The sequence below is a fragment of the Varroa jacobsoni genome, unplaced genomic scaffold (assembly GCF_002532875.2).
Source record: "Varroa jacobsoni isolate VJ856 unplaced genomic scaffold, vjacob_1.0 scaffold_560, whole genome shotgun sequence".
NCBI lineage: Eukaryota > Metazoa > Arthropoda > Arachnida > Mesostigmata > Varroidae > Varroa > Varroa jacobsoni.
In genome coordinates this window covers 1-111,776 of record NW_019213462.1, presented here as the reverse complement: position 1 = coordinate 111,776, position 111,776 = coordinate 1, and the positions used below count along the sequence as shown (strand labels likewise).

Sequence of the window (111,776 nt, the reverse complement as noted above, 5' to 3'; positions counted from 1 at the left end):
GTCTCTTTCTTGTAGTCTTTCTATTTCCGATCTCAGCTCATGAAATGATTGCTAAGACAGCGAACCGTTGCTTCGTTGGAACCTTTCTTGCTTATTGTATCACGAATCTTTTACGATTTTCGACGGACAACAACTTAATCGTTCAATGTTAATTATTAGTACTAGACGATATCGCTACCTTGAAATTCAATCCCACCTATATAATTAACCATACACCGAATTTCATCCGCTAGTGATTCGTAATTTAAGGTTCCCGGCCCATTGAATAACCCCGCACAAGCTAATGTGATTGCCTTCATTAAACTGTTAGAAGCAAATCTGGCAGATTTCCGTTGAGTAACTTTCAGCTACAGCCTCCGAAAAACGAAATTTGGTTGATAAGTGTTCCAGTCAGAGTAGAAACTGATTTATTAATCTAACTGATTTACTCGACGGGGAACGAGTTCAGAAGGAAAAACATCTCTCAAAATGTGAAGTCAACGCTTAGTGATCAAATTTTCGTTCCTCGAAGGCGATAGTGGTGCGGAAATTTAACGAATAGGTGGTGCAAGAAATCAAGAATAAAAACTAGTTTTAAAGACTGACAAGGAGGCGACTTTATCTCGGGACATTAAGAACAAGGTGCATTGCTGCAATCGAGAAAAGCTTTTACGAAAGCAAAGATTGGAGTCTTAAAAGCTCTGTGGGCCAAAACTGGCACTTCGAATGTAACGTGTTAGAAAATTATAACCCGAAATAGGGACACTGAGTAAAAAATAAACTCCAGAGCGGTTGAAATTGTATCCGGTCTATTCCATGCACAATTTGTGAAACTTTAATTAAGAAAAAAAACCGTCTAGAGCATACCGCTGCCATAAATTCAATCTCTATCGCCATCCGGAGAGACATTAGGCAAGAAAATGATGTTGCTTTAAAGAGAAATCGAATATGGTGCTAGTGTGGATGATAACATTTGCAATGAACATTACTACTCGCTACTATTCGCCAGTCAGAAATCAAACAATAAGGGTGGCCCGCTGTTGCGAGTTCCTCGGAAGTCTATTGAACCGTTGGTCAAAAGTACGGAGTCTATTTAGGCTACTCGATGACCATTGTACACTTCATCGTTATGTCTCTATTACTTTTTGGATTGAATAAAAGATTCCCCAACGTTTGACTTTAATCTGGTTATTCTCTCGCTCTACCTCCATATCATTATAGAGCTTTCAATGCTCTCGAAGTGGCAACCACTGCGCAAGTCTATTCCACTGTTAATTTATTTTGAGTAGCCATGGGTAAATAAATTATATATAGAAACGCGAATAGTAGGTATATTGCCGTTCAGAAGCTGCCGGAGCGTTGGGACAATTAAAAAGTGTACTTTTAGCTCATACTAAAACATAATCTTTATAACCTAGTTAGTTCAAAAGTTATTCAATTTCAAAGTTTACCGGATTCACTTGTAACAGTTCAATATTTTCCGCATGTAACAACCATATTATACATAACTTGGGGCACGTGGCATAAAGTGAAGTCATGGAACATTGTCAAACCAAATTAAAGGGCAGGCTCTATTGCAAAAACGAATTTGATTCTATGTTTGAAAGTTGTAAAGTTACAAAACATTGTTCCACTATTCTATCTTCTGAAAGTAAACACTCTAAACACTCGCTATGTTTGTATTGATATTTCAGACCAAAGAAGCCCTTTGCATCATCTGAAGGTTATTGTTCCGAAGCAACACTTTCATCGAAAGAGGTATCTTGTCAAGAAGATACACGCTCCGTGCTCGATTTAGGAGTGCTAGAGTTTTCCCAAAAATCTTCGAGACCTCTGCCACCCCCCAGTCAGCTGGGGGGCGGAAATCCATTCATGATGTTCCTGTGTCTCACGCTACTGCTTCAGCAACGTGACACAATCATCAGGAGCGGTATGGACTATAATGAGTTAGCCATGCATTTTGACAAAATGATCCGCAAGCATAACGTGCACAAGGTGCTTCATGAAACGCGCATTCGGTTTGAAGAGTATATCCGAATGAATTGGGATAATTCAATCGAAGAACACGTATAGCGGAACCTTCGAATTTGTTTGATATGGCATGACTCCATCAAACTAAAAGCTGTATGTGCCTACGGCACTTCAAAAAAAGATGCGATTGATAATTTCTTACCCCTTCATAACGTATTACTTAGGGCTGAGAGTTACGGCGTGATATTCCTGTGAGAAAGTTTGTCTGACCAAAAAACTTATAAAATCTAATGTAAAGGAGCCATAATGAACGAACATATCCTGGCTCCACTTGTTTTATTCTGATAGAGGAAACCTCTCTTGTACTCGTGACTTGCCGTGGCGCAACACGTTACATAAGCGTTGACGTTAATACTGTCAACGAGTATTTATGGCTGAAACGTACACCGTTAATTCAGGCCTATTGAAGCCAGTGGGATATACGAATGGGCAGAACAAATCAAGCGGTAAAAAAAAACTGCAATAAAGCTGTTACTCATTATTATCGTTCATACATATTCAGTACTGCGTGCTTTGTGGCAACACAGGTATCAAAACGGATGTAACTAGTGAAATCAGTCCACCTGAACGAAGTATCTCCGGCTGTATGCTTTATTCTATTCCTTGAGAAAAGATTACGGCTGAAGAGAGTGATATTACGGACGAAGTCGTGATTAACTCAATAATGTTGTTGAGTTATCTAACTGTGCTAACTTCGCTAATAAACAGATTCGATGCGATAGAAAAAAATGAAATGCTATTAATAGAAACAATGCAAAAGAGGACAAAACTAACTCTATACGTAAGTGCGCTAATAATAATAAGAATATAATAAATAGGTAACGAACATGCTGAGGAAATCTCTTTACAAATAATGACGTTTTTGTTGTGGAGGAAGGTGTCTATATGATAACTACTACTGCTATGAGCGTACTTACAATTCTGTTAATCGATTTCGATTGCTTAATATACTCGCTGAATCTACAGTAGATAATTATTAAAAGACGCACGGACTTAAGCTAAATAAGGTTTGCTAAGGAGGCATTAGCAACTTCGTTTTCCTAAACTTGTTCATAGGAAATAAAGAAGAAGGTTATCAAAAGCAACACTACTATGAAAAGAACAGTTTGCGGTTAGCAATCCTGCTGTCATAATAGGTGGTTATCAGTAATAATTCTTAATATCATTGATCTTCTCAGAAAATGATCGTGTGATCTACCAATATCCTGCAGTCGATTGGCGAAACACATTCGATTGTATATGGGAGTGTTTGAGTTGATGGGTGTATGCTTGTGTGTGTGTGTATATATAGCTGTTTGTGTACGAGTTTAAAAAAAAACGAATTGAATTTATAAATCGTTATTAATCAACTAATTTAAGTGGCTCTTCTAGTGGACAAAGCAGATGATATAGCAATTAATGAAAAATAAAACATAGGATTTCGCTTAAAGCAATTAGTAATCTTCGAATCTGGCTGGGGTTCTAAAATCTAAAAAAAAATTGTGAAATTAAACATAATCAAGAAACATTGTGTGGGTTTCATCTGTATTAGAGAATGATCCTATAATATGAGAAAGTTTAAGCGAAAGCTCAGTATGGCAAAGCAAAAGTCGTGGAAAATAAACTCGTCTAAAGATCTGTCGTTTACAGATACGTTTTACCAATTAAAAATGACAGAAGTAAAATTTGATTATTTTTAAATTTGAAACTAGAAGCAAGAAGGTTATTCCTTCAGTTGTACATATACAGTACTTGTACATAAAGTAACTAATCATGAGAGAAATAGAAATACATTTCATGCAATTACCTAATAAACTCTTCAAGCACAAAAAAATTAAAATACAAATTGCGTGTTATTATTATTAAACATGCGTAGTTCGTCTTGAACTCATTTAGAGATGACATATAATAAGGCACGGTTTTGTTCACTGCAATGAATTTGGCCACTAAAGCTAAAACAACTAGGCTTTCCCTCCATTGTGTTGCACTCGATGTGACTATCAAGGCGGGCAGGTCTCATGAGAATGTGAACTAAGTTGCGAAAAATAATTAGGATTGAAAATCATTTGAGATAGATTCAAATGATTTTGGCATCTTTTAGAGCTTTCGATCACTTATATAAATGGAAACTCATAATTTTAAAGAAGGTACGCTTTCAATCAATGCCGAAATACGCGGTAAGTAAATTAACAGTTATGATTAACTGTAAAAATATATTTAGATCGCAATTATTTGCATGCGCCTCTATTATCCAATGATGGCGTTACAACACTTGTCATCCATGATTGGATAAACGGGACATTAGTACTGGCCTAATATATAATTCAACCTTGCATACCTTTACTTCGTCTGATACCGCTTGTATTTTAACGGTCACAGTTGCTGTTGAGACTTTAGTAATTTAGTAGTTTTTTGAGTAATTATATCGTGTTTAGCAACATATATAACAATTCAATCCTGAGCACAGGTTCCGCGAATATGAGCGCAACTTGTTACCTATGTAACGCCTACCTACTTAACTCAATCCTCAGTAGCTAAGTAGTTAGATAGCTGTATTGAAAGAATTGCAAGAACTTTACGACACACAAAGTTGTTGGCAATTATTAAATCGGGCCGAACAACGATATGGGCGAAAAAAACTCTATACTTATAAAAGCAAACCGATTCAATCTGATACAACAGGCAGCATGAGAATACCACCGACGCACTTACAGATCTTATGTAGGTTGGCTGTTACATATATTTTATTTCCCATAGTTTGTTCCATGTTGTGATGGTACCCAACATAAAAATATTACTTTGCTCGAGGAACCCGTAGTACACTAAGATAAACCGTGCAAATACATTAACAATAGCAAAGAACCCTGTCCTAGTCACCATCATTTGGGATCATGGCGCAACCTCGAATAATCTGTTCGGTGGCGCCACCATTGTAGAAAAACATAAGTGTTTTCATAAACATGCTATTTGCACATAACGCGGCGCAAAAATACGCCGCGTTTTTTGCCCTACCAGTTCATCTATAGGTATGTAGAATGTGTAATTTTTACGGCTCTCTATACGAGTTCGTAATAGGGTTAGGCTTCGATTCGCAATTAAGGCTTACGACCTTGAGGCTTAGTCGAAGATCTAATCCTTTATCAATTTAATAAGGGGCCTTGAGAAAGAACTGCCTAGAGTTCTGGGCCACTTTGTGATGTTAGCCTCATAATGCATAAGTTGTTGACAGCGATCTTAACCGTGAGCAAAGAGAACCGGCTCGCACTAACCAAACAACACTTGCATGATCGTGGCCGACAATCGTAACCATAACAACAAAAGGCGGTAAATTGCGGCGGTCGTAACTATTGCAAAAAGCAACCCGTCTCGCACATGTTTTCGTCGATAATGAGCATAGGCATCGTGGGTTCATATCTCGTTCATAAATGGATCAGACAACCTGCAGCCGATGAAAAGAAACATGGTATATCGAGGCTGCCACATAACAAAAACATGCTCTCCGCAAATTCTAACGGGACTTAGTTGAGCCCAGTTATTTCTTAGGCTATTTCAGTCATCGTAACATATTTGCGGAGTAAAAACTGAGGCACATCACAGTGCTCGTTATTTCATTTACAACTATTTAGTCATGCTTTATCGATCGTTGATCGACGAATCAACTGCAAGCAGTTCTTGCTCCCCTTAAAGCTTTCCCCATTAACCGTGTTTTATATAAAATAGTACAGCGTCACGACTTATCTCCCAATCAGTTCGGGCAGCAGTTCTCTTCGGCTAAAAAATCCAATACGGAATACAAGGTATTCCACATTAGATCTTCATAAACAATTTACCTACCGTTGGCCCTTGTTAGGCTGTGTACTCAGTTCACCCGTTTTGTTTCCTCGAAATATATGCCCGCTCTAGATAATTCTTATCCTATTACCAGCTGACCATGGATTTCATCAACTGAGAAGTTCGTATTATTATTTTCATATAAATGTTTATAGTGATTGGCTTGATTTTAGCATCGTCAGTAATTTATAAACTTCTAAAGCTATTATACGTAGAATAAAGAGCTGAAATAAAATTGGAACAGCATAACTGTGTTATATAAAGTAGTATCTAAACGAGAGTACTACAAGTCTGTAAAATGTACTTCTCCATAAACTATGTTTTTCTTTACTATTTATTCTTAATCTGATATTTTTTAAGTCTAGTCAATTAGTATTTGGCTTCAAAAGATCAAACGTTTCACTACGGATACAACCACCATTTTGTTTTATGTCAGTCCGCAGTTTTGCATCATATTTTCAGCGTTTACGTCAAATGTTTAAAAACTTGTATCGGACAATAATAATAATTATCTTACATTGACTAATTGGCCTAATAGTCAAATTTTTTGATGTTTCTATGGCCATATAGCGCATCGCGAATATTCGGTTCACACTGGAGAACTTGTTCTTATCGGATCTTCATTAATAAACAGGATTCGTAGCGGCGCAGACGATGCGTGGCTTTAATAATTAGCATTTACCTGAATTAACGTCAGCAAGGCACACAACGTTCATCCTTATAATATCACACTATTCTGTCATCGCTCATTTGATTTATCTTTTTCATTATGCCGCTTGACTTCAGGTCTGTATTAGTGCAACAACTACAATAGCAATAAATAGTAACGTAACAACAACCCAAAGTCCACAAGTGCCGCTCCGCACGTCGAGTTGTTGGGTTCTTTCAGTATTTCGTAGAAGTCGTTCGTTGGCCGTATCCATTTGCTCGGCAACATCGTCAAGAATCTCGTTGCAAAGATTAATTTCAGTTGTAAAATTTTGCGCCATTGTTTTTGTCCGAGACATAATAGATGACAATTGCTCTAGGCCGGCATCTTGAGCTGATTCTAGCAGAAAAAATCAACATAGTCTTTGACGTTATTTAGTAAATTCAACACAGTAGTACAATTATAAACGGAAAAAAAGACAAAAAATAAACTAATGAAAGATGCTTAATGTATATTGAATCTCGACGGATAAAATAGCTTATGGTTTCAAAATGGGTATTTAACATTAGAAGTTCTTGCGTTTTCACTTTATTAGGACACGTATCGAGTTCTTCAGTTTTAGTAAATACGAAACTGATTTCGTTCACGAATATATCAATTAGGAGGATGCAAATGTATATTGTCTTATATCGTATGAGTATTGGAAAACAAAAGTATTTCTATAATATTATGTATCCAGTGGTATGAATTTAAAAACCATATTTGCGAATCGTACTAGATAGCAATGTTTACAAATCACAAAGCTCACCCTGTATATTGTTCTTCTGGGCTTGAAACGATTCCTGAGTGGCAAAATAAACAGCAGAATCGCCGCCCCCAGAACAACGTGCTTCTTTCCACGTTGCCAGTTCGCCATCGAAACCATAACCGCCAAAGAGATCCTTTCTCAGAAAGTGTTCTTGCGTATTTATTTTTGCCTTTTGCTGGAGATCGCCGAAACGAGATTCGAGGCGGTGTAACAAGGCCTGTCGCCGATTGGCTTCACGTTCCGTTCTGTGGAACAGGAGGGTAGAACCATGTGTGAAGGTGGAATTTGCTAAGTTAGAAATTTGGAACCCTGTGATAGTTAACTTGTTTGCTTACTAAACGTAAGGACATAGTGATAATCTAAGTTCACGCCTGGCCGTAAACACATTTCATTTCATAATAGATGTACCTAGCCGTCTGAAGCGATATTTAACGATAATACCATAAATAAAAGTCGAGGAACTTATAGCTCACTAACTTAGAACTCACAGTGGCTCGAGAGTAAGCCCCTAGACGAGTCGCACGAAAAATACATATTTAAATATTTCTATTCCAAACATATAAGTAATATAGTACATATAATGAACCAGTAATATGTAGCATCTCACGTACACTTATCGAAGTATTTCATGGCTATTCTTTAATACTACGTCAACGTCGAGTGGCAAATCAGACCGGTAAGCTTAGCGACAATTCAACTGTGACGCTATGATTTTTCAGTGGTTTGTGTTTTGAATGTTTTGTCTCCGAGCATAAGTGCCGCACAGAGAGAATGCTAGATAGCGCTCATCATAGAAAGGAAGATTAAGGAAAATGAATAACGAATATTCGGATACATACACTAGTTAGTTTCTATTAGATCTGGAAAAAATTACCCCAACAGTTTTCAATAGAAATAGCCCAACGTATACGAAGAATGAATCTAAGTAACTAGTGCTTATCGATTTCAAGGTTCTTATTTTATCTATTTGTATCGCAAGTGTAGTCTTATTATTCAAACTTACTCTTTCTTAGATATTATTATCCCAATTACATACGTGATGATCAGACTAGGGATGTGCTAATAGAAAAGCTCAAACATTCATAATGCCAGTCCAATTATCCTATCGTTGAAAATGCATATTTTATATTGGTATCTTTATTATGAAGTCGTCATGAAAAAGGAGCTAGCTCCCATTAGTTAATGTTATGCTATATTTGAAAAACATATATGGTACTCACATCTTCCCCGTGATAGACTGTTGATTGAGTAGCTCAGTGAGCTCTTGGATAGTATCCGTGATGTGATTAGTACCTCGACTTACATCTTGATTGTTGCGAATGTAAGCTCGACTTCCTTTCTGATGTCCATCACGAGTCCGGAGTCTCTCGGCTATCCACTCACATTCAGCCTCGGCAGAGTTTAACTGACGAACCCTATGCCAATAAATAAATAATTATGCTGCTACCCCAGTTATATGAGTTGATCATAAATAGAACAAGATCGCCTCTGGGATGAAAAAAATAAAAACTCGGCAACAAAGCCTTATTTTTAGAACGGTTTATATATGCTACTATATTGAGTATAATGCGAGCCCCCTTAGAGATAGGAAGTACCATGTTTAGCATCGGAAGTATGTTGCCCTTGTAAGTCTCGTTTTTGATAAGTTCTTCGACGTTAATGAGAAATAAAAACTGTTAAAATGCTTCTAAATCGCTATATATGATATAGCTTTGGAACAATACCTTGCTATATTAATTGATACTAGCCGTGCTTTTCTAGTGAATATACAGGTAACCTAAGCATTAAATAATAAAGGCGTTCTATAGATATTCGTTTTCTAAATTCTAGAACACGAGAGCGGATAAATGGAGCCTACATAATAGTATACCTTATTACAGTTATTATAAGTGTTGTTATCTTCCTGAATTTTTTGTGCACCTTATTCACTTACAGAAAGAGCAACTGTCAACTGGCAATTCGACTCGCTGGATGATAATTTTAGCTGTTTTCATTGTTAAACATTGGCAATAGATATATGAATTATATTTACATGTTTTGGACGTAATATATTTCATTAACAAAACACCAGTGACCCCAGTGTAATGAACTAAAATTAGTATTAGTCAGGGAAAATTAAAATAGTAAGTGATTATAATGAGCCTGAAAGCTTAGTTTTAAATAAACCTTTCAATTGTTCGCTCTATTGCACAACTACTTTGTTGTTACATGCGTTTGCAGTGACAAGCGCTAAACTGGTTTCTCAGAATTGAGTTAAAGTTGTAATTTGTTATTTGTTAAACAAATATTACTTTCGCTAACTTAAGTAAATGCGACTTGAACTCGTGTTGATCAATCAGTGTATGTTCAATATACAAATATAGGATAACACTCAAAATTCACGATAAGCGCTTACCATCCATCCCCTGTGGACATTTTTCGACGGTGATAAGCTACTCCAGATTCCGGCTCTATGTTTACCTTTATACAAATCTATCCTCTAAATGCTGGCTGTTCACACATTTGAAACTTTTCCGACAGGTCTTAAGGGACGAAGGATGGCTATATGCCCAGCTGTTTCATTTTTACACCTTCAAACTAACTCCATTTCAGCACCGTATTGTACAGTATTCATACCTGACGATGAAAGTTGGCCGCTTGTTTTCTAGCTGGCATAACACAAATAATTCGAAATTTTCCGCCGTTTTTACGCTTCTAAATTGGCGGAGTGGAGTCAAAACACCGGTACTGCATCGAACGCCATGCGATAGGTATATATTAGATGCCAAGGGCTCAGAAAGGATTCAAAGTGGTAACTGCGAAGAATCCGTGTTTAGTGTTGGCTATAGTTCACGAAGTGCAATTATCGTAGAGGAAAACATAGAACACTTAAAAAACAAGACAAAAAGTGAGTAAGTGCTGCTGCTATATTCGACGCTTGCTAAAAAATGAACGCTTGTGCTGCGCAGTCCTTAACACAAACATAATAGGTGGCAGCGTTTATGTTGCTGAGGAAATCTCGAACGAAAATGACCAAGCTGCTGTTAACAAATGTCATGCAGTTCAACTGAAGGCCTCTTTGTTTAGCAACACTATGGTGCCAATTCGTTCATAATCAACATCCTGGTTTGCTGTCTGCAAACGTTGTATTTACATATCAGTGTTCGAATACCTGAGTTAGTCATTTGTACCACATGTAGGTGCATATTCTAAAGATCAATGCGCTCCGATTCCAGTAGAAGGCTTCGTCATCGGTTTTTACACGCGTTTCCTTTATGCGTACCTGTTACTTTTGAGTGTTGTAACGGTTTTCCTTAAAGAATCAGTTATGTCCAGCTGTGAAGCTCTGACCATCCTTAAGATCTTCTATACGAAACTGCAATCGGGAACCGTAAATTTCACGGGAGGATATTTGAAGACAGTGTTCATATGCGTACACTTCACTATTTTGCATCGTTATAGTAGACCTTAAAGATGATCCCCCGAATGGCTGCAGTTGTAAAGAGAATATCTGGTTTCTTTGAATGTTTGTGTATAATTTCAGTGGCAATGCAGAAGTCAAAATTAGTTACCACCCTTTATTTTTTAATGTGAGGTTTTTGTAGTCCTTGTGATAACAAATTTGGTCGTTCATGTGATTGAATGATGCAATGCAACTCTTACTTATTGATACTTACTGAAAATATTTTTTTTTGTGGTTAAGACAACTGTCTCGTGTATACCCAAGTGTCTATGCTGCAATTTCTTTATCCCTGAATTACGGAGAAAAAGACGCCATTGTGCAGAGACGATATAACATATTTGCATAGTGCGTTCTTCCTACTAAATCAACTTGGATGATAAGACGTGGAAATAAGTTAGGTTTGTATTCTGAGAGAGTTTATTATTAATGCAGTCAGATTTATAATACATGATAAAAAAACTAGAGTTCAATGTATCGACTTTTTTGTACCATGTGAAAGGTATTTTAAATGAGTGCTAAATCGAAGAGTTCACTACTCGCTTTAAGCAAGTGCTAGTCTGTAGGTATGTAAAGAGCAAATTCATTTTGTAATGTTTGCACCTTAATCTATGTCATCTATAAACGTGTATCCCAATGCACTACGTAAGCAGGAAATTTCCGCTCTGTTAGGGTTATACCTTTATTAGCGCTTCATTTGCAAAGCTTTTTCTTTTAAATTTTCAACGTCACACAATCTTCTGTTGTGCTTTGCGTGTTTGAAAGCTTTAATCAAGGTGCGAAAACTGGTCTATACAAGTGTTTGATTCATTGCTTAGTTTTTCAATTTTGGCATAAAACGAACAAATAGAATTAAATGTATGCTACCTTCAGGTTGACGGCTTCGCAATGTCTGGGGAGTATTCACCCCAGCTAGACTCACCAGGCCACTCGGTCACTCCTACCGACGATAAAAAGAGTCGCAGTAGATCTAGGAGTGAATCTCCAGCCAGTGGATCACACAGCAGGTAAAGAATACACTTCTCTTTAAAACAGTGTCATGTGAAAACACGGTATTAAATGTGATCGGTCTACTTGGAACGAATAATAGATAACAAATGTTAATCAACAAGCACTTTCACGTTTTTACGCCCACGTTCTGCTAAGACCGGAAGACAATACACTCGTTGCTATATTAGCTGTTTGCAATATCGCACAGCGTTACGCTGTGCGTATTTGTCAATCAGTCGGCATCACTGAAGTACATAAAATATGTGACGGTGTACCTTTTGGGTCTCTTCCTAGATTTTAAAGCGGTTTCAACTTTGGTGCCACAAACAATGTTGGGTAAGAAAATAAAAGCGGATCCTTACTTTATTATAGGGCTAACCCCCCAGCCTTCTTTTGGCGTCATGTTTGATTCAATCGCACAAGTCTATAGATACAGAAATTTTTAATATTTAAAATCTATTTTGAACTTCTGTTTCTGGAACGAACTAGCTGCGACCTGTGTGGTAGAATCCTTCGAACGAGGACTAAAGCCGGATATCATCTAAAAGAGATAATGTTGTGAATTTGATAGATTGTAATGCATAGATTGCGGAAGGGTGCTTTTCCATGACTTTCTTGCAAACAACCAGAACTCAGTTGAGTACTGTAAAGTTAAGTCTATCGTTTAAGGCAAAACATCTAAGAAATGCACCGAGTAGGGCAAATAAAAGTCGTGCTTCATGGTAATAAGGCCAGGTCTCGCACATATTTAGTGCCGCCAAAAATTCCCCGCGTTTAAATAAGATACCTTGCCTCATCCACCTTATAGTTTCGATCCTGTTCATTGGGGTTACTATTTCTGTTGTTTACAAAATTCACTTAATTGTGCCAGAAGGTGTAAAAACATATAGAAGGTACCGTATTGATCGGTTCAAAGATACAACCAATAAAGATGTTCAGTTCTAAACGAATTGAATGAGACAGCTAGCTTAAAGATTGACGAGGATCATCGCTAATAACGGTCAATATCTCATTGATAGAAGTCGCTTAAGCAAGAGATGGTTTTTATTCAAAATTAAGTAAAATTCGCGACTTCTCATAAACTCCAAAAAGTGACAACTGTTTTTTTCTTATACCATGATACATTAATTTCATAGACCACAGTATTTTACCATTATAGACTGTATTCATGTGCAGAAATTACGTACAATAATTTGTATAATATAATGTAAGCGCCCTCGTTTAAAAAAAATTATTTCATTGTACACCATCTCACAGCATCATGCAAAGAATAAACATTCTCAATAAGGTGCATGACATAGTTTTTTATTGCCTAGCGTGTAATAATGTGAGCCTCTCGTCAAATTCAAGAAACAAAAATGAGTTTTAATAAAGACGGCATTAGCGGTTTTATTGGAAAGTTACTACTCTATGTTTCAGTCGCTCGAGATCTCCCCACTCAAAATCGCGGAGCAGATCAAGATCCCGTTCCGGTTCGGCCGCGTCTCACGCGTCCGCTAAAAGTGGGTCCCGCAAGTCTAGTCCCCGCTCAGGGTCGGCCGCCTCTCGGAAAAGCGGTTCACGATCCCGTTCGCATTCACGTTCGGTTACATCACGCACATCTCGTAAGAGCGGCTCGCGTTCTGGATCGGCTGCGTCTCGCACGTCGCAAAAAAGCGTTTCCCGAGGAAGATCACTTTCCAGCACTGGATCTCATGGAAGGTCGCGCAGTGGTTCAGCAAAGAGCGGTTCACGATCTCGTTCGCGATCAGGTTCGCGTCGTTCCCGAAGTGGATCAAAAGTGTCAGGATCTTGGAGTCGATCGAGGTCTAGAAATAGATCGGGGTCTCGCAGCAGGTCTAGGAGTGGCTCACGAAGATCACGCAGCGGGTCACGTAGGTCCCGAAGTGGCTCCGGGAGCCGTTCTCATAGTAGGGGGAGACGATCTGGCAGTCGTAGCCGCTCGCGAAGCGGGTTAAGACGTTCTCAAAGTGGAAGCCGTTCGCGTTCAAGAAGTGGATCCCAAAGCAGAAGTGGATCGCGGAGGTCGCGTAGTGGTTCTGGTTCACGTTCCAGAAGCCACAGCGGATCGAGAAGGTCTCGTAGCGGAAGTGGTTCGAGAAGTCGAAGTAGATCTCGTTCTGGAAGTGCAGTCTCCAACAGATCGAGGTCAGGAAGTAGAAGTGACAGTGATGATGAAATGACCATTAAAAAAAAGAAGAAAGGAAAGAAAAAGAAAGCTGGACGTATTTCGGACGCATCAGATAACGAAGGGGAAAACGAACTTGTGGCAGAAATATTCGGAGATAGCGGAGATGAAGGCGAAGGAATAAAACGAAAAGCTGAAAATGACGAGGATGTGGCCCAAGAGGAGCAACCAGCTAAAAAAGCGAAAGGTGATGTCTCTTCTGATGATGAAGGACCGACCTCCGGGGGAACAAGCCACATGTCTGATTTCGACCTCATGTTAGCTCGTAAGAAGGCCGAGCGAACTGGACGTAAGAAACGGAAGGATGTCGATATTATTAATGACACCGACGATATGATCGCCGAGTTTCTAAAGGAAATGAAGCTGAAAGCTGAGGAAGATCGTGAGCTGAACAAGAAAAAACAAGCTGCTACAAAGAAACTTATGTATCTTAGTTTTGTTCTGCCTCATCTCAAAAAGATTGATCTAAAAATGGCTTTCTTAGATCAGGGCGTACTTAATGTCATTTGTGATTGGTTATCACCACTACCAGACAAATCTCTACCACATCTTAGCATCCGAGAAGAAATGCTAAGACTGCTTGAGGAGTTCCCTGGAGAAGCGCTAGATCAAGGAATGCTCAAGTCTTCCGGTATTGGTACGTGTATTTCTAGTCTAATATAACGCAACACCTTTACAGCACCTTAAGTATATACACAAGCGTACTTTCCAATATTAACCTTCCTTACTTCTGTTTGATGTTGCAGGACGTGCTGTCATGTATTTGTATAAACATCCGAAAGAAACAAAAAACAACAAGATCAGAGCAGGAAAGCTTATCGCGAAATGGTCTCGACCCATATTTAATTTGAATACGGACTATACAACGATATCAAAAGAGGAGCGTGAGTCAAAGGATTACGAACGTTTCCAATCTGTACGGCGAGCTGAACAAACCGAAAAAGAGCAGACTGCCAGCTCCAGCAAAAAAGGCAAAAAAAACGCTCGGAACGATGAGGCTAATAGGCAAGTTCTCAGAATTTTAAAATAGACTAGCTAAATAGATAAATCTACTTTCGTACGTAGCGCTACTATAAAGAGGGAAAACTTTGTAGTCTGACAATCGTATATGTACCTGACAGAGGTGCACATCAATGATAATGACCATGGCGATATTTTCAATACAATGTGGTTGTACCCGCATCTATCAATTGTATTGCAATTGTTGTTACCACGCGATAGTTTTTGCTCATTTGTTAACTATTAATAATTACTTAATGACTGGTGACATGCACATTTTAATTGTAGTAGATAATAGATCAAACACATATTATTAAACATAAGACATTTTTTTTCTATCTAAGATAATGTAATCCTGATTGTTTAAATTTTCTTCTTCATTTCAGTGCTAAACCTGGAGAACCCGGTTTTGTAGCTCGAGCTCGTGTACCAATGCCTTCTATTAAGGATTACGTTGTTCGTCCAAAATGGAACGTAGATACAGAGTTCAGCATGAAAAATGCTGAAAAGAAGAAGACGTCTCGACTTGACAAGCATGTCAGAGCGTTCCAGGAGCGGAAAAGGCGGTCGCAGGGTCAAAGATCCGTCACTATATCTATCGAAGGTCGTAAAATGGCAATTTAACCTTCCGCCTAAAAGTGTGATAGTGGGATATACATTGTTTCAAATAATATTTGTTCTTCATCTAAATGGGTCTAGCGAAAAAGCTAAACGAAGATGTCGCCGCTAATTAAGTCAGACAAGTATGTTAGTACTTATGTAATAAAAAGCGCGTGCATTATGCAAATTAGTTGACGAATGGTCATCCCCGATAAGGAGGCAAATGCGTTTATAGAATAAACATGCACTCCGGCATTAACAGCACGCCTGTGTTGAGAGTAGGTCGGATAAATTAGAAAGGATATATAACTCATACTTTAATATGTAGTGTCACTATGTATGTTCATGAAGAGCAATTGTAGGATTTTGTTTTTAAGCTGGAGGGTCATGGCGATTAACATCACAGGACGCACAGAGTCAGAAAGGTTGCATGACATGGCTGTGTGTATAAGCCATGGAAACAGTATGGCAGTTGTGATCTAAAGAGTTTCCTGTAAATAAATCTAGACATTGAAAATATATGTAAAAACCGATATGTATTAATTTTATGATCAGTAGGATTTTCACGCAAAATGCGCGCGAGAAACACAGTACTGTAGAACTTGGGTATTTCCTTCTGACCTCGATAAAAATATTATTCCTTTTAAAATATCTTTATTAATATTTAGAAATAACGAATTTAAGAGAATTAAACCTTAAGTGAGGTGCTCTCGATATCCAGTATTCTTTCCATCAAATTCGGATAAATGCGTATACATTCGTGGAAACCATTTTAAGAACAGTTCGAATATTTCTTTTTGCATGCAGGATTGACTTGAGAAGAAAATACTGTAGTTTGATGGTAGAATGATTTACCTATGAGAATTCCCCATAAACTCTGAGATATACCGAAAGGGAGATTGTATTTTTAAACAGTCATTTCAATTACAAAAATGATGAATGAATTTGTGAAACAATTTCTCTTCTCTAAAGAAGAAAAATGTAAAAGCGGCTTAGCGTTTTTAGCTTGTTGTTTAAAAAACTACTTTTTTTTTTGAGTCAAACGTAATTTCATCTCCAGTAAACAGTTGACTTTTGGAGTCAATCCACGTTTACACATTGCCAAATTGCTTGGTTTTTAAATGGCCTAACATTTGGTTAGATTTTTGAAAGTTAACATCTACAACACTTTGAGATGACCAACTTCCTACAAAGAAAACGAGTCAACGGTAGTTACTGGAAATGCGTGATTATTGACAGTAGGACATAGCATGCTTGCTAAAGAGTAAGAGCATGACTAAAACATGGCAGTGTAATACGCCAATCAGTAATCGAAAAATTGAAACAAATTCACTTATATTTTTCAATTATTCCGATACAGACTATCTTGGCTGAAACACGAGAAAATACCTTAACTGGGAAATCGATCGCTTAGCACGGTAATGGGCTAACATAGAAAATGAAGGAAGCGACTCAAATACTTCTCCGAGATTGATAAAACCAGGTAATGGAAGAACAGCGTAGGGAAAATTGCGCTGTGACAATAAGGAGCACTGCACTGGATAACAAACACAACATTGTTTTTAGAACAAATGTATTATCAGGTTTTCTTTATTACAAATTCTTACAAATGTATTATCAGGTTTCTGCAAGTCTCCTTTTGTATTGCGCTGTCAGTATGAATCATGGCTCACGTATTTAGTGCCAGTTTGTTACTTCCAATTTTGTCTTTGCAATTAAAACTCTTTTTATTAATTAATATATATAATTAATTAATAATAAATAATTAATTAAAATTAATACTTCTTAGTTCTTCAAGTTTTAATGTAACAATTAGCTGTTATCTCTATTCTCACAGTATTAACTAGATCAAACAGTTTTTACTTGCTAACGGTGGTGAAACGGGTTTATTTGTCAATTGCCTCTTAAAGTAATGACAGCGCGCACTTGTGCATACGCGATGCTGTAAATGAAATGACAACACCAAGCGGGTGTAGAATACATATAACCCATATTTCTATAAGAAAACCCGCGTCAGATACATGTTATGTTGTCACACAGCAGACACGTTTCGCAAATGACTTTTTCACCTCAACACCGCAATATTTATATACGACTTTCTTTTGTTTGGTCGCTTCGTATTATGCACAAGATGGAACAAAAATTCGCAGAAGTTGGCTCTAGTTTCCAATAGAAGATATTTTTCTTAGCTTGGTTCCACTTTTACGGTAGGTTAAAATATACGAAGTGTTCCTACAAACTTCTTAAAGGTGAAAAGATGATAGTGTGAGGCATCATTCAAAACAGTAGCAAGAAAGTTAATAATAGATTACTAAGGGACGCTTTCGTCAATGGTTATAAGTCACTAATTAATTTGATGTTTAGTAGTTGCAAACTGAGTTTCAACCTATGATTTAAAGCCAAGAGAATTCAAGATATCAGAGTACTGCCAACCAGATGGTAGAAAAAATGGTATCGCTAAAGGCGCATTATCGTGGGCGCTTAAATATGGTACGTTTTATAACCTATAATTACATATAATAACTAGTAACGTCGAATTTATTGCGTTGGCAAATAGCTATTTTGATACAGGCTTACTCTGCCGTAGGTACTGAAAAAGCGAAATGAAGAACCCATTGCTTTATACAAAAAATTATAGCAAATATTTTCAGACAGTATTAATAAGTTAAATGTGCGCCACTGATCGCCAATATTTTGTCATCTTTCTGTTAACACCCTATTTTGTTTATGTTTTGAGCTTTTTGATTCCTAATCGAACAATTGCGACAAGTAGCTTTTAGGCCCCTTCATCGAAGTTGAATTAACACCATTAAAGAGTTTTAAAGAGACTGAAACAGATGATAAAATGATAATGTAAAATCTGTTCTCCAAATTTTTAGCAGTGTGACTAAAGATGTATCCGATATAGCTCTGTCGTAGTAAAAGATGACACCTTTTCGTTTACTAGTTTCGGTCAATTTTTTTCAGTGGGTTGTTGTAATCCGTAATTAGTTCTCCTCGTAATTAATTGTTGAGGTTCCAATTCATCGTTTTGCAAGGTTGTGGCTGCTCATAATGCACGATTATTTTTACGCATTATTGTTGTGTGTGACCTACTCTTCATCACTCGTGATCAATCGTTTTAGCGATATCACGGCTACTCATGTGTCTTGCTTAACTCGACAAATAAATTCATCGACTTTTTTATTAATTGGCCGGCCATTACGAACAGCATATTACACAACGACATTTCCGCAACAGAATCGACAGAACCATCTTTGGGTTATTTCTCCTGATAGCTCGCTTTGATTACAATCAGCACTACACTATTTCATTAAGCCTAGGCTACATTTGTGTTTTAATCGTTAAAAAAACGCCAAGTGTAGCGACTTTTTGTAGACGTTTTGCTCATCTTTAAGGCGCCCTATTTTAAGCTCCTTTGTATTCCTAATAAAAACATTACAGCAGTTTTAGCACATTTACTATTGTCGAATCTCTGTTTTCAAATTACTTCAACGCGATGTCGGTCCGATGCGATTCAGATGACCTGAGATATACTAGTTATCTGGCCAATGAGACCGTCAATATTTTTTTGACAATTCAATATAGTTACAAAAAAAAAAAACAAGTTCTAGTCAAAGACATAGGAAGACGATTTAGTTTATTAACTTGCAATGTATAATTACAGTGCGGTGCAGGAAGTAAATCAAAACATGTTTTAACCATCCGCTTTCAATAGCGTACGAGTTGTTAAACAGCCTAAAAAACAATTTACATTTAAGCGGTTTCTGTGCTGGAAAGTGCACTTCAGAACCCGCTTCTTGTTTGTTGGGGAGTATCAAAAGAAGTTGAATATTTATCTATATTTTTTGTTTCCCTACCTTCACGAAATCAATCTCGCTACTCTATAAACGAATGTCCATTTGCATTGTATCATGTTGACCATGGTGTTCCATTTAAGCAACGGGTACATTCAGGCCGAGATATATTCGTATGTCTTCATTTTAACTCAACTGATGAAAATCCCAAATCTTCGGTTATGAATCTTTCCCGGTAAACAATTATTTAAATATTTCTTTCATTACTAATCCATGCAGCATATATATAGGCACACAAATATTTCAAGTTCTTTCCTAGTATTATTCGTTTCAATATACACATTTTAAAATTTTGCGCCACAGGGTAACGAAAGCGGAGCAATAAGCATAAGCCGCTACTTAATTTTGGCTCCGCTGCATCCTTGCATATATTGTAATAATAACAATAGTACGTACTACATTTATTCGCTCAAATACAAGCAAGTCGTTTTTGTCCCTACAAAAACAGAAATACCTTCGTAACAATGGCAGATACAACCTGCTCTCTTACCTTTTCAGCATACGTGAACCGACCTCTGTCCTCTTCTTTGACAAACAAATGTTTAATATTTTCATTTATCTCTCAATCTTTCGATCACTATATCTTAATTCTGAACATATGTACTGTGCAGAATCGGGATAAATAACTAATTCTAATTTAAATATCTCCTAATAATACTCGTTTTGTTTAGGCCATTTACTCTGACCAGGTTGTTATTTACGAAAGATGTTGCAATAGATAGAATAACACAGGGACACTTCTTTAGCTAAAATATTTTGTAAACTTTTCCTTTAGGGTTGCTTTCCCTACCTTTACAATTTGTATAGTCTTGTTGTCTCTTCGGACCAACTTTTGCCACAATCTTATATCATTCGTATCAGGCCTCAGACCTTATCATCTTCACCACAAAAAGGCAAGTTTTCAAATTAAGTCTGGCAACTATTTCTACTGTTGCTTTAGCGCATATAATGTTCAAGAGCTCGGCGCGTACGGACATCCAAGAAACTGGTCAGCTACTCGCCCTGCTTCTCTTAGGCCAGACAATAATGCTCCGTGCACCGTAGCCGGGTAATTACGGATTGTGTGTTCGCCGGCGAAAAATAAGCGGGCCGGCGCCTGCGGCTGATTCGGGCTCACCTGCAACGCACACGAAAAATAAATATAATAATTAATGTATACCTACTAATTTATTCAGTTTATCATAATTCGGTATGGCATGTTCTGTGTCGAGTGGAAGATGTGCGTAATAATTTCTCCTTGATGACATGCAATTTCGTTATTGTATATGCTTGTAATGCATGGTAGTGTTTAAAATAAAGCCTTGTTACTACGTTACTAGTTAATCGAATGTTCGAAGTCAATTTCATGCATACCTGAGGTGTTACAGGGGCTGCAAGCAGGTCGTAATCATTTCCGGATGCTCCCGTTGCAACGTACGAATAGGATCCTCTTGAACATGGATCTGCATTCCATCGAGTCACGACGGTTTCTTTGGGTTGCGGAACCAATGAGTTACCGAATATCCCTGTTTTTAAAATAAACGTGATTATCATTACACAAAAGAAACAATACTTGCTCAGTAAAACAAGTCAGCACTCAAGGAGGTATAAAAATAGAAATTCTATTTGTTGGTGAAAGAGAATAGAAGTCGGTAAAGATGGTTGACTGAGCGTCAATTATAATACTCTTGTGCTAATTAAACGAAAATCGTGGGCGCACCATATTCTGTAAACACTACATATATTATAATCGATTCTATAGTTAAATATAAAAAACACTTACGTAACTAATCGTTTCATATAAACATGCACGCGCAACCATTACGTTATTGTTATCGTGTAGGTAATATGTATGTGCGTACTAAGAATACAGACAAAAGTGTCTTACTTTGTCGTTCAGATTTTACAGACGTCTCTCTATCTGAAACTCACCTTTAAGTACAGCAATGCATCGGCCAATGATTACGTCATCGCTAACATTTTCCATAATTGTTGCGGCCTCACCAGCAACCAAAGCTAGAAGCACTGGTGCTTTATAAAGACTCCAAAATAAGAAAAGTTCGCCTCTACTTCCCGTTGTCGAGCCAACGTGACCAAACAAATTCGCTGATGGATCCCAGAAGAAACGATCGAAGCAAAGAACAACCTTGTTCAAATTGCCAAAACCTAGGCGCTGAATTGCAGATACTTTCCACTCAGGCAATGGAGGTACAAAATGTACCGCATTCTGTGAGTTCACCTGGTAATCAGAGAATTAATTTATCTTGTGATTGACCTTATTCTCGGTTGCACAGCATAGATTTATTCACTTGATCGTATGCACTCAAGCGAATAAGTTTTTGAATGTGCCCAGTCTATTTCAAAGAAGCTCTGACAATCTTCTTTTCATTCTGAGTGAGCCCCATTTGACGAGAGAACGCTAGGTTAAATAAGTTGAAAAAAAATAGCTATTATATCCAAATTATAAACAACTTTTCCATACATTCTGATGTATGCTTTTAGCAGAATGACGTTTTTGAGCAGTTATCTTAACAACGGTTAAACATTTGTGAAGCATCTAACTTCAAAAGTTGACTCGTTTTCGAGTTCTACAAAATATATATAAAATAGGTCAATTTTTATAATTTTGCAGAACGAATTACATGCGGGAAAGTGCTGAATATGCGAACAAACGTTTTGATGTTCATAGGTATGTAAATATTGCATTTGCATGTTACTGTATGTTGGCATTCACCTTGAGCGAAAACAGTTACTTGGCTTCGATACTAAATATTTTATATCATTAGTTAATTTTCTTAGTTACAAAAGTGCAACTCACGAAGAGAAGAAGAGAAGGAGAGAGCTAACTATAACTAGAAACAAATGTTTTATTTTGCACTTAACCCTCTTAGGAATTATTTCAGGCGGCTGGTTTCTTCTAACATCATACCAAATATATCAAAGCTCGGATACGAACCTATGCTACCACGAGTCCTCAAATTTAGTAAGCAAATACGTTATCCACTCGGCTATTACGGGGTCAAATTTAACCATAATAATAATCTTAATGTTCGAATTTGGAAAAATATGACTTTTAAAGAATTGTAAGCATGCTGTACCAACCGTTGGTTGAATGCTCTCTTTAAGAACACCAAGGGGCAGGGTGCAAAGGACGGCATCTGCTTTGAACGTTTGCAGATTTGTATTGCCTTTCGGGGTGGCAGTCGTAACGACAACACCAGTTGGAGAGATCTCAATTTGCCTCACCGTATGAGATCGTTTAATATCCAAACCTTCTGCCAAAGCCATTGGTACGCAAGAATACCTGTTAATTAAAAACCACATATGTACACTTGTAATGAGTTTAGAACGTTTCTCAGACTTGCAGGGCATATAAAGTCACTTGAGCTCGGCAAAAAGTTGTGATTTAAAATATTTAGCTGATCAGTAGTTACATTTGCGATTCTAATAGTTTGGTGGAGTGGTATCCAGCCAGCCGTCATTGAGACCAAGTCAAAAGTAGGTCTTTTATTATCGTCTTTCGAAATGAAAATATTACAGTGTACGATTCTCTAGAATCGTGCACTGTAATATTTTCATTTCGAAAATATTACAAATAAAAAAAAAAGTTTAACTTCCACCAACCCATTTCGTACGGTGAGGTGTGATCCGGAGAAGCCAAAATCATCGTCTTGGTCCCAGTGCCTGAGTGAAAGATTGTTCAATGGCGTAGCGTTAGCAAATTCGAGGTTAGCAAAATGCCAATCCAGAACTCGCCGGTCACTGGATGACAGATAGACGTCTGAAGGGGGCGAGCCTTCTAATTCAAGCAGTTTATCTTCAAGCTCTTTTTGCTGCTCTGCTAGCTCATCCCATTCCTAGAAAAAGAAATATGCATTGTTACAATAAGGACTATATAATAACGCTATAAGATGTTATCCACTACCTTTCTAAGAGTAGTTTAAGCGTTGTCATTTTGTTTGGGTATATTGAGTATGAGAATTAACCCAGAACCACATTTTCGAATGTTTCAAGTAACAGCTCAATCTCATGTACGAGCTCACCTGACAATATGTATTAAGGTCATAAGCTTTTGACCGTAATTCAAACTCCTCGAGCTCTTTCGCAGATTCTTTTTCTCTAAGCTGCTTATTGGACTGATCGATTTTTTTGCGTAGTTCAATCATCTCATGCTGATTCTTTTTAAGTTTTTCCTGGAGCGTAATTATTGCCTTATGATGCTCGATCTGCTTGTCCTTAATGTGCTTTTCCTGAAGTTTAATTACCCATTCTAACGTATGTCCTAAGGAAACCGGCTTACCTGCGCAAAAACACAGTATCGATGAAAGACTTAAAGGAAAACTTCTAATTCGACTTGTTTCATTTCATTTACAATACTTTTTCTCCTAACTTAGCAATGAGCCTTTACAAATGTTTATCGTATCAGTAATAATGATATCCGCATGAAAACTTCAAAAAAGAAATAATATTGATAATAATTGATACACATTACTTTCGTAGGTAATGGTGGCGGACCAGAATTGAGCTAAATCTCAACACCTGCATTATCAGTTATCAGATCTGTTACTATAAATTTTTTTCATTTAGTACTTCGAAATAGGGAATTTCGATTTCAGTGGTTTCCCGTATCGACTGGGATAATATAGAGTTTTAAAGTTAAGTCTTAATGTGTTTGTTAAATCTTAATAGTAGTCATAAATTTCCATTATGTGTACGTACCATCTACGTCATTAAAACCGACGTTGTGTGAGAGGTAACTTGTTGCTTCAAGAAGACGATTGAATTCACGCTCGACCATTTCGTCCTTTTCTTTCTCTACGGTTGAGCCTTTACTTTCAAAAAGCGGGCATTTTTGTTTAATCTTGTGCAGTTCCATGTTGATTTGCTTGGAGAGAATGGTGAGGGGATTGCCACCCAGTCCCGTCACTACCATAGCGCCTAAATCAGCAATATAGTTGTTTTTACGGAACGTCGCAATCCGACCGCCGACTCGATCACGCGCCTCTAGTACGAGCACCTGCATATAAAAAGTTATGCTTCATCAAGCTATCTTTAACCAACTAATTAAGTTGTGACTTAACATTGTAGCGAGAATGCGCCGGCGTGGAGCATGACAACATACAAATTAAATAGAAGTCTTTGAAAACAACTTAATGACCCTTTCTTTCTTTAGAGCTGATTAGCACAGCTGTCCTTTTATTAACAGTTCCTTAAACTCGTTAATAAGCACTGCTATTATATCAAAACTTGCTTAGCAAAATGCATATACATTATATATTATCTCGCATGTTACTCACCTCCATACCGAATTGTTGTAGTTGTTGAGCAGCAATAAGGCCAGAAATTCCTGCCCCAATCACAATAACTTTCCCATTTTTCTTATCTGCTAACGGCTTGAGTCTTTCAAAGACACCGAAGTTGATAAGACCCTGTCGCTCTAAGTAAGAATGTATCCGTGCGACCAACGCTTGATCAGAATTGTACGGTGATTCGATCCGGGGCAAAGCGTTTTCGTCTATAAAGAATAACAACATATGATTTGCAAGAACAAGGTAATGGTGTATTTCACAAATACCTGCCTAAGCTGGGATTAATTTCGAGATTCTAAAAATATATGTCATCGTCAGTAGAGTATTCGCCTTTGGCTTTAAATTTTAGATAAAAGGCAACATCAAATAGCTCTATACAGAACTATGTGCCTTATAGTTTATGTAATTAGAACGGTGTCGGCGAAATGATAAAATGTACCACCAGCACCTTGCCTTCAACAATCGATCTACAGACCAAAACTGGTACTATCAGACGTACAATATAGACGAATTCAGTTGATCCTGATGAAAATTATGTTCAAAGATTTCTACAATAGTTTTCACCGATTTACGCTTACAGGTCAGTTCTTGTCTGGGGTTCTCTAGCCAGACCTGTAGAAGTCTGTTGCGAATGTGCAGGAAGATTTTTTGAGTCTCAGGCCCGCTATTAGCAACATCCGTAAACCCAGCCGCTTCTTGTGCTGTCATTTTGTCGTAAGGAAGTCTACTTTGAAAAGCTGCCCCTTCCAGTCCGGTAGGTTCTTCTTGGTCGCTGTCAATTTCTTCCATGTCACCGCCCCCTCCTCCGCCTCCGCCACCTCCTTTGCGTTCATCAGGTGAATCGCCATCTCCCTAATCGGAAAAAAAGGGTCCAAAAGCATTTGTACTTTAGTATGGCGGCAGCGTTTAAACTTAATTTATTATATATGAAGCAGAAAGAAGGAAACCGGCTACGACAAGACTACTCCGTGTTACTCTTTAATGGCGTTAACGTTTCAACAAAAATGACGGTTTTGTGTTGAGAAATATTTATATAAGAGAGATCAATCATGGTGTTTCGATTTAAAAGCTGTATAAAAATTATTTTAAACAATCAATCACATACTAATGTCTCATTATAATATCATACACCCATCGGGGCGTAATTTCAAACAGGATATTTCTATGGAGATCTTTCAGTCGCCCTTTATGATGCTTGAGTAATTACCGCCTCATTAGGCTTTACATACTCTCAATGGTTGACTTTACACAGGGGCACAAATACATGCATCGACAAAGTTTAGAGATTATATATGACAAATGATCACTATGAAAATTGTATATCTTGACTTATTTCTACACATACGCATATATTTTATATTCTGATTCAATTTATTCGAGCGGGATTGCCGTAGGTTTTTGTACCTACTTCAATTTTCTATCTCTAAATAAAAAAAAAATTGTTCGAGTTGAAAGATCGTTCGAACTGGTATATTTACTTTAAATGTATGTGGTGACTAAATAATTGTACCATTTAACACCGCTCTAATAGATGAGTACTCTATAATAGCTATTTCGAATTTTGTAGACAACAAAGCGGACGTTTGGCTCTGTCGTAATAGAATGCCTGCGTACTAATGTCATTATAGATGTATTCTAAATTCTTGATACTATAGGATATGCCGTAATAACATATCGTGTTTTATTATATTTACAGAGTTGTGAGATAAGTTATCAGATAGGCGATAATAGGCAGATAAATTCAACTAATTTATTTATAGGAATAGTTTACCTGCTCTTACACAACGGTCTTTAAGTACAGCGTTTTCTCCATGACTATTCTCTGAAGTATGATTCTATTGAGCGGAATTTTTAAAAACTAGTAACGAAAGTCCAGGCCAATATTAAATATGAAAAGCTGCCAACGGTAATTTCAGAATGTGTTTAAAAAGGACTCATTAACAAAACATTAAAAACAAAATTCAAAACTTCTAAATGACATATATTCGATGAAAACTATCACTTGACGCAAGTCCTGATCGTAACTGAGATTAATCAAACTAATTCAAATGAATAATTATGCACTAGTTCTTGTGTAGCTAGAAACAAAGGCTAATGTTAAAATGTCATTTTTACTTGCAGTGAAACCTGTTGATTATCTTCACCATTTGTTTTCTGTCGGTCAGTCGCTAGTTAGCTCAGCAAGTGGATCCCACGAATGAATACACAAAACCATGTTGTTAAAACCAAAATTACAGGTCATCTTGCAAAACAGGAATGCAATTTTTAAATCAATAGACCTCAGAAATTTCCAACTTTTTCGTCGCGCTCCCTCTTCCCCACAGTGTTAGTCCGCTGGAGGTTGGCCGGCTGAAAACTTAGCGGGGTCCTGTTTTGGATACGATAGACAGGCATTCTGGCGATCAATCTAACGAGCGTTTATTTTCGAGGGCGGCATAATGGTTCTTCTACAGCAACTGTTTTTTCTAAAAAATATACCATAATCATTGGATAAGTATATCAACAAGGTTGGTGCTTAACTTTGTTATATATCTATGTTTGTCGAACAAAATACTCACAAGCCGTCTTTTCTTGTTTGCTGTACGGGTTTTCCTCCGCGACGAGGAATCCTGAGAATCATCTGCGTTCTCCGATAAAACTCCACTGCAAACGTTCAGCGATTCTGACATTTTGCCTCCGTTTCTTCTTTGAACAATGAAAAAATAATCAAAGCACTCTTGTCTAACGAAAAGCGACAGTAACGAAGCAAACCGGTTTCTCTGGTACTCACTCACGACTCAGCACGCCAGCCAAGGCGCTTGTTCCGGCGGACTGTCTGTCCTGTACGCTCGCGTAAGTTAGCGAAGATCGGCAATCAGTAGGCTGGCTATTCGCGGTAGTTCGGTGTGTGAATTAGTCGAACTAAACATAAAATAAACTACCCACCTTACAACTTTCGAAACAATCAACTGTTGAAGCTCTCCGATGCGGCAAGCAGTTGATTTGTGCCGCTTATGAGAAGAGACACTCCGCCAGCCGCCAGCGAACGCATGTGTGCGTTTAAGGATACATAAAGAAGGAAGCGGGCCTGGCTGGGATCAATGATGTTGGTTGTTGGACTGAGGCCATCAAATAAGAGATAGACGCATGCTATTAGCGGCCGAATACACTCGCGCGTTACTACCCGTGCGAACACGGTTGAAAGCAGTCACTGCGGTGCTGCTGCTTGAACAACAGCTGAAAACTGCGTTGTGTGCGTTATCTGTGTTGTGAATTTTTATGCACAAGTCAGTACATGTGAGCTCTATGGTGTGTTAGCTGTCATTGGTATAATGAGGAGTTCGTTAGAAAATGCCCACTGCATTATTAAATGGACAACACCACTCATTTTCAACTAAAGTAGTGGCTCAAAAGTAAAGGTTTATCAATTGTTTTTAAACATTTAGTAGACTTGTCAAGCGTACTTAGGTATGAATATAGGCAAGTATGAATAGTGCACAGCTATAGCTGTTTGATATTAACTCTATAAAATTTAGAAGATTATGACTCCTACATACTATTATATTAGTACAGTTGGACACTCAGGAGCTACTCAGGACAGTAAATAATAATTATAATAACATTATACGTAAACATATGAATACATTTACCCGATTACGATATGAGGCTGTCATACATACGCGTTCTTTGTTTAATTAGTCCAGTTTGTAGGCATGTTCAATTTTAATTTAATCTATTGTGAAACAGAGATCTTATTTTCATCTGAAAATGTGCAGACATAACAGTTCTTGTGTTATGGGCTATAAGTATTTTCTTGCGTAAAAAGTTCTGTTATGTCAAAGAAAGGAGAAGTCGGGCAATCATAAAAATTAAATAGACAGCATTTTTTGGTTCAAATGAGAGATGCGCAAATAATTACAATGACGTTTAAACTCGTGACTATCTGCATTAGTCATTTTTTAACAGCTTATACTCTCATCATAATGTTTAAAGAGCTGCCTATAAAATAATATCTTTTATTTCTATACGTATATTACTTGATTGCAGGTCGTCGGTAAATCCACGCAAAGATGAATCCGCAGGCACTCCTCGAAAATATGGGTTGGAAACAGGGCCAAGGCTTAGGCCGTCGAAACCAAGGCATCCTTACAGTAATTAAGCCGAAGGTTTGGATGTATTTTACGTCTAAGGTTGTTTATGTATTAATTAATGTGCTTATAAGCCTATGATAGGTGCACTAGCGCGAAGCACTTCAAAGTAAGCTTATTTTCATTCATCTCAGTCAATAAGCAAAGTAATCTTGTTTTTTAAGACTGACACACCGAAAAATTTGCATCTTGAATGCTCATTATATTCCTTGAGCTGTTGGAAATGATCGCCAAGTGGGTTTCCTAAAATGCTCACCTCTGTTTCATTTCTGCTTATAAACTCAATTAAATTCGAAACTAATGCGTTTTGGTTTTAATATATATTTGAAGAAGTGTTTGTCTGTTCTACCAGCATTTAAAAGGATCAAATTAATGTACAAATTAAATTTCCTCAAATATACTTTATTTAAAAATTTGTGGTTACACGTATTCGAAACACCAAGTGAGGCCTAAAGGATGACCCCCATCCGATTGGGAAATACTGCAGTGATTGTTGTTTTTTCGAGGAAAAGAACAAGTTTTTGAGGACAATTTTTTGCGTATGAATATTAATCTATATATTGAATTTGTTTATTCAGTCTACAAATGGGGACTGTAAATAGCATTAAAATGTCTGATCGTGAGATAAGCAGCTTCCTCAAAACTTAATTGAATTGCTACAAGATCATGTCATATGATACTTAGCATTTTCCTAAACCTTACATATGGATACACTGATGATTCGACCCCATTTTGCAGGTACAATTCGATCGCAATGGCCTTGGGCTTAATTCAGGAGTTTGCCTCGTGGAGCCCTGGTGGGCCAAAATGTACAACCAAACAGCTCAAAACATTTCCATAACGGAATCTAATGAGAGTTCGGATGGGCAATCTTCGTCAGAGATGCCAGTGAAAGATATTACTGTAAAGAAACAAAAGAAAAGCAAACAACAGAATTTACCTAACCCGAGTACAGAAGTCATCGACACAAGGGAACTCAGTACAAATGTAAAACTCAAAGAGTTAGTAGATGCAAACAATTTGGGGAAACAAAAAACAGTACAGGACAACACACAGCAAAATCCAGTCATTAAGAAAAGTAAAAAACAAAAACATGCTGAACGAAAACGATCTCCAACATGTGAAGCTGTTAAAAATTGTCGACCTTCAAATGGCCCTCAGAGAACTTTAACTTCGAAAAGGCCGGGCGTCAAAAAAAAATCGATAACAAAAAGCTCTGTAGCGCCGGATTTTTTGGGGATCAAATGTAGCATGTATAAACATTTTATAAAAAGCACCACTCTTCGGGCTGATGATTTTATTAAACCTATTCTGAAGGATTCATTAGATTCAACAAGCGATGATCAAAAAGCTCAGGAGTCCTTGAAGTTCTCTAATTGTCAGGAAATAAAGGCAAGAAAAAACGATATGGTTATGGTCAACCCAATAGATAACAGTATGTGGCAAAACTGCGAAGGTCGAACAGCACATGAAGGAGCTAGGTACGGAGTTTTGAAGGGCAAACTGGCTAGACTAATGCGACAAGAAAATCAACATAAGATTTTTACGTCAGCAAAAGTGCCGGATAAGGCTTACATATAAGAGTAAATAAACAATCCACTTTCTGAGACACTGTCTATTATTATGTACACGGTTTGTTTTTCACTACTGTCTGTTTATTTCACTTGCTGCGATACTGTTGGAAGGCAAAGGCGTCTGCTAACTGTTTTTTGCTTGAAGCAAAATTCACGAAAATGAAGACCAATAATTAAATTCATTATATAAAGCGTAGAACATATGCCGTAGAACATAATTGAGCAAAGCAACAACACAAGAGAATTGACTAAAATTGATGAGAGTCACCTACATATGTTTTTTGGCGTTGTACTGTGCTAAAATTAAGTCAAAAAAGAGCTACAGCAACGAAAGTAACGAATTTTTATCATTGTTGCAGTACTTAATCCTTATTATTTTTTTTCGCGGACAAGAGAGGTGCCCATATTTTATTTTAGGTTTTAGTGCAATTCCGTTATTACTGTTATATGGACACAATAAATTAGCATGGGATAATTGCACATAGGCATTTCTCAGGGCTGATTTTTAGTACGAACTAGACATGATAACAGTGACTCGTTGGTAATCCTCCGTCTATAACTATATGCAATTTGAAAGGCATAAAAGGTTTGCAAAATAAAACAATTTTAATGGACACAGTAGGTGGCGCACAATCTGCGTCTATTTTTTGCACAGTTAATGGAGAGAACGGCCTTTCAGCACGTCGTTCGCATCATGATTTAACCATGAATGCCCCATAATCAAGTTGGCGGCTGAATTGCCCGGCACAGACGGCGCGCTGACTTCTAGATTCTCGTAGCCTTTGATACAGAGATATGATATATCTTTCAACAGGTCAAACGGGTTAATTGTTTATTTTACCTGCTTATTAGTTGAATCTTTTTTAGTACTAGAAATGCACTTTCTGAAATCTGGAAGAATTGTGTTACAATAACTCTACTAGGTGAAGCCTGGCTCGACTTCTCTTACAGACAAATCACACTTCGGTTTTATGGGTGATGCTAATAAATTAATCAAATGAAATACTAGGAGCTAGTTTGGCCTTCGGTCATTTAGCAAGTTGTTCTCAAGTCACTGTCGAAAAATGCGCGAAAATATGTTTTCCGTAACGTGAATATTACAGTTTTCCTGCCCGTCACGCGGTTGTATCAGCTTGTAGGAAAATTTATATTTATCAAAATTATCGGTTCGATTTAGGCAATGTCAAGCACAGTCATTATAAGTTTGTTGCTATCCTATAAAGAGGAACTCCTGAGATAAAAGAATATAATTCTTTAAGGCAGAGTCTTGTGATCCAGTAATATTTTACGATTTTACGATTTTAGCATCGTGTCTTCCGTAAAGCTGATAGCGTCCGTTTGTTGAGCTACTTGCTCTGCGCCATAAATATTTCTATTGAATTCGAACAATCGAACTTTTCGCCGGCTTGTTAGCTCTGTAATTGTTATCTATGCAGCATTTTTTTGCTTAGACAAACTATTGTAAAACGAAATCACACTTCGCAATGAGTAGAAATAGTTCACACAAATTAAAGAAATTCATTTTCGGCGTCATACACATTTACTTGGTACTTGTCTGATAACTTAGATGGAGACTACCAAGTGTCTATTTTGTATTGTTGTTTTCAAACTCGCTTTAATTTTAGAGGGATATTGCATGTTACTGCCATTTTACATCTTAACAAATAAGGAACCTTTAATTTTCGTCTATTTGAAAACTCATTTTAAATAAAAAAAATAAATAATATATATATATATATGCCCAAAAAATAGTACCACCGATTTTCGCGCGTCTACTTCAACTGCAAAGTTCGTTTTCCCAACATCAAGTCTACGTACTTAAACTTGCTTTGAAGGTTAGAATTTACCCAGGTTTGTAGTAATTACTTTATAAGTTTTATTCGTTTGGCCATTTCCCTTGTATTAGGCTAACTTTTAGTGCTTGAGACACGTGCCTAAATTGGATTAACGATGTAATGTATGTTTTTGCTTACGTATATTCAACTTCTCAGTTGAAGTGAATTATCCGAGTGCTTACGTCAACTGATGGCACCACCGAAATGGTGCACATAGTAGTGATAAACTTTACGCAGTCCTCGGTAATTTTATTATATATATATATATATAGAGTTAAGCTGAAGATATAGAATACAAAATCAGAATTGGAAGTTTTTATCGGAACAGGCTTAGCTGCCTTTCGCCGTAGATTTCGAATGCTTACAGTTTGCTTTCTCGGACATCTTTCAGCGGGTGATATTACCATAGGCAACATGGTGCCGCAACCCCTACAGTTTGTTACAGAGCAGCTGAACTGACTTTGCCTTTGGTTCGGCCAAACCCGTAGTGTCGGTCAGTTGTACTCTAATCTCCGCTGGAGCCAGCTGGCTGCAATAGCAATTCTATAGAGATTCAACATTCTTTAAATTCGTCACGGCCAATAGGACACCTGTTGGTCCGCATATTGATCGTTGCTATACGTCAAATTCGTTACTACGATGTGCAGACACAACGATTCTTGTTGTTGCCGGGCTCTGGTTTGACTACTCCGTGCACCCCACTACATGACTGTCTGCTGATTGAGGGCGCCTGGTTCTTCCTCGAATACCCCAACCTTCGCCTTCAGTATTCAAGTTAAGACGACGCCAAACTGTTTTGCATTCTTTATGGTTCATCATCTCCGTTTTAGATCTTTAAACAATGTGTTTTTTAGAAAATAATCCATCACGCCACCGTTTCTTTGTCTACAATTCCACTGTTTGCTCGCCTGCTGTCCAAATGCTCCTACACTAGACCCGTTCTTAAAATCTAGCTCTACCTTCGGCAAGAGTACAAGCACTTTGCCTAGTTTGGTTTATTTAGTTTTGGGAAACGCATCGATTAGATAGTCCACTAGAAGGGATGGTCAAAAAACCGAAAATAGCCCGTCGACTTAAACGCAATAAGCTCAACCTTCCGCTTTTTCTATTTTATGTAGAATTAATTTGGATAGAAAAAGCCGATACAGTTTAATAACGGTGGCGACTGGCTAGACATATTCCGTTCTGATTGTTGCAATAAAAACGTCAGACTTCACCCTCTACTTGGCAGTTCAAAGAAATAAAGTAACTAAGTGCTAGATGGGCGCGACGCTCATTTAGACGAACTCTGCCTTCATAGTTTCTTCTGCACGGTGCTTGCCGGAGTAACCCACCGCACAGATCTACCCTTAATTACATTACACTGGTGAGCCTTCACTAAACTTGCCTTAGATCAATTTTACGGCTTGGAAATCTATCCAAAGAAGACCGGTGCAGTTATAAAACCTTAAAAAATGTAGGTTATCTTAGTCGCAGACAGCTCCCCTCTCAACAGAGATTGAAAAATAACATTAGTACGGTTTTTTTTGTCCACAGGTGTGGTTTCTTGTGTTTGCTTTGCCTCTGTCGGCTTTCAAACTATTAGGGAAGATTTCATTCTTTTTCTTCTGAGTTTTGACTTGTAGCATCCTTAGAACTCCTCTGGAGGTACCGATTTTGAATAAAATCATCGTTATGATAACGTCTATTTTTATAAAAGGTACACTGCTTGGGTCACTTAACGCAATTAATGTTTAATCGGCTAGCTTGCGGTTAGTTAGATTGTATTCACAAAAAGTATACTAATACTAGGACCCATAGTAATTAACAACACTACGTATGTACAAGATCTTCTTACATTTACTTATGAACGCCGAGCTTATACATTTATTATTTAATTCTCGCACACTATATACACCACGCATACACACTGGACTTTGTTACTGTACAGCACTCCGTTACCTCTTTGAATCTCATCGAAAGCGCTCTTGACCAGAACGCGACATGTGAACCCGAACCTTTTTTTTATAATTGCTCATCGTTTTGCCGCTCCATTTCCACGTGACACAATTAAAGAGAGCTTCATTCTTCAACAGCGCTGTTTTAATTGGATTTACTTCATAGTCAGCTGGTAGAAACTGCCTGCGTTTCCCAAGCCACTCCGCTATTTTCGAGTATTTATAGCTCGAGCTATTTCATTACCCAGTTTAGCACTTCGATTACATTGCTTCCGCTCAATTTATTACCTGGCTACAATTCTTCAGTTACCTTGATTGAGATATCCCACTACGGTGTCCTACACATCATGTGGTCTATTAACAGGAGTATAGTACCCTATGTTGCATTTTTTAAATAAAGCCATTTTTGCGTGACCATTGACCTGTTGTACCGCTTATTTAGCGCGTGTTTTGCTGTTTCATACTGAAACCGACTTAAACTTTTAGAATTCTATGCGGATATTAGACCGCCCGAAAGATTTGAATATTTTTAACAAATTCTTAACTGCCTTTTGTGAAAAAAAAAAAAAACATTACATTTCGCGTTATAGGGAAAAGTAAGAAGAGATCGTACTTATCACGTAGAACTCTAACGACTAAACAGTTTTTGCTTTTGGATATCTCATACCTCAACCACGGCTAGTAAAACTGACTGCGAAAGTCGCAAAAATATATATCTGTAGAAAAATATTGGGTTAATTCAACAAATTAAAATACTTAAAAAAATACTGACGGTTTTTTTAGCTACATAGCCTTCATTTGTGCCGGGCTGGCGTTGGTGTTACTTGAGAGCTGAGATTTAGTAGTCGTACATATGGTACAAATCGCTGGAAGACTTGAGATTGAACGTCATGAAAATGACCAACTTTTTTGCAAATATTTTCTGTTTTTTTTTGCGATATTTGCGAACACTTGCGATAAAGGTAAAAATGCTGCATAGGACTATGACAGAACGTGCGTTGTTTATAGTCAAAATGAGTTTTTGAAAGAAACCTATGGTTCTGTCTTATTGGTTCAGGAAATTTCGATGTGAAAGATGTTCTCTTAGCGGCCGACAGATTTCCAAAAAAAATTTAATGAAATGATTGGAAAATGAGCGATACGTGAACAGGTACGAAATGGCCGAGGGACTAAACATCTATCACAGCTTCAAGGAAGTTGGCTATAAAAACGAGCTTTATTGTGCATTATACGAATTGGCGCAAAAAATTTCCATCCGCAAAATTCTACTGAGACGCAACGAAGTAGAGCCATTTCTAAAACAATGTATTACAGTTAAAAAAAAAAAGGTAGGATATAAACAATAGTACACAACAGTGCGAAAACAGTGCACTTCACAATTTGAGGCAAAGCCTGGTCTGGCGCCAAGGAGTGTGTTGCTATATGTTTGGTGGCACTTGATAGAAATCGTTCGTTACCAACTGTTGCCGCCTGGCAAAATCATCTATTGGGATCTCTACTGTCAACAACCAACAAGATTACAACAAGCTGTTGAAAAATAGACAGGAATTAGGATGCTCTTATCATTAGCTACCTGGCAAGAATTAATAGCGTTTAGATAAGAAATTTTAATGCATTCGTCGTATTGCCCCGTATCTTGTACCATTCGACTATCATCATCTGTTTGGGTTTCTGCAGAATTCCCATAATGCTGTCAATTGAACTATATACAAAGGTTATTTGTCACGATTTTTCGGCCAAAAACCGCCAAAGTTATGCAAGGAAGATATTAAGCATTACCAGAAAATAGTAATCATCAAAATAGTAATATTGTCGCAAGGTATAAAATACGTTTGTTTTCATTTGGGCTTACAAATCATCAGTACTACTTTTACTACCCAATATGTATATATATATCGATGTAGCTGTCAGAAGTATACGAACTGTCCATGTCGCATGATGTTATCTTGAGCGAAGTTTCGTTGCCAGTGAGCTTATAATATTTAATGGAATGACGTTTCTAATTTAATCGCATCACTTCTTCTCTTAAGATATCTACGAAGAAGCCAATATATAGTGTGAGCGCGCAAGAAAATCTCATTATATCAAATATACTAGCTTGATTAAACTGCTAGATGTGTTCTAGCTATAACGGCCGATGTCTTAACAACAGATAAAACCATTCTCTTCAGTAACTACGATAATTCCGGGACCTTTTTAGTAACCTGAGAGCAAAACTGATAGAAGACGATTTACCCAATAATAAGTCAAACAGGACTGAAAAAAAATACTGTTTTGTAAAATAGGCTGAATTTGACTATATAGTTACCTCTGCATATAGCGGTTTAGTTTGAAGTTCAATAAAATTCATCCACGTACGATGCGATATGGAACTCATTAATTGTTGATTTATATGGTTAGTAGTAAACGACGCGTTATTAAATTACCCACTCAGGGCGTTGCGTAATCGACCGAACTTCAAAGCAAGCTTTTTTGTCAATGATATAATTTTATGGTCGGCACAGTTATCGGGTGTGTAATTACTGTATGACTTCATCAAGCTTATTGCAGGTCGAATCAAAATTTAAAATTTGCCCAGTTAGGTTAGGTGGAGAGAACACTCAAGTTAACTTTGTAATCAAAATGGACTGGCTACAAAGTTTCAAAAGCAATTTCTTTACATCCGATATTTGTCCTATTTTTAATTTAGCTGATAATAATATATAGTTTTATTGTGTTACTATTTCACTTCAGTGCGAGCAAATTGTATATATATACAAGCGTGTGGGTATTAGTACGTTCTTGCCTTTGGCATGTTGTCACTAGTTCACTTGAATAGTTGATCATTTTGAGATCAGAGAACAACGGCGCTAAATATGATTTAGCAATTAGTACAGCTTGTTGTATTTCATGCAGTAGAGACCTCCGCTGGTAAGATGAACTCATCGGGTCCGCAGCAAGTCACAAACATGTACGTAGTTCAATAGCATAGAGTATGTCAGGAATATGTAAATGAAAGCTCGAACTTGAAGACGACATCAACATTCATACCTGCAAACTCATACATTAAGCAGTCAAAGAAAACTGACCTTACTTTTGGCATTTATCTCGACTTGAAAAACCTACATAGGTCTTAATATATTCATCATCTGTAATTTGTCGTAAGTACAGCATACAGGCAACGCAGGTAAATATTAGTATTCATTTTTTGTACGTACCGATTTGTCAAAGTAATGACTTCGACAGGTTGCCCTGTAAAGGCTATCAATCAAACCATTTAAGATTAGCAAAATTGCTTTTGGTCCTTGCTTAATTATCTAGGATTGCAAAGTTTTAAGTCAAGCCCCCTAGTAGCAATTATCGGGCGAGTCGTTCTTCTCTGACACTCGCAGGAAATCTCAAGCCGATTTGTAATCTGCTGCTGCTGCCGCTACTACCCTCTCTCTGCCAGCTTTCGTGGCCGGAGATCGGTACCGTAGCTTGATCCCTTCCTTTAAAAACCCAGCAGCTTTCATCCAGAGCTCAATCTGGAGACAATACCAATTTGAAAATATCACGTCCTCGCTGTCCGAGCTGTACGACCACTTTTGAATTCTGGTTGCGCCAGTTTAAACGCTTATGATTTGTCTGTCGTAAAGCCGGCGCAAAAGTATAGGACTCATCATGAAGTTCCTTACAGCCCTATCCGCTTTTATCATCGTAGTTGATGCGTCGATGATTCCGAAATTAACAGCGCTACCAGCCTTGGCCGGCGTTGCTGTTCCAGCCATTATCGGCGGTAAGTTGCTGACGGTACCCAAAATACTCGCGATCAAGGGTGCAATTGGACTTACGGGTTTGAAGATTGCGGGCGCTCAGTACCTCAAGAGGAAGATTCTCGTCCCAGCTGCGATAGCCGGCGCGCAGGCTGGCTACAAGGCAAGTTCAGCCGTATTAGCTGCTCCACAGCTTGTGGCTGCGGGAAAGGCTGCAGCTATACAGGGGGTACTCACACATTTGCCGCAATTCCCGAACATCGAAGTTCAGCCTGCCCCACCTGTTCAATTACCCGATATCCAGCACACGTTCCAGGTGCCAATTATACCTTCGCCCTCCGTTCAGTGGTATCAAAAGCCAATCACATTACACCTTCCTAAGTTGGTTCTTCAGCAGCCGCAATCAGTTCACAAAACGATTACCATTCAACACCACGTGGTTGATTCACCTGTTGCAGCCGCGCCGAAACCGTCGAGCTACGCCCCGACCGAATCTGAACTATCTCAAGTTGGCTATGGTGTAACGCCACAGCAGCAGCCCATAGTCGAACCGCCTGTCTTGACACCAGAGCAATCTGTAAGCTACGATGCACCAGAGCTTCCAGAACCCAACCTTGGGGAGGCACCTCACTAAAGTCCATATGTAAGTAACCTTGTACCTATGATGAGGATAACTATCTATCAAATTTGTACCTAGGTCTATGGCCGTCCGTGTAGAATCTTCCCCGTTTACATTTATAGTTCAGATAATTACAAATTCGAGTAGCTGCTGTTGTTTTTGATCTACGCATATGGTTCTTTTTTTTAATTTTAATGATAATAAACAGGAAATACCATATCTGGTTTAAATGCCTGTCCTAAAAAGTCCGTGTACGTAAGTGCTTTCTCCTGCATACCTAGTTCGATCATTTCGGCAATAATCATATGTGGATGGGTTGTCATTCACTATATTTGCACATGTCGCAATTGCTTAGGCTATCAACTAGAGAAATTGATGTTAAACGATCTTATCAAATCTGAACTAATTAATTGTCAACTCAGATATGAAGTGCAGCAGAAACTGTCAGTGACATAAAAAGATTAGCTGTTTTAAAATGTTTGATTTAGTTTAATGCATTCTTTTCTCTACGCAGGGTCTCGATATGGAGGAAAAGCCCAAATTAGAGAAGATCAAGAAAGCTTTTACATTTGATACCTGTGCTCTCAATAATTCAGATGATAATAAATCAAATATACACATCAAGATACGGTTTGTTCTATGATTTTATTTAATTTCGGTGCATGCGGTTTGGATATATGTTGTATTCGTATTATGACTTATCCTCGACAAGTTACCCTTGGTTCACTTAAATACTTTATCATTTCGAGGTGACTACAATATCTGACTCAGGGAGTAACGGCGCTAAATTTAGTTTAACGATTTGTAAGGCTTATTCTATACATTGGAGACTTCTGCTGGTAAAATGAGCTCGCCATGTCTGATTCATGTGGTTCAATAGCGTAGGGAAGGTTGAAGAAATTGCAAGTAGACAGCCGATCTTGAACGCAACATTAACACTGACTCTGACAAACTCATTCATCGGTCAGACTGCAATCAGCCGTGGTGAACGTACTTCATATTGTGTAATATGAGTCAAGAAATGAATATCTTTTTTATAGGGAATTTAAAGAAATTATAAAAGAATTTAGGAAATGCAATTACTTAGATGATAAGCAACAGAAGAGCGCTCATGATTTAGTTTGGTGGTCGCACAGGGGAAGAACTCCTTGGTTTTTGCATAGCTCATTTCAGTTACAATCAATGAATGTGGCTTTGCGATAAATTTCGTTACTTGCCAGCTTTGGTAGTTAATGTAGCACTACGTATACGTCCCCGTTCATCAAATAAAGGTTATAGAATGGCCCAAGACGGTATTTTTAACACATCCTATTTGCAAGTTTTTTTAACCAAATAACAAAACAAAAGATTCGGGAAAACTAGCACAAATTGCAAATTTGCGCCATTGTTTGTAGCACTGAAGAAACTTCCTTCTAAGACTGATTTCAGTGTTCTGAAGGTTGCTTAAAAGGTACTGCGTACAATATATAAATCAAGAGCATTTATCAGCAATCCCTGTATCAATACCCGTCAGGAATTGCTCGAAACAGAACCTAGTAATTATTTAGTAGCAGTAGTACACACATCGTAATACATTCGTACATTATAAACACAATTTATAGAAACACATCTACGATGTATAAGCTTTTCGATGAAAATTTCGATCCTTCCACCTCCTGGGTCTCTGGGTGCTGTAATTTCTTAAACTACACTCGGAAGCTCATCGGTGCACTTCGTGGCCGACTTAGACGATGACAACATTTCTATGCCAAAGCGACGAACCTAAGAATTTGGTCGAAAAAACGTCATTCCCAAAGTGGAAGATAATACCATTTCCTGGACTGTATACTTGAATTAGCATAGGCATATCCTTTTACCATCGCTAGTCGCATCTTTCTCATTAAATATGTCTTGCCTAAGTTAAAGATCGCTTAACTGAAGTTTCTTTCAGCAATGGCATTCACACGCCTTATGCAAGCCTTTTAGGCTGAGTGATTTAATCGTTCCTCGATCAGCCGTTCGTGAATAAACTCTACTATCCTATTTATGTTAAGCACTTTAGAAATAGTGGTTGGTATAGAACCGGGAGTTATATAAAATTCGTTATTTAGTGTGTCAAGTAAACAACGAATGGATAGTGGAACATTATGGGACTTTGACGACAGGCGTCACGAATTACCGACCACGATCAGCTACGGGGAAATAGCTTGGTGGAAATTAAGTTGGATTTTTTTGACAAATTCATCTTGAGACTTTTGTCAGGCGTATTAGTTTCTTTTATGCTGATACTTCATAGCACGGTACATGTGGCAGGTTTAATACAAAAAAAGCTGTGTATTATAATTTTTTACATTCAGAGCATAAAGTAGCGCATAGCATTACTACAGCCAGAATGCGCGTCGTGATACTAAGTTAATTTTCTAAATTAAACAATTCGTTCTCAAAGTTTTGTATTTTCAGCGGTACATGGCATGCTTATTAAGCGCCATGCAGCTATGCTCGTTGTATGTATTTCACTATCTTGGTTCATTATTGGTACTATCTCATAATGAAAGCATCGGTGGAATCGATAACATTCGACATGTTATTTATTTAGTAGTATTGAACACTAACGTATTCTATCATATAGGGAGGATATCGATGAGTAATCCTAGCAAGGCGAATACTCCTGCTTACTTTAACAGCTACTTAAAGTTTTTTTGGCTCCCGCTTGCGGTATACAAGGCTCGATCGATACGAGGTCCCCGAACATCGTATGCTGTATCACTGGGAACTTCCCCAGTACTTCTGCTTTATACATACGGATTAATCCTGAAAATCAAAACGTGGATTAAGCCTTGTCTCACGTTTCGCTTATCTCTTACCAATATGAATTAGATTTCTTATCATGTATCTACAATTATGTTGTACATAGAATTCTATATTCGTTGTAGATTTTCTGATTGAAGAGAGAATAATGTGGTTAACATCTATTGCCAGTTGATCAGTTACCAGATGAAACGTGAATACCTTCATTTAGTCGTTGCCAGCTAGGTGTTCCTGAGGCATTATAAAGTTGATTCGAGTGCTCGAAAAATGGTCCTTTCTTTGCGCGGTTAATATATGCGATGCAAGCCATGAAGAGATAATCATTTTCGTATCTGGTAATAACAAATAAGTATAAGGGCAATTCTAGATGGGTACTGTTTGCTCAACTAGATGTCTATCTAGTAAGAAGATACGTATTTAATTATATTTAAATATACCTACAGATTATTCGTGCAGAAATTAAAGACGAAATAAATTAAATACAGATATACAGCGACTCTTAGCGATAATTAGATTACTTAATAGTATATATGAGAGAAAACGTGTAATCGAAAAAGGATGAAGGTTGCCATTCGTTTAACATCGTTGTTTTTTCGGGGCGTATAGACCAAACCAATGTATTACGGCAAACTGATCCTGAACGCAAAGGCACCTTTGTGCGTCTTGTGTCTGTCGTCATGTGACGCAGCGTGTCTAAGTTGTTGGTTTGTTTGAACTGAGTTGACGCATTCAGGAAGAATATATGGATATTTGTAGAATAGTGTATGGCGCTTTGTGAAGTCGTCCGAAGCTGAGTAGGTTGCACCTCGATTTTGTTTCAACAGTATTGTAGAATCAAGCTTTGGCCGAGTTGTTGGAATCAAGTTTCATTGAAATATAGTAGTTGGTAGTTAAACTACACGTTAAGACTCTTAACACTTACTTCTCAGGAATATCTTCATTGAGAAACTGACAAGGAACAGAAATTTCTTCAATGGCTTGTTGTGGAGGCTCAACGATCAGCTGCGCACTTCCCCAAATGAATGGTAGGAACTGGTAATCATCCAGCGACCATACCTGTAAGAGGCCACGCCATAGGACATTTTGAAAAATGAAAATAATACCATTTAGTCTGCAATTCATATATTGTGGTAAAAATAAACTTGTTTATTTACAACGCACTAGTTGCGGAATTTCGCTTATTGTGCTGATCGCATCGATGCGTCTCTATGTGACGGTTCTTTCTCTGTTGTACTGTGGCCAAAGATGTGTAGTCGAGCCTAGATACAGCAGTGGTAGAAGTCTCCTATCGGCCTTGGCTCGTCGTATGGGAAAATAAGAAAACAGAAATGCAAATTTATCTTCATAGAAAATCATAGGCACTCACTCCATGGCTTCCTGCTGGTTCCATTCTGTATTCAGTTTGTAGCCTTCTCATGAGTTTCATATATCTGCAAGTGTGCGAATTGAAAAATGGTATTAAATAAGTGAGCCATCATCTTAATACGTAACGCGTACGGTTCGATCGAAACAATCGGGTCAAAAGCTTTCGTATCTTTTGAAAATAAGGTCAATAAAGTTAAATATTATACTTATATTCCGGATATATATATATGCCGGAAGTTCTTAGCTTATAATATAAGCTAAGAACTTCCGGCACAAATTCATCTCATCTAAGCTAGCATTCTTTCACATTATTCATAATTAAAGCTCCTAATAAGAGCTCACTTTAAGAACCAGTTTCCCTAATACCTGTCAAAGCCTTTGACAACAACGGCTGGTGCATCAGCCTCATTCAGGAACTCCATCTTGAAAAGACACATTAGAAACAGGGCGAAGTTCATCTCATGACCCGTTCCGTAATCGATTCGAGTTTGATTTCCTAAATGCAGCCAGAGTCGAGTTAGGCAAAACAGAATATTTATTAAAACTTACAAAGATGTGATGATCTTACGCAAATATCATAATCACTTCACACATGTTATTCTTACTAATATAACCTAATGTCAACACAAAAAAAGCAAGCATTCTTTGATAATAAACAAAAACGAAACAAATAAAAGCCTCTAGGAAGGCAACCTGTCGACCTACATTGCAGCTTAGGTTATAAGAAATGTCAGCATGTTGCGTTGCGTCTTTTAATAAAGGTCACAAGTTACAAACTGTTCACTGTTATCTGGCAGCCTACCGAAAGCATCAACGAGATATACGGCCAGCTCCTCGATACGATCGTATAGGGATTCGGGTAGAAGCTCTTTGAGCAACGCTTCCTTGCGGTCTTCCATCTTCGAATACCATGTACGATAAGCTGCATTACCGAATCGCGCAGGCTGCTGCACTGGTGGAGTTTCAGTAATTAACTGATCAAGTTTGTCGAGGAGAGCCACTAACTTCCTGCAATTCTCTGAAGTTTTGATAAGTGACCTGTAATATTGGACAGAAGCTCGTTACCGGTGTTCAACGCAATATGGTAATATGTTCAGTGAATTTTGTTAACGCAATATCTTCGGCTTTACTGTAGCATTAAAGAAATGCATTAAGCATTTAAATAAAAGGCAACAACTGGAATGTCTAACCTATAACAGTGAATCAGAAGTTTTGATGCAATGAACTCATGTAAGTGACAATGAATAAGACTAAGAGCAAAAACAAATCACTCTTTCGAGGTGTCACGACAAATATGTTCCGGATTTGTTTCGTAAGGTTTGTCTGATATCCTAACTACACAGAGGAGCATTCTGAATTATTCCAGCAACAATTATTGCAATGTTTCTGAAACTAAACCAAACTTTTTTTCTGTAAAAACGCTTGATTTCTGTAATCTAGATCTTTTCCTGACTATGTAATTTAGAATGTTCTGATTGACGTTTATTTATCGTGAGTATTCTCTCCGCTGCCGGATTGCCGGAATCGCAACAGTTAGTATGCTGAAGCGGATCATTCGACTCCTAAATGTTTATGTAGGGCGTTCCTATGAAATTCATTGAACATTTTTTTTTAATCTTTGCAATATTTTCAATAATCGGACAACATGTTCCGGAAGATTCGCCACGAAAGCACCCCAAAAATTATTTAAAAAATTAAAAAAACATGAGCAAATTTGAGATTTCCCATATAGACATCGCCGAAACTACAAAAGGAATGTTTATCGAACTCGGTCCGAAAGTGCTGTTTGGAGCCACCAGTTGTTCTATTGTGTAGTATATAATATCATGTTTATTTTCGGGTAGTTTACATTTAAACAGCACACACACGTCACCTGCCACGCTTTGCATATATTAAGCTAATTCACGCGAGAAGGGTTAAGTTTACTGATACTACACACAAGACCTTACTTTAAATTTGCAATATGAGGTATGAACCGGTAAATGTGCTAATACATATTTCTGTTTGTAGCTTGATTAGAGTGGTAATGGAGTTGTGAGTTATAAGCCGTTGTCAAGCCAGTGAGTGTAAGCAATGAAAGGAGCGAACGAATAGGTAGGTGCCTTTCTTTCAAAGCTACAATTGAAAAACTGCTTGACAAGGACCGCATAGGATTTTGTAAGACGTTTTTTACACACCTGACACATTCCTGCTCACGTTCATTCCATGTTTCTTTCTATTATAAATGTAGGGGTGACACCAACACTATCAATATGCCAAAATATACGCTTTTTTCTATGATTCTGAGAATACGCTTCATATGATTTAATGTGCGATTTTCGCAAATGAGAAACAAGTACCTTATCAACACTTTTTTTGACGCATTTGTTGCGAAACTAAGCAGCAGATAGACTTCGATGATTTTTGGGCGCAGTCATTTCTTGTGTTCCAGCCACCGGCAAAGATAAAGAAAGGCAGAACGGCTCGAAGCAAATACTTAGTAGGGGATAACATTTTTAAATATTGAGGTCATATTAGATAGTTGCTTTTGGGTTCGCACAAATTAATCTCCAACGACAGACCGCATCTCAAACGGTCTTCTACGTCAGTTACTAAAAATTGGGCGGCCTAGAGCAAATAAAAATCTTGAAATTTAGTCTCACTCACTAAAAAACAGTGCGATTGGAATAGCTATAGCTATTACAACATACGCAGTCAATGCTCGCGAGCTGATAGTACATTAGACTGTTCTTAAATGAAAACTATATTTGTCTCGTAGTACAGCGCAAAGCTGCTGCAAGCCAGAATATTATTAAAAGAGTATGTTTGTTGTACTTTAGAAAAGTCAATCTAAAATGTTTCTGGTTTTAGGTCCGATACGTCGCTGAAGATGACGTCAGGCAGACGAACCGTCAATCTGCACCGATCGTAGGTTCTGTCGGCGATTATGCAGAACACGAAGATTACAGGTCTGACATTACAATGCATTAAATAACAAACTTATATTAATATATCATATATATATATATGATTAAAAATGTCCATTATAAAATACTGAACTTAACTGAAATGCTAACGAATACTATTGAGTTTACCAACTGTATACCTTACAGGATTCTGCTAAGTTTAAATTTCTTTTGCGCTTTTTTCACATGGGTTAAGAGAAGCTCAAATACAGTCGTAGAACACATTTTAACGTGTATTATGTACGTAACCATCTGAAGGAATGCCTAAGGACGGTACCAATCGTAAAACTCAATAATTGAGTTTTGGAAGAACCTATGATGCTCAAACAGCTAGCCATCCAGAGCTCCAGGCAGAATACTATTCAGTTTCAGCTGTTTCAGAGTCCTTTCAATCGGTTGCATATTAGCCCCTTACATAAGTGTTATACTGATATGTAGACACTAACTTCCCGTTAGTTCCCTTGGCGGCGTTGTTCATTGCAACAAGAAACAAAATGTAGTCATCATACGCCTTGCTTTTCGTCCATTTTTGCATATCCATTGGAGATTTAATGTATCGCACCGGAAGAACCATTTTGACAAGAGCGACACGTCTTCGGCACAACCAATGTCAGCGATCATGCACCACACTGAAATGCTACACAGAATGACACGCACTGGAACTTCTATGAATCTCTTTTCAATGAGCCTGTCTACAGACATCTACCGATTGCGCGCATAATTTCAGAATAATTCAACATTTCACACGTCGATCCTTCTATAGTAGTCGCTGCAGCTGTCAATAGCCGCAGTTGTCTCTTCGATTTGTCTATGAGCCCAGTATGATGGATTTATTTTTTTCAGGACACACGATTGTACGTTTAGAGAGACAATTTTCTTAATCTGCGTACGGCTTGTTAGCCGGACATTTGACTTTACAATCGTATAGTTAAGCAATAACGACTCGAGTTGAAATTCGACCAAAACGCCTAATTCTATTATCCTACACATGGCCGCTGTTGCTGATGTGTCCCGTATTGTCGGCAGCGCAGCTCTCCCACTGAAATCGATGGGTCGTCAGAGCCCCAATTAATCAAAGCGACAGCGACTGCCACACGGAGAACGAATCGTGTTGTTGTAAATCTGTGTACTCATTGATTTGTGTTCTTCTCTAGGCGTAGACTAATATCGGTGGGACGGAACAAGGAAGAGATCACTTCATTCGTATAGTGCTTCTAAAACAGCTGCGATGGGTGCCATTATTTCAAAATTTCGGGTGAGTCTATAAATCAGGAGAAATTACTTGAAAACGAACAACAGCTGTTTTGAATTTGTCCTATGAATGCTGTCAGAAGTGCTAGTTGCAGGATTCTGAAAGCTTAAATATAAGAAAGTCCAGCACAAGGATAAGTTAGCAAATTTGTCATACTATATCGATCTCCTATTACGCCTAGTGACAAGTAACCTACTTTCGATACGTACAGTAGAGCTATGCACTCCCTTAAAACCCATGAAGATCGATCACTGTACTTCAAAAACAAAACACGAAACTCAAATATATACATCCCTCTATTTAAAAATTAATTAAAAAAATTCTCTCTAATTAAAAAAAAAAGGCTTTAAGGATATACTTCGTTTGGAGCCGTTTCTTCCGGACACGATCAAACGGGTTGAAAATACTGATTTGAAAAATTGTATAGCGATTTCATCTGATGGATAAATAAACTCTACAGAATCATCTGTGTATAATTAAAGAAATATTTACTGGATATGCAAAAAAAATATAACTCGCTTAATGTTAGTCTGTATACCTTGAATTAAGGAAATTGTGAAATTTGTTTATCCGACTATGCTATTTTTCACAGATTTCACTAACGCCTAGTCGTTGTCATACATTTGATGAATTTGCTCACTAAAAGTTATTGCCTCGATAGAGATAGGTCCTCCGTAGAGATCTTTAGCTCCATCGAGTCATGACTTCAGCATCCATCACAGCAGATGTAGTGAGCACGCTTACTATATTCTGAGGCCTTTATGAACAAATGGACATGCATGACAGGATGTGGGCATTGCAGATCGTAAAGTCTGCAAATTGAATGAAGCTGACGGACCAGTCTGTTGTACAGATGAAGACCAATGGATAAACGAACACCCTCTTCTTTGACATCGCTGACCTCACCTCAGTAACACAATTTTCTTTCACAACATTCCTTCTCTGTGGTTATCTATGACAAGTGTTAACTTGTCATAGATAACCATAGAGAAAGGCTTATCAGATACCAACGCTGTCGTGGGGTTTAGAATAGTACACAGCCGATCTGGATTACGTAAAGACCTTAAATAAATGATCATCCTAAGTGAATTACCCTTGGTGTTCGATGAATTTTCGCCTTGCTTCTTGCTCATTTCAAAATACGAATGGCGCGGTTTATTTCTAAACGTATGCTGTTCCTATAGCGTCAATTACTTGTGCTTTGTATAATCGGCCAAATGTATAAGATAAACATACTTAAGGGTAAATGATTCCTTTATTGTGGTTATTGTTCATAATTACCAGCAGTGGATAAACATCAGTTCTTACATATTAAAAATAAAGAAGCAAACTAATTGAACACTGTTATTTTATAGCCTGTAAAGCCAAATGAGTTTTATTCCTACTATAAAACTGTTGCAAGCGAATTTGGCGAATTTTTAAAACAATCAGGCTGGAGTGACGAATTTTTCAGTGTCTTACGAATGCTCTACCTTCAGCATTCTGGCATATCCTAGACAGTCGTATACCTATTATCCACGTTCCCATATAATTTTTCTGTGGCCTCTCGAAGTAAATGTTTAGAAGCATGTGACTTCTTTAAAGCATGAAAAGCTCTGTAATCATAGGGGTTTATCGCAAAAATAAGCGGATTGAAGTCAACGTTCGAAATGTTTTGCTAGATTTGTCTGCTAGCAGCTCAGCAGAGGTTATTCAATTTCGAAGTCAGCTGAGTTCGACAGGAGCAATTTGATGTTAATCCAGATGATAAGTAGGCAATAGATTTTGTTTTGTAGTATTTGGAAGTAGTCGTATCGTTACTTAATTCTGTGTTCGTTTTAATTGATCATTTTAGGTGAATAGATAGGTAATATAATTCTTATCATCGAGTTTTTCTGAAATCCGTAATGAACTAGCGCTATGAGTCTTTTAATGTGCAGTAAAAATATGTTTTATGAATAGATAGTAACTTATTATCAACATTTTTTTTGTTGGATCAAACAGAAAGACCCACTGACGTTGGAACAGCAGCTCGAGGCGTTGGAGAAGCAAATATTTCAGATTCATGAATTTAATGAAGCAACAGAACATGCTATGAAAAAAATCGTTGGTAAGTAGCTGGCTTGGATAAAGTTCGATTATTTTAGCTTACAATGTAAGAAGAAGGTCAAAATCAATTAATCAATAAAATTTTTATCTAAATTGGCAGTATCTGTGTTCAATGTCTGCGTCTTCTGTGTAAGTGGTAAGAAAAAGATAATCATCAACTGCAAAGTGCAACATTTCAAGTAGATTCATCAAAGAGGATTCATCTTCATTAATTGTATCTTATGTTCTGGGTTTCCTTTTAGGTGCCATGCTATTTTATGGAATAATGTTAATCATCATTGGAGGTGTTGCAGCCTATTTTATATTTGATCATTCGTCGTTCGCATCTAGTCTCATCTGTTTTGCTCCGGTTTTCTTCGCCCCTGTTGTCCTTCTAGGTACTACAACGTCCACACAACTACTCTATGAGAGTGCACAGTTTAGATGTAAAAGTATCCACTAACCTTATTTGATCATTTATTATTGATCATTTATTGTGTTAGGAAGAACATAATGCTTATTGTGTCTAGGATGCTTACAACGGATCTTTGTCGGCCAACTTGAATATCGAGTGAAAGTAAGATTCTAATCGCTTAAAGTCGCTTCCTTTATAAAACCTATATTCGTTACGAAAGCAGCTGTGCTCTTGCCGAATTGACGATTTTATCTAATTATTTCTCAAAATAAAAATACTTTATTCAATTAGAGGTGTCTGGTATTGTTGAGCTGCTGTTGTGTTTGTCATTGATAGGCAGCAAACGACTTCTACAATATCATTATACGTCACGAATTGAGCGGAAAAAAGAGGAACTAAATCGGCTCATCAAATTAAAGAAAGTGTTAATCAACAAAGTCAAGGAGACGGAAACGTATAAGAAGGTACGCGGTAGCACCAGCACCAGCATTATGATATGACAGCATTAGTAATAAAGACAGTTAACTGATTCGTTTTCATAAGTTAACTCCTGTTATCAGTATGTCGATTTGATACTGAAGTGCCGTTTGGTCTACTCCGTGTACTGGGAGCTAAAACAATAACGTCTGTTGTTTCCTAGCTTGCTTTGAAGTTCTTGGACGCTACAAAATACTTGTCGCTATTGTTGTTTTTGTTGTTGCTATTGTCTGCATCGCCTCGATCGATGGTTGGTTTTCTAGGCGCAGGAGATTTTGGAGAAGTACGATCCCGACACTCGAATGCGAAAAGCACAGGCCGAGCAACAAAGAGCGATGGCGGCTGTACTTCAGCAAAGCGGTGAGCTAAACGATCTGAGTGGACCAAATTTGATGACTGGAACTAAGCCACGAACGTCAACGTGCACTCAGGACTATCTGCCTCTTCCTCAAACTAGTGATAATGGTTTGGCGGTTTTTTTTTTGTTTGTTCGACCTCTGTATTTCCGACACGGTAACCGTAGTGCACGTATAGAGCAGTTCGACCTGTTTAGTCTCGTCGAGTTAGCGCCGACGTATGTCTTAAGTGTTACCTCGTTTAAGTAATTCCCAAGAACTACTTCGTATGGATATAATTGGTAAAATGCTGTTAAATATACACTTGCTCGACAACTGGAGAGAATGTCGTCCTATAAGGCGTGCCTTTAGGATCTCTTCCATTAGCGGTGTGACCATCAAATGGGTACTCTGTTGAAGGTCGAACATCCACCAGGCCTTTCCATCTGACAATGACACGTAGGACCTTTCCTACGACATGTCTACGCAACGCAATCACTTTCTTTTACATGCTTTTTTTACACATCTTTTACATCAAACATCATTGTAAAAGAGTTTTTGTACGTCGTTTTAGTAGTTTTAAGCTGGATGAGCTACATCTCCGACATAGAACTCGAGTAAGTATTGAATCTATGACAAGGCGGCATTTTCCGCCGGCTCTTCTCAATAATGCTTTGAATACAACGGCTACCGGATTTTGGAAAGAAAACTTTGAACTAAATCAATATATTGTGAATGGAAGCAAGGGTTCCAATGATATTGTGTCATTCTGTGATCGATCATCCTGTGGCTGGTTCCTCGTACGGATTTCGAGTGAGAAATCTCTTCAGCTAATCGTCGACCATTCTAACGCTGTAGCTTCGTAGAAAAGTGTTATAAATAAATGCCTAGGGAAGTTACAAGTGCATCTTTTCGCTTAGTAAGGGTGGAGTTCATATGATTGAAGGGGTAACGAAGAATAACTGATTGGTGAGTGTACTTATAAGCTTACATCTATTTAAAAATTACTTTTATTGTGTGCGATCACTTTAGTTCATAACGCTGTCGGCTTTTCGAGCTTGTCTTTTACTTAAAACTTTGATCAGACCGTTCGCGGTAGAAACACGCACAAAATTACCTAGTAAAGTGCATCCACGGTACTGGAGCTCGAAACTGATGCGTGTGCTTATCTGATATGGACTGTCTGCGATTTCCATTCGCTGAGTAGGTATGGATATACGGCGACGCATGGTGGGAACCCCGATGAACGCCGTGAATATGCAAAATGTGTCCATGCTTCAGGGACATCCTCAACAGCAACCGCAGCAGCAGCAACAACAGCAGCTACAGCAGCCGTTTACGCCGCTGAAACATGGCCAATTGCGGAAAACGATTCAGCCTATGCCAAGCCAAGGTTAGTCGAAATCGAAATTTACCTGACAGATATTTTCTTCATTTATGAGCGTGTGAGGTGTAGAACTGTAACCGGCTATTTGTTTGAATAGTTAAGTGTGCCAGATCGATTGACCTTACTCCGAATCCTCAGATGATGAAGCCAAATCTCTCGCTGAAAGTAAGAAAATATACATTGAAAAAATTATTCTACTCTCCAGCTGGAATCGTTTTACTGACAATTTCTAATATTTCTAACAGTACTGACAGCGAATCGCAGTCCCTATGCTCCGCGAACCGTGCGGCCTATTCTCCCGCAAGAAAGGGGAGCCGTTGAAAAGGTTATTGATTATATCGTTGGTGAGGGACCCAATAACAGGTAATGGATCGTCCCATAATGCTTAGATCATAATTAATTGCTATTACAAGATTTCAATTATAATCTTCTTATCGTGGTTCATATAGATTCAGGACTGTCCAAGAACTTGGCGGTCTTTCCCTTCACCAAGTGGAATTTGCTATTGATCGATGGTAAACGAATAACACGCCACTCCCAATCATTATGATGTTGCTTATCCTCGCGCAGGTATGCTTTGATTTGCAAGAAGTGCTGCAGCCACAACGGTATGGCGCTTCGGGAAGAGTTCGAGTTTTTGGCGTTCCAGTGTTGTTACTGTTTCCACTTTAACCCTGCGCGTAAACAACGTCCAGGACCTCCTCCCTCGTTGAATCACCTTTCTGCCGCTAACTCGACCACGTCGCTCAACGACATCTCGCGATGTAAGTCCGAAGAAAAGGAATCAACCCCCGAAACTTCTCTTCAGCAACCAAAGCAAAACATTCCGAACTCAGATACCAAAGAAAGTGGTGGTCCGGTCAAGCCAGATAAACAATGATGATGATTGTGATTGTGATGAAGCGTTGTTTCGTTGTTGTCTCCGCCGCTGAATGATCTGTTCTTAGCTTAACAGCATTACGTTTTAACAATAGAGCAAGCTACTCAGCGAGCTGGACGAAACGATAGATTACCTAGGCGTCGGATAGCAGAAACGGAAGGACACTCCTTTCTGAACAGTCGGCACATGCCGCGCTGTTTTTGGGATGCGACGTAAGCTCAAGTACTATATAATGCGCGAAATGCGTAGAAATTGTTCGCAAGTTCATTATGTCCTGCAGGCGGCAATTGTTAGACTTGAGGATACATAAATGGATAAATTGACCATCGAATATAATCAATTAGAAATTTTCAATGGTTACATGAAACTAAAGAGGAAAAATCAAAAACTATTTGTGTATCTGAAAATGTTTGTTCCTTAAACCAGATATTTATTTGAAAAGTATCCTTTTTGTAAATACCAGCCTGTAAATACCTAATTCTGAGCCGTTGAAGTTGCGTAAGAAATTAAGGCACGTCTAAAAATAACAAAATCGCTATCATCGGTACAAGCAATATTTGAATTCTGTATAAAACATCAATTTAGCTTTGAGACGAATGCAGCCATGGCTTCAGCTAGAATAAATATCCCCAAAGGTCGGCTATGGCTTGGTCGAAGTTGGCTCATCTCTCTTAAGTATGCAGACAAACACAGCTGCTGAAAAGATAATCATAGGCCGCTTCACCAAGGCATTCATCGAACTGGTCCTTTCGTATACAAGCTAATGTAGTGAAAGCATGATTCTTCGATATGTTCGGTGTAACGTACCAAACACTGGAAAAGTTGAAACATGTTGATCCCCGGACGTTTAAACTATTTCTGTGATTTTCTTTTTATAAATACTTCTCTGAAAATTTCCCGACATATATCACCAGACAACAATGAATGCTCATCAAATATAACAGATGCATGATAGGTATAACAGGTGCGCATACGAAAATGCTTTTGGAAAATTTTCCATAAGACTTTACGTCGATTAAAATGCTGAGTTTGGGTTCTGTTTTTACCTGATTACGTATATTAATATGCTCGTTTGTATCTTATATATGTGTGCGTAAAGCAGCCTCATGATTAGCCTGTGGTAATGTGTATCATGGAAGGTTTTCCAATTTTTTTTAATTGATTCAAATTATGAACACTATCCAGATATGAATGGCTGAACCTTGTTTTTTGAGAAATCGTTTTGTTAGCACAAAAAATAGCGCTGTTTTTTTACACACAAATCTTTTAATTGTTAATTAATCAAACTATTTACATTAAACTTCCTGGTTCTGTGTAAACAGAGAAATATCACGTTTCGCAAGTTCTGGATTGTCTATACTATCTAATGTTAAATGTTTTATATTGTTATTTAGAACCTAACCATAACATTTTTGGTTTGATCAACATTTTTCTGAATTAACTATGCCAGGACACTATGTTGTAAGCAGTTCTTTGCGGACTCAACTTTTCTACGACGACTCGTATAAAGTTCTTGTTTTAACAAGTATTAACGAAATCTAAACTAATAGAATACATATCAATGTTTCACATGGTGTCGCATTCAACGCTTCAAACCCATTGATGGCCTTCAGGCGAATATATACGCAATAGGGCAAAACGTGCTGCTTCAACCTATTATGATCAGTAACTTGACAAAACGCAAATGGAATGGAATCGAGTGTTGTGTGTAAAATGGGTTGCAATATTATTTTACTTCGTATTTCAGCCGGCTCGCCGGTTCCTTCGGGTCCTTCGACGAAGGACTCTGATCAGGATGGCGAGACCGAAGCCGAAAACGCCGCCAGCTTCACTAGTGCCACGGATGTACCCCAGGTCGGGGCAGAGGGAGATGCGCCCACCGGTGCGCGACCCGCACCTGAAGGAGATGAAAATGAGCCGACAATTACGGATGATTCGCAGCAAGAGCGCATCATACAACAGGTACCACGAACTTGGTCGACGCCACAAGAAATCACTTGAGACAAAGCAGAGGACCTGTACAAGCGAGGAGGCTGCCAGCCTTAACTGCACTCACAGACAAAACCCTCCTAACGGCATGTCATCGTAATCATACTTCGTTATCAGTGCCACTGCCGCACTACCAAAAGCACGTTTTATTTTTTTATTGTTGTTCCTATCAACTTGTCCTGTTATGTTCTTCTCATATTATTTTTACACGAAAAAAGAACAGTAGTGTTATTAAATCGAAATTTTTCACGCTGTCCTGCAGGCAAAAGCTATTCACAGTAGACCAAAATAGGACACGTAGTCAGTGCATTATGAACAAAAACTAAAAAAGTATTCATTAAAAGGAAGCTTTGGAGAACAAGTCGCAAAACTGGGTGTACTCGTTTTGTGACGGCGCGTGGTAAATAGGTCATGCCTTTCTTATAAATGCCATCACCCTCCGTTAAAGCTATGCGGATTGACAGTTAAGTGCGGTGTTAATAGTGCACTTATAGAAAAAAATTAGAAGAATCCTGCATGAGCCGAAACAGCTGCATACACAAGCCTACACAATTAAAACATATGTCTATAATGTGTTGTTAAATTTTAGTTAATATAGTCACTTTAAGCAATTATAATCTGAACGAAATTTGTATAGCCATATGTATTCTCAGTATCTTTTAAAACAACGAGTTGTTGAAATAACAGTTTATTTTAAGTAGAGCTAACACACATTAATGTACTCGATTAAGAAATATCTTGTATCTGTCCCAATAAGTCAGTTGAGGGGATTTAGCTAAATGTGACTACTTCGGACTAGAGGTCTTGCCAGTGATTATAAAATGAATCATAATACAACGGTTTAATGAATATTCTTCATATGTTTATGTTGTTAGGAGCCCCAGCTGGCAACGGATGATCCTCCAGAGTCAACTTAATCCAGACGGGTGATAATTCTACTCTGTAATATAAAGCTTTCAAAAATCGAAATAATGATTAAGTGACCTCAGCAGCGGTTCGAGCACTAACCGCGTTTTTTTAATGTGATGGCTTCTTCAATCATCGATAATTGACAATGACAGAAAAAATATGCTCCAGTTGATTAATACATAGGTATTTTTAGAGTGCGTGCGGCAAAACACGTAAACACCTTCGCATTTATTAATATGTTGCAATATCCTTAATAATATAATAATAGAAATTATTATTACTATATATAGCTAATAAATCATGTTGTGTGTGTCGGACTTTTATACTAGTAGAAATGGGTGCTTTTTAGTTAGTGCAAAGTTAACCTGCCATCTCGTTTCATAACATATCCTTCAGTTACACCGAATTTTTTGAAGGACCGCAGCGCGCCGTCGCTGAAAACTACACTTCACCCCACAGCATCTTTCAAGTGATCTGTTGTGTCATATGCTGCAATGACTTAGGTCATACCCTTTTTGTGATAGTTTTTTGCCCTGCCCTGTACGGCCCGTAACAAGAGTCGTAGCTTCTTCGATTGCTACTGCTTTAGCAGGACGAGTCGTGACCCGAATATTTGTGTTGTCGAGTATTTGTGCCGGTACTAGTAAGTGCGATAGTAAAACGTCGTCATTACTGTTAGTACGGACGCAGAAGTATGAAAGTCCTAGTCGTTAGCCAACGTCTTGGCACTCTACGGCCAATGGCCTAGCCCTAATTCTCTTATTTCAGAAAAGGCGACGATAAGATAAGGCTAATTTAGTAAATGTTGTCATTACTTTATAGAAGTACAATGACCTAAAATATCTAGATAACTAATGAGAAGCAGTTGGACTGTCGTTTTCGCTTCTCTTTGTAATAGCTCAGATTTTCTTTATTTTTCTTTCTCGCTGCAGCCTATTTAGTATCTCTATATCTATAATGTATTTCTCATAGTTCGTTACCTAACAGGAGACCGTTATGTAGTCGAGCTCTAGTAGAAACTTCTAATCTGAATAATAGACAATCAGTTCCACTATTTGTATGATTTTCTTAGGCTAAGCTGTGAATAGAAAATCAGAATCTATTTGTTGGAAGATGTCATTTTCCTTAGTTATTTAAGGACGCTCGGTACACTATATTACTGATGCGTTTCTGATTGTTTGTCCTAAGGCCCAAACTATTATGAGGATATTATAGCTGTGTAATATACCTAAGTCATAGTTATGCAAGAGAACGTTTTTTATACAAGACATAAGTAGTTGGTTTTTTTTTTATTAAACACATTTAGGTGTGCAGCAAGCTTCACCTTTGTAGTTCGTTTGTTTCTATCACTTCCCTTGTCTTTATTCTCCAAGTCTTTTCCCAAAGAATTACCCTACTCATATTACCCACTTGTGACTTTTGTCGCATTTTAAACGACTTTTATGACGGTAGAAAATTCGTTACACCTAACACGACTGTATTTATTTTTACTTAACGTTCTAACTTTTAGATCACGCATACCTGCTCTCAGAAGCAACGCTTCTTGACCACTTCAGTTTCTTCATGTCACTTCGACGACTTCAGTTCCCTTTTGCTAAATCCTTTTTCGATTTAGCATATTCTTTCCCTGGCCTTCGTAACACATTGCTTACTGTCTATTTATTTTTTTATTATTCATTTTATGTTACATAGTACTCGTTACATTCCTACGGCAATGTTTCTGTTAATAATACATACATTACAAACTACTGCAAGCTCCTTGACCCGCTGTTAGCAACGCGATCGAATAGTCTGATTCACAATAGCTTGGATCGAATAACCTGATTCACAATAGTTTGACAGTGAAAGGATCTTTCGTCTTGTAAATATTTACGGAAACGTCTGCTCTTTTACGACGTGTACAAGACGGACACAGCGATATGATGTTTCCCTGTTAACTCTTTTGTGCCTCTTTGTCTTCCAATTATTCGGTTAAATTTGTAAAAGCTTCGTCGTTTAACGACGTATTTAGGACCGTCGTCAGAATATCGACAGAAGCGTCGACGACCAAACATTAGCAACCGTCGAAAAGGAAGTGTCCTATCGACCTCCAAAGCACCACATCAACGAACCGATAGTGACTGATGATGGAAGGTCGTCAGCACCATTTTAACGACGTCTGCAACAACTTGTTAACTCCTCTTTCATTCCATGTCTTCGATCATGAAGACTGTACCGATATAACCAATAAATGAGTCATTAGTGGACAAACGATGTGACAGCCTTCCATTCACACCTCTTTTTCTTCCTTTTTTTTTGCAATAAGACAGCGTCAGCCGACGCCGTCGGTTCCTTTCCTAGCAGTCAGTAGATATTACCAGTCGATCAATCAGTCGGTCTAAAATGATTTTATCGATTATTATGAGTTAACAATACCCAATAATTTTCGCACCGTAATAATCCTCGTTAGCGTCAGCTTTGCCATATTGTGATGGGGCTTCTGTGGTCATCGATGTCGTTGACCTTTTTTTTGATACTCGACTGCATTTCTGTTGCAGCTGCTGTTGCTTTTTGTGCATCATTAGCATTCATATTTGGCTGTTGCCATCAAAGACGCAAAATTAATTGTATAATTTACCTTTTTGTCGCCGTTTGCTTGATTTATCGCACTCGCAATAGTGATATTATTATAATACGTTGTGTGATTCTAACAAATTCGTTTGTTTCGTACATGATCATCATCAATATAGTCGTGATACTGTGTTTTATTTATACTGTCTACTATGTACATCCGATAATTTTCATCGGACGATATCTTACATCGGAATACAGTCAGTATATATATATATATACTAAGTCAGCTTGCGTTTAGATTACCCATATGCCGTTGCTTATGGCCAACAATGAGAGGTCGAGATCGCGCATTGACCACGCGCCGGCTGTACAAGCCCTGTCGGTCTCATTCATCGATCGAATATGGCGAATCTTTCTCTGCGATCGATTGACTGAATCATTATCAAACATATCCTCTGGCACTTACAGAGTACGTTGTTTTGCTTTTTCATATATCTAGACTTAGATTATATTTATATAAATATATACATATGGATGTACACTTGGATCAGACTTGGCCGCTGGGATTTCGCCGTAGGGCGAAGGGTTGTTGCCCATCTACTTAAAGCACTTCTAAATCTAACGCGCTTATAGCCACTTCGACTTTTATATTGGCGTCCCTTTGTAACCAACAACACTTTTGTTGTCCATTACAACAACGGCTTAGCCCTGACCATCACATATGAACACTACCCTATTACTAGTTTTGCCTAATGCCATGCCTTGAACTAGGGACACGCAAATCCATTCTGGCCACTACTGCGAATCTGTCGACGCTGCACAAACCGTGCCTGCCCAATGTTTTCTTTCATATTCTCTAGTTGCTAACGGATCTCCAACAAGGCTCTACAGACAAACATCAACAAGCAGCTGCTGCAATTAACTCTCAGCAGACTTTGCTGGCCAATATCCTGGTTTTGACCTTCGCTGCACCCTACGATGTTGACCTGCAAGCTGTATCAGTGCTGGCCTTGATCAGAAGTCCCAGAAAATCTCACTCTGGGTTTCCTCACCTGGTGGAGGGTTGCCTACATGTACGTGTAGAGGATTCACTCTCTGTACAATGCCAGTACTCGGTGTTTGTGTGGTCACACCGTGCGAATGAGTTGGCTGTTGTGCCGAAGCTGCCTGTAACTGGACTCGTTCTTCATGTGGAGCGTGATTATTGCCCTTGCTATTGCTAATGCCATTAGTGAGCTGTTGATGCTGCTGCTGCTGCTGGTGATGATGATGATCTTTTTTGGAGCCGCGCGCCTGTGTCCAACTCTGTCTGACAGGTTGAGCAACCTTAACCACAGGAATACTTCGTGGTGGTCGCTCCTTGGCGTTTGGCCCACATTGACTGATGGACGGCGGAAGACTTACAACCAGCGGGCCTTGGCATTGCAGACCTTGCAAGCCCTGCTGCATCTGGTGGCCCTCGAATCCCAAGGAACCGTTGGAAAGGCCAGAGGAGAGGTGGCCATTTGCAAGCTGCTGGGGGGCACGGCCTATTGGGCCTTGAGAGCTGTCAGGATGCGATATTCCTGTTAGAAGACGTGGTTTGTGGCTCGTCGCTGTCGCTTCGCAGTGGTGAGCGTCCTGTCATACCTGAAATATACAAATCAACTGTTAGGCCTTTAACATATGCCTAGTTGCCTGTGATCCAGGAAGCTGCGTGGCAGTCTGTAGCAGAAATGGTTTATCTTTTTTCGGAATGTTACAAATACAAGTAAAATAGGGCCAACCAATTTCCGAGATAGAAATTAAAATTACTAACTGAATTCACGCACTTACTGAACGATGGCATGTATATTTAGCTGTTCTCAGAAACTTACCTGTTGAGTTGGTGTTGCGAAATAAACTACGCATGATAGTAATATACTATAGGATGTCACAGTATCAATAAGTAAAATACTGATTGCATCATTTAATAATCGAAATTTTCAGTTTGTCAAGCACGCTAGATAGATCCACAACGGAAGACATTTTCTTTACGAACGCACCCTTTGATTCCTAGTCGCGTTATTGACGTGATGCGACAGCTGTTGTTGTTGCTGTGATTGCATCTCTATGCTGCCTTTGCTATTCTTCTTGCCAGCCTTTCCGCTTTGGGGGCCTCTTTGACCACCCGGGGGGTGACCACCTTGCTGTGAGCGGTTGTAATGGCCCCGTCCCTGGCCGTAGCCGTGCGAAGGTCCGGAGGTAGCAGCTGGCGTTGCTGCCATCGACGGCCCTTGGGACGGCCCTGGCGGCGCGGATGGAGCCACCACCGCTCCCCCAACGCCGGGGTATGGGGGTGGAGGTCCATTCTGTTCAACGGGCGGCACGTAGCGTTTCTGCGACAAGCAAAACCAGAACAAAATACACACATCTGTCAGAATACATACTTCACCTATCCGCGGCGTATTTATGTAGCAGGTTGTTATTTTTGATAACCGGAATATTTATGATATTATGTGTTTCTATACATTTGTTCATATAAGCGTGATTGAAATGAGATAGCTTCATTTAGTATCTGACACGTGGAATGAATTCACTTACCCGCCTCTTAAACGTGTCACCTGGTCTTCGTAACGTATCCGTTATTCGAAGAGCTGGCGGCATACGTGGATTAGAGCTTGGCGTGTGCACAGCACAACAGCGAATAAAGCACGCCATGGTGATGATGAGTGAGACCATCATGAGAAGAACAGCCCACCAGTTGAGAGTAACCCATTGACGAACCGAGTGTAAACTTTGTTTATTGAACAACAGCCGCTTAAGTCGTGCGAGCGGGCCCTCGGCGTCAACGTTACGGCACTTTTGGAATACGTCACAGTAACCATGAAAGTTGTTACATGGAGATCCCGGTCGTCGTTTAATACCACTAATGTGTCGCATCGCCTCGATCTCAAACGTGCTTCGGCAAGTCTCGGGCTTATTCCACTGTTGGCAGGCAACTTCGCACAGTTTGTCAGGATCAGGAGTCTTGTCCTCGGTGAGAAAACATTCTTCCAAACCATACTTGTTGCAAATACTGCCCGAGCACTCTCCGTTCCAGCAGACCTGGGTGCCATTGTTACACTCAGTCTTATTAGGCTTATGTACGGGGGCAGGACAGTGCGGCGCACTACCCCGACAATACGAGACTTCCGTACAATCTGTCTCCAGCCTGCATGGTTTGCCTGACGTCTCAAACTCACACCGAAGGTTACAACACGGTCCTTCACTCGGTGAACAGTGCGCAAACGATCTTCGGGTGCAACCTTTTTGACGTTCACTGTTGTCTCGAGCAAAACAACACGATTCGTCGCATTCACGTTCATCGTAGCCACAATCACACTCCTCGTTTAGTTCGACAATCTTATTGCCGCAGAATGGACCCTGATATTCCTGGAAGCAGTTCTCTTTTTGTTCGCCCTTGAAAATCGCGTGCAGTACGTTTGAAATATTTGCAATTGAACAGTCGGAGAACTTCTGATTGTTTGGTTGATGACCTTGCGTCGCCGACGCGTACATGATATAGTTGCCATTGTTACCACCAGGCACACAGCGTGGCGGGAAATCGTGTGGCGAGCCAAAGTTGTGGCCTATCTCATGAGCAAACGTGATTTCTGATACCTTTAGCGGGATTTTGGCATTGTGATTGAGAAACGTTATTATTCCAGTGTTGAGTGAGCGTCGGACATTCTCGCTACGGCCGTTGTTATTTTCCGAGTAAGTCTTGTATTTTTCACAGATACCACCCGAAGCGCCGTTGACGGACGCCACCCAGGCCAGGCCCAACGTGCCGTGTTGAAAATCCCGAAAGGTCCAAACATAGGCAAGGCAGAAGTCGTCGTGATTAGCAAGTGAGTTGAGATTGAGGAAATTACTCGCGTCGAGGTTAGCCGCGCAAAATGGGTTGGTAAATCGGCTTGGCCCTTGACAGGCTGAGGTGTCATTTATGCGGATACGTTGGACTGCAAATTTAATGTCCTTAATACCGTTGAAATCAGTGTTCTTGTAGATTCGGGACGCCGCCTCGACATGTTGCGCGATCAGGGACGAAATTTCTTCTCGAGCTTTTGCATTATCTTTCCCAGTCGAAATAATATGTTCCCACAAAAAGGTGTCCGTTTGAACAAAGAGGTTACATACCTGTGTGCCAAAACAATTATGGACTTATTATCATTTATGAAGGCTGTAACAACGATGTAATAAGTAACAGACCCCTGAATGGCTTGAGTAGGATAACCAAACGTAATTACGACAATCGTTACAATCAGCATTATTCAATAGTATAAGGAGTAATCTCGGATTTCTGGATCTTTAAAAACGTTTAAGGCGTATAAAGATTCGTAAAGGCCATTATTACCAGGTTTCCTTTTCCTTACACTATGCTCATCTGAAAAAGGGGTAAATGGAAATGTTTGATTTGAGATAATCTGCATAACGAATAAAATTATTCCGAAAATGACTGAAAAATTGCTCCTATTAATTGTTGTGATGTATCTGTACAACAACAATTAACTGAGAGTAATAATTAGAAATGTTTACCCTTCGATTGGCATTGCTGGCAAGTGTTGAATGTGGTGCCCGATTATATTTTAAAGGGTTATCGGAATACAAGTGCGCGTGTTGTGTTAAGCCTCCATGACTCGTACGTGCAGCCGACCGTCGAATTTTCCATTTCTCTTCTTGCCAAATCGTTCGTGAGAAATCTTCATCGTCTTCGATTTTCATCTCCTCAAAGTGCTCTCGACGCTCCAGTTGCGGCTCGTGACGCTTGCGTCGCTGGCTTTTGTCTTGTGCGTGGCCGTATTTTGTGTCCTTTGGCTGTTCCTTTGTAGTTTCTTTCTCGTGCTCGAGTCGAGTGGTGCTCTGCATACTTTCCACGGCTGAATTGGCCACTCGCTCCATCCATTTGCGGGTCGCGTCGTCCGTTGCTCCACAACCTGGAACATCAAAAGCATCAGCGTCGTTTGATGACGCGTTAGCTGCTATAACAAGTAGCGCAACAATCCGATAACTGTGTTGATCTAATTTTTTCATCGCAATAATAAATACAGCAGATTTAGTAGACAAGCTGGATATGTGTTAGATAACGCTACTTGTCGAATCGCACTACTATATGGCACATGTAACTTATATTTAAATTTTAGTTCTCCTCATGCTTTAGCGTACTAATCAATGCGACAATATCTTCCGATACCATCACATAGCTAGTAAAATGTATGTTCTTTATCTCAATATATTGCTATAGATGTGGACAAAGTGTTAAAGAGGCCCATATTAAGTTCGGATAATTATTCATTAAGGCTACTTGTTTAATGATACGCCAGTATCCCCACCAGGGATAATCATGTTATGCTTTTTCTAGTTACCTATGGTATACTCAATTGAGAATTTAATACATTACAAACTACTAATAATTCGTACACACCTCAAACCAAATCTATTCGAGTCCACTCTAAAGAATGATTCCTGAACTATCTTGTAGTGCTTTCCAGCGTATTTTGCATAACCCAGAAAAATCAAGCGGTCTCTCTGGTAAACTACGCAAGGGTCAAACATATTCCGACTGGCACTTTGAATCGTAGTCCCGACCTCAGATTTTGGACCTACCCTCAGCGGAAAGCGAACTGCTCCATCCACCATAAACCACTTACCGGCTCTCGTCTAGTTTCTGCAGCTTCATCCCACCCGATACACAAAGACGGAGGGGGAAAGAGGAAAAGAGGAGGTACCTTTATCTCGTTGCTGTTCATGCGTCCCTGAATGTTCCAATCCTTCGATTACATTCTCCTCTGTCAACTCCCTGATCATCCTAGTGTACCCCCAGCAGAAACAGCAGCATTACCTATAGACATACTAGGTCCCACCGACCCCCTCTAGAACTTTCACACTCCATTCAGTAGCAGCCTTTACTGCACTGCTCATCTGGAGGGACCTTTCGACGACTTGCATTCTGCCTCTGTATTTGCTTTAAGTAGGCCCTGCATTTGGTGCACACATCTGTGTCTCACACTAGTTATGATGACTGTCGCTTCTAAACCGAAACCTACAGCCATCTAAGCGTACCACGAAGGATGAAACTAAGCTAAATGACGCATTGTTATCGAGTAACCCGAATGTCAGAATCATTCTATAATATGTAGAGCAAACCATAATTACGCTCTGAAATTTTGCTTTTGATTGCTCGATATCGACAATTCTTCTCTCAGCTTTGTAAATGACAGTAATACTTTACGTTTTCCTCTTGCATTTGTTATATATGCAGCCTACTTACTGCCTTGTCCTTCCTGGTGGCCAAGGATTTCGACGTTAGAACCTGCATACATGATCGAATGATAGTGGGGGCCCAGCTCGATCTGGTCGCTATTGTCAGCAGTTTCAGAGCCCTCAGTGGCTCGTGTGTGCGCCATTTTCTCGTGACCATTGATACGCCCATCAAGCGCCAAACTTCCTGGTCGCCGATGGTAACTAGCCCGCTCCACATAATAATGCTCTTTGTCCTGTGTAGACTCAATTCGTCCCTGAAACGTTCAGAATAGCAGCTACTTTAAAATGAGACTCATTAATCTACAACTATGGAGCCGTAGATAAAGCTTTGTGGTAAGAAATTTTGTTATTTCGAACGACACATTTTTCCATGCACTGTTCTGTCCTACCTATCGGCCGAGCATGTTCGTAGGACGCCTAAACTACCGCCAAGGATTTCTCCTTAGGTTTATGAGCAAAGTAAGTACGATACGTGTAGTGGAAAGGGATAAGATGCCGATTCGGGCAATTCTTAAGAATCTCTAATAGAGAAACCATTCGATATTCTTTTTTTCTGACCACGAAGTAGTATTTTTTTATCGATTCGCTATTTTGCTATAAACTTTCCGGTTTACCTGAAAGATGCCATCGTGAATGCTTCCAAACACGTGGCTATCCCGTTCTCCTACAATCTCGCCTGAATAGAGGTGATCTGTATCCACCTGCAGCCGGCGGCCCTCGTGATCTTCTACCTGCAGACCGTCTGAGAAGACGCTCGTGTCTCGCTTCAGACGGAGGTGGAATACTCTATAAAAACAAATTAGGACATCGTACGCAAATAAAAACGACACTTTAGTAATTTTTCAGTTGAGTTTTAATTACTATAACATTCAAGCATGTTATTTTCATAGAGTTCTTCAGTTGAAATCTTCATGGAGATGACCCGTTCTGGTTGTTTACCATTGCGTACATTAGTTCGTTTCGTTTAAAAACTTCAATACGAAATAACATCCTATTGCGACATTCAGACCAACATGCTGGTGGCACTAGAAGTCACATTTTTCAATCAAACTTACTTGACAGAAACTACCTATATATATATATATCTATCCATATATATAGATGGTACATGCTTGGTAGCGTACAGTTTACAACGAATGACTTTCAGATCCTACTGAAAAATACTCAGAGGCAAAATGAGCAAACTAATCTAGGACTTAGGTAGATTTAGGCTTGCTTAAAATCTGAATGAAATAAAATCTATCCAAGCGTTAAAAAGCCTTCATGGCGACCAGTGTCTAATAATAGATCGCTGCTACCGTCCTAATTAGCTCAAGGCTTGCCTTTGCGTGATATAGGACATGGTAATTAAAATAGAATCAATTAGCGAATGAGATGTGCACATCCCTATAAGTGTACTGGCTACGAATCTAATTCTTTTAAAGTTTCAGCTTAAGTTTGATAGCACCAAAGAGAGAGAGGCTGGGACATCAGCTGATCTAACAAAATGTTCGTTCATGAATCTTTCGAAGGAAATCTGCTTATAACGGAAACTTATGCAACTTAACCCGGTACGGTCTAGGGAGTGAACCTGATAAGCAGAATTTAAATTCGTAAACTTTTCCAATAATAAACATTTCTCCGAGGAGAAGCCCAACGACAATTGTTACTGATTATGCCTCACGCTTTAATTAGCGCGCAAACCAAAAAACAACCCCCAAGAGAATCTACTGAAATCTGTTAAATGTTCCGCACGGAACTACTATAAGTGAACGAAAATTAAACGAATAACCTTACTTGAAATGTGCGATGCGATGCGACAGTTTTTTTTCCGGGTAGAACCTAATAAAAATCCTACCAAACTCTTAATATAAGCATACATTAAAAGACTATTTGAACAGTTGATCTCAATAAAAAATGGCTATAGCACCACAAATCCTATACTTTTTTTTTTTTCATTCACATAAATACATTTAGAAGAAAAAATTTCTGGCAAATAAAGTTTCATAGGGATTTGAAGTAGAACGGGAAACGAGTTTACAGACTTTACAACTTTCCGACAAGTTGTATGGCACATATACCTATTATGCGATCGAAAGCGTAGATGTAGAACGGATGGCTTATTTGTGTTTGAAGGATCGTCCGCGCTTCTGCGAACTCGTTCATGGCGCGCATGTAGGTCTTTATCATCGTAGACAACGGGTTCGTAGTGACGTACAAAGTGATTTAATCGTCGCTGGTTGTTCCCCGCGGTAGTTCCGCTGTTTTGTAGGGTTTCCACATCTGCAATAGAAGACACGCTGAACTTACTATATCCTGATTTAGTGTACCGTTCTTCTTATATTGACCTTATATGTCTTTATGAAAATATGAAACTCATTACATAACAACTATTATGATGAATATTTAGTCTTGGTCTTGATTGATGAGAATCCGTATATCGAACTTACAACTTCCAAACTACCGAACGTATAACAATACATTGCTGATTAGAATATCTTTTGCCCAACGGGTTATGCATCACAAAAGCTAGACACTTCAAATCGAAAGCCCGTAGCTTAGACGCTGCATGGCAATAGTGCTATTAACAAATAGAATTCATTATTTATCAACATTAGCTACCCCTTAGAATGCCCGCCATTTGGGCATTGCGATGACCAACTGAGTCATAGTCATTGGTGATGAACGTATTTTGCTGAGGCTGTTATCGGATATTTTTTTAGAAAGGTGACCCCGGATGAACAGCATTCGTCACTTCACTCGGCAGACTCGTGCACTTAACGCACTATATCACCTCTGTCCGAATCGTCGGTACGTCTCTATGATGGCCAAGTTATTATCATGCCCTTTCTAGCAATTACGTTTACGTCTACTCGTTCGCATGTACTGAAACCACCTAGCTCGTTTCACGGTACACGTCCATATGCGCCTAATCGGGTGTACGTGCCTACTAATGCTAGTAATGACTATCCCGCACTCCAGCTTCCAAGTGCGCGTTCGGCACTTCCATCCGGAGACTTCTTTCTTCTCCACTTTGCCCCCTAAGCCGCACGATTCCATTCCTGCCCCCTGTTATCTTTTCTTGTCGCTGCAGAGCTTGCCAAACTTTCCTCTTTTCGTAAGTTTTCTCGCCCTGTGTTTCAATGTGATGCACATGTCCACAACCGGCGACGCGCTCCACTTCCACCAGGATCAGCGCTCCGAGCCCTATGAATCACGCAGGCGCCCAGTGAAATAGGCCGCTTGTAACATGTGCATTGTAAAAGGAATTCAGACGGTGATCCCTAGAGAACGCGGGTAGCGGAATCGGCGTCACGTTCAAATTGCATGCTCCGACTAAATTGACGACAGGGAACACCGGCATGAGCGAAGGTGTTAGAACGCCAGGCAGAATTGCTAATCATGATCATAGAACAGTGTTAGTATAGTAATTGTCGCTACCCTTCCTATAGTAAGCCCTACGTGAGCAAAACGGGGTCGGCCAGCCAGCTAAGAACGTCACCCGAGCTTGCCGCTTTTGCCACTACTAATTATGATGATGATGATAATAATAATAATAATAAAGCTAATTTTCGTGGGTAGACAAAATAAAGTATAACAACGCATCTGTAGAAAAGATCGCACAGATAAACATATGCGAACAGTCTTCGTTCAATATTGAATAAACAAGCAAACGTATTTCCCGGTTGTATGACGTCTAGCCATTGCAATTGAGATTAATGGACCAAAAGCGATGACGATGATGAAGTTGTAGAATTTGTGAAGTAAAAAATTAAAGTGAGTTTTGCTAAATCTCGATACCTCGTATAAGATGGTTGCTTAGCTTGACCGTCCATTGACATATGAATCTAAATGTGATAAAGACCCAAACTAACCCTACTTCGTATTATAAAAATACGAAAAACCTAGGGGAGCTGCGGAATCGGGATAGGAAAAAATATAAGTGACGTATATTATAGAATCGTAATAGTTGCTCAGACACTATTGAGCACGTCTCAGACACATTCCACTTGATCAGGCTGAACGATAGAGGATCCTTTAATACAGCCCAAACACTCGGCTGGTTAACAGCGGCCTTTCTCTAACGGGCGTTTCAAGATATACCACACTGCATTACCGGACCCACAAGTGACCGCAGATTTCACGGAAAAACATTTCTCTACTAGTTAATTATTATATCTCAAAAGCGTCAAGGGATAATAAAGCAGCGGAACAAAAAGATTTGAAGAACTTACTTGTTTGACTTATGAGCAATTTCATTAATAAAAATTCATTATTTTATAAGTAATGTAATTCTTAGAAAAGAAAAAAAAAAAAAAAAAAATGGGAACCAGTACGGGCTTGAATACCAGACTATTGTAACAATGCTACATTATCCGTCTGTGAATATCGTTGCTTCTTGTGCAGCTCAGGGTCGTCTAATGATCGATCAACAAAAAGGTCTTGAGAGGTTTGAGTTGACTTCTATTGGGTGAGGAAGGATTATATCGCGTTTACGATCGCGTATATCAGTTCGCATTGACGATTAGAATCTTCCCGCGTGTCAACTGTTATACATTACATGCATTTAAGTATGGCGCTAGTGCAGCATTCCTATCAGTCCGCAGGTACGTAAGGTCGTGATGTTATCGATTATGCTATAATTTTTACAGTACTATAATGGGATGCTGTATTTACTGAGCTCTTCAACAGCAAACCGAGATATTGCTGTTCAGCTTCCCTAAATGTGGTACGGAAAACCATTCGTTTGGTGTTGGTGGTCCAAATTGCAAATTGGCATCGGACGCCGTTGTTAATAATGCTATGATAACTCTAAGGGGTCTAGGCCACTATCATCACGACAACAGCAACAGTCTTTCGAAGGCTGTCATGTCATTGGCATAGCAGTGGCGCGACTCTGTGAGCTGAGTAGGGCAATTGCAACTATAGCAGCGAGCACCGTATCAGCAGTAGCTATGGCCTGCTGCTGGAAAACAAAGAGCATGTTTGCCCTTGTAAGCTTCCTTCGCCCTCTCCTCTAGTTCAGTGATTCTGCGATAGCTTCTCCTAGGCATCAGTCACGGGTTAGTAACGGTTTAGCTGAAACAGAAGAGCAGCCGTCATTGGTTTCAGAGAGGTGGCGTTTTGACGATGGCGAAAAGGTATTGCAATCTCGCACAAGTGTGAAAAAAATATCGTGTAATGTCATATTCAAAGGCGTGTACCAATTGATATACTTAACATTCTTGAAACGCGTTTGAAAAATATTGTTTAATATTTTTTTTTATTATAAATAACAGTTAATAATAAGTGAAAACGGCCTTCTGCTATGCGCGTATCTAAGAAACACAGGTATCCCGGCTAGATCGCATTCATACTCTACGGGCACCGAACATAGACACATGGTTCGTTTGGTGCTGGAAACCAACCGTCGAATGGATGACCTAACGGGGACGCCGGACGTAAAACTCGAAACAAAAAGGGTGCCAAGGCCTATTTTGACTAAACTTATGTGAACCAAGACTCTTCCTTTCTAGCGCTTGAAGATGAGATAAACCAAATAAAGTACAGAGAATCTGTCGTTCAACCTTCCACAGAGTTCATGTACATGTAGATTGTCTAATTACATGCAAAAGCATCTATCTCTAGTCACCTGCAAGAACACGTATCCACTTTAATGCCAAAGCTCTCTCTTCTAACCTGACGGAATATTAAGAAACGATAGTTAAGAAATAGATTACTTGATTATGTCTACGCTTCGATGAATACAACAAAGCCCAGAAAATGGGTTAAACCAATGAAAAAAAGCTCGTATCAAAAGTGTACTAAAGATATAGACTTTTTTTTTGTCGCATTCGTTCACTCGAAAATGTCATGTGGGCTGTGATTAATCATTCAATGTAATAACATCATCTGCTTTTGAGGCTACCACCCACGAACGGCATTTGTTCCATGATGTGTTTCACTCATAGGAAAGTTAGGACTTCGTGATCTGTATTATTCTCGTAGCTCGGGCCGACGCTACACACACAGTTGTACACGCTCAAAATGGTCTTTTCAGTTTCAGCCTTCGTTGTGCAATTACCTTCCATTTTTCATTGCAGGGCATTCAGGTTACAGGAATTTTGCGGGCCATTTGCCGCCCTGCTATCAGATCTTACACCCGTTGCTAACAAGCACCTCTGTATTGTATATGACATGTTATTGTTAATGAATAAATGGTGGGGATAGTGTGACCTATCCGCCAGCCTAGGCCGTTCCCTAACTGCTCACGCTAGGTAAACTTAAGCCTTCTTTTATGCGAGGTCGTTTTTCCTAAATGAAAGATGAATGACCATGTTCAATCATTATGTCGTGCGGCGTAAGTATATCATAACGGGCTTTTGAAGAAATCTAGACATGTGCTTAGTCAAAAAAAAAACCTGTGCTCTAAGTATATACGCGCTTCTACCTCTGCGTAATACTGTAAATTCATTTAGGGTACTAGTAGCTATATAATTATAACTGTGCCTAACCGCTTTACAGACTCTACAGGTTTTTCTGAGCGTTTTCGTATGATAATACTTATGATACCTGTTAGCGATAACAGAATATATCCAATACGAAGAACGCTAGTTCATTATGTTGTTACTGCGCATAGCTTATGCTGGAAGATGGCGTAGCATGGATAAGTTAGTTGATCGATGGCGCCACCATCGCGTTTGTTGTTCATAGTCTTCATTGTTGTCGAGGCGCTCTTTAACGGCGTCCATTCATCGAAACACCTTTCTGTATCCATTGACACGTTACCTGGTCGTTCGGCTTTTATCTTCTTTTGCGAGCATCGTTCAAGTCGTCGAAATGGCAGCATAGTCAATGATAAGATAGAATAGACGGGCCCCTAACAACTGCTTGGTGCACAGCGTAACTATGATAACCTGTGACGATGCGGCTAGATGGGGGTATGATCATGATGAATGAGTACTGCCGTTAGAATGAATGTCATAACGCTGTCCACGCTTATTTCAAGTTTTGAAATGCACTACTAAATACTAAATGATGATGTCATATGTTTTCAGCCGTTTTAATGCGAGATGGAAAAAAAAACTCAATCATATATAAGTGTTTTGTGGAATATTAGATTCACACAACGGGAAATTGTTCGGGTTACAAGGCATATATATTATAAAGCATACAAAACGGTATGTATTTGATACAAAAGGCTTTAAATATATCAAAAATGTCTCTATCGTCTTTCTGTTCCACAGCAAATTTTTCAGAATATCAATAGTTTACCTAAGAGTCATTTCCGAAAGGTCACTGATAAATAGAATTCAACTAATATGCAAAATCTCGATCCTACGCATCCATCTTTTCTTCGAGTCCCTCATCCCGTTGAGCCACCAAATTGACGAAGTTAATGAATAGCTGAATAAGCAGCAGTGGCTTTGTCCTGCCAGCTCTTGTCCATGTAAGAAGGCCGCCATAATTCCGCGTCAGATGTATTTTCATATTATAAAAATGTCAGTTCGGGTCTGTTTTTCATCGGTCGGCTTTCGGTGCAATGATGTCTTATTTAGGTAATATGTCTAATGGAAAGTAATGCGCTCAACATTCAATACTGTTACTATGCAAGACAAATGTGTGATCCTTACTAATGTCTACCGACTCATTACAAAACTGCTGCTTATAAACGGGCCATTGAATCTTTCTTTTTCCCTCTATTTACTATTTCCATCAAAAGCGGAAATGCAGCGTCAACGATAGTGGCGATAGTCTTCTATACGATTGAAGCTCGGTTTCTAGGCGCTCATTTAGCACGCTTAAGTTAGATACATTTAAAAAAATCACGCTAGAAATTGATATACTAAAGGCTAAATTTGCAGAAGTAAAATGGTTTTTTTCCTGAGCTTTGTTTCGAATAGTCACTTTTACAATAGACATCGAGACAATAGAATTTAAGTCCAATGATACGGAACTGCACGATATCATGCCAGTGTGCATGTCGTGACGAATAGCCGTTTCCGAGACGCTAGTGCTGTTGTTACTTCTAATACCGAATGACTGAAGTGGCATGATGGTCACTGAGACGGACGGTCAGGCGCCATAGGCGTCAACGTCCAAAGCCAGAGTCCGCCATTTTCGATGAAAATGGCGGACCCTGCGCACTATTTGTACCTTGATGAATTTTTTTTACAGTGCAATAGGTATTTTGTTGTCTGTTTTGATTTCCGTTCGATATTCGCTGATAGCTCCATGCTGTCGTTCGCCTGATTCCAGCCATTGTTGTTGTGGTTATTATAATTGTTCAGGTTGTCCATATTGTTGCCGTTCCCGTTCAGACGCTGTTCCGCTAAATAGAGCTCGACTCGGGCATGACACCCTATCGTTTGGCTCGGCTGGACCGAAAGAATTACAACGGTAGCGGCAAAGGCAATCGCACCCCGACGACACCCTGAGCGTCTGAATTTGACCGCTAATACCTTACTATCGCAGTAGAATTTGCCCGCATATCCGTCGACGCTATTCATCGTAACAATAGATGCTTCAGTGACTCGGGAATAGTAATTCATACCAACTTCGACGGGTCAAATAAATTTCAGGCAAACGGGAGAAGCTAATAACTGAGATACGTATGGTTGCCGTTGTCTGGGTTATCTTGCGTTACGCATCATATTGTGAGTCGCTGCGGAGAGGCACCGATAGGTCGAGGCATCGCGAATAAAATAAACGCGCGACTTCATTTGCTTGCTACTATGCAATAGTAATGCGTAATATGTTATCATAGTATCAAAAGGCTTGTTGCTTTCCCGCCGACAACAAGCGCTGTAGTTTTCTGTAAATACAGTTTAACTAAAGACGACATATTATTTTGTCACAACTTCTGATACTTCAGACGATTTTCACATGTCGCCACCTTTCGTTGCTAAAATATGAGTACTCCTCCGCTGATCGGAAAGCTTATAGATACGATACCGCTCTTGGAAGACTATATGCTTCTTAAACGTTCAGCGGTGTCAGCGCAAAAACCTCCACGTGCAATGAAAATTCTGAATAGCCAGCTGGACCCGTAAACCAACTAGGACAGATTACAGAAAAATCAACATTGTTCTTGCTCTGTTATATGGTCTAAGAATTTCGTGCAATTTATCTTCACTGATAGCTGCTCTGCAATCATGTGGGCGCACTTGCACACGACCGTACCGAATAAAGCCAGTGATACATGTATTGCAAAGGCATTATTACTCTATGTGGATATGTACTTATTAGATTACTCCGTTTATCTTGAAATGAACAATTTACGACTCTGCAACGTCGAACATATTACGCCCGTCGACGCTATGAAGCCAAGTCTTTTGGGTGCTGAGCATCGCTCTCAATCGGATGTCAAGAAATCACCAACCGAGTATCGATCTAACTGTGACTATGCAACCAGCCTGTGAATGTCAAACGCGACCTGTCGTAATCACAGCAAAAGTGAGTAGGGTAAAATTCACTAGCGTCGCCCCGTGGTCGGTCTCCTAGATGTGTGCGGCCGTTGGCAACGTGAGGCTGGGAGTGGCGGGTCCGGCGGCCCCTTGCGTTGTCTCGTAAGCAGCAATAACAACTGCACAATACAGTAAGGCACCGTTTGCAAAACCGTAGCGGCCAGCTAATAAAGGCTGCCGTTGTTTACGTGGAAACGACCATGTAGAAACTGCCATTCAAGTGAGGCGCACGGCTGTCTCCATCGCCACGATATTATCGGACGGCAGTCGAGAAACAACCGCTTTTGCTGATTTCGCAATACTACATGGCGTGATATTACCAGTTAAAACACGGTTCAGGCCCGTCTAGATTAGTACTGGGCTGTATTTGCGGACTATTGCCTGCCGTAGCGTCATTCGTAGTCGGCGTTAGTCGCCGACTATTTCTATAGCCGCCGTTGCTAGTATAATACTAACGTATCGTGCTAGTGACTTGTTGCTGTTTCCTAATTAGATATGTATTCCACCATGATTCATCATCAAGAGCGCTTCATGCGACTCGCTACTGCCACTTATTGCCCATCGCTTCATTCCGGAGCGTCGGCGGGAAACGGCACTGCACTTTATTGTGGCGCGCGGATAAAAACCTAACGACATAGAGACAGGGGCACCGACCACGCCAATTGCTAGTAGCAGCCACTGGGGAACGTCACTCTATCGTGCGGTTTGTCCGTCAGCGCGCCACCTGTTTGTGTTTGTTCATCCATCCATCCATCCATCCAGCTGTCAAGGTGTCTCCCTTCAGCTCTCGTCACGGTGTAACGCTGGTAAGGATATGGCATGCTGATAGTAATGTAATGAAATCTAATGCGGTGCAATGCGCTATGCTGTACTAGTAGTATTTAGATGTAGATAATGGTATCGCTCAGCTAACTGGGGGACCTGCGCGCTGCAGCGGTAATAGCGATGACAGACCTGTGCTCAGTTTTGTCGCTGCGTCATCGCGGACTTTTCCGTTGCTAGCCGCTATTTGGGACTACCATGCAATAACGCTATGAAGCTACCATCAGTGTAACATCAAACAAGTGTCCAGGCATACTAATACTGACTAAGTACGGCTATGTTATGGATCATTCGATTACCTACATATGCTCAATGCAATCGCTGGGCCTGAAATTCACATGACCGGAAACATGTACCACAAAAAAATATGCTTCTAATTGGACTCGCTAACAGTTCAAACAACGATTATATTAATACAGCGAGCTCTGTAGAATATGACCCAGAAAAATGGGCATTTCTCCTATTATTCGAACACTTTGTCCCTGTTATTCAGCGGCCTCCAGGCATTGCCTCGAACACAGTTTCCAATGCTTTGGGGAACCTTAATTCATTATAATAACCATGATCTATGATAAGAATTAGCCTTTCTTCGTAAAAAAAAATAAATAGTAGAAAAAGTGTAATGGAGTCACGTGATTACTGGAAACGCAGTTCTCTCACGACTTCTACTCCACGCCTGACCGAATAGCATGATCTAGGAAATTGTTATCGATAAGACGCGATAAGAGGAGCTATGGACCAAGTATCATGCGGTGCGCCCACTGCCTATTACTGCTTTTTTTTTTTTAACGAATTAGCACACTTACGATACTTAATGTTTATTGTATGTTAATTCTATTATATCGTGTTATATCTACCCGTCCAAGGCGTTAACAGACTTTAATTGATATATGCAGTTTAAAATAAAAAATCAAATGGTATAAATAAACAATTTACAAGAATAATAATAACAACACTAATAATCGAACGCGATGACACCTGCTGTCTAAAGTAGTCGTACTTTGTTTCCTGCCACTTTAGTTATTACCAGCATTCTCAACGTTCGAGTGAAGAAAATATAACATTAGCGACTCATACGGGTCGTCGTGTCACTAGAGGTCGCCGCGACAGGAGGACCAGCGTCCTCCTCCTTTCGCCTATGGCTTTTTCACGTGTATTCACGAGAAAGGACAGAAGGTCAACGAACAGATATACGACGACATTGCAGCGGAATCCAGCATTCGTCGAAGTAAGGGCCACGGGACGTACGGTGCGTCTTCGAATTCGATCCATCGACCCAGTACGAGTCAGCATGTCAAACCGCAAAAAGTTATTATAACATAGATTACTAGAATAATTTTCCTTTGTTTTGTCCTAGAAAAAAACAAATCTAGAAAGTCATTTTCCACAGAAACACGATGGCCATAATTTGCGTTGTCATGTACTGCCGTTATATGTAAGTGGATGTAGACGCCGCTGATTGCCTGCGTATATGTTCGACTTAGTACTTCGACTACTCGGTAATTTAGATATATCTGAAGATACTATCTTATTGAAGATCATAATTCTTTGTTGTCTCTCTGACTGAGGCGATGATTTAGATAGCCTAAGGGCTAGCTAATTAACTCTCGTTTCAATTCGAGTGACTGAGGAAGGCTCGAATTTTTCGAAGTAATAGTGCCAAATACGAAATTCTACGATCGATGGATAAACGCACTACGCGACTTGCAACTCAACGGGATCAACTTCTATAAAAGGCGCGTCTTCTCAGACGTCGCAGCTAGCAATTTCAGCACTGTAGCAAGAGAAATCCCAATGGAATTAACTTAGGCCGGAGCACGAAAAAGGCACGTGCGTATGTGCGCACATTATTGCCTATAAAATAAAAGCTTCAAGGAACATTTCGGCATAGTATCATACTTTATTGAAGGGATTAACTACACAGTAAAGTCGCAGGCCGTGTCCCTGAAGAGCTACGTATAAAACGATTTTCCACAGAAGAAAAATCGATGCAGAAATTAAGAGATACTATGACATAACTTCTGCTAGGCCTCTGTCGTTTGCAGTCTTATGATTCCAAGCTTACGTGCATCCACCGGGTAACAAATTATTTTGCGAGAGGTATTGTCTGGAACATATTGGAAATCTTCGTGGCACCACAGGGTACACCATGAACTAAGGCAATCAGACTAGTCACTAGCGGACAGTCACGGGATTTGGCAACGAGCACTTCAATATTCGAAGGTCATCAGGCTCATCAGAAGTGTCATCACAGGAAGTGTCAGAAATATAGAATAGAAAAACTATGTGAACCCCCGTGGGCTGAATATCATCGCCTCACTTATAAAACGCGCAAGCATGATATATTCCAGTAAATAGAAAATTTCCTTGGATATTGGTGAACTTCACTATAAAAAAAAGAACCGAAAAGGTTTGGGTACGGGTAAAAGGCCATAGTAGGCTTACAACTGGTCCAACACGAATCCACAATTAGAAAGGATAGGCTTCCAGGTAAAGAAAATAGACAAAACTTTGAAATACGTGTACCTTAAAAGCTGAGTCTATTTTTCTAAGTTTCAGCCCATTTTTACCTAATTTTATATTTATGACTAAGACCTACTGTGAGCCTAAGTTTGTCTCGTCTCTGCATCTCATTAATAAGACAAATTCCCTGAAGCAATGCTTGATGAAAATACCGGGTAATAAACTCAAAAAATGCAAGGTTTAATTTTAATTATGCAACGAAATGACGCCAGATAAACAAACTATAGGATTGCAGAGCATGCCTACGAGCAACCCAGTTGACAATTGTGTATTTATTAACTGTTTGAGCAAACTGGATGTTCATTTGGGTTCGGATGGCGCGTTACTAAGTATGTACAACGGGTAAACCTGAGAAATTTTTCTATTAGCACAAAAAAATTGAAAAAATAGTGATCCGAGAGGCAATAAGACTAGAGCAATGCATCTCCTACAAAGTGAAGGGTGTGAACTTAAGCAGAGCTCGAATTCTATTCGCCAGCCATCCATATCGCCTTTGTAATGTTAGGCTAAAACAGAGAGATAATTTTCGCGATTTGCGTTGCGGAAAGGCCTGCCTTTGTCACTCAATGAGGAAACAATCTATGCGCATGCATTAGAGTATGCTATAGGTATCCTTTTGACGATCAAAGTCTCCTTTAGAACCGTTTAGTTCGTAAAATCTAGCGGTACAGTATGATGAAAGATAGAACAGATACTGTTCGAGTTAGTATTTGTGTCGAGTATATAACCAGCGTTTGCGTGGGTAACCCGCCTCCCTATAATAGGTTCACCTGTACAATTTTTATTTGCTTTATTGATACATATATAAATGCAGGGGACGTTTTTAGCTGGGTGTTACCGCACAGATTGAGGCCTAGTCATCCCTTCTAAAACGTTCGTTTGATTTGCGTTGTGCCAAACATACATTGTGTTTCATATTCTACCTAAATTAATTGACGAAATCTTCCCGTTATCAGTGGCAGTTTGCCTCGTGGACCGTTACTATACGCTTATCATACAGACGTTGCTATTACATATCATCCCAGAAGCGTTGGCGATTCGAGGTAGTTTAACTGAACTAACTGCAGAAATTCTGCGATTTGTATTAAGCAAAAAGCAGCTGCACATTTCCTTTATAGCGTACATGGCTGTGTGTCTGCGATCAGCTTTAACTGAAGAAGCGTCATTTGTCCACAGGCAATGACAGGCTTTGAACGGTAGAGGAAGCGCTTTCCGCCGGCGCAACAGAGGCTGATTTAAACGAATTAGTTGTAACGCGATTGACGGTTCAATGGTGGCGTAAAGCCAGCAAATCCGAGAAGCGTTCCTCCCAATTAAAGGCAAACACGAACAACATTTTTGAATAGCCGAAGGTGAATGTTTATAAAGCGTATTCAATAGAGACTGAATTCTAAACGGACACGTTCGATGTTACAGAGGGAGTAATAGCAGTACGTTGGCTGGCCAACGCACGCACGAGAGGGACTGATTCCAATGACAAAATCAGGACCACCCCCATGAGCTAATTCTGAGCCAGGCACAAACACGCACACATCTTTGCCGCCAAAGACAGCAACAGCAGTCACAGAACAGCAGTGACTGTGCCTGAAGTGCACCAAATAAAACGACTGCTGTACGCAGAATCCCACAAAACGAGCCCCGAGCCCCATTTTGCCACGACATTTGCCGACGTACAGCGTGGCTCACCAGCGATAGCAGTGGCAAAAACGCTGGACGACAAAAGACAGACGCGACTCACACGATGTAAAGGCGCAACGCGTCAAGTCTTCCGATCGACTTTTTCTATTGTGAACTCACAAAAATGACGATATTCCAAGAAGTTACCTGGCATTGCAAACTAGAAGAGAGAAGGCAAAAGAATTTAGCAATTAACGCAGACGAAGCAAATCATAGCTCTGTCACTAGATATATCGTGTTTGCCGCTTCATGTCACTAGCTTGGCGTTAATAACCCATAGAACAATATTTTTCGCTCTCCTGTAACAAGTAACCATAAGGCCCTTTTTGGCCTCTTTACGAAACCTCCCTTTTTCTTTTTAAGAAACTTTGCACTCCTAAAATGGGCCAGGCGGACAAAGATCGATCGAAGACCGTTGAATGGTCAAGCTGTTAGAATATTCAGCATATTTTTATTATTCGAATTTCACCCCACATTATTTTGGTCGGCAACAAAAATCGTATAGATCAAAAAAATAAACGTATTCGTTCGTAACACTCAGCTATGGGGTAAGACTCGGTGCTCAGAAACGCCGAAACATCTCGATTGGATACTACCAAAAATCGACGTTTTATTAGTTGCTGATAACAAGTGTGGCATGTCCGATATCACACGTCCTATTGCTGTTATTCATTCGACAACCACGAAAACAAAATGGCGAAAATACTTATGACAGCCGAACGTGCATTTTCAATACGACACAAACATCAATCAAAATACTGTATTCCTTACCATTTCATGGATCGGGTTAATGTCACGTTCATTACCTTAGCCGATAGAATGGGCTGGCCAGACTCTACATTCAGTCTCTTTTCCTTGTTACGTAATTAACGTACCGACACTTTTGGTAACTCAGTTGTAATAAGCCGAAAGCATATAACATTCAGCCTAAAATAGAAGTGTGTATATATATATATAGAACCCTGGGAATCTTTAAATATCTTTTTAAATAATCTATCTTTTTAAAAATAAAGATCTTTTTGTTAGAATGTTGTATAGAATACTAAAACACGACACGAAGCTTTCGTAGGACTGACTGTATCTTTTAGAGCCTGATTACAGTATCAGGTGGTAGATTTTGCAAACTGTAATCGTCTCCTTCGTCTCCGACGCAGGTGAGCGACACCGCAAAGCAAACAGGTCCTAATCTTTCCTATAAACGTACAGGGCCCGATCAAGGCCGTGGAAAATAGTTCATTCTCGGTTGGTGTTGCAGCGGGCGTAAAAGTAGTTTTTAGCATTGCCGTTTTATATCGATGTTCCTTATCACGTTTTCGAAATTATTTAAAAAAAGTACGCATTTTTGTCGATCCTGCACGGATAGTAACGTCAATCAGGTAACATCGTGCCGTCGAACCAAAAGCGTGATTTGTTTTAATTGAACATTTCGACTACTTAAGAAAACCTTTTGTTGGGCAGGCATAGTGAAGCGGCAAAACACGACTGAAAATACCGTAAATTGCAGTAGTAAAAATGCACCTAATTTCAAATACAAGATATCGCTATCGTATCTATGTGTCTATCTATCTTTAATGCAGGCAGCCTATAAAGTCTACTAATAGTGGCGACGATGTCCCGGAATCTAATCGACATGACGTTGAGTTGATGACATTTACTAACAAATTAATGCCTTTTTATTAAATCTAGTCGTGAATAAATCGAACTTTGGAATTATATGGCCCATTGTATGAAAGGTAATTAACTTCAACAGCGACTGGCGTTTAGGCGGTATCTTTGTTTTCCTTCACTTAGCCAGTTCAAGGCGACCTTAAATTCGCCGAACAGCTATGGCAATAAACCTCTTCCCCTTACACAAGAAGATCTTAAATTAAACGATACCCAGAAGCCTGATGATGCATAGTGTCTATCTACGCAACGTATTTGTTTCCGGTGTTAAAGATAACTAACTATAAAGCTTGAGTGACCTATATAAAGGAACAATAAAGAACTTTGGATTATGGGCCGTTACAGATTACGCAGTGTCGTGATTGATATCCAAGTTCGTTGTGGTTGCATGCAAATGTTAAATATATACGGGTTTTTACTGTAATCATAGCCCTCAAGGCATGCAATTTAAAACAACGTCGAATATGTATCGTCTCCATTCAGCTGTCGCCGCTGGTCACTGATCTCGTAGATTTCCGCTGGACTCTTAAAGCTGAGTCATAGGACAATCACATCTGTCGGTGTTTTAGGATACTGGTTTCCCGCTAACGCCCATTGTTGTGCTTCAAGCAATATAACTATTGGCCTTTAACCACATGACAAATAATACTATGCTACTATCTTGGTTAGTCACAGACTCTTCAAACTAGTAACACATAACAACGGATCCACAAAGAGGATTATCTAAAGCAGATCTTCTGTTTCCAAAGAGAAATTTTCAAGACCATTAGTCCTTATACTTGAAATGACTTTTCGTACTCTCTTCATTCTAATAATTCTAATCTATTAAACAAGCTAATCATGTTTACCTCATTCATGCGATAATGGACGACCCAATCGTCTATAGTACTCGGATATTTGTACTGCTATTGACTACTGCAGAATGTACCGCGGTGGGTGGCTCCCCAAAAAGATTCAACCCATTTGCTTTGTCCACGTGCAGCAATGAATTACAATGCATTGTCGATCAAATGATCTGAAGTAGAGAGAAGATTTTACTAGGAAATATGACTTCCGTTGAGGCGTGCGCAAAAATGAATACAGTTAGTCATATCTAGTTAAACAAACGCTTAAAGGCATCATGCCGTGACCAACTTATACTATAACGTACAATGTGACGTTCTCTAGTAACGTTTTTGCTCGGATTGTTCCCTCTGTGGTACGATTTCGAAAAACGGTTTGGATCGGAATATGGAAGAGAAATAGCATATGTACGGTATTGCCGGTGTTTTTCCTTATAGGTGCCTCATGCGTGGTGCCAGCGGCCGTCCTGTTTATCTCAGCCGCCTGCGACAATATGGGACGACGCCCACACTCCGGTAGCGTTGACGTCGTCGCAGATCCTCTCTATTCAACTGCTTAAGAGATGAAGTTTCGTTACGAGGTCCTCGTAAAACGACACTAAAACTTCGCTGTCCCTTTTTCTATAAGCAATCTGCTTGCATCGTCCGCAACCACGGACGCCACCAGCTCTACACGATACGCCGGATTTACGAAGGCAATAGTCAGCGTAATGTCAACAAAGAATAAAGAGCAAATTTACCCAACACAAGAAGCACGAGGAACCGTGCGTCTTCGCAGTAGCACATGTAACACGGCTACAGGAAAACTAGGACGTTGACAGACGTTCTTTCAACGTAAACGTTGCTTTGCATGTGATTAACCAATTTCAACTCGGATTTACGATGGATTCTCAAAGTCTGTATAGTGCGGTAGCCCTTAAAAGTCTTTGGCTACTGTCGGGAATAATTTCAGTTTGTATCCTTTTCGAATGGTATAAACAAAGTGTTTCAGAAAGCGGTAAAACATACCTCTTAGTGACGAAGTGTACCCGTACGGCGCTGTAATAGTGTATATTAATATAGTATACAATAAGGTAGACTTTGGCTCGGTCTACCAAGATATAAACTCTTTCGCATCAATAGGCAGCAAATTTAAGGCGTATAGTTCTATATAGATTTGTTATTATAAACACCACTACCTGTTAGGTTGATCGCTTCCGGAGCGGAGAATAAACCACCGCCGCGAAGGTAATCGCGAACTAGTTAGACGATTCGCTAATCGGATTAGGTGGCATTAAACTTGGACTTTCTTTTTATAAACTTCTGTGAACAGAAGCGTTCACGGTAAGTGAAATGCGTATTTTATGAAATACGACGATTTCGCTTTTTTCCCGTTAAAGACGAGTTCCTTGAAAATTCCAGATGATCATATGTTATAACATCGTCGACGTACAATTGTGTGCCTTTCACCCTTCGAGATCTACCTCTAGGTAATGTGTATGTAGAAGCGTATAGATTGTTAGGGACCTCTCATTTAGCTGAGCACAGCTGAGAGAAGCCAAAACTTTTATTTTGACCGTTGTAACCAGCTGTAACAAACAACAGAATCATACACAACGTACCGGAAGAAATTACCATTGTTACTAACGGAATTGCCAAATAGGTGAAAAAACTGAGCAGAAAGAAACACGGAACGGCACCAATCAGGAACAGGAAGTAAAAATAACAAGGATTTGTTTAACGATTACATTATGATATCTTTGCTCGACAGTATTTCTGGGCAATATTCCATACATTTTCAAGGACAAACTAAAAGAGGGACCGACTGAAGAGCTGATTGTGACAGCACCTCACATGAAGCTGTTCAAAGCGATCTGTGCTGCTGCTTATTAGGAATTGAGTGGACACTGGTCTCCCATGCTTAACTCCCAAGCACATCCCATGTTTAACGAATCATTGGAAGGCGACGGGCTATGCGGGAAGGCTTTCGGCGGTTCGAGACAGCGAAGCTCGGTTCATTGAAAAAAAATGCCTAAGCGTAAGTATGGATGATAACCAGCTGATTTCGTTGGATACCATGCACGGATTCTATTCGAATTAGTTGATAGACACAATAAAATCTATGGTCCTCTACAGAAGTCTAACCCGATGTGATACCCGACCACATTATGGGTCACTAAAATTAAGTATAACAGACGTTTCTCATGTGACCTGAAAACGATCGCTGTCTTTGTTCTCAAAGCTGTGCACTGGCCTTACATTTGTTTCTGCCCTGCCGTTAGGACCGCCCTATAAGCCGGCTAGTGCCACAGCAGTTAGTTCGCTCGCGAGCTTGCTAGTGATTAGCATTTTGGTTACATTTTGAAGCTCATGGCAAAACGGTCGCATGGCCTGGTTATTCAAGAACGGTGCCACGAGACAAGCATAATACAAGGTTCCCAATCATGCATGTGCTGAATGGGTCTACGTGTTAACCTGAACAGAGACTCGAAGGATGTAGTGCTATTTTTTTTTCATTTACCATTTGTGACCAATAGCTATGTTTCCCAGACTCACGTTAGAACTTTGTAGTACAAAGGCCTACGATACTTACGTGATGTTTCCCGGAGATACATAGGAAAGTAAGCCAGCTATTCAGGTATTTCATACGACTTCCCATTGACATTAATAACATCAGAAACTAGCTTTTCTCCGCATTCACCGCACCCCCCCCCCCCCCCCGCGCCAAGCACGAAGTAGCACAGACAGAAAAACAAATACGCCGATCAGATTACGAAAAAATTATTATTATAAACAGAAGAATATTCTTCACAAGCAAGGGAAGAACCGATTTATTGTTCTCAAATCACCAAATGAGCGTGTTACTTGTTAATGAGTGGTGACCAGTTCCGTATCTCGTTTTATACGACCAGCTAGTGATCATCGGAGAGATGTCCCACATTAGGGCAGTTTGTTCCGTGCAAAAAATTACAGTCGAAACTGTGGAAAGGGATTCTGTGGAGCTTTCTTTTCGCAAAGAAATCGGTCGTCACTGCAGCGTTCTAGTTACAGGTTTCGCAGTTGGCAAATTCGGTTTAAACGATGCGGGCTGGTGGATTTAAATGTGCCGCCTTCACAGGGGGCGCGCAAGACATTTTTAAGCTCACTGAATGTTTTGAACTTGGGGTTTTGCTGTTACCTCTTTCTCGTTCTATTGTCGACACTTTTGTCATTTACTGTCATTATTGTCGCAACTTTAATAGCAGTCGACCAACCATTAAGATGTAGCCAAACGCATTGACACGACCTCAATAGAACAGAGCCGAAAAGGAATTTTGAAAAAAATCGGCAGCGATTGAAATGGCGATGGCAGCTGACGCGGACAGAATGGAAGTAATTATTTAGGGTGGCGGCTCCAACTGAAGCCAGATTTCTATGGCAATAGACAGAGTGGTGTGCAATTAATTAAAGTACCTCGTATTTGTGGCTTTGTACACGGAATACATTGAATACTAAACGTAAATGCCGCAGATCTGATCCAACTTTTATCCCACAATACGGGTGATGACGAAGTTTAAATATAAAAGGGCTACTAACGATAGAAACCCTCAGATCTGGTAGGAGTACCGATAAAAGCCGGAGTCCTTTTAGTCTTCGTGCCTACACGCTACAACTAGAAATAAGTAATTCTGTTGATTGGTACAGAAACGGAGCGCCCATTCAAAATGTCCAATATATGTTTCGAGTACAAGTTCGAGATTACAAGACTAGTTATCAGACATTTTTAAACGAGGAATAGGTCTAGAATAGTGAGCGGAAAAGCAATACGTAATGCAAGGCTTGCACCAGTCAATTTGCTCGCATATGGGGTACGAGCCAGAATAGTCACTGTGAGTGTGGTCCACATATAATTTTACGCTGTCTTAACTGTAAAATCAATTATTCATTACACTAGGGCCAATGAACTAACAGCTACAAAATTACAAGTTACGGTATAGAATACATGTGTTGCGTTCAGCGCACTCTTTAATACGTATAAAAAAAAAAAACTGAAACCAGATCGGCAGACTGATCAGAGATCGATCGCGTGCTGAACGGACCAAACGCCATTACGTCAGTATAACAAACAGCGCTTTATATAGATTGCTTATCAACAAGATTGTGGTGCGGCGAATGCCAGTTTGCCAGTCATGGGCACATCTGTAAGTTCAACTTAGTGCCGCCCACTCAACGGCCGAACTTGTCAGGAACTTAGATATATGTATATGTCCAACGACCTTTGTTGGACACTCGTAGCAATGATTGTCCACTCGACAAAGATTATTATTAATAACGTTTGTTTTAGCCTTAATTACCTTAATTCAAAGGTAGAGATGCTTATTTTTATATACAATGTTATACCAATACGGTGATACTTTCTAGTTGATCTGCTTTCTTAAAACTGACCTAGTAGCAATCTGTACTTTTGTTAATCTTATTTCAAAAGAGGCAAAGATATGAAAATTTTCCTGATGCTACTTTTGAATTGTATTGCTTGCTTTATTTACTCTCTATACAAACTCAAGTTGCAGAATGTATCAATCACTATCTATCCCACTAATAATGACTGTTCAGCTCAAAAGTTGCTTGACGAGCATGGGGCAAAATGCCACCGTTAGGTATATAAGTAATAGATGCTGCTACAGATAAATGGCGGCCTGTAAGAGCGTTTCTCTTAGAACGCTATCCAAATATCTATAGAGCGTGTGAGTGGATTAGTCAAGGAAGCTAGTTAAACGCTCAAAACGTAACGTACGCTTCATTAATCACACTCACCATTTATTTCTCATACAATACGTTTGTACCCGGGTATGCTGACGGATAAACACTCACTATTTATAACTTAAGTGAGGCAGTATTTCAAAAATCGGCCTACGTTGGTTCTGCCACACAAATACTTGCCTATGTGCCTCAGTAGCTGCAACAATGAGCTGCCTTTACCGCCACTACTAAGATCGATACTTGCTCGAAGAAGGATTACTCGGCGGCTCATACTGTCGCCGGCGAAATGCATTGATTTGAGTCGAGGAGACATTTGTAAATGCTTTCAAGCCCTTGAAATCGTTTTGTTACGGAAGGAACGAATAGAGATAACAAGATATCGTCGATGACAGCATCGTCAATTGGATTTCAGTCATCCAGGGCGCCATGTCATGTGTCTATTTTCGAGTCCAGAAGGCCAACAAGCGTTGTCAGCCACTGAAAGTCTATCGAGGTAACAATTTTTTTGCTTCACTCGTCAGGAGCCGTTGTTTTAATATGATTCTAATTTTCAAAAGCTTTCGTTTTATTCTTCGTGATAGGCAAAAGACACTCAAGCACATGATTTCTGATGGCTGACGTCACGCACAACGAACAAAATCGAAGTGAGTAAAGAACACCCACAGTATTCCCGAAGTCTGCCCAGGCCATCACTATCTGGGACGCCCTGCACTAGAAAGACCAATTTCCGTTGTTTTCTTATTTTACGACCCAGTTCGTGCACAGCACAAATGAGGCTGAATCAATGAATCACTGGCAGTCACATTGACTTTCGCTCGGCCTGGCTCTGTCTCAGCAGTAGTTCTGGCTGTCGTAACATGAGTAACAGCGGCCATATTTAGAGAGCCTTTTACCAGAGCAATAATTGAGGTAGAGAGGAAAATAAATTCGCTGGACGCTAAATTGCTATCAATTAACGATTGATTAAGTGTCTATTATAATCGTACCGTGTCTACGTAAATCGTTTGATTGATGCAATCTAATGTGGCCGCAGTTGGTCAAAATGCAGCATTGGAGATGCACAATCCGTTTAGAGATATGCACTCGTCTAGCCATACAAAATATTCCATGCTTGGCACATTTATTTATTATCTTAAACTTTCAAGCTGGAAGCGAGAGAGTAATTATGAAATTATTACAAAAAAAATTACGCTCCCTCTCTCTCTCTCTCTCTCGAGCCGAACTAAGTTCGTCCGCCATAGACACAGAGGCAATTTACGTTAGATCACAGTAAAGCATCCTCCATGGACAGTTAAATATCTCAGCTCCACCCTGCATTCGGCCAGAAATCATGTTCACGGTGTACAACACACAAAAATAATCGTTACATAATATGTGACATTCATAAAACTAGACATTAGTAAGTATGTTTAGCTTTACGAATTTCGTACACCGTGACCGTTTCAACGCTTCCTAGCGTGCTATAAGCAATCGCTGAAGCAGTCGACAATTTAATCAGTATAAACATAGACGAAGTACGTGATGGAATGATTGACTTTCCGCAAAGCTACATGTGAAGCGCCTACAGTTACGCACACGCACTTCTTATCCTGTAATAAACACACGGTGCTCAGAAGAACGCATCACCATGAACAGAAAACACATCAGCAGTGACTTATAGAATAACACGACAATTCAAAAGACCAGCAGTTTCCATAGAAGATTCGCTAATCATATCAATCATTTTACCTGAATCGGATCGAAATTGGGACACATGAGTAAAAGAAGAGTTCTAACAAGCGGAAACACGGTCGCCATGTTTCCGTGGAGGCGCAGTGTTTGCCTGCCGAGCTTAGGGGCATATGGTAGTTTGGATTTGAATTCGCACGGAATTACATTTTGTTTTTGTGCCGAACGCCAGCCGTCTAAAGTAACGCCTAACGATTCAAGCACTACAAGCAAGAAACACTATCAAATCCGCTTGTCGAGCGCTATGTATAGTACTTGGTAAGTAAAGAGCCCAATGTTTTATATAGTGAAGCAAACTCAATTAACACTCCATAAACTGACCGCCGAAGCAATCTCAACTTCTGAACAGGCACTACGATTTAGTGATAGTATTTCTCTGTCTTTCAGCAGCCCTACCCGAGCAGATTACCTTCAAACAGCTTTATAACGAGAATAGCTATGATATCGCGTAAGCCATCTTAGCGTAGCGATCATCTAGTACATCGAAAAAAAACCCGCAAATTCACTAACGATCTGAATAGCTAATGATAATTGCGGTCAACGACCGTCCGTGTGTCTTCCTGACGGCCGGTTGCTCTAACGCCACGCAGCCGCTATCAAAACAGACATTCTCAGCCGCGTCGCATCGTCATTTTATGTATGCGATGATACATAGTACAGGGAAGGGCAGCGCAGAGGTCCGCACATAAACGACATGTGTCCATCGCATAACCGAACGAGATGGACAAAAGTCGAGCCTTATGATGTAAACACGAGATTATGAAGCCTATTAGTCCACATGTGCATGCGTGTAAGTCGACATGAGTGAAGGAAAGGTATTATCTTAGAACAGGTTTACAGGGGCAGAGAAGAGACGATAACAAACGTCAGTAGCACACAATCGTATACACATGTGCTGTGGGAAAACATCAAGTCGTAGTGAATCCAGCTGTCCAGCTTTTGCTCAACACAGTATGAAAGTAAACAGTATCTGGACTTTAACGTACCTGAGTGAGCTAGACACAGCCGCGGTTGTCCAGCAACACCGAGAAACCAAATGAGGCAGAGTACGACCAACTCCCCTCGGAGTCTTTTTCGATGGAGTTTTAACGGGGAGCACATTGCTTTCCTTCTCGGCTTGCTCCTGCTGCTGCTGCTGTCCGCTGGCTCGAAGCCAGGACAGCCGTCCGCCTACGCTGTTTTCACCACCCGTGCAGCAATTGAGCAGGAGGTTCGCGATGCTGCTGTTGCTGTTGTGCTTCTCGTTGTTGTTGTCGTCGTCGTCGTCGTCGTCGTCGTTGTTGCTGCTGCTGCTGCTGCTGCTGCTGCTGCTGCTGCTGCCGCCGCCGCCGCCGCCTTTAGTATTACTCTTACAACTTCTACAGATTCTATAACTTCCACCGGAGATAGTGGTACTTCTAGCTGAGACATCATCACCGTCATCACAACCAGCATCATCTTTTGGTCTCACATTCACAAACAATTAATTACGAGCTGGCAAGAACGAACAGTTTCCACGCAGCAAACAAACGTAGAGCGAAAACACCTCCAGACGAATTGTTGACTCAGAGGAATACACGAAACGTACACACTCTAAAGCACATACAGTTACTGTGGCTCAATCAAAAAAAGAAGAGGTAGCGATAATATAATTCCAGAGTGCACTGTAGTTTGCTTCTTCTTCGGACATATACATATATATATATATATATATATATATATATATATATATATATTTGTAGATGGATACTTCCTGCGATCATACAAATATCACGATTCGCACACTGAAATGGGTAATGACGACAAACGATCTCCAATAGTGGGGTCAGCAGCGTACACTAAGAATCGTGAAACGCCAACGAATGAAAGGCTGATATCGACGATGGAGGCTGACCACTGAGCTAATGACAAAAACGAAGAAGTAACTCACACCCCCGTCCATACGCACAGTTCGTCATACAAGAAAAAGGATCGACCGAGGAGAATAGTACATCCAAATCAACTAGCCAGCCACTGAATAACCACCGTCGCAGCCCCTACTAAGACAAGCACGATTGACGCACGCGGCCCCTTCGTATGCTTTACCTTGTTTTACTCAATTGTACCGAATAAAATCGGATCTGCTCGTTGCTACATCGGTGCTTTTGTTGCGGGGGAATCCCTTGTATTGTAGCTGTTGGAAGTTCTTTGTCGTTTGGATAAACATCTAAACCTGACGGTGATGATGGTAATAGAAATAACGATCTACAGTATAACTACAAAGTACCTATATGTCGATTTTCGGATGCGCTCTGCTGTCGCCGTTACGCCTCGATGATCTCCGAGAAGAGACGGGCCCGACAGCAAAGGCCACAGTTAATTAAAATGCTGGTGCTATTTATGAACTCTGTCTTCCCGATTTTGTGTTGCTATAGGTTCCGTTAGTTGCTGCCGTTGCGACGCTGCTCCTGCTGCTGTTGATTGTTCTAGTGGCACTGTTTGTGGACGAATCAATGAGCGATGGGGACGCAAATAACTTCGGCACTCTCTTTCTCAACGGCTGTGGGAGGCCGAGAGGACGAAGACGACAAAAACAGCTACAAGTTTCTGTTACCACTTCGGCATCGTCGGTCAGAATCGTCACACTAGACTTCAGCTGCTCGACACTCAACTGAACAGACAAAAATGCACTCGAGAACCATCGAGGATAGCTGCTGGTTCGTCTGCACCTCTATCCCTGCTGCTTTCGCACGCGAGCGGCATCCACTACTAGTACTAGAATTATTCCTATTTCGAGCCTTTTGGTTGTTTTTGTCACCAGCGTTTCTTGTATTTAGCACAGATTCACTTTACTCAGAAGTCTAATCAGAGTTCAAACACTAACTATCGGGCGGCCTTTCTCTCACATTGAATATAATTGGCACTGACGATGCTGCTGCTGCTGCTGCTGCTGCTGATGATGTCTGCGGCGATGGTGTCCGTCCGACCAGGACCGAACGGACCTCGTCATCGAAATGGCAGCAGCAAAAGCAGGACGATGACGGACGCAGCTTCTTTTCGGCAACAGCAACTTTGGCTCCGATGGTCGTAGGAGTTACGGTAGCAATAGTTGTTGACGCTGCTGCTGCTGCTATTTTTCTTGTGATAGTAACAACAGCAGCATCAGCATGAGTAGTAGATAGTAGTACGGTGCTGTGTTGGGTCGTAAAGCTTGCTTCTCATACACACAGACGGACGGACGGACGGACGGACGGACGTACGCACGCACACATACATACACTGCCTACCTAGATGCACTACACTGCACTGTTTGCTGCTGCTGCTGCTGTCACCAGCCGCAGGCAGCAAGCAAACCCCCAAGGAGCACAATCAGCTCCCGATTCGACACTCAGTTCTTTGTCGACGATGAAGCCGAACTACTGCAAACACAATCGGCACACGTCAGGTTCCTCGATAGCATCACACCGTTGACGATACTGCTGCTGCTGCCGCCGCTGCCGCTGCCGCTGCCGCCGCCGCCGCCGCAGTCGTCGCCTTCGTTCGGCAACTGCTGCTGCTGTTCTGGCTACAAATCGCCCGACTAGCCCACACCGCCGTCCGTTTGTTCTGTTCTGTGTGTGACTGTGCTGCCTCCTATCTTCCTGTGGGTATCTATCTGAACCTATGCGCATAGGTTCTTCTAATAGTGTGCGTCTCTGGCTGTTTGTGTATATATGTATGTGTGTGTGTGCGCGCGTGCGTGCGTGTGTGTGTGTGTGTGTCCCTGTGGCTGTCTGTCTCGCAGTCTATCTGTGTATGGCCCTCTGTCTATGACCGTCTGTGAAGCGCAAGTGAAAAAGAAGAAGAACTAGCATCGCCAGCCGAAACGCAGGCCGACAGAGGGAAAGCGCATGCGCGAGGGGTAGTGGAGCAAACCAATATGGCTGAAAATGAGGGTAATGGCGCTTAGCCGTTCATAGTCGGTTAAGGCGGCAAAACTATGTCTATGCATGTATCGCAAATTATGAACGTCATTAGGTATTGCAGCTAGTACACACGGTGCCTATTTCGAAAGAGAAAAGGCTGGCAGGCGAACACGTTGACTTCACGTTACTGTCTCCTTGATCAGCGTAAAGCCGAGTGGTAAGGCCGACATACAACGAACGAGCTTGATACAGATCAGTGTGTATCTTTTCGGTAAGGAAATAATTACAAAGTAAGCGTGTGGTATAAATCGATTTCAAACAAGGTCAACTATAAGAGACGTGCTCAGTCAAAGTAGTCGATAAGTTAAAGGTTTAGGGCAGTTGTATGCATTTATCAGTTTTAAGCAGTATTCGTTATCCATGGTATGTTTTGTCCAACAATGTGGTCATAATTCGACCGAACATTTTCGTGCTTTTTTTATTGTCTATCCATCCAATCCACCTAAGGCTTAATTGCCATCAGCCTGATGAAAGGTGGCAAAAAATTGAGCTTGCTAGCGAAGCTTGTGCCTTGAACACGACTACCTGGGGTCTAATCATTTTAGCTTATCGAAGATACGATACGTATTCGACGTATTGGAGAATGCGTGTCTCGCTATCACCCTTGTGTCTAGGCATAGAAACAACGCACACATAGAAGAAACGAAATCGACGAGCTGAATGTATCGACTGTATTTGGCTCACTAATTAGTTGAACATTAACATTTCCTTTTCCCAGTTGCGTTACTGTTTTCTTACTTCCGTATTCGCGCTTCAGTCGGTTAAACGGTCTTAGGGGTATGTCACGCTAAACTGAAAATAGAATCGACCGATTTCAAACGTTCCGTCGCTTTAAGCTAACTTGGAATATTAAACGTACATAATTACTTTTTAATAACAAACTCAGAAATACTACATAGAGGCACTACAGCCTTGATTTGTATGCGCACGCGCGGAGTGAACTAAGACGGTCCCGATTTTTATACTCTGTGGTCACTCATGCGTTGCAGATTTATGCTATGCTTACTTGCAATCAAGTTTTTGCCTATAAATTAGCTGTAACTGATTGCTTCTGCTGTTTCAAGTTTTCGAAATAAATAATTTGCCACACTTAATTCTATTGAGTATTACAGAAGAACGTATGATTTATCAGGTTATTGTTTAGTAAGACAATTTCAGCAAAAGTATTTGAAATAATCTACGCATAAGTTACAAAAGTTGCGTGCTTTTTTACGTACTACTTTGTAGAAAATCAACGCGCATACTCTGGCCGCTTTTTACGGCATATTGATTTGTCATAACCGAATCGAGACCAAGCGTAGATGTCGCGAAAGTGTTCCCGTCATTTGTATTGACCCAAAAACAAATATATCTTACCTGCGTTTAATGATCAAAACACCTTTCTTCTAGACGTTTCATTTACTAAGCTCAAACAAAAAGTATTCATTATTCCGTTGTTTATTATTTCTTATAACTAGGCGAATCGGAGAACTATAACTAGGGCATATGACGCGTTTTTGGGGCATGCTTTGCGCTGTCTACTAGGCAGCGGTCTACCGTCGTTAATTCTCCTGGTGAAAATTTGATATTTATAGGTTTTTACGGTTTGTCAAGAGGCATGCCTTACTACTGAGCGTACGTAACGATGTTTTTAGAAATCATTTAGGCCTAAGATATAGTTACTCTAACTTTACGTTTAAGAAAAGCAATGACAATATCGCATATCTTTAATTGCTCCATGTGGATAGCAACTGTTTCTGGCTAAACCTTTACTAAGGCAACGTCAATATTCCGATGTATAGGGAGAATAACTGGCAAGCCTCTGGGTTAGTTAGTTCAAAATGTATAGAGTTATGGTTCGAACAATAATGAATTCTGAAGTCGAGGAAAGACGCCATTCGATCGTCGTTATCATCTCTCATAGTCGTCTCTGGTATTTGTAGGCTTTCAAAATTAAATGCAGCAAACGTCAGATGCTTGGATCTAGTGCCGTCATCCGTGGCCGACCGTAAACCGCTCACAAACTATTCAGGTTACAGTCCCGAGTTTATGCATCTTCCGTCCTATCTTAAACTATATTGTTGTACAGACAATTTTTATTAACTGATATTCTACCGGGTTTGGACCAGCAACTTCTGGCTCCCTAGAGCAATGAACTAGTCAATGAACGTATCCGCAAAACAGTGATTACAGCGCTTGTCGTCGTAACGAACCCAACAAAAGTTCCGAATTTTTTTTTACATGCCTTAAGATGGGCCGAAGAGTTCGCCAAAAAACCTATAGATGTCGACGGTCAATGTTGATAATTGCACAGATAGTTCGATATAGATCAATGTGTATGAAGCCAGTTGCCACCTGGCTTTCAAAAAATTTATGCATGAAGGAAACTGTAAGATCTTCAATAGGGTTTAAATTTAAAAGCCTTGAAAATTTCTTCTGATATTTTAGGGTTTTTGATAAAAATATTAGCGTTTCAGAAAGGACACCATTTAGCAGACGAGCTTCAACGGTTAGTGTTTTCGAGACTCCTTGTACTTGTTATTATATTTTGGGCACGCGTTTTCGGTAGTGCTGATGTGATGTCAGCCCAGATTCTAGCAGAAATATTTTGAAAATGATTAATAAAGTGGTTCTACCCCAAAAGCTATATATCTGGCCAAGACGAATGCAAATTGTATTAAACAGACATAGATATCACGACTATACATTGAGCAGGCTAGAAAAAAAGTTCGTCGAAATATTGCTTTTTATTTAGATACATTTGTTAGAAACAGCTCGTAGGAAAAAGTCCAGTTTTAAAGCCAGCACTTTATACACAGAATATAGCACCTAAGATATGTATGTTAACAAATTTTTCTATATCCGAGAAAACTGGATAATAGCTCATTTTCATTGAAACTGCGAAGGCGGCGGACCGCTTTTATCACGACGAGTTTTACGTTGAAAAAATAAGAAATTTTCTTCTAGTACTATGAATGCTGGATCAAGACATGCTCGATACGATAAACAACCCGCTGACGTTTGTCCAGATTTGAATGCCGGACCCTGTATATATATAAGGTTTGATTGGGTTGTTCACTATAACAGCCATCCGCTCATCCGCCGTTGCTGGTACCAAAAAAGGCCAAGTATTTCTAGAATGAAACCATAACTAAAGCCATGCCTCGTTTTCGCAAAGTGAGCGATGACCAGCTATAATCCAATCCACCCATGTGAAACGAACCTCAGCGAGATCCTCTCATTTTTAATAATAGCTTTTTAGAATATAGAATAGAATTTTTATAGAAAAAAGTAATAGCTTTTTCATAATAATAATGATGATAGGCTCATTAAGTTGCCTGGCTAAGGTCACACTTTTACATTTCTCAAAAGTGAAATTTCCCAAAACATAAAGTACGAGGCTTTAAAATGGCCAAAAAGGTGATTTTTTTTAGCCATTTTAAAGCTTAATACTTCATAAAGTATTAAGCTTTAAAATGGCTTCTATCAGCCCACAACTCAATTTCGTTGTTTTTTTTTTGTGTAGGGCGTATCTGACCGCTCAATTAACGACTTTACATTTTTCAATATCGCTTGACGCGTGGTTATTATCCGCAGATTAGAGGAGGAATATTTTGGAAATGATTAGTGAGTGATTTTAGCCTCAAACTGATGCTGTAGCCGACTTGAACGGAGTGCTATTAATTAAATATGACTATTAGAAACGGCTTGTTTGAGTTTATAAATAATTCCGTTGAAGTATTTGTTTCGATTTAGATACAGTCCCGGAAACAAAATATGAGAAAAATCCGATCCGCATCGAAAATATATTTGCATAAACTCACGGAAATAGATGGATGTTCCAGTTTTGTACAAATAACTGCATCTGTCATGACGCGCACATAAATCGACAATGACAACAACTACTAGTGCATAGTATTACTCAGCAGTAAGAAATTGCAATTTTTCAATGCAGTGTTTATCAGTTAAATTGAAAATGCAACACATTAGTGTCACCTCGTGGTATTGAAATTAAAAAAAAAATGAACATCGATAGAAAAGTACATCATTCAAGCCCATTTGTTTCCTTCTCTTCAAGTTACGCGCAGTTCAGTAGCAAATACCTGACCATGATCAATTAGCCATTTATTTATATATTCATATATATATTAAGGAACCTTCATGCCGTTACGACCCGTGTAAAGTCAGTAGCCTACAAAAAGTGCCTAACGTTACCTTTTATTCGATGAACGTGAACGAACTCGCTTTATAACGAATACATGTAGCAAACTGCGAGGCTTTTTTATTGAGCCTATATTAACTGAGGACAGCTTCATTGTTATATATAATAATAATAATAATCTTTAGCTAGTTGAGAAAGTGCCGTTGGTATTTTATTTTTGAGTTATATTAGTAATACACCCTCACAAATATTAACTCACCTTCTTGCTTTATTTAGCTTTTCACAAGTCCTTACGCGACGCATCGCAAGCGTAAAAGCTTCTTCCTTAGGTAGCGGATCACTCTATTTCAGGCTTAGTGGTTAAACAGAAAGGTAGGGTTTAACATAGCTGCGATGGTTATGCATCCAAACCTTACCACTGCCCATCATCGTTCTCCAACAGCATCTCTAGTTTCTTATAGTAGTAGCATAATACTCATTCCGTTTGTATCTAATATTTCCCTAGTACTAAAAACGTACGATTCAGTTGTGGTAATCTACAGACAGCATCTGACGGCATCCTGACCATATAAAAATGTCGTTCCCTAAAGAACAGGAAGTAAGATCGCACGCCACCGTTTCCTATTTTAATAAAATCGTATTGACTTGTTTGTACAAAAAAAGAATGGTATAAATTATCCTGTGGATTAAAAAAAAATCGAATATAACCTGTCTACGCTAACCATAAATGCTCAGACAGCTGCGACCTTCAATAGTAGTCAGGCGATTTTTGGTAATTACCGGTAAAAAGTACTTGTCGTGAACGAAGTTATCTGACGATATACATCAAGAAGAGTCGAGTCGCATTCAACTTATTTCATGGGAAAGAATTCCATTGTCGATCTATGAAGGAAGTTATGATGCAAAAAATGCTATGCCCAACATCTGAGAATGAACATTGCTTCCAGAAAAGTTAATTTAGAAGATCTTTAGTTGATCTTGCCTCATAATTTAGTGCTTTCCAAAAAAGGTAACTAAAAGAACAAGCATCCGATGAAGCTCTTCAAGTTTATCGAAATGGAATCACCTGGGGAATGAGCCCGCGGCCACTGGCAGCCTTTTGGAAGAAATCCTAAAAGAACATAAATATGACTGTCTTCTGAAAGAGCTGTAATTCTTAGCTCAGGATGTGATGGTTACGAGAAATTTTCTTCCAGGCTGACAAGGTCTCAGCGTAATTCATCTGACAGGAAAAAGTTGTCATACAAGCATTGTTTTTTAATAGTCTAAATACTGACATATACGAGATTACAACTCGTTTAAGCAGCAAAGAAAAGCCATTCTTGAGACACACCCGAGAATTTCTGTCAGCAACGAAGCTAGATAATAAAACCGAAAACCTTTAGAATCCTAAAAAATAATGCCCTTTTTGCAGTCACTTTGATGAATCCTGGCGCTTATTCCTAAAATCCATGCTAGAAGAAGTATATACTATTATATATATATATATATATATATATATATATATATACTTCTTCTAGCACTTATATATAAGTATATGTATAGGTGCATCTTCCTTTACATCCCAATGCAATGTATATGCATTTAGGTAGGCGGAACGAGCCTTTACTCGTGATCCGATTACCAAATAAGTGAAAAAACTATTTTTCCGTACACCCTATAGTACGCGTAATAATAATCAAACTTTTTATATTAATGGTTTTTTCTGCTATGATCCACTTCATTCTTCGATTTTCCATCAGGTAAAAGTATTGTTATACTATAAGCATTAGCACTATGGTAACATATCATATTCAGGTTTCATCTGCATACAATCCACATACATCTATGGCCGTTGCTAAGGAACGGTTTCCTTCTTTTAACACGGGAATCGTGTTCGACCCGTATACAGTTACGCATACTCAGAGATCACAACATCTTTTAAGAACACCATCGATTCGCTTTGGCGACAATAGCGGTACAGGAGTGCTGCTAAGCTAGGATAAGACAGCTTTATCGGTGATACCGTGGCAGTTTACACTGATTATAGGTTCAAGAAAAGGTTTTTTTCATTTCTAACCAATTCCCAATACACATGAAAACATTATATATATATATATATATATATTAAATGGGTGGGATACAAATTCTGGCATTTCAGCAACCTAGTGGCTCACTGGCAATAATCGTAACTTCACTTAACTACAGTTAATTTCTATTCAGTATCGCGAACTTCATCACCACAGTTGTTCTGGTAGACTCATTAGTTTTAGCGTGCTTGCTTAATGTTTTCAATCTGGTTCAGGGCACGGTGTGATACACATATATTTTAATTGGCTTTTTTTACTATCTTATGAAATGTTGCTACGTTTTCCCAAGCCTGAAGTGGGTCATGGTGATTGACAATATTTACTTGATCGTAATTAACTTGGAGACGATGGCGTCTATCTGATGATCTGCTCCAACGGCTTCGGTAACATTTGTGTAACCATCTTCCTTGAGACACTTCACCATCTCAGCTTTGATCGTCTCGACTACTGGTGGACCCCTGTGATTAAAAGGCATCGAAGCACGGCATATATTTGGGGCTTAGACCTATTAGCAGAAGCCTACCCGCTAAATATTTATTCCTTTTGGCTAGGGGTCATCTTATTGGAATAGGATCAATATCGTCGACACACAATGGATTAAATTGAAAAAAGGATATCACCATCGTGAATTTAACAGGAAATGCCAGTTTTCTTTTCGCTATCAAAAAGAGCTTTTCCAGTTCAACTTAGTACATTTGTCTCCTACACTTGGTACAGACAAAATATTTGAATATTTTTAGTTATTTTAGGTTACTAAAATAACTTGGAACATATCCTTAGCTAAGTCGTTCTTTTAATAGCGTAAGCTCTATTTGTGAGGAGGTTCGATGATATATGTCTAGACGATGGCAGCAATTTGGTCTGCACTATTTGTAAAAAAACTGTCCATTTACCATACTTCTTACGGCGGCTCTTGTTGAACTATAGTGTGACTTTGCTGAATATTGAGCTAGAGGCTGGAAAATAATTGCGATGAGTTATTAAAGAAAAGGTACACAAAAGTTCTACGACTATTATTTAAGTAAGTTTTTTGTTCTATTTGTATGTGGATCAGTCCGTCAAAAACATTAACCTTAACCACTTAGGTATTTCAATCACGTCAAAATCAAGCAATAGCCACCATTAAAGCTTTTCGCGAATGAAGCTTTAAAAAGTGCACATATGAGTCTTATTCTAATGGAATGGCGATAGCTGTACGATATGCATAACAGGTTAGTAATAGGTACGAACCTATATATAAGAGTGGTGAGCACTTGAACCATGCTAGCTCCAGCTTTAATTTTTGCGTAAGCCTCCTCTCCGGTTGAAATACCTCCAACCCCAATAATAGGTATCTGCAAATAAGAGTATTTGCTTGACGAATATATTTGACTAAGATTGCAATTAAGCACACTGTGTTTAGATATTACAGGATTCTGATAAAGTAAAACTTACATGAAATTAAATTTTACAAAGAAAAACGAAAACCTAAGTGCACTTTTTTTTTTACATCAGACTTAGCACGAAACCATTTTTTCATATTGTAAAAGTGCGCGCCGTGACAATTAATATATCATAATTCCTGAGTATATGCGTCCCAAATTTATATATATGAGATTGCCTGAGATCGAATAAATTGCAATTCATCGGTAGCAGCTTTGTTATTCACAGCATTTTGATGGCAGCAACAAGGGACCGGATTCCGAGTAATAAGTTAAGCCAGATAGATAAAGAACGCTCAGCGTCGACTACGAACAAACCTAAAGAGTTGTCTAATTCATGGAAGGGCGATGATAACACACCGAAAACAAACTCCACACTCAAGGTTCTGGTTTTTCACCCATGCGCGGACATTATGAACGTTGCTCCACCGTCGGTCCTATCAATCGAACTGTCGCATCTGGACTACACGGCGCTTGGCAAATCTGGACTACTCTTCAGCTAGAACCCACCACCTACGCCCAGGGCTGGCCCCTTCACCAGCTCTTAGGAGCAGCGTTTTGATTTCTGCTGAACCGGCAAAACCGTGGCTTGCGGCGGACATGAGACAGGCGACGTTGAACGCGATATCAACAGCGCATTGTAGTTCAAACCGACACCCTTTGAGAACCTACTTGAAAAGTGGTTTCCGGTCCACGTGAGTACTGCGCCCGCAGGAGGCGTTGAGAGAAGGTTTTTATAGCTTCATCGAACCCTTTTTTATCAGGGCTACTTTATGTCTCCGAGGTCTTTGACGGAACGTCATAAATGCATGCGTGAAACTACCTTACCAGGGCTGCGCAGGCGAATTTCGAAGCTTGCGCGGTACCAGGGCTTAGGAACATCAAGCAGGAATAAGTTCGAATCTGAAAGTTGTGGCGGGTGGAGGCATGAACGTTCAGCAACCGATCGCATATGCTTCAACTGCGGGGAGCAGAGTCATTTGAAGGGCTGGTGCCCAAGGCCTCATCTTTGTAGAAGCGCCAGGAAATGGGAGCGTCAATAACCTGTTTGCGTCTGAGGTAAAATTTCCCTGCGGGAAGGTAGGTCCTAATATTTGATTTCAGAGCACACGTAAACACATTTCTTTACAGGTGATGGATAAGCTGCGCTCGGATCCCCTCTTCTACGATACTCAGCACGCCTGGCTGACAGTTCTGGGGGTGATTAACGTTGCAGTCGACGACAGGCCAAAAAACTGTTTCCCACTGTTAGCAACGTCGCACGGGTGCACGAGGTCGAGTATCAGGTGCTGCGGAAGTTTGAAAGGATTACCCTATCAGAATACGATTCTGTTGACGCCAACGCTCGGGAACTTGAAAGAATATCCTATCAGGGTGCTGTTTTCTCGATGACAATGGGTTAGGTGTGGGGGGTTGACAGCAAGCCCATTCCTTCGGTGGGCCAATGCGGGGTCAATGCGGTAATTTTTATCTGATAGCTGGAAACAGTCCGGACATCTGGTCAGTCACCCATACCGATCTTGCTCAGTACACTATGCCAGTCGGCAAGTTGCACCCGCAGAGAGGCAGATCCTGTTGTTGTTTGTAGTAGTTTCGGTGAAAAGAAAAAGACATATGTTTCTGCGTTCCCATTAATTATTGCAGGCTGAACTCTACCACAAAATGAACGTATGAAAGGCATCATGCAGATATTATAAGTTGTACCAATTCGAATGAACGGCATTCTGCAGATATTATAAGCTGTACCAATTCGAGCGGATGCCATTCGGTCCCGCTGAAGCACCCGCGGCGTTCTAAAGGCTGATGCACAATTTGAAGCACCAAATGGTTCTCGTTTGCCTTAACGATGTCAAAGACTGCTTTAATTTTGACACTTACATACGCCACCTGCAAAAAATGCTGGCGGCCATCGACTCCAGTGGCCTGTGGCTAGACACACAGACGTGCATTTCCGCAATATAAGAGATGGTGTAACTAGGCCACAGAATCACGGACGTCTGAATCCTTCCGGGCGATCCCTAAAAAGGTTCGGGTAGTAGAAATTCTCCGTTCCCATGTCGGTTAGGCCAAGTAAAAGAGGGCGCGTGTGTCATTGCCTACACTATCCATTCAGTTGACGCCGAGGCTAGAGGACACTCTTGCAAGACCGATGTTTGGCGGTAGTATAGGCCGTAGAAAGTTTCTTACTTGCATGGGTGACACCTCCAGACTGTTAGCAACAGGTAACACTTCGAGGTTATTAGCAGCGTTTCTCTGAAAATAAGAGTGAACCTTTAACTCACTCAAAGTTAACACACTGGCTCTAACCTTGCAGGAGTACGACCCTATCAACCTCAGTCACTTGCGGGAAAGTCGGCGTATAGGCGGGTGGAAGACATTGCAAGTCATTAAGAGAGCATTTCCTAACTAGGGCCGAGCTTACAACGTGGGTCTGGGAGATGCAGGCCCGAAGTAAGATATCACCCGTGTAACCTAAACCCAAAGCAACGCGATGTCAGCTTCGGAACGCACCTTTAAGGAGCACTTATAGGACCATCAAAGGTTCCAGACGACGAGGTTGTAGACTTTACGAGCCCCTCATAGATTCTAGGCTTTAAATCGTATTGTTGGTCGATTATTGCACTCAGTTTTGTCCAGCTTGCGGCAGTCTGAAGGGCGACGTCGGGTGTCGGGGTTTCAGCGCCATAGTAACGGACGAGGCGACCTATTTCATGTTGTGGCGGGTTGCAAACAACTTGTAACAAAATCACATCGAACACTCGTCAAGACGACTATCAGACGCCCACAGTACAGTGTACTAGTTGAGCACGATTCGAACGATTCCGGAAAAGCTCGGATTTCCAGTAGCGAACGGACACAGCTCGCTCCAGAGGTTGCCCCCTAAAATAGCGTTTTCATTCAATATATTCAGAAGCGACAACCTGGAGAAAACGCCGTTCTGTTTGGCTATCGAAATGTAATGGCTGGAGTAACTATACAGAGTGGAATGGTGGGACGCGTACAAACTGCCCTGAAACCGACAATGGCGAAGTTCGAACGAAGGAAATCTGCCCCGTAGGAGTTCGAGGACAGCACGAAGGCACTCGTATACGTAACGCCGTGTAGCTAGCTACTCTATATAAATAAATGCGCTTACGCAGCTAGCACGATCGATTATATGGAAAATATTCATTGAATAATTAACGATAACCGAAATCTAATCCAAAAGTAACCAAAAAAATAATATGATCGAGTCTAAATCCTAACCACTCAAGCATATCTAAATAATGTTGTTTCGAATTGAATTGGAGACGTACCTTGCCCTTAGTTAAAAGAAACATATCGGATATGGCTACTGTCGACAGTGCATGTATTGGTTTTCCACTGAGACCCCCGATTTCATCGGAGCCTGCCGAAGCGAGTTCCTTTGGTCGTCGAATTGTAGTGTTTGATATTATTAGACCATCTACCTGACACCTACAAAGCGATAATTTTATTTAGTGCAAAGTCTGCAGAACTTTACTCCGTCGAAATAATAAAATCCTCGTAATTTATATTTAGAAGTACACCTTTTCTGTTATTTTACCAATAACTTTTGCAAGCCTTTGGTTCCAGTGTCCTTGCATGCATGCAGAACCCCTTGGAGCTGGCTCGCAATGCATATATATATATACACATAAAGGGAGACATTTGTTTGACACTCTTTCGAGTGCCCTGCGTTTCGAGTGCGCTGCGTATCGCCTGCATATTAAGAGTTAATTATATTGTTATTAGATATTCTGTGCAGACGGTAAGCAATGAAACAGCGAAGAATACTCACTCACTCATCAATATCACTTCAGCAATATCTTTTTTATCTTCGTCCGAGAGATCCGGTGCGATTTTAAGGAGAATCGGCACCTTGACGGAAAGGCTGTTTCTTGTGGAAATCACCTGGAGTATGCAGTTAAGTGCTTACACTGATACAACCGAGACCTCTAGCTAAAATGCTTAAATAGCACAAATGGTGCTGAAAACATCTGAACACATTGTATGAAATGAAGACGCCTACCCATAGGCGATAAAGGCCTATGGATAACAATTAATGAAATTGAGAAAACCGATGCTTATAATGACTATTCTTACTACAAATTTATAGGTATATATAGGGCTCAGTTTGTATGCGTGTATCTGTGTTTGAATAAGATGCATATATAAACCATGCATATGACTACGGCATTAAATCATAGGAATAAAGATTCTTGAATCGCTAAGATCGAAGGTATACACAAAGTATTTCCAGTTTAAAAACCCAAATCCAGAGGATCGTGAGCTTCATAAGACTTTTATATCGTAGTACGCCTGTAATGAAAAATATGCTGTTTTTATTGTTTTGTTTTTACATTACCTGTACCTTTCTATAAAGGTGCTTTCTATAAAAGTACAAACATTACTATACGATTACTGAAGAAGCCAGCATTCTTCCAACCTTAGAAAGGAGCTCTTTCAGCTGATTTTTGCTCTGCAGTTGTCGTAGACCTGATGTGTTCGGAGACGAAATATTCACGACAAGATAATCAGCTTTTTCTCCAAATTTCAACACACCTAAATTCAAATTAATCACTAAGAAAGTAGCCTTGGCAAGTAACTTTACGATTTGTTTATAAAGGCAAAACCATTTGAATTTCTCATATCCGCACTTTGAATATGTCAAAACAGTTATTAGCATAAGACCATTTTACTACTTCATAATAATCAGACATATTTGTTCAACTTGCCGCAAAATAAGGGCATTGGGTAATTTGCAGCTAAAAGACCTTTTGAATAGTCAGCGGCTGCGTCCTCGCTGGTTTTGTTTTTGCCCAGGTTAATGCCAACAATTTCCTTGGGTTTGCGCTTAGGACTAAACAAAGTCTTATCCAGTTCTTCATGACCACAACTGTTGAAACCATATCTGAAATTAATTGGCCATCTATTAGATGCTTGCATCTTTGATAGATCATCGAACCGATAGTAAAGAGACTCTAGGTAGAGAAGATCCGCACAGTAGAAATGTACACCTTTAAACCCAAACCATAAAAATGAATAGTAATAGGTGGAATATAAAACAACAATTGGCCTCTGTGGCGCATAAGTGCATCGTCCTCACATATATGCGCATTACATATGCTCAAGGTATTGAGCTAAAACGCTCCGACACTTGTAGAAAGAATAGACTGATGCAAATGAGTAGACACAATTATATATGAATCTATAAAGATTTAATTGTTAAGTGACATTGGAAATAACCTGTTAATGATGGCTTGGTCCTTTGGAAGGCGGAAAACTCTCGGCCGCTCATTACCCGGCTGGGGCATTGGAGTGACTGAACCGACCTGCAATACGCATCGCACATAAGAGTAACAAAATAACAACTTACAACACGAAAAGAGTACTTCAGGCACAATGGCTACAATACAGTTGATTCTATGAAGCGCACAATATCTTGTTCGGGCCATAATTAAGCAATTACGGTATTCTATTCAACCAACGATCTTAAAAAAAAAAGAATTCCGTTAAAGAAATCGGATGAACCTCAACAAAACCGAATCCCCAATCAAACAATCCGTTCACGGCTTCGCCATCTTTATCAAATCCAGCTGCAAGACCTACGCAACTCCTGAAGTCGATTCCAAAAAGTCGAGTTTTCTGGAACATAAAACAATATAACATAACAATATAATAAACCGTATAGAACAATATAAATGAACCCATTTATGCGGAGACCAAAATTAGCACGCCAGAAAAAAGTGCGACAAAAATCAAAGTAGTCTATGGATTAACGATAACAATAATAGTAGACAATTGGCCTCCTTTTATACCCACTCAGACCGCCTAATAGAACCTGAAAAATAAGGAATAGTCGCTCAAGGCAGTGAAATTATTATACTAAATAGGGAAAAAGTAAGCTTACCTTGCGATAAGACACAAATCTATATTTAAGAACAAATCTAGACTTATGCTCCAGAGAAAGGTAGGTTTAAGTTTAGCCCTACTTCCTAACAATAGACTTTAGAAATAGGAACAATAGAAAATGTTGAAGTCACGTCGTGTTTAACTGTGTGCCTATTTTTGTGCCATCCTATATTTGACTTACTTATTGAATGAACAAGCGTTTTGGTGCGTTATTCTTGAGAATGGCACAGTCTATTTTAACGATCATCTAATATCTACTGTAGTTCGCTTGGAAACTAACCAGTTCGGGGTAATCGGTGTTCCAATTAGGCAGGATCCGATATTTCGCAAGCAACACTCCAGCGCGATGTGCATTTTCGGGTTCGAGTGTACGATGTACCATTGGCATTAAATAATTATCGTAAAATCGCTGCTCACCTTTAAGAATACAAAACGTAGCGAATGCACCTGTGCCTCCCAATGACAAAGTCAAGAGCGACTTGAGTTTGGATGAAGCCTATAAAACCAACGCAAGAAAAAAAAACAGTTTATTAACGAAAATTAATCTAATCCAAATATTCAAACAAATGTTCATCTTGCAAAAACGATTCTTCGAGTAATTCCGAGGTTCTGCTATTAGATTTAATTATCGGAACGGACCAATAATGCTATAAGCTGGAGGAGACACAACGGACGCTTTTGTCCAATACAGGTTTTCCCATAAACTTAAAGGGATCATGTAGGACAAAATATAGCTGAACTTCTAGGCTACAGTTTAAATAAAGGCTACTTATTCTAAAAAGAAGCTGTTCGCTATGATGTAATAAAGTTTTCAGACATGTTCGTTGTGCCACAAGAAAAAATTTTTTGACATCATAGACAGACTGTAAAATGCTGTAACACCCATTGGTCCTACTTAGAATAAGTATATTGCCGCAAGAATAAAAATATGGGTGTTTTCTACATCTAGAACTTACTATTTTTATTGAGGTTGTAAACATTAAACCTTTTGGAAAGTATTTAATCTCAGTATGTAAGGTTATGTGCAGTACCGTTCTGACGCGACAAACAATTGAAAGTTATTTCTAAATTACTCTACGTGCGAAAAGCAAGCGGCAGGGCCGAAGCTTATGTTTGCTTCTGAGAGATCTTCTTTGGCAGCACCGAAACGGTTCTAAGATGTCGCCTCTTCATGTGTTGACGAAAAAATTCAGTATTAATTTGCGCTAGTCGCCTATATTTATCGGTCAATTGTCGAAATTTTATCAAATTAGGTTATGGATCATTAAATACAAGCAATGGTTAAAAGCGCTTCACCATAAGCTAAAACACAGTCTAGACAAAAAAAAAATATTAGAGATGGATTGTCTGTTGAGCGTGTTTCTGAGTAGTTAAACATACGTACGGCCAGCATCGTTCTAATGAACTGAAACAAGTCACATGCAATCTGTACTGTTAATATAATTTTAATCATCTTACAAGACTATAAGAAAAATCTCTAAGTATCTCTCATACTCTAAAGCCCGTATCACATGTAAATTGATTGCCAGCCGCAATACATGCACGTGTGACTTCCTCGATGTCAATACAGGCACTGACGTTATGAGAGATTGAGCGTTCTGAAGGATTTTGTTATAGTAATGACTATATTATATGATTATTTCTATATATTCTATATTTTCTAAAAAATATAGCTACACATAATAAGTAATAAGTAATAATACACAAGTAATAAGTATTACTTTATCAATCACTACCTACTATAGGTAAAGATTGACAACTGAAAAATAATGAGCTAAAACTGGTATTGCACTCTTCCAATCATAAGTTGCAAACGAAATTGTGTCGGACAATATTTACGTAGATCTGCTACACTTATTAACTGAGCACTAAACTCCTTGAAAAGCGTACACATTTTATAAGAGGCCTATTTCACTTTTCCTATTGCTGTAAAGTAAACCATGAATGTTAGAAGTAAGCACGTTTGACACACATGTAAAGCAATAAGGGTTGCTTTTCTCCGTATTACTTATTTCTATCAAACTAAATAACTTGTTTTAGATGCATTGACCTTACAAGTCAGCTGACTTATTACGATTATAATTTAACATAAAAGCTAGATATATTAACGCAAATGCCCTTTTTCCATTATATATATATATTTTTTTTTCCATTTGTTGTATTTTATGTATTGTAAATTTAAGCAAACACGCTTACCGATACATCTTTAAGCCGTCTTTCACGACATACCTAAGGGACTAACTGTCCATAGTTATAATGTAAATTCATCAATAAATATGGTGTAAATAAAAGTTACAGAAACTGTTGTTTGCTAAATATCTTGTACATAACGCCAGTATAATGAAGTTACGAAAGGATCTTTGATTATTTCTCACGTTAGAACATTAGCTCATTTGATAATATGAACACTCACGCAGTAATTCTAGATATTCATGAATACATATTAAGCACAACAAAAGCAGGCCGAAGCAAAAAAAACATTCCAGCAGGCTGTGATTTTTTACTTCACGGAACTCAGAAGGACTGTTATTTGCGCCCTTATTAAATAGACGATCGCTAAAATAAAGGGGTTTTTTAGCGCCTAAATCAGGCTTTTCGGGTTGCCGTACAAAAGCCGGCTTGCACCTTCAAGACTGTTGCAGAAAGGATGTTATGAATCTATCCTAAACCTTCTAGTATATGGAATGAACGTCCTAATCGAACCGACCAAAGCTGTATTTAGCGACCTTATAAAGCGGCGTGACTAAGAAAAAGAGTTTCACTTTTCACAGTTCCTCACGCAAAAAGGTTTTGTTAAGAACAGAAGAGCTGTACTGTAAAGAAATAGGGTCCTCTTATTCGTGTATTACTCCGCAAATATTATCATAATGCGCAAAAACGTAGTATGTCAATCAACATTAAAAATTGGTTGAGCTTTAACGATGTATGGAAACGCGCACTTATGGAGAAACACGTGTCTGTCTAAGTAGTAAAACGTTATTTTAGATGATTACCGGAATTACTCCGCGCTACAAACCTCGCCATTTTAGCTTTGGTTGTCCCCGTTTGTGAATTATCATTTATAGTAAAAAGTTATAAAAAAAAATTATAAAAAAAAGTTATAAAAAGGAAAGCCCGCGGCAACATTTCAGAGCTCTTAATTAAAAAATGTTGTATATTAGGACAAACCATTTTTATATTGTGCTGGCTTTGCTTGCTTTTGGCCTCACCAGATCGAACACTACTCAGATTATCACAACTTGTTTTGAATTTCGAATGATGCCGCGCATCAATACCGAAACCAGACAATCCCTACCATGCGTCCTGCTCTAGAATCGAGTGGTCTTGCGGGGATGCCACAGGCAGATATGCTTCCTTAATGCAAGACCATCTCTGTCTTTAAAGCTATTGTAGACTGCTAAAAATATAATTAGGATTTAGATGTATCTATAATGGAAGACATTTATTTGGCAGATTTTTCAAAGTTTTCACAAGAAATTTAACAAAAAAATATGTACATGTAATTACAAAATTATAAATACTAACCTCAAAAAAAAAAGCCTTGCTTCTATTTCCCAAGACTCCTGAGCGGAAGCCAAAACCAATACAAACGTCATATTGCGAGAGAACTATGCAACCTCTGTTTCGAGTCTTGCATCCGGTATCGCCGTCTGCCATTCCATCAGACTGCTGTTTCACTGCACGAAACGAAATGTATCTATGCCCTACTACGAACCTAGACCACAACATGTCTTTATTATATCTATTAGCTACCATCGAGACTCTATGATAGTAACTAACAAGAGAGGAACCGGTTGGACTTCGTGAAATTAAGTGAATTTAACGTCAGGTATCTAAGTAAGATGAAATTCCTGCGATGTAAGTCCCATAGACGTGTTCGGCAAAATGAACAACAAAAGGTTCATTAAGATATTCCGATATAGTAATTATATGGATATTCAGGTGAAGGAGAAGTACAGCGAACTATTTTTGTGTCATCCTTTCTGAGGAAAAAAAAATCTGTACTCAAATATCTTACGAAGATAACAACAATAAAAATCGCTTACATACTAAAAGCGCTCCAAACGGCCGGGCGTATGATAACTTAAAATCAATAAGCAAAGGTTCACTGTTATGACTGTTTAGTATTTTCTATTTATCTCATACGTGACACATCATCGGGTTGTATCTTTGTATATTTTTCTGACTACGAAGCAAAGCCTTCAATTCTTTTAGCCTTGAATATTAAACTGGTAATTATTATACTGAAGCCTTGAAAAGAGCTTTAAAGCACACTTCTCGAATGCTTATTTCATTAAATGTCTAGCTTTCAAAGCGGCGAAGAATTTTATAGGATCTTCCTTTCTTGTAAGATTTTTCTTTTCTTGAATAATTTAGAACAACCTATTACAAATTAAGATGACCTTTAGTTTTATCCACAGTTTGGCACTATCATGTATTGAGTATCGCATCAACGCATAGCATTGTTACGCACATTGTACCCAATATCCTTGAATAAGTTTCTGTAAAAAAAATGCACGACCATTGCCGTGTTTTTAAAACAAGTTTTCTACATAAAAGAAATTATTTTAGACTGGCAACGGCCGAAAACTAGAGCTTTCAACATATAAGGATTTTCACGTGGCAGGTATTTAAATCATTCCGAAGGGTGCTTATGTATGTGTAACAACATAAAAACAAAGTAATGGAATATAAATGTGTCAAGTTTTTCGTAGTAAAACGTACCTAAGATATTGTTGCAGCGCAAACGCATATTAGATTATATAGTTGATACACTAACGCTTTCAAAGCTAAAAGACCGCTCCTTTTAATAACGAAAAAAATTATCGCATTAAATATAAAAATTAATTTATTCATTATTCATTATTCGTCAGTATTTCATCAACATTGCCTTCATTTTAATATTTTAAGACACCCTTTATTGTAAAGGTTCTCGATTTGGTATCAAAGAAGTGTTCCGAGATCGAGCACAATTATGACTGATTCTAAGGTTTTCCTTAGCAGTATACAAGCCGTCACATATACACCGCAATTCTTCCAACCATTCGATAAAACGTTCAATAAATTTTTGTCTGTGCAAGCCCGTCAAATTCCCGTGATCTGAACAAGTAGTAAAACTATCTATCTTTACGCAGTCTGTTTCCGATCTCCTTCGAAATATATATAAGAGCAATGCTAAGGCTGCCTTCGCCACGCTGCGCTCCGTACTATGCTTGACCCAGCCTTAGGCCGTAATATTTAACACTTGTGTAATAGTATCAACTTTAAGTTTAGAATAACAGATTCTAAATTTAAAATCGTTCTATAGAGATTACAAGAACGCAAGTAGTGAGTAGTAGCAGCGGTAGAAGGGCTTGTTGAGCAAAACCGACGCATGGTTTTTTTTTGTGGTAAGCCCGTAACTTCAATTCATTAATCTCCTTCTCAATTCGCACATTTTAGCTGTACAGTTTTTACATATAATGCTAGTAACGAAAACAAATTCTTAGCATCTCACTATTTCATTTTTACAAATAAGAGTAGCTATTATATTGATTCTTTGAAGATGTCCGAGACATTTGTTGGTAGCCTTGGATCAGCACGTTTTTTTTTAGTTCATTGTAAGTAGCGCTAACGGATGACAAATAGTTACTGTAAACTGCCTTTAATGATTTTATTTGCGAGATGCCTAAGTATCAACTGCCTTTTGCGTATTTCCCTGCCAGGTAGAATAGAAAGTTAATTTTGCATTTCATTTAAACGCCATGTACAGTGTACTGATATCGCCCGAAGGGAAAAGTAGTTTGGTCTCAACGGTCCGTCCCTGTAATAGTTTAGTGGGTGTCGTATTTGATTTTTAGTTCTATGGACACGTGATAGTGCAGCTTCGAATTCGGACATAAACGCACTTCGTTTCGTGCTGGGAGCTAGCCGTCTGATAGACTGCCTTACGAAGATGCCAGGCGTAAAACTAGAAATAATATTTGGGACAAAGTTGAGTGAACCAGTCGGCCTAGAAAATGGGCTCTATTGACAGATTGACGGACGAACAAAGGCTACTAATGACGCTACCACATATATTTGATAGAATAACAAATATTAGCACTCTGGCGGCACAAATGGCTATCTCGCACTCTATAGGATAGGTATTATACCCGGAGTAGGCATGATGCAGCGTAAATATTACAGTAAATGTCGCAAGTGTTTACGGCAATCTTTGTGAAACGTGATGATCTTTTGACTACATCATCAAAATATGTATGTTCGTATTTCTTGGATAATACAGAGCTCTATAAAAATAGTCACTTGGCGCATAATATCGGCCAGCTAAACGAATGAAAATATCTTATATATGAGTTACCATTGTTCTTATGGCAACCACTATCTGGACACATGAATCAGGAATTCGTGTATTTTGATCAAATGAACTAACATAAAAGGTTGAAAGCAAAGTAGTGTTCCATATTAGGTGATTAAACGTTTTGAAGGAAGGAGCCACTAAAAAAAACTTTCCGAGGATGGCTTTTTTTATACGTTGATAACTATTTCTGAAAAAGAACGGATCTTCAAAGGAACCTACTAAATTAGGTGTTTACTCCTAGAGCCTTTTTTAAATAAGTTGACCTTTTTATATTTGTTGCTACCATCTATCATACAATGTCCCTGAACAAGCATGCTACGCCCGCTGTCACTTAAACAGGTGTGCCGACAGAACTTAATTACTAGCTATATAATCCATGTGTATATATGGCATTTAGTTTTGAACGGTGTATATATGTATTCTATATTCATTAATGTACAACACCCTTCAGCTTTGTAGGGGCAACTATTTACAGGATG

The 111,776-nt window shown here is 39.5% G+C and overlaps 10 protein-coding genes and 1 long non-coding RNA gene across 21 annotated transcripts in view; 6 read left to right on the top strand and 5 right to left on the bottom strand.

The window, feature by feature from the left end:
* The window catches only part of LOC111261471 (TBC1 domain family member 25), a 34,424-nt gene extending 30,589 nt beyond the window's left edge, over nucleotides 1-3,835 (top strand). For both annotated transcript variants that reach the window (XM_022835000.2, XM_022835001.2), the window contains exon 8: nucleotides 1,674-3,835. In XM_022835000.2, coding sequence (XP_022690735.1) covers nucleotides 1,674-2,052 — 379 coding nt within the window. In that variant the 3' untranslated portion in view covers nucleotides 2,053-3,835. The remainder of the gene's footprint in view (nucleotides 1-1,673) is intronic.
* Nucleotides 3,836-6,114: 2,279 nt separating this feature from the next.
* On the bottom strand, nucleotides 6,115-9,909 carry LOC111261473 (syntaxin-8). Its single transcript, XM_022835008.2, has 4 exons — nucleotides 9,673-9,909; nucleotides 8,498-8,692; nucleotides 7,278-7,522; nucleotides 6,115-6,868 (listed from the first exon to the last, which is right to left on the bottom strand). The coding sequence occupies exons 1-4, from the start codon at nucleotides 9,690-9,692 to the stop codon at nucleotides 6,603-6,605; spliced, it is 726 nt and encodes a 241-aa protein (XP_022690743.1). The 5' UTR covers nucleotides 9,693-9,909; the 3' UTR covers nucleotides 6,115-6,602.
* A 118-nt stretch (nucleotides 9,910-10,027) lies between these two features.
* LOC111261472 (protein IWS1 homolog) lies at nucleotides 10,028-16,022 on the top strand. 5 transcript variants are annotated; one of them, XM_022835006.2, is made up of 6 exons: nucleotides 10,028-10,164; nucleotides 10,960-11,117; nucleotides 11,590-11,723; nucleotides 13,126-14,531; nucleotides 14,641-14,899; nucleotides 15,280-16,022. In XM_022835006.2, the coding sequence occupies exons 3-6, from the start codon at nucleotides 11,605-11,607 to the stop codon at nucleotides 15,515-15,517; spliced, it is 2,022 nt and encodes a 673-aa protein (XP_022690741.1). In that variant the 5' UTR covers nucleotides 10,028-10,164; nucleotides 10,960-11,117; nucleotides 11,590-11,604; the 3' UTR covers nucleotides 15,518-16,022. The 5 variants fall into 5 exon arrangements, with proteins under 5 accessions (XP_022690741.1, XP_022690742.1, XP_022690739.1 ...); XM_022835004.2 differs by lacking the exon at nucleotides 10,028-10,164 and adding an exon at nucleotides 10,381-10,452; XM_022835005.2 differs by lacking the exon at nucleotides 10,028-10,164 and adding an exon at nucleotides 10,455-10,535.
* A 3,085-nt stretch (nucleotides 16,023-19,107) lies between these two features.
* Nucleotides 19,108-27,647, bottom strand: Su(var)3-3 (lysine-specific histone demethylase Su(var)3-3). The gene is made up of 10 exons (XM_022834998.2): nucleotides 27,197-27,647; nucleotides 25,217-25,490; nucleotides 24,627-24,844; nucleotides 24,049-24,346; nucleotides 23,373-23,629; nucleotides 22,954-23,186; nucleotides 22,432-22,633; nucleotides 21,262-21,568; nucleotides 20,704-20,855; nucleotides 19,108-20,467 (listed from the first exon to the last, which is right to left on the bottom strand). The coding sequence occupies exons 1-10, from the start codon at nucleotides 27,305-27,307 to the stop codon at nucleotides 20,303-20,305; spliced, it is 2,217 nt and encodes a 738-aa protein (XP_022690733.1). The 5' UTR covers nucleotides 27,308-27,647; the 3' UTR covers nucleotides 19,108-20,302.
* Nucleotides 27,648-27,777: 130 nt separating this feature from the next.
* LOC111261481 (uncharacterized) lies at nucleotides 27,778-30,393 on the top strand. 5 transcript variants are annotated; one of them, XM_022835022.2, is made up of 3 exons: nucleotides 27,778-27,904; nucleotides 28,665-28,783; nucleotides 29,504-30,393. In XM_022835022.2, exons 2-3 carry the CDS (start codon nucleotides 28,688-28,690, stop codon nucleotides 30,344-30,346), a joined length of 939 nt encoding a protein of 312 aa, XP_022690757.1. In that variant the 5' UTR covers nucleotides 27,778-27,904; nucleotides 28,665-28,687; the 3' UTR covers nucleotides 30,347-30,393. The 5 variants fall into 5 exon arrangements, with proteins under 5 accessions (XP_022690757.1, XP_022690754.1, XP_022690755.1 ...); XM_022835019.2 differs by having other exon boundaries at nucleotides 27,782-28,030; XM_022835020.2 differs by having other exon boundaries at nucleotides 27,782-28,036.
* A 7,203-nt stretch (nucleotides 30,394-37,596) lies between these two features.
* Nucleotides 37,597-39,088, top strand: LOC111261479 (uncharacterized). Its single transcript, XM_022835017.2, has 2 exons — nucleotides 37,597-38,488; nucleotides 38,979-39,088. The coding sequence occupies exon 1, from the start codon at nucleotides 37,754-37,756 to the stop codon at nucleotides 38,477-38,479; it is 726 nt and encodes a 241-aa protein (XP_022690752.1). The 5' UTR covers nucleotides 37,597-37,753; the 3' UTR covers nucleotides 38,480-38,488; nucleotides 38,979-39,088.
* A 1,921-nt stretch (nucleotides 39,089-41,009) lies between these two features.
* On the bottom strand, nucleotides 41,010-46,536 carry LOC111261478 (serine/threonine-protein phosphatase 2A activator). Its single transcript, XM_022835016.2, has 7 exons — nucleotides 46,008-46,536; nucleotides 43,419-43,654; nucleotides 42,983-43,112; nucleotides 42,618-42,681; nucleotides 42,174-42,307; nucleotides 41,453-41,583; nucleotides 41,010-41,254 (listed from the first exon to the last, which is right to left on the bottom strand). The coding sequence occupies exons 1-7, from the start codon at nucleotides 46,133-46,135 to the stop codon at nucleotides 41,121-41,123; spliced, it is 957 nt and encodes a 318-aa protein (XP_022690751.1). The 5' UTR covers nucleotides 46,136-46,536; the 3' UTR covers nucleotides 41,010-41,120.
* A 50-nt stretch (nucleotides 46,537-46,586) lies between these two features.
* On the top strand, nucleotides 46,587-55,607 carry Lnpk (zinc-ribbon metal-binding protein lunapark). 2 transcript variants are annotated; one of them, XM_022835014.2, is made up of 10 exons: nucleotides 46,587-46,816; nucleotides 48,797-48,902; nucleotides 49,144-49,278; nucleotides 49,605-49,759; nucleotides 50,036-50,132; nucleotides 51,315-51,500; nucleotides 51,740-51,857; nucleotides 52,065-52,258; nucleotides 54,122-54,336; nucleotides 55,239-55,607. In XM_022835014.2, exons 1-10 carry the CDS (start codon nucleotides 46,790-46,792, stop codon nucleotides 55,278-55,280), a joined length of 1,275 nt encoding a protein of 424 aa, XP_022690749.1. In that variant the 5' UTR covers nucleotides 46,587-46,789; the 3' UTR covers nucleotides 55,281-55,607. The 2 variants fall into 2 exon arrangements, with proteins under 2 accessions (XP_022690749.1, XP_022690750.1); XM_022835015.2 differs by having other exon boundaries at nucleotides 46,588-46,816; nucleotides 49,632-49,759.
* A 1,313-nt stretch (nucleotides 55,608-56,920) lies between these two features.
* Nucleotides 56,921-91,312, bottom strand: kuz (zinc-dependent metalloprotease kuz). The gene is made up of 8 exons (XM_022835013.2): nucleotides 88,477-91,312; nucleotides 66,150-66,351; nucleotides 64,704-64,875; nucleotides 64,097-64,343; nucleotides 62,365-62,762; nucleotides 60,388-61,965; nucleotides 59,850-60,182; nucleotides 56,921-59,454 (listed from the first exon to the last, which is right to left on the bottom strand). Exons 1-8 carry the CDS (start codon nucleotides 88,589-88,591, stop codon nucleotides 59,449-59,451), a joined length of 3,051 nt encoding a protein of 1,016 aa, XP_022690748.1. The 5' UTR covers nucleotides 88,592-91,312; the 3' UTR covers nucleotides 56,921-59,448.
* LOC111261480 (uncharacterized) lies at nucleotides 68,658-69,641 on the top strand. Its single transcript, XR_002680982.2, has 2 exons — nucleotides 68,658-69,209; nucleotides 69,392-69,641. It is a non-coding gene; the product is annotated as an uncharacterized LOC111261480 (long non-coding RNA).
* A 5,275-nt stretch (nucleotides 91,313-96,587) lies between the features above and the next one.
* Dhod (dihydroorotate dehydrogenase 2) lies at nucleotides 96,588-108,239 on the bottom strand. Its single transcript, XM_022835009.2, has 10 exons — nucleotides 108,126-108,239; nucleotides 105,238-105,453; nucleotides 104,577-104,690; nucleotides 104,292-104,377; nucleotides 103,820-103,956; nucleotides 103,492-103,607; nucleotides 102,844-102,956; nucleotides 102,341-102,500; nucleotides 98,854-98,957; nucleotides 96,588-98,081 (listed from the first exon to the last, which is right to left on the bottom strand). The coding sequence occupies exons 1-10, from the start codon at nucleotides 108,126-108,128 to the stop codon at nucleotides 97,943-97,945; spliced, it is 1,188 nt and encodes a 395-aa protein (XP_022690744.1). The 5' UTR covers nucleotides 108,129-108,239; the 3' UTR covers nucleotides 96,588-97,942.
* Nucleotides 108,240-111,776: the final 3,537 nt, after the last annotated feature.

Coding starts and splice junctions, on each gene's coding strand:
- LOC111261473 (XM_022835008.2), bottom strand. CDS start 9,692: ATGTCCACAGGGGATGGATG. Junction 7,523..8,497: donor CAGTCTATCACGGGGAAGAT/GTGAGTACCATA, acceptor CCTGTTCCACAG/AACGGAACGTGAAGCCAATC. Junction 6,869..7,277: donor CCAGAAGAACAATATACAGG/GTGAGCTTTGTG, acceptor TTTTTCTGCTAG/AATCAGCTCAAGATGCCGGC.
- LOC111261472 (XM_022835006.2), top strand. CDS start 11,605: ATGTCTGGGGAGTATTCACCCCAGCTAGACTCACCAGGCCACTCGGTC. Junction 14,532..14,640: donor GCTCAAGTCTTCCGGTATTG/GTACGTGTATTT, acceptor TTGATGTTGCAG/GACGTGCTGTCATGTATTTG. Junction 14,900..15,279: donor CGGAACGATGAGGCTAATAG/GCAAGTTCTCAG, acceptor TCTTCATTTCAG/TGCTAAACCTGGAGAACCCG.
- LOC111261481 (XM_022835022.2), top strand. CDS start 28,688: ATGAATCCGCAGGCACTCCTCGAAAATATGGGTTGGAAACAGGGCCAA. Junction 28,784..29,503: donor TTACAGTAATTAAGCCGAAG/GTTTGGATGTAT, acceptor CCCATTTTGCAG/GTACAATTCGATCGCAATGG.
- LOC111261479 (XM_022835017.2), top strand. CDS start 37,754: ATGAAGTTCCTTACAGCCCTATCCGCTTTTATCATCGTAGTTGATGCG.
- LOC111261478 (XM_022835016.2), bottom strand. CDS start 46,135: ATGGTTCTTCCGGTGCGATACATTAAATCTCCAATGGATATGCAAAAA. Junction 43,113..43,418: donor ATATCTCGTTGATGCTTTCG/GTAGGCTGCCAG, acceptor GGCTGCATTTAG/GAAATCAAACTCGAATCGAT. Junction 41,255..41,452: donor CTGGCAACGACTAAATGAAG/GTATTCACGTTT, acceptor TTTGATTTTCAG/GATTAATCCGTATGTATAAA.
- Lnpk (XM_022835014.2), top strand. CDS start 46,790: ATGGGTGCCATTATTTCAAAATTTCGG. Junction 52,259..54,121: donor GCTCAACGACATCTCGCGAT/GTAAGTCCGAAG, acceptor TTCGTATTTCAG/CCGGCTCGCCGGTTCCTTCG. Junction 54,337..55,238: donor AAGAGCGCATCATACAACAG/GTACCACGAACT, acceptor TTATGTTGTTAG/GAGCCCCAGCTGGCAACGGA.
- kuz (XM_022835013.2), bottom strand. CDS start 88,591: ATGTGCTCCCCGTTAAAACTCCATCGAAAAAGACTCCGAGGGGAGTTG. Junction 64,344..64,703: donor TTCACGATGGCATCTTTCAG/GTAAACCGGAAA, acceptor TGAACGTTTCAG/GGACGAATTGAGTCTACACA. Junction 60,183..60,387: donor GTGACACGTTTAAGAGGCGG/GTAAGTGAATTC, acceptor TGCTTGTCGCAG/AAACGCTACGTGCCGCCCGT.
- Dhod (XM_022835009.2), bottom strand. Junction 103,608..103,819: donor AGCCGCTGACTATTCAAAAG/GTCTTTTAGCTG, acceptor ATTTGAATTTAG/GTGTGTTGAAATTTGGAGAA. Junction 98,958..102,340: donor TTCTTTTAACTAAGGGCAAG/GTACGTCTCCAA, acceptor TCTTATTTGCAG/ATACCTATTATTGGGGTTGG.